The sequence below is a fragment of the Sparus aurata genome, chromosome 12, assembly GCF_900880675.1.
Source record: "Sparus aurata chromosome 12, fSpaAur1.1, whole genome shotgun sequence".
NCBI lineage: Eukaryota > Metazoa > Chordata > Actinopteri > Spariformes > Sparidae > Sparus > Sparus aurata.
In genome coordinates this window covers 28,103,447-28,235,972 of record NC_044198.1, presented here as the reverse complement: position 1 = coordinate 28,235,972, position 132,526 = coordinate 28,103,447, and the positions used below count along the sequence as shown (strand labels likewise).

The window sequence follows — 132,526 nt, the reverse complement described above, 5'->3', positions numbered from 1 at the left end:
TTTCAGCCTGCTCACAGTCCTGCGTGCTGCGTGCTCTTACTGTACGTCATCTGGTATTAATTTACAGCCGAAGTGAAACTCTGATGACATCATAGCAGCTGAAGCGTTGACATCATCTGCTAACATTAGCAGAAGACGGTGCAAAACAGCAACAGATCTGACTCGACATCAGTGACGATGGTTGGACCTGAAGAGCCCGATGTGTTCAGAGGTGATCCGTGACGTGAGAGGTCTGAGAAGTACTGACCCGGGAGTGTCTGTGGCAGCAGGATGAAGTGTGTGTGTGTGTGTGTGTGTGTGTGTGTGTGTGTGTGTGTTCATGGTGGAGAAGGAACATGTGAAATCATACTGTCTGATCCTTCAGGGACCTTCACTGTTCGTCTCTCTGGTGCTGATATAAAAACCTCCACTCATGCTTCAGGCCAAACCTCCAGATCCGGCCTGCACACGTGGAGCCTCGGCTGCGGCTGAAGTTTACATCTGTGGTTTATTTACGTACACATGCATTCAGGCCGGAGCGTAAACACAGAGACATGTAAACAGGTGGAGACTGGAAACATGGAGCTGATCTCCGGTGATGGAGCTGTTGTTCCCCTCTGCAGGAGCGTGGTGCAGTGTTTATGTGGGGAAATGAGGCTGTGGGTGGAGGGTTCTGATTGGTGGTTTGTGGCCGGCAGACAACAACTGGTCCAATCAGGGTTCAATACACATCTGTAAACCACAGCCACAGGACGGCGAGGCTCATGAACCCTCAGAGTTCAGCTCCTTACAGCTGCCAACATCGAGGAGAGGAAGAAAACCAACATTAATATTTTATCATCGTCAAACAGATGAACCATCGTGTTGCTCTGTGACTGAGTTAGCTGTCTGCTAACAGTTTGTGTACATGAAACACAGGATTGTGGGAGTTCTGGTCCTTTTCTGATGAAAATGATTTAAAGTTCTGTTCTCTGACTTCCTTCCTCTCTGTCGGACTCTCTCCTGAAGTTCTAGTGACGGGAGGACCAGCTGAAACACGACGTAACCTCGAGGACACTTTTTAATGCAGAAATCTTACACGTTAAATCTTCCAGTGCTCAAGTCTTCTGTAGAATCCATCTGAAGCGTTCACTGATGTCATATTTTGCAGCTCGGCTCCACATCATCATCTTGTGGTTTTCCATTTAACCAATATCAGCTGTGTCGCGGTCCTGGCCGGTCAGAACCGACCTGACAGCTGCCAAACACAACACTCGTCCTGGCTTCACTCGCAGTGTGTTACAGGAAACTGGTGGGTGGATTTTCTGAGGCCAACAGGAGAAAACTGTGTTGCTTCACGTCGTGTTTGGTCAGACTATACTGAGCTGGTGGCTTTAATAGAAGGAAGAAACTGCATGACTGTGGGCTGGAAGTGTTTATGTTGAAGCGGCTGCTCTCTGCACACCTTAATGTGCTGAGTGTGCTCATTACGGTTTGGTCAATAACACTCGAGTGTGCAGCCGGGATACAGCCTCCTTCTGTCCGAAGACTCAAACCAGCAAAATACACAACCGGCCAGCAAACTTTTGGCTAAAAGGACAAACGTTAGGAGCTCCAGTGTTTACTGGTGAGTGGTTCAGTGTGTTGGCTGGAGTATTTACTCAGTCGACAGGTTTATGCTCCTTCCTGACTGTCAGGAACCAAATATCTGTGTAGGAAACCATCTTTGTGTGGTTCGAATCACCTTCTGAGCTGTCCCAGGCTTAGTCACTGCAAAACTTCTTCTTTGACTCAGGGCTCTCGAGATGCCGAGAAAACAAACTCTGTGTCATTATCAGCAGATAACAAGCGTTCCTTTCCTGAGATAACGATGAAAGTTATCATGAGGAAACGACTTCAAAAGATTCATAAGAAGTAGACGGTTACACGCCCTGCTGGGAGGTTTCACAGCAAACCACATGAACTTCTAATGATGGATTCTCCTTAATCTGACTGACCGAATGAATATAAAACTGTAAGGAGTGAGAGGAAACAACATTTTGTTTTCTTGTTATGTCTGTATGGAGTTACAGAATGTGTTTTCCTGTGATTATGAAATAAACAACTCAGGATCTTGAGAAAACAATTTAATTTAACTTGTTGTCACAGGAAAACAGGAAATATGTTAAACCCACGACCGTGTAGGCGTCCATACTGTGCCTGGTGTCTTACTGTAGGGAAAAAATCCAACTGTCCACCGTCTGAATTCAAGTTTCTCTCTCTGACTGGACTAAGACGAGTTTAATCGCCTCGTTAACTCGCCGTAAAACACTCTTCATTCAAACTGGACTCAAACTGAATGAGAGTCACCAGAACAGTGTCGGTTTGTCACCTCTAGTTCGGTCCAAATCAATCCTCAGTTCACAGTAACATCGGAAAATATTGTGTCTCCACACGCTGATGATGTCAGACTCTCTCTCAGCTGTAAATCGCCTCTGTATCCACACTGAGCTGAGTTCAGTCTGTGTGGTGTACGGACGTCTTCACTGGGAGGCTGGTCTACTGGTTCCAAACCCATGAGCTAATTAGCTAAAGGTAGCTAGCTACAGCCCAGCATAGCAAGCAAAGACCATCAGTTACTTTGGTGATACGCTGCCTACTTGTGTTTTTGGAGCTTCCTTTGAATTCTGAGCATATTTTACAGATTAATCCTTTAACGTCGGTATCAAAGATATAAACGACGACAGCTTAAAACACGTCCAGGTCCTGAGCTACAGAACGAAGATCCAAGCAGACTATGAGCTCATCTTTCATCTCTCCATCTCTGTCAGCTCTAATTAACTTAAAAACCAACTGAAGTGACTGTAATTCAACATAACATCAGCTGTTCGCCCTCAGTCCGTCCACACGTCTGTCTCCGTGTTGTAATGACAGCAGCCCACTCAGATATGAGCTCATATGAGTGAACGTCTGAGTCATCGTCACGTCTGTTCCACTGACATCAGCCCAACTATCATCTCTAATACCGTCTGTTTTATTAACTCGACCACTCAATTATTTTATATAAATATCGAGCCTGACTCCTGCTAAAGGCCACAAGCAGAACGTATCTGATGGTTCAGACCAGAGTTTATCCCCTCGGGAGCATGAATGTGTTCAACTGACCTCATGATGGTCTGCAGACGATCAGCTGCAGGATCTCGTGTGCAAAGGTGACATTTTGTCCTCCAGGTGGCGCTAAAGGACGGATCGTCCAAACTGGTTCATCCTCTGGGGAGTACGACTGTGTCTAATAGGCTAATTTTTGTATTTGTTGTGGCTACTCTAATCAATGTTTCTATATCAGGAATCCAATAAATGTGAAAGATCTGCCAGACAGGAAGTCAGACAGCAGTACGGTAGATTTTCAAAATAAAACATCCTGTATCGATTCGAGCTCCTCAGCACAACAATGTCGGAAATATCAACCAAAAAAAGACTTGAAATGGACAAATATTGACGAGCTCGGTGGAATCAAGCTGTTACTCTGCGGAGCGTTTTAGTGTCTTTCAGCTCGTTGTTTTGGTTTTACACCAGGCAGCTTCTTTAACTCTGTAGTTCCATCTTGTTTATCTCATCAGATCAGCGCTGTGGGATCCATTAAGTCTGGACCTCGATCACTTTTACGACCTGCGACTCTTTGATAAGGTTGATTTTGTGTCATCACATCCGTGTGATCCGTCCAGCGCTGCGTTTAGCAGGATGAGCTCATCACAGGCTGCATATCCTGGATCATAAATCCCCGATCAGCCTGCCAGCACTTTATAGATGACCGGGTCGGTCTCTGGACTTCCTGTGAGGCGGTCTGACTGAATACCTGCAGACTCAACACGCCCAGGAAGCTCCGCTGAGTCCTGAACGACCAGCGAAGAAGTGCAAGAGAGATATTAAATGTTAATAACAGATGGAGCTTCAGTTTGGACTTTTACTTTGTGTGCGGGTGTTTTTATGGCCGCTTTTCTTCATGTGGGTGGGTGTGTATGGGCGTGTGTGTGTGTGTGTGTGTGTGTGTGTGTGGGATGTGGCTTTCTGAGCTCAATGAGGAAACATTTTCCTCAGGCCAAATAAAGCTGCCCATGTAAAGTCCACATTCCTGAGTTTGTGGTGTTTCTGTCTCAAACTCTCTCTCTCTCTTTTTCTTTTATGGAGGGAGGAGGGTGTGTGTGTGTGTGTGTGTGTGTGTGTGTGTGTGTGTTTGACTTTTAAAGCTCTGCACAAGACTCTCCTTGAATTTCACACACTTTCTTCTCCTCTATCTGCACATATTGCAGCTCTCTCCTCACAGGAGTGTAGGTGTAGCGGTTGTTTAGATTAGCAGCAGAGTTATGGATGAACATCAGTCACCGCTGGGAGAAACTCCTCCAGATAAAGTCCTCATTAGCTCGGCCAGTGTTGGCAGCAGGTTTGGAAAGTAATTAAGTGCCTGAGTATAAACGGAGCAGTCGTGGCCTCTCGTCACGTTTCAGACGTCTGTGAGTTGTTTGTTCTTCCACCAGCGAGACGTTTGAACCTCCGAACTGCTCCTATATTTTCTTTTAAATAACTGTTCGACGCCCAAACAGGTCAAATTATCCCCCAAAAAAGGTTAAAGATTAGAGGAAAAGGCGAAATCTAAAAACAGAACTTAAAGAACTTTCTTCTCTCCGCTCCCATCAATCACGTAACGACCCCTCAGAGGGATCAGGAGGGCCCGACCCAAATGTTCCGAACCTCCGGACTGAAACGTGTGACTGTTTATAAAGTAGGTCAAAGTGTTTCCACCTGGACAGAGACGACCAGGATCAGCAACCTGACACAGCTACTGCAAACATGTACTATTACTGCATGAAGCTGAAAATACGTGTTTACTTTTACTGCATGAAGCTGAAAATACGTGTGTACTTTTACTGCATGAAGCTGAAAATACGTGTTTACTTTTACTGCATGAAGCTGATATTACGTGTGTACTATTACTGCATGAAGCTGAAAATACGTGTGTACTTTTACTGCATGAAGCTGAAAATACGTGTTTACTTTTACTGCATGAAGCTGATATTACGTGTGTACTATTACTGCATGAAGCTGATAATACGTGTGTACTTTTACTGCATGAAGCTGATAATACGTGTGTACTTTTACTGCATGAAGTTGATATTACGTGTGTACTTTTACTGCATGAAGCTGATAATATGTGTTTACTTTTACTGCATGAAGCTGATATTATGTGTGTACTTTTACTGCATGAAGCTGATAATATGTGTGTACTTTTACTGCATGAAGTTGATATTACGTGTGTACTTTTACTGCATGAAGCTGATAATATGTGTTTACTTTTACTGCATGAAGCTGATATTACGTGTGTACTATTACTGCATGAAGCTGATAATATGTGTGTGCTTTTACTGCATGAAGCTGATAATATGTGTGTACTTTTACTGCATGAAGCTGATAATATGTGTGTACTTTTACTGCATGAAGCTGATATTACGTGTGTACGTTTACTGCATGAAGCTGATAATACGTGTGTACTTTTACTGCATGAAGCTGATAATACTTGTGTACTTTTACTGCATGAAGCTGATAATATGTGTTTACTTTTACTGCATGAAGCTGATATTACGTGTGTACTATTACTGCATGAAGCTGATAATATGTGTGTACTTTTACTGCATGAAGCTGATATTACGTGTGTACGTTTACTGCATGAAGCTGATAATACGTGTGTACTTTTACTGCATGAAGCTGATAATACGTGTGTACTTTTACTGCATGAAGCTGATAATACGTGTGTACTTTTACTGCATGAAGCTGATAATATGTGTGTACTTTTACTGCATGAAGCTGATAATACGTGTGTACTTTTACTGCATGAAGCTGATAATACGTGTGTACTTTTACTGCATGAAGCTGATAATACGTGTGTACTTTTACTGCATGAAGCTGATAATATGTGTGTACTTTTACTGCATGAAGCTGATAATACGTGTTTACTTTTACTGCATGAAGCTGATATTACGTGTGTACTTTTACTGCATGAAGCTGATAATACATGTTTACTTTCACTGCATGAAGCTGATATTACGTGTGTACGTTTACTGCATGAAGCTGACAATACGTGTGTACTTTTACTGCATGAAGCTGATAATACGTGTGTACTTTTACTGCATGAAGCTGATAATACGTGTGTACTTTTACTGCATGAAGCTGATAATATGTGTGTACTTTTACTGCATGAAGCTGATAATACGTGTTTACTTTTACTGCATGAAGCTGATATTACGTGTGTACTTTTACTGCATGAAGCTGATAATACATGTTTACTTTCACTGCATGAAGCTGATATTACGTGTGTACGTTTACTGCATGAAGCTGATAATACGTGTGTACTTTTACTGCATGAAGCTGATATTATGTGTGTGCTTTTACTGCATGAAGCTGAAAATACGTGTGTACTTTTACTGCATGAAGCTGATAATACGTGTGTACTTTTACTGCATGAAGCTGATAATACATGTGTACTTTTACTGCATGAAGCTGATATTACGTGTGTACTTTCACTGCATGAAGCTGATATTACGTGTGTACTTTTACTGCATGAAGCTGATAATACGTGTGTACTTTTACTGCATGAAGCTGATAATATGTGTGTACTTTTACTGCATGAAGCTGATAATATGTGTGTACTTTTACTGCATGAAGCTGATAATATGTGTGTACTTTTACTGCATGAAGCTGATAATACGTGTGTACTTTTACTGCATGAAGCTGATAATATGTGTGTACTTTTACTGCATGAAGCTGATATTACGTGTGTACTTTTACTGCATGAAGCTGATATTACGTGTGTACTTTTACTGCATGAAGCTGATAATACGTGTGTACTTTTACTGCATGAAGCTGATAATACATGTGTACTTTTACTGCATGAAGCTGATAATACATGTGTACTTTTACTGCATGAAGCTGATAATACATGTGTACTTTTACTGCATGAAGCTGATAATACGTGTGTACTTTTACTGCATGAAGCTGATAATACGTGTGTACTTTTACTGCATGAAGCTGATAATACGTGTGTACTTTTACTGCATGAAGCTGATAATACGTGTGTACTTTTACTGCATGAAGCTGATATTACATGTGTACTTTTACTGCACGAAGCTGATAATATGTGTTTACTTTTACTGCATGAAGCTGATAACACGTGTGTACTTTTACTGCATGAAGCTGATAATATGTGTGTACTTTTACTGCATGAAGCTGATAACACGTGTGTACTTTTACTGCATGAAGCTGATAACACGTGTGTACTTTTACTGCATGAAGCTGATAATATGTGTTTACTTTTACTGCATGAAGCTGATAACACGTGTGTACTTTTACTGCATGAAGCTGATAATACGTGTGTACTTTTACTACATGAAGCTGATAATACATGTATTTGTACCACATGAAGCTGATAATACGTGTGTACTTTTACTGCATGAAGCTGATATTACGTGTGTACTTTTACTGCATGAAGCTGATATCATGTGTGTATTTGTACCACATGAAGCTGATGCTACATACAGAGTGAAGTAATCTGTGTACTCTCTGTCTGTCAGCAGCGTTGATGAAGTTCTGACCCGCCCTCGAACCGCCCAAACCTCCGAGCAGCTCCACAACAGCCTGCTGCGGCCTCGATGACCTCAGGGGGACGAACCACACACACAAACATGTGTGTGTGCAGGTTTACAGCTGAATTACAGGCGTACGAGCAGCGAGAGACCTCACAGGACGTTATCAGGGTATAAAACTCTCCGCTTGATTTAAAGCAGCCCTGTAAACACTCTATCTGTCGCACACATGCAGCCTCGCAGAGCGTCGTGGCGATGGCGGCCCCGAGCGAACACTCTGTCATTAAAGAGCATCTCCACTAAATTACACACTCTCCTCAGTGAACCTCAGAAGGCCTTCAGGATGTTCCTGTTCAGAGACACTCAGAGGACGCAGCTCAGATGTGGCTCGGCCTTCGAGGTCACTTCAGCTGTGATTTGCATGAATGTGGACAAGAAAAAAAAAAAGAAATTCAAAGCTCGACAGATTCAGACAGAGACAGAGAGAACCAGGACCCGGTTCTGATCACAGCAGAGACTCGTTACATTAATGATCCTCCTACCATGAATATTAAACCCACTTCTGGTCCCAAATAGAACTTTGATCTCCAGGTAAAAATCTCTGGTTCTCCTCTTCAGTTCATCCTTAAAGGAACATTTCACCCAAAACCTCAAAACCCACTCATCCTCTCCTCCTCCTGATGATATAAAGTCCTCCTCTCCTCCTGATGATATAAAGTCCTCCTCTCTCCTCCTGATGATATAAAGTCCTCCTCTCCTCCTCCTGATGATATAAAGTCCTCCTCTCCTCCTCCTGATGATATAAAGTCCTCCTCTCCTCCTCCTGATGATATAAAGTCCTCCTCTCCTCCTCCTGATGATATAAAGTCCTCCTCTCCTCCTCCTGATGATATAAGTCCTCCTCTCCTCCTCCTGATGATATAAAGTCCTCCTCTCCTCCTCCTGATGATATAAAGTCCTCCTCTCCTCCTCCTGATGATATAAAGTCCTCCTCTCCTCCTCCTGATGATATAAAGTCCTCCTCTCCTCCTCCTGATGATATAAAGTCCTCCTCTCCTCCTCCTGATGATATAAAGTCCTCCTCTCCTCCTCCTGATGATATAAAGTCCTCCTCTCCTCCTCCTGAGGATATAAAGTCCTCCTCTCCTCCTCCTGATGATATAAAGTCCTCCTCTCCTCCTCCTGATGATATAAAGTCCTCCTCTCCTCCTCCTGATGATATAAAGTCCTCCTCTCCTCCTCCTGATGATATAAAGTCCTCCTCTCCTCCTCCTGATGATATAAAGTCCTCCTCTCCTCCTCCTGATGATATAAAGTCCTCCTCTCCTCCTGATGATATAAAGTCCTCCTCTCCTCCTCCTGATGATATAAAGTCCTCCTCTCCTCCTCCTGATGATATAAAGTCCTCCTCTCCTCCTCCTGATGATATAAAGTCCTCCTCTCCTCCTGATGATATAAAGTCCTCCTCTCCTCCTCCTGATGATATAAAGTCCTCCTCTCCTCCTCCTGATGATATAAAGTCCTCCTCTCCTCCTGATGATATAAAGTCCTCCTCTCCTCCTGATGATATAAAGTCCTCCTCTCCTCCTCCTGATGATATAAAGTCCTCCTCTCCTCCTGATGATATAAAGTCCTCCTCTCCTCCTCCTGATGATATAAAGTCCTCCTCTCCTCCTCCTGATGATATAAAGTCCTCCTCTCCTCCTGATGATATAAAGTCCTCCTCTCCTCCTCCTGATGATATAAAGTCCTCCTCTCCTCCTCCTGATGATATAAAGTCCTCCTCTCCTCCTCCTGATGATATAAAGTCCTCCTCGTCAGTCCTCCGTCTGCTGTTAAATTTGGGCTGAAGGCACAAAATGTAAATCTTCTTTTGTTCTGACAGAAAAGTGAATTTTAGGAACACATGGATTATTATTTCATGAGCGTTTAAAGCAGAGTCAATATTTTCTCTGGACTGTCACGTTAATGTTCAGAGACGTTATTAAAACTCTCTGTGGTGAAACACTGTGCTGCCGTCCTCCAGCTGGAGGATGTGGCTTTGACTCATGTTGGACTTATAAAAATATAAAGTGTGGCTGTTTTTCTTATTGTCTTTATATTCATGTGGTTACAATATTGTGTAGTTTAACTGTCGTAATGTTTCTGCACCTGGTGGAGAGGAAATATAAAGGAGAGGCCGGGACAGAACAATGTTTATTATTTACTGACTATTATTGATGCTCTGTGAGTTCTGCACCACTCGGACCGGACCGGGCTGTGATGAGATGGATGGTGCCCGAGCTGTTATTTCCTGTTTGGTTCAGTTGGGCTCTGAAGCATTTCCAGCGTCCATTATACTTCCATCCATTGTGCTGCAGGCCTTCAGACTCCTGGCTGCTTGTTTGTCTCAGTCTATATACAGTAGATATATATACATAAACACTGTATATACATTGTGTGTGACTGTTTATCTGTGAGACAGTGCTAAACTGGGTCGATCCAAAATAAACAGACAGAACGAGCAGGCAGTAAACCAGAACAATCCATCGTGTTGTTCTGTGGGCTGCTGTGAATGTACGGTGGCCCTGAGAGGTCACACCGCAACTCAAAGGAGCGCTGTGTCGTTTCTGGAGAAGAAATTCAATTATTACAAAATGAATGAGGTAATAACACAAACTCAGAAATGAATAAACAAGCTGCTGTCAGAGGAAGACGAGGTCCCAGAACACTGTTTGAAGCCATGAAGGTGGCAGGGTCCGCCACATGTAAACACAGGAACACAGTATCAATCAGTATTCAGTTCATTCAGTCATGAAAACAAAGTCTGATATCTAGTTTGTTCAGGCAGAAATAAAATCAGCCAATGACAAAATTCTCTGCTTATTAACATTTCTACATATTGCACCTTTAAACACAACACAGAGGAAACAAATAAAGACTGATCTGATGCCATGACGATGGCAGGAAGTGATTTATGAACAACAGTGATATTTAAAGTATCATGAATTATCTGGATGAACCTGGACGGATCAGAACCTTGTGTTTGACACAGAGATTATTTTCTGTAATAATACAAAATACACTTCAATAATCCCACAGAGGAACCAGGATGCTAACTTCAGTTAGCTACAAACACATGTCGTCCCTACAGCTCTTCACACCTCAGACCACCTGTGGTCCCGTTCAGACACTTTTAGGGTTCATCCACATGGAAACACTTTTGTGTGTAAACGCACATGTTGTGGATCGTTTTAGACAATCGTCCAAACGGATCCTGTAAACGCACTTTTTTGAAACCTGGGTAAAAAATGAGAAAACGCTGCCGTTGCGTTCTCGTGTGGATATTGAATCCACATACTTCCTCTCGACCTCGAGCCTTCGACCTCTGAACCCCGCGACGTCTCATAACAACAATGGCGGACTACATGCTTGTGTTCGTGCTGCAGAATATATTGAGCCTATCAGGGTTACTGGGGCAAAATATTCTGCTGCTCTGCCACGACGCTGAGCGATAAAGCCATTGAACTAACCATCTTTGCACATGCTCCGTCTCTTCTTCTCTGTTTTTGGTGAATTTGAAGCACTACCTAATCCTGGAATATGAACTAAAGTGTGTTGAGTCGTTTACACTGGATCCATTTGGAGGCAAATATTCTTGATATGATGCAGAGGAAGAAAAAAAGATTGTTTTGGTACGTGTGGCCTTCAACAACAGAAGTTTAATCTGATGCAGCGGTCCGTCCTGCAGTCTTTGTTCTGCACACCAGAGTTCTGTTCAGTCATTATTTTGGACATTCCCTCTCAGAGCGTCGAGCAGATGTGTGTTTGTGTGTGTGTGTGTGTGTGTGTGTGTGTGTGTTGGTGAGCCACAGCAGCAGCCCCAGCCCCAGCCCAGCACTAACTACTGACCCTGTTAAACCACAGTCAGACCAGTCTGGACCCACCCAAACCTGGATCCGGAGCCAAACCCCAGACTCTGGACAGAGCGGGAGTGGAGCCAGGACGAGCCGGGCCAGTAGAAAGCACATTCCTGTTCACCAAACCCGACCTCAGGACTCTCTCTGACCTCCTACTGCAGCAAACACAGGTGCTCTTCTCCTCAGAGACGCCCGAGGCAGCGTCAGGAGTCAAACACGTCGACGCAGTTTTATCTCTCTGCGTTCAGACGAGTGAAGCATCGGCGATGTAGAAATGTGTGTTTGGTGAAGAATCGCAGCAACAATCGAGTCTCTGTGTCGGCCGTCTGCTCACAACTCACCCAGAGACAAACACTCAGAGTCTTTGTTCACAGCCTGACACTCTCAAACACACATTATGCCAATCTGCCAATGAATCCACAATGGAGTCCATCTGTGTGTGTGTGTGTGTGTGTGTGTGTGTGTGTGCGTGTGTGTGTGTGTGTGCTGGGCGGTGATGTAACCAGGGTTAGTCTAAACAGCTGATTATGATCACAGGAAAAGTGATACAGAAACTTTCTCCACATGCTCGCCTGGTTTTCAGCTCACGAACAGATTTCAGTTCTGCAGTTTTAACGTCGTCGCCACATTATTTAACGAGTCGTTAACGTCTGATTGTGTTTTTTTTAATTATTACTCCCACAGGATCAGAAAACAACAGAGTACATTTACTCAACTACTGTCTTAAAGGAGCTAGTTTTATAGATATCAGTCCATGACATTTCAGAGTTCTAATTCACCACATTTATCTGTAATTTAAAGTTAATTACTGGCTAATAATTGAGGAACATTCACAGTAGTATACTGTAATCACTTTATAGTACTATAGATGAAACTCACAGTAATATCTTGTGTTTCTACAGTTTCCCAGACACAAAACCACTGTGAAAATACAGTGTGTGATGTAAAATACAGTATTTACATGTAAAATACAGTATTTACATGTAAAATACATGTTTTTATGTGAACAGCCATGCTGCTTGTTAGCATGTTGATCTGTTAGCTTCTTGCTGTTTCCCCTGATTGTCTACAGCTTGCCACGAGTACTTTTACTCAAGTAACTGTATTCCCATCACTGTAAATACCTCACAGCTGAGTTAAACATGGTGTTTTTGTCCATTGTTGTCTTTATTTTTGTAGTTTTGGAGTACTTAATTACTTCCCCCACTGGTTTTTAGTCCTAATTTTAGTAAGTAATCAGATTACTTCTTCCATTCATGTAAATACCCTTCTGTTAAGAGTCAATATAACAGATAAATCTTGAAGTTACAGAACTTTTACTCCTAACATCAGTGTGAATACTTCTTCAGGTGAGTAAAACATTGTAGTTTTGGACTCCAAAATTATTTCTGTAGTTTGGAGTACTTAGTTACTTTCCCACATTGGTTTTTAGTGTACTATTTGTATGCTTGGTAAGTAATCAGATTACCTCTTCCATTCATGTCAATACCATCTGTTATAGGTTCATGATAACACACACATCTTGATACAAAGTACACTTTTACTTTACTTCCCCTACTGGTTTTAGTGCTACTTTTAGTAAGTAATCAGATTATTTCTTCCATTCATGTCTTATAAGTCAATATAACAGATAAATCATGACGTTACAGTACTTTTACTCCTAATTTACTGCTAGTACTTAGTACTTAATACTTCAGGTGAGTAAAACATTGTATTTTCCTGTTGTTGCTACATAAAAACACTTATTTCTGTAGTTAGAGTACTTACTTAGAGTTACTTCCCCTGATGTTTTTTACTTTGTGCTATGAGTACTTGTTTTAAAGTAAATAATCAGATTACTTTTTCCATTACTGTAGCTATCCTACAGGTGAGTGAACCGTTGTATTTGTTTGTTGTTCTGACATAGAAACACTGATTTGTGCAGCTGCAGCTCTCAGTTACTTCCCCCACTGGTGCTGCTTTTACTAAGTAATCAGATTACTTCTTCCACTCATGTAAATACCCTTCTGTTATAAGTCAATATAACAGATACATCTTGAAGTTACAGTACTGTTTCGTGTCTTTCCTCCACTGGTTTGTACAGAGTGTACTTTTGCTTCTTCAGGTGAGTGAAACATTGTGTTTTCCTTCTGTTGCTCCATGAAAACACTTATTTTTGCAGTTTTGGAGTACTTAGTTACTTTTCTCCACTGCTTTTTAGTTCTGCTTTAAGTTAGTAATCATATTGCTTTTTCCATTCATGTGTTACAAGTCAATATAACAGATACATTTTAAGTTACAGTACTTTTACTCCTAACATCAGTGTGAATACTTCTTCAGGTGAGTGAAACACTGTGTTTTCTTGTTGTTGCTACACAAAAACACTTATTTTTGTAGTTTTGGAGTACTTAGTTACTTCCCCACATTGGTTTTTAGTGTACTATGAGTACATTTTCTAACTAATCAGATTACTTCTTCCATTCATGTAAATATCCCTCTGTTATAAGTTCATGATAACACACACACCTTGACACAAAGTACACTTTTACTTTACTTCCCCCAATGGTTTTAGTGCCACTTTTAGTAAGTAATCAGATTACATCTTCCGTTCATGTAAATACCCTTCTGTTATAAGTCAATGTAACAGATACATCTTGAAGTTACAGTACTGTTTAGTGTCTTTCCTCCACTGGTTTGTACAGAGTGTACTTTTGCTTCCTCAGGTGAGTGAAACATTGTGTTTTCCTTCTGTTGCTACACAAAAACACTGATTTGTGTAGTTGCAGTACTTCGTTACTTCCCCCCACTGGTTTCATTCAGCCTGCTGTGAGTACTTTTACTCAAGTACAGGACGAGATTACCTGCTGATCCCTGAACAAACCTCAGGGAGCGACTGGAGACAAATGATCCTCTGCAGGGCTGCACAGCAGGAATCTGCAGGAGAGGAAATCCTCTCCCTTCCTGCTCCCGCGAGACAAAGAGGAGGGGGAGGTGACACACACACACACACACTCTCTCTCTCTCTCTCACACACACACACACACACACACACACTCTCTCTCTCTCACACACACACACACACACACAGGCAGGATTGCGCCACTCGGACGGATAATGGAGTGAATGAATCGATGACACGGAGGTATTAATCGAGTTGCTGGTGAGCTGTTGGGCTGCGTGTCGGAGGGAACTCCCCCCTGGAGGCGGTTCTTCTCCTGCGGACTGCGGACGGAGTCAACACCGTCAATGAGATCCAGTTTTCCCACGTTTTCCTCTCCGGGAACGCAGGAGCTCGTTCGGAGTTACACCGCCGAGGTTCCGGGTCCGTTCGTAGGGATGATCGAGTCGTTTAAACACGCTGGTACCAGAGTTTAGATTCTGGAGCTGAAGAGTCCGGAGAACATTCCAAAGCTAACGTTTGATTCGACTTCACGTCCTGCGGGTCGAGCAGCTAACGGAACCAGGTGAGGCTCTTCACCTCTGAATGTACCGTCCCGACTCCGAACTGTTGTTTTACTGTTCGCTGCTTTTCTTCTCTGAAACAAAGAAGTTTATTGAAGCTGTGTGTTTGTTTGTGCGACACTAGAAGTTATTTCTGTTCTCTCCGGTGGGAAAAGTTTTCGGACTCATTAACGCTCGGCTAATTAAGTAACGTGAGCTAGCTAACGTTAAGTTAACGGTTAGCTAAAGTAAGTCATTAAAAAAAACACTTTATCACTAATAATGTTGTCTTAGCTAAATGTATTTACAAGGATATTTTTGCAACACGTCTTTCTAAATATATTTAACGTTAGCTAAGACAACGTTATTAATGATTAAGTGATTTTTAATGACTCGGCTGATTAAGTAACGTGAGCTAGCTAAGTTAACGGTTAGCTAAAGTAAAGCTACGTTAAAGTAAATCATTAAAAAAATCACTTAATCACTAATAATGTCGTGTTAGCTAAATGTATTAACAAGCACATGTTGTAAAAATGTCTCATGCGAGTTTTAACTGTGTATCTTTATATAGTATTTAACTTCTAACCGCATATTAACCTGGTTTAATCGTTTATAACACGCTACTGCTTAACAATGAAGGTATGCTAGCACAAAGCTAGCGGTGAAAGTACTCCTAAGTTACCAGTAATCCTGCACTGAAAGGGTTGTTCAGGTAAAAGTACATTAGTATCTTTAGGGAAATGTACTTTAAGTACAAAAAGTAAAGGTACACAATGCAGGAAATGTCTAATCTGAGTGTAACATCCACTATATTATTAGTTTATTATACTTTAATAACATTTCACTGTTGTTGTTAGCAGAGACTGGTCACATGGTTGGAAGAGAATAGGTAGAAGAAGTAGAAATACTACACAATGAAAATACTCCATTACAATTGAGAGTGCAGCATGGTATGAAAGTATATCAGCAGAATGTACTTAAAGTATCAGAAGTGATAGTACACAAACTGTTTCATGTGAGTTTTACCTTCATATTATTAACCTGGTTTAATCATTTATAGCATGTTGCTACTGTAGTTAGCTGGTGGTAACTGTGCAGAGAAAGACAGAAACAACCCATCCAGATCATTTACCTCTGTAAAAGTATCCTTAACACACTGAAAAAATACTCTATTACATTGATGTAAAAGTATCCCAAGCAAAATGTACTTACAGTAGCAAAAGTTAATGTACACGATGCAGAAAAAGCCTCAAGTGAGTGTTATATCGACTGTTATATGTAATATTAGTAGTTTATTACACATTAATAGCGCGCTACCTGAGTAAATAGCTATAACTACTAACCAGTGATGGAAAATGTACTGTAATAGAAGTATAAGTGCTGCATTTGAAATATTATTGATGTAAAAGTTCGTAGATATTATCAGAAAGGTATCAAAAGTACACAGATAGTGTCATTTGATTACAAGTAATAGTGAGATACACAAATACTTCATTACCAGTCGTCATGTACTGACAGTGTTGTTTAGGTAAAAGTACATAATGCAGTAAAATGTCTGTTCTGAGTGTAATAATCACAGTTATATGTGATATTAGTAGTTTATTACACATTAATAACATGTTACTGCTGTCATCGGTCAGGCTGGAGCTTATTTTGAGTAATTTAATCCCCAACAAAACATCTGTACTTTTACTTTTTGAATGCAGGAAGTTATGTTGTAATAGAGTATTTTCACAGGGAAGTGAAGCTACTTTTTCTTCAGTAACTGATCAGAATACTTACTCATTACTGTAAATACTCTTCAGGTGAGTTAAATTCTGTATTTGTCTGTTGTCAGCTCAGTTTAGTAGCTCCATTTTGTGCTGGTAGCTCCGTTTGTGCTTCATTTTGCTGCCCCGTCACTTCCCAGCAGCCTCGGAGTGGATGGGACTGTTACAGTTGATGGTTACTGTTGCAGCGATCTGACAATAATCTGCCTGTAGGCTGTTAAATCACCAGCACTCGTGGTGTCTGACGCTGGACGGATGAAATATGTGGAGTGTGTGTGAGGAGTCTGACTCACGTTTCCACTCCTGCAGTACAAACACCTCCAGACCAATCGTCTAAATATATTATTCATTTATTCTTATTCATACATCCGTCTCCTGGGCCTTCACCTCCCTTCACTTCCCCCTGACTGCTTTTTTATCCACCATGCTCCTTTAAATAAACTCTCCGTGAGGTTTACAGCCTTCTACCACCAAATCAGCAGGGTCTCTCTTCCTGTTGGGCTCGCTGGATGTTGTTTTTCAGCTCGGATGGATGGATGAATGCATGGATGCGTGGCTGGCTGGGTGGTGTTGGATCAGTAGTTGGTGTGTTAGTATGACAAGTATTCAAAGCTGCCGGCCTGCTGCAGAATCTGGTGTGTAGGTGAAGGCTTCAGCACGGGAAGTTTACCAGAGAGGGGAAAGCACAGGGAGAGAAGTTAGAGAGGAATACAGCAGAGTTAGAGAGGATTACATGTGTAACTTGTGAAGCATTTTTACTGTTTTCAGTGTGAGTCTGTGTGCAGATGGTGTCTTCATGCTCACACAAATATCTGATCACATAAAAGTTAAATGTAAATGCATCTGAGCAGAGTTTTGAGTTAGTCGTGTGACGGTTCAAACCACCTCTGGAGGAGGTTTGAGAGTCTGTATAGCCAGATGTTGAAACGGTTTAAATGCATCTGTAATCCTTCGTCTACGTCAGTGAGCAGTCTGTGGAAATATCCTCTGACTGTCTGATGTGCTTATTACGTCCATTATCTGTGTCAGAAATTCCCATTGGTCATTTATTTAATAGCTGACAACACATCGATTCCTCAATTAGTCGTTGCTGATAGTTTGTTTTGGCACTCAATGAAGCAACAAGCGCCATATTTCCATCGTATCTGCCGGCCCGGCTCTGCCCGCTTTGACTCGGTGTGGCAGGGATTTGCATTTCCACCTCGACTGGGCTGCCGGCTTCAAGGTGTGTCTTGAATCAACGCTAAGAAAGTGTCTCCGCTTATACAGTTACAGACACGTTTCATTTCCTATAACTTCATCAAAATCTCCACTACATGCTTCTGTCAGAAATGTTATAATCATATTCGAGGGATCACTGCGAGGGATCACAGTTGTTTATCGATATCAGAAGTTTTGACGCCCTGATAGCAAGTAAAACTGTCAAACATGTGCGTCTTTTTACAGATCAAACAATTAGTCATTTAGTTGAAGTAGCCGGCAGATAAACTGATGATATAAAATAATCTTTAGTTTTGGCGTGAGACAGGATGTGTGGTGAGCAGACCGCTCAAATGTTTCTCTTCTGTCCTGATATTTTCTCACTTATCGTCTGAGGTTTATACCTGTGATGAGCTGCGTCCATCCCTTCATTGTGATGCAGTGTGTTGTGTCTGAATGTGTGTTTGCTGTTTATGATTGTGTGCAGGAGGGAGAACTCTGTATCACTCTGAGTGCTTTCTGATGAGCTCTTCACATCTGAGCCAGTTTGTAAAACAAGTTGTCAACATAAAGTTTGTGTGCAGCACATAAAACTCTTTAATGCTCACAAAAAGCTTCATTAATTTAAGAGACCGCTGGCGTCCAAGCGCTTGCTCCGTGTGTGTGTGTGTGTAACATATTAATTATGTCACCGTAAAGCTGACACGCTTTTATGCTCATCATACGCAGCGCCGCCGCCCTCGACCACATGCCCTGCTCACATGTTGGTGTGCAGCGTGAAGCTGCAGGACAGACTCTGCGTCCTCTGTAACGTCGGCCAATCAGAGCTGGACAGAACAGGCTGAGGGTTCAGTGATGGCAGCCAACCAGTGTCCATCTCTTTAACGAGGCTCATTAGATGATGAGTGTCCTACTGCAGTTAATGTCCTTTATTACTCCTTCAGTGTTCATGTCGTCATCTATCAGAAGTTAACTTCTCCTCCACAGTCAGACTGTTCAGTCTGCCGCTCGTCTTCTGTCTTCTGTAGGAATGTAGACAAGGTTTGTGTAAAAACATCAGAGACGCCACAAAGTCCTGACTGTAAGTGGAAATGTTCAGGATTTAGAAATAATTATTATATAACATGACACAGTGATGATGCTAACTGAGACTAAAGGACGTGAGCTGTACAGGTAGAGCTGTAATTAACTGTGTGAAAAAGTAATGTTGGGATTTAAAAGGTCACACTAGCACGCGTGGAAAAGTAATGCTGGGAATTAAAACAGTAAAGTAAAGCGTGATGAAGAAATGATACTGGCTTTAAGAAACAAATTTAACATGAGTAAAAAGTTAGCATGTAAAAATAGGAAATGGTGCCGTTTGAAAACAAGTTAGCATCACTGAAAAAGTACTGTTAGCATTTTAAAAGTAATATTAGCATTAATACAGTGAAGTTGGGAAGTTAGACAAAGTGATTAGTGTGTTAGTTTAATAAACACACTGTTGGCATTTTGAAAAGGTCACATGAATGTTAAAGTCATGTTAGTATTGAGAAATAGAAACATCCATGTTGCCATCGATCAGGGAAATAATCAGCAGATTAACTGAAGATAATAATTATATTTAGGTCACATTAATAAAAGACAGGAGCTGATGTTCTGTTGTCTTGTTTGGGTTCTCCGTCGTTGTTTGTCTCTCAGACAGAGTTAATGTATTTACCGGAGCTGTTTCACACCTTCACGGTGACACATGCAGCAAATGGTGCTGGTGTTTGTCTTAGGCAGCATCTGTCTCTGTGTGAGTTACTGCTGCTCTGTTTTGTTTGACACTCGGCAGATATTTAGTAGTCACAGGTGAGCTGGAGGGGGAGGAGGAGGTGACTGCGGGTGTCAAAGGTTTACGAGTCCACATCATCACGTCCTCACCTGCTCTGAGAAACAGCTGCAGGAGTGTGAACAGAAACAGATCCTGCTGCTGGTTCTGTTTGTTTTAATGTCATTTTCTCAGCAGCCAGTGAGTCTCATTCAGTCCACTGCATGCAGAGAGCCAGACGTGTTCACCATTTGTTACCTTTCTTTGTTTTGTTCTCTGTTTTCGTGTGTGAAAATTGAGCAGAGACGGATGTGAAGACTGTCTCTTGGTGCGTTCAGTGACATTTAGTCTGTAAATGTCCTCACAGCAGTCAAAACTATAAAACTTACAATGATAAAAAAAACACTGAAATACAGGAAAGTCTCACCTTGGAATGCGTCAGGTGGAGGATTATTGACATGAATGATTTATAAAGATTATAAAACAGAATGACGCAGCTGGAGATGTTTTTGTAAAACCATCAACAAACAAATACCATCCTTTAATTAAAACCGCAGATTATTAAATAGTAACAGTAATCATTAGTTGCAGCTTCACTTCTGTGAGATAAATGAAACCACCGGCTGCCTTGAAGGGAGGAAATCAATGTTGACTGATGGTGTGTTTTGGAAAAATGTCTGCCAGTAACTGAAAGTAAACACAGTTTGCTGTAAATTGTTTAAACGGTGGGAAAAGCGGGAGGGATTCTGAGCGCCTCGTCTTCTTGTGAATCTCATTTCATTGTCTCTCTCCGTCTCTGCAGTGTGGACGTCTCACAGTTACGTTGATGTGTTAGGACACGATGTCTTCCCCTCGCTGCTTCCGGCTGCTGCTGTCCTGCATCCTGCTGGTTCTGCTGGTCCAGGTTCCTTGGGCTCAATCCAGACCGGCCACAGAGGACACAGACACAGGTAAGACGCTTCACAGATGTGTCAGGTCTACTCAGCAGAGCTTAACGAGGAAATATCTAGATGTGGTTTATCTGATTATCACTGCGTCTGGCCTGAATGTGTGTTCAACAATCCAAACAGATCAGATCAAATAAATCTTTATTTGTTTAATTCCTCGTGTAGAATAATCGAGGTTATGGTGCCTTTATTAGCCTGGTGTGACATCTGGACTGTATCTCAGTTAAAAGAAGACAATAGAAGAAAAAAAGGAAAAGTTATTTTTGAAGCATCAGTCACACAGAGCGGTGTTTCCTGTGTACAGTCGCCAGAGAGTGTATTATTAACCCGACAGCAGCCAAATCACTTTTTAATAGACTTTAATTTACTGCAGCTGAGTAAATGTTCTGGAGACGGTCGTCATTATTTCAGCTCAAGTAGAAAATAATACACCTACAAGTAAAAGTCCAGCATTTAACAGTTTACTGTAGTAAAGGAAATGTTATCAACAAAATGGTCTTTAACTGTGTTTTTGCTTAAAGATCTTATAGATTGATTAATGTGTTTGTAGCTGGCAGAGTTAGACGGATCATTAATCATCATCAGTCAGATGTTAGTTATTGCAGATGTCCCAGTGTTGGCCAATATATTCATATCAGTATCCGCCTCAGAAATCTAGTAGTTGTTGTGCTTTACTAAAATTACCAACCTGCTGCATCTCAACAAGACTGTTAATTAGTTAAGTTAGAATTAGAATATAAAAATGTGAATCAACAAAACATAAAAAAGTGATAATGGTTCCGTCCCTCCGCCTCAGTGCACAGATGTTAACCTCACACTGGTGCTGCTGGTGTGTTTGGCCTGGTTTTTAACTGGTGTGTGTGTGTGTGTGTGTGTGTGTGTGTGTGTGTGTGTGTGTGTGTGTTGTTTCCTCGTCTCTTTTGTCTGAGGCCTCTTTCATGTCGGCTCCCAGTCGTGGTCATCGAGCTGTTTTAGACTCTGATTTATATAAAAGCTCATAAAACTTTCCAGTGAGCAAATTTCCTTTAATGGGAAAGTGACTTTTTCAAGGTTTTGGCTGTTTTTGGCTTTGAGGCGTCTGAAACTGGTTAAAGTGAGTTTTGATGGTGTAACCGAGTCTTTGGCTCTCGGGGCGCTGGTTACGGTCTGTGCATCCTGTCCAGACGCAGTAACACAGGAACAGATGCACGCAGTCTGCAGCGTTCAGTCGAGGCAACTCACATGCAAACGTTCATTCTCCTTCCTGCCTGTATGTGTGTGCACGTGCATGTATATAAACCTATATTCTGTGTGTGTGTGTGTGTGTGTGTGTGTGTGTGTTCATGTGTGTGTGTTTTTGGTTCCAACCATCTGGACTCCAGCTGAGTGCCAGTCTATGTGATACTGTTGTTTTTGAGCCTGTAAATTCTTGTTTTTCTCTCAGTCCAGAACACATCAGATTTAGCCTCTCTGCTGCGTAAACAACGCCTGCTTTCAATTTCCCACCTCGCTCTGTTGTATTCTCTCAAACGAACCTTTAAAATCAAACCGCTCTCTGAGACGGAGGATAAAACCAGTTAAATGTTCCTGTAAGTGCCACAAACTCCACTCATTTCTTGTTAAAAAACAAAGCCTCTCTAAAACCAAACCCATCCACCCAGGCACCCTGAACTTTTTATAGACTGTTTGATGTGTTTAACAGAAGCTGCAGATTTACCATAATCCATATTTTCAGCACCACAACACTCAGTTTTTACAGGGATGCCCAGCTTCACATGATTTAAAAGGCTGCTTTGTATTGTGTCCTGTTCACCTTCACTGTGACTCCACAAACAAAGTCAACTCATCTGGGTTCTTTTTGCTTGAGAAGATGAAGGAGAAGTCGAGAAGTTTCAGTCATTTTCAAGCAAACTGTCAAACACAGTCTGCTTCTAGCTTCTTGAATTTGAGGATTTGCTGCTTTTCTTTGTCATTTCTGACAGTAACTGGAGAGTCTTTGTGTTTTGGGCTGTTGGTGTGCAGAGGTGGGAAGTAACAGAGTACAAATACTCCATTACTGTACTCTAGTACAGTATCTGTGAGTATCTGTGTGACTTCTCCTCTCTACATCTGAACTTTCTCCTCCTCACAGCTTCAGAACAGCCTCGTTACTTTAGTTTGATGCATCTGAGGTGAATTCTGGATTATTGTTATTTCCCAGCATCAGCAGACTGATGTGGACCAATCAAAGCACATCACGCACGGCAGACGCAGCGAGACGAGACAAAGACGTAAAAGATGTAAGAAGCCGTAAACAGACAGAGAGGGAGACTGGAATGTGGAGAAAAGGCGTGTTAGTGTCTCGTATCTGCAGAGAGTTTCTGATTTTCTCTCTTTGTTGCTGCTCGGGACGCTTTTTTAACTGTTTATTTTTCAGGGTTATAGTTTAACACAACAAATGATCTATTAATAGAATGATTATAAATTAGAAATGTCCCACACAGGCCATGTAATGGTCAAGACTGCAGGATCGGAGGTTTACATAAATCACCTACAAACCTGAAGTCTTGCAGGGTCGAGATCCAGTCAGACTCCTGTCAGCTAATAAGGCTACTTAGCTCCACAGCTAACTGAGCTACTTACTAACAGCAGCTAGTCACGACTATCAAAGAGTATGTTGCTGCTCAGTTCAGATTTTTTCTACAAGCTACAGCTTTAATGACGAACCCAGCTGCAGCATGTAAACACAGTTTGACTGATTTAAGATATTAAAGTTTTCTTCTCAGTCAGAGAGATTCAAAGTGACTGTAAACACTGTGGAGGAGAAAACACTCAGCGCCCTCCTCACTACTGTGTGTGTGTGTGTGTGTGTGTGTGTGTGTGTGTGTGTGTGTGTGTGTGTGTGTGCTGTTAATGGCCGGGGCAGAGAGGGAGGAGGTCTCTGAAGTTTCAGAAGTGGTTGGGTGTAGCGCTGTGGCGACGGCTCCTGTCTGCTCGGCTGCAGAGCAGGAAGACTTAAAGCCTCGTTCACGGGGGCGGGGTCAGAGGTCAAAGGTTAATCCTCTCACTGGCTTCATTGTCTGAGACTCTGGTCCTGTTAGCACACATCAGCACAGCTTTTTAAAACATCTGACTTGTGTTGCAGCCGACGCAGTTAAATCCTCTGAAGACGAAGAAGACGATGAATCATCGTCAGAGGAAAATAAACTGTCCAATGAACTGTCAACAAGCAACGAGAAACTGCAGTGTAAGCCTCAAACCTCTGCTCGCTCTCTGTTCCTTTAAACATAAATCAGTACAAACACAGACGATTGTAATCATGATGTTTACCTCGTTAGCGATGGCGCCTCAGTGGGTGATGCCAGAGAAGATGGAGAAGCAGCTCCACGCCGTTCCTGCCAGCAGGACCGTGAAGTTTCGATGTCAGGCGGTTGGAAATCCCGTTCCCTCGCTGCGCTGGTACAAGAACGGGAAAGAGTTCAGGAAGGACCAACGGATCGGAGGCTTCAAGGTTTGTTTCTGATCGTTCCTGTGAAGACAAACAACAGAAACCCAAACAGATGTTTTAATGAGATTTTTGTCCTCAATCTTTCAGATCCGAGACCACATGTGGACCCTGATCATGGAGTCAGTGGTTCCGTCGGATAAAGGGAACTACACCTGCGTGGTGGAGAACGAACACGGGAGTCTCAAACACACCTACCTGCTGGATGTCGTCGGTAAGAAATCCAACATGATTTAAACTTGTGTGTTTTTAATTAATCCGTTTGTGTTTTGTTCTCAGTAATGTTAGAAAATAATGTTGATTTTATTACTACAAACAGAAAATCGATTTTTAATGCATTTTTAAACATAAAATATCAGAATTTATAGATCTTATAGAAAATAATGCTGGTTCTCTGTTGGTCAACATGTGTGAAACTCTCTGTTCCAGAGCGTTCTCCTCACAGACCCATCCTGCAGGCCGGGCTGCCAGCTAACCAAACCGCAGTCGTCGGCAGCGACGTGGCGTTCGTGTGTCGAGTGTTCAGCGACCCGCAGCCGCACATCCAGTGGCTCAAACACATCACGGTCAACGGCAGCAGAGAGGGACCGGACGGACACCCGTACGTCCTCGTCCTCAAGGTCTGTGTGAACACGTCACTGTTTGTATGGAAACTTAACTTAGATTCACTACAAACAGCTGACAGGTGGAGCTGTAGTGGAGCTGTACCTTTCTTACATCATTAATCTGCCGATTCATTCACCCACAAACAAAAGTTCAGTCATTATCTCCTCACCTCCTGATGGAAAGTCCGGGGAAGTTCCAGAGATCTCTGATCTGAAAATAAGTTATTTTCACTAAAGTCCTCACTGAAGCTGTTATGCTGAATGTGTTAGCATGCATATATCTATATATGAATATATATAAATATACATAAATATATGGTTTAGCATCTAAAACTTCTTGATTGATTTTATGTTTGTGATGTTAGATTTTCCTCAAGATTCAGTGGTGCAATTTAAAAAAAGATATACATTCAAACTGAAAGATGGATTTAATTATAGATGCTGAAGTATTATTTTAAAATGTGGTCAAATACTCTTCTACAATATAAGATGTAACATATATACAACATGAGCCGTCCCTCAGACGTCCTCCCTCAGTCAGTAGATGACGACATGTAAGAGGTCTGCTGTGAGTCTCTGGCACTGACGTGACGTGGATGTTGCTGGCGGTGGTTGAGTCAGTCTCTGCGTGTCACGACTCTGGTCTCATTTCTCTGACAGAACGAGTTCAAACCACATCTGTGATGTTTCACTTCATCCTGATCAAAGACGCTCGGCCGTGTGGTCTGTTGTGTCTGGCGTGAGGCCAGCAGCACGTATCATTATGAAAGTCTGACGGTGGAAGAACCAGTTTAAAACTGAATCTCAGTTCAATTACTTGTTCTGAACTATAAATGTTCCCTTCAGTTATGTACAGTCGTTTGATCTGCTTATTAGTCTTGTATTAATTTGTCTTATTCTATTTGACACTTCACTGTTTTAGCGCGTGTATCTGAGGAAACGTCCTTCAGAGGAACTAATGTGGGTTTAATTCTTCACATTTCTCCTCAGACTGCAGGTTTGAACACAACAGATAAAGAAATGGAGGTTTTGACTCTGAAGAACGTCTCTCTGCACGATTCTGGCGAGTACACCTGCCTGGCAGGAAACTCTATCGGAGTGTCTCATCACTCTGCGTGGCTCACCGTGGTTGACGGTACGTCAGAGTTCAGAGTTCATTCTGCAGGAATGATCGACAGTTTCACGATGACGCTGACAGTTAGTCTGCTCTGACGTCTCTCTCCTCAGACCTGCCTCCCTCCCCGCTGCCCTCTCAGACGTACCTGGAGATCTTCATTTATTGCCTCGGGTTCTTCATCATCGTCATTCTCACAGCCACAGCCGTCATCTGCAGACTCTGCTGCGCCCCGAAGAAGAGCGACTTCAACAGCCAGTTAGCCGTCCAGAAACTGGCCAAGAGCATCCCTCTGAGGAGACAGGTGAGGTTCTGTGTTGATGTCATCTGTGATCGAGACGAGGAAAGATGTGGTTGATTTGGAGAAGAGAACTTCAGAAAGCGGTCTTGGACCGATCTGGAGTATTACAACACCTTATTCTGTTTATTCAGAGAAAACTGATTTGGGTTCGGAGGACATTTCCCCTTAAACTGAACTTATGTTAAACTCCACAACACATTCACACTAACAGGAAGATGTAAGATAGAACAGATCAGCTCTTCCTCCGCGCTCACAGCTTCTCTGTCCGCCTGCAGGTGTCAGTCGAGTCCTCGTCCTCTCTTCACTCTGGAATGTGTCTGATGCGACAGTCTCGCCTCTCCAGCGCCGCCACCACAATCCTGACCGGAGTGTCCGAGTACGAGCTCCCCTACGATCCCGCCTGGGAGCTGTCTCGGGACAGGTACGAGTCCGACGACAGCCTGTCTCACTGCTCTCTCAGTTTAAACTCACGGTTTTGTGACCACGAGTGTTTCTGATGTGTCTGTGTGTCGTCCTCAGGCTGACTCTGGGGAAGCCTCTGGGTGAAGGATGTTTCGGTCAGGTTGTTCTGGCCGAAGCTGTCGGAGTCGACAAAAACAAACCAACACGCCTCACAAAGGTAGCGGTGAAGATGCTCAAAGGTGAGGACGACTTTCTGAACTTTGTAAAATAAATCAAAACACACAAAATGTATCAAACTGATAAATCAACTTTCAGAATAGATGAATAACTTTTGATCCACCTTCAGTTCATCCAGCTTTCACCTTCAGCCTTTTCTCTTTCCTCTTCCATATAAAACAGTTAAAGAGATGTAAATATGTTGTGATAACGTGAAACTAAAGTTCTGTGGTCTTGTTGTGTTCAGCCGACGCCACAGAGAAGGATCTGTCCGACCTGATCTCTGAGATGGAGATGATGAAGATGATCGGGAAACACAAGAACATCATCAACCTGCTGGGAGCGTGCACTCAGGACGGTGAGTGTGTGCGTCATGTGTGACGTCTGTTAGCACTGCTGTGTGTCGTACGGATGTTAAAGCTGACACCTCCACCTGCTGTGTCTCCGTCAGGCCCTCTGTATGTGGTGGTGGAGTACGCCTCTCAGGGGAACCTGAGGGAGTACCTCCGGGCTCGCCGGCCCGTCGGGTTGGAGTACTGGAGCGGCTCCAGGGAGGTTTCTCTGGGCAGCGTGGAGGTGATGGAGCTGGTGTCGGCTGCCTACCAGGTGGCCCGAGGGATGGCGTACCTCGCCTCGAGGAAGGTCAGTTCACGATCTTATTGGATGATTCTGTAGGACACGGTTCATGTTCAGGTGTGGGGGATTGTATGACTCGTGTCAGAGGTGTCGACCCGAGTCACTGTTGTGATGACTTTACAGAAAATGAACTTGGCTTTAAAAAGAATGATTCATCCAAAAATTTTACATCAGTCATTCAAATCAGGTGAAGTGTCGTAACAGAACAGTTCTGGAGCTTCACAGTAAAACAGCATTAATTGCAGCGTTCTGCTAAACTGAAGCAGCTGAGACTTGATTTAAAACAGAGAAACAACCAGAGAAACATCAGATGACTCCATGCAGCTCGTCTGCTGTGATCACAGTCTGCAGGAGCCTCGAGATCGAGACGTTAATTAAACATAATGTCCAGTCGAGCTGGTGCAGCCACTTCAGACACGGTCCACGCTAACAGCTGTTGGGTTGGGTTTCGATCTCTTCTGGGTCTCAGAGACAGGCCCTGGATCTGTTCTGACTCTCCTCTCTGTCCTTCAGTGTATTCACAGAGACCTGGCAGCCAGAAACGTGCTGGTCACTGAAGACAACGTGATGAAGATCGCTGACTTCGGTCTGGCTCGAGACGTCCACCACATCGACTACTACAAGAAGACCACTAACGTAAGACACACACTTCAGTAACAGACTGAACATCAGTGTTAGTGTGATTTCATGAGGATTGTTCTGACGGGTACTTAATGTTCTGCAGGGTCGTCTGCCGGTCAAGTGGATGGCACCAGAAGCTTTGTTCGACCGCGTCTACACACACCAGAGTGATGTGTGAGTTTTAACACTTTTCTGTCAGTTATATTTTCTTTTGTGTCGTTTCTATGTAATTGCTGATAAATCAAATTAAGAAAAAGTGCAAACAATAATGTAAGTAGCTAAACTCAGTAAATGTGTTTGTGATGCTGTTTTAAACAATTATAACAAACTCCTAAGACTTTATTAACGAGTGCTTATGAACTAAACGTGTCTATTGTGCCAGGATGCTGCACATTCCTTGTGTTAAACTGTTGTGTCGTCTTTGTGCTGCTGCTGCTGCAGGTGGTCGTTTGGAGTCCTGCTGTGGGAAATCTTCACCCTCGGAGGGTCTCCGTACCCCGGAGTCCCTGTGGAGGAGCTCTTCAAGCTGCTGAAGGAGGGACATCGCATGGAGAAACCCTCTGCCTGCACGCAGGATCTGTAAGTTCTTACACAGACAGAGAAATGTAGAACATGGGCCGAATTTACAAGAAGGTCCAAATAATGAAGAACTAGTCAGAGACAAAGTTTCACAAAGGTTATGAAGTGTCTCCAACTCAGCAACTCACTGAATTGCATGTTTTGTAAAGGGAGTTTGTAAATTATTTGTAAAACACAGGTAGCGTCATTAAAATGTTGCCTTCTTTCATAAATTGTGAAATTAGTTGAAACAACGACATAAAAAAAAGATTTGATAAAAATCCTAAAATCTGAAACAGTCGTTGTTTCAGGACTTTTCTTCTGTCCTGTCCCGTTAATCGTCTGACGGCCTCTCAGATTTATCTGGTGCCCCCTCGGGGAGACGAGCGGGGAGTGTTTTGATATTACTGTGGCGTTGCTGTAACTAAGGTAAAAGATCTGAATCCCCCTCCGCCATGTTTCCTGTCTGAACACTGTTTTCTGTTCCTTCAGGTATCTGATGATGAGAGACTGCTGGCACGCCGTCCCATCTCACAGGCCCACTTTCCAACAGCTGGTAGAAGACTTAGACCGCACTCTGTCCCTCATGGCTAACCAGGTAATGTGTTGTTAATATTCACTATAAGTATCAATCAGTTAACTGCATGGATGCAGCACTCACACCTTTAAATCTTCATATTATTTAAGTTAATGATCTCGAATGTCTTGCTTTGTTCACAACCCAAAGAAATATTCAGTTACAACCCTGGAATCAGAATTTATAGATTTTTCTCTGATAATCATAATTGTTGCTGTTTGATTTCATCTTTACAGCTCTAATGTGCACGAGATCCTGGAGAAGTTCTCTGGGACGCTCTGAACTTGGAGTCGTGTTGGTCCTCTAACTGAACTCTGTGAGACTGATCCTCTCTCTCTCTGTTTGTGTCTCTGCAGGAGTACCTGGACTTGGCCGTTCCTCTGGTCCAGTATTCTCAGGTCACCTCCTCTTCCACGCCTCCTTCCTCTAACTCCACATAGGCGTCCTGGGACCAGTTCCCTTCCTGGATCACCTTCATCCCGTTTCCTGTACTGCACGGCCCGAAGGCGGCGGCGGCGGTCCCAGACGAGGCCGGGCGGGGGAGCTCAGACGAGCCGCTTCAACGTCGTCTATCAGCAGCAGCAGCCTGATGTGAAGAACAGCTGGACCGAGCTGGACTCCCCAGCAGGGCCTCAGGAAGCAGCTCTCTCACTCACACACACACACACACACACACACACACACACACACACAGATCTGATTCATTACGGGTGTAAAGACTGAGTTCACCCGCTGAGAGAAGACTGTGAGAGCTGCGTTTGGTTCCTGTTCTGCATTAGTGCTTCACTCCTGTTAATAATAATGTTCTCAGTGTGAATATTGTAAATAATAGTTTGTTATATGGAAGACCAAACTGGACTTATGAGAGAAAAACATAATGGAAAAACTGAATGAATTAAAATACTCAACAAAATGTCAAATTAATCATCGAGAGAAATGTGTAAAAAATAAAAATCACATCCACTTTAAATGTTTGTTTTGATCCATCAGCAGCATCCTCGTCTGTCTGGATGTCATTAATTACTCATTTCTTAAGTTTTTTACTCATTTATTTATTTTCCACTAATATTTATGTGTTTCTCGGTCGGGTTTGGTCCTCGCAGTAATGTCATGATGCCAAAGATGTCTGCCAGTGTTACGGTTCAACATTGCACTTATCCTCCAGCTGCCATTTACAGATAAAGCTTCTCGTTGAATGTGTAAAATAACTGATTTACAGTATTAAAATCTTTTTGACTTTTTACTCCGGGTGAATTGTTTTGATGTGATTGAAGAGACTAAAACTTTGTGTCGTCTGAGCTCTATGTTAGAGACACAGCAGCTGTTGTCTCACAATTCTGAATATTTAAATAATGATTGTCTCATGTGGTCGGGAATCAACCAGAAAAACTAGTTCCGATCGAGCGTTACCCAACCTTTACTCTGTGTGTGTGTGTGTATGAGAGTGTGTGTGTGTGTGTGTGTGTGTGTGAGTGAGAGTGTGTGTGTGTGTGTGTGTGTGTGTGAGGAGTGGCCTTGCAGATGAAGATAAAACATGAGACTCCCACAGGAAGCATCCACTTGTTGAATATGAGTGTGTGTTGTGCAAAAAGAGATGAATTGTGGGAAGAGACGTTTATTTAGGGCCTCTGCACCATCTATCACACTCACACACACACACACCGTCCTGCGACTGGTTTTCTCCTGCAGCAGCGTCTCTTTCCCTCAGAGAGGAAACAGAGAAGATGTTGTGTTTGATTCAGGAGGATCCATACATCATGTCCTTCAGTCTGTGACGTCCTCCTCCCTCTGTAGCCTCTGGCTGACTTCACAAACACACAACTAGTGTGTCTGTGTGTGTGTGTTTTGTTCCAGCATCAAACCGAACTGAATCCGCCTGAGCAGCTTTGGACTTCCCACTGACATTTCTCTGGTTTTCTTCCTGAATGAGGCTCCTGCAGTCACATCTGGAGCTCCAAGTGAATCTGGTTCAGTCGTGCTTCACTAAACTTTTACTGCAACTTTTACTGGAAGAAGTTCTGCACGCTTCTGTTCAACATTATCTATATCAAATACCTCCAACACAAACAATCACACTCTGCGTCAGTCTCAGCATACAAACAGTCTCAATTATAATATAAAAGGTCAAAATGATGAGATATAAGAGAGAAGTCGTTGTGAGAAATCGTCTAAATCAAAAACACAAACAACAAATAATCCCACTCTGTTCTTTGAACTTGTCCTCGCCCACCCCGCTGACTCCCAGCAGCCTGCAGAGACAACACTCCCTGTTCACTCCCTGTGAACACTCTGAACGGAAAAGGGTGGAGAGGAAGTGGATCACCAGCCTGCAGACAGCAGCACCAACTGGTCTGCATGAGAAGTCGTGTTAGTCTTGGTTGCACCGTGACCGGATCAGTAGAAACATCCTCAGACAGCACCGAGCTGCTGGTGGTCCTGACACAGATGTTGCTACCACCTGTTCTCACACCTGATGCTCTGATGCACTCTTTCCCCTCTAACACATTATTTATGTATTCATCTACATATATAAACATATATTTATGAGTTATGTACATTACATCTGTGTGAGTGTAGTTAGAAGTACCCAAAACTCATATTTAAGAAACTAACAGAACTTTTTGCAGTCCAGTCTTCTGTCAGGTCTGTCTGGTGTATTTGGTGTCCTTTGGCGCCAACCAGTGTCTCTGTACGACATTACAGGAGAAGATCTGTTGGACTGTTTTTGTTCTTTCACGGTCTCTTAGAACCATCTGGTGACACTTTACATGTTCCACAGGACCAGAGTTCCTCCTTTAACACTTAAACTGCAGGGAGGAAAACGGAAATACAACAATTAAAGATGGAATGTGAGGAGAACCGGATTCATTTCAGTGAATACATTATTTACATTTTAAGGCATTTATCAGACGCTATTGTGACTTCCAGTAATTCATACATACACACACTGATGATGATGGCTGCCATGCAAATTGTCTACCAGGACATCTTGCCCAAGGACACTTTGACATGCAGACCAGGGCAATCGAACCGGCAACCTTCTGATAACAAGATGTCTCTCTATCCCTTAGCCACATATTTTGACTTGTCAAAATAACTTGAACTCAGCAAAGTAATGAATGTAAAAACAGTGACCATTATCAAACAATTCTTATTTTGCATTGTTTATTTTGGCGCGCTGAAGTTTGCTTGGCTCTGGTTTCCTCTGTGGGTTTTATCAAAAATGTATTTTGGATTATGACAGAAAATAATCTGTATGTCAAACACAAGTTTATGATATTTACAGGTTCTGTTGATCCAGTTAATCTCCACAGATGAACTCCACTCTGTGATGTTTGAAGCTAAATTAACTGTGCAGCAGTAAGAAGCTAATGCTAGGCTACAAACAGACGACATCACGGTCACATGTCTGAAACGTCACCACCACTAAGAGTCTTACTGCACAATTACTATCCAGGTTTTCTATAAACTGATCAATGTACAAGTTGTAAAGTCAGAGTTAGAACAGTGTGTAACTAAAGTGGCCTGTAAAGACGGACTAGTGAGTAGATGAGTCTCCGTGTTCGCTGTAGTGCAGTTCTGGTTTTGCCTGTTTTACTTTGGTTCTGATCTGCAGTTTCTGAGCTGTAGTTTCCCAGTAAACACAGCGACCTCTTCACCTCCTTCCTGGTCTCCTGCTGCTCCTCTCCGTGTCACTCGTCCCCTGGAGCCGGTCTTCACTGTCAGAGTGTCTCTGGGCTGCAGCTGCGACTGACGAAGAGGTCGGTGTGTTTACCGGAGAAACTACAGCTCACAATCTGCTGCATCAGCTCTGTGAGAGAACCTGAAGCAGTGTGAGGACGTTTAATGTCCCCGACAACCTCTGTAGTCTCATTTAGGCCACATTTACACATAGCCGGGTATTTAGAGAAACGAATATTTCCCCCCCACCGTTTTCAATAATAACATTGTGCACACAACTACGTTTTCAAAAAAGTTGGCATTTACATCAACCCGCATAAATATGCTGTCTAGCACCATTATAACTATGCCAAACCTACGGGCGGCAGTATAGGGAGAAGGATAAAGCCACACAAGCCAGTCAGAATCCTCAGAATCGACAACAAGGAATAACATGAGTGACTTCCTGTTCCTTTCAAAACAACAAATATGGCGCGAGGTTCATTTGTGTGGACAGACAGATGGCGCATAATGTGACATTTAAGAACCTAAAACCCTGTTTCTCACAGTTGACACAGCAACACATAACCAGCATTATTAGAAATCTCCACTTTGGCTGGAGTTTTTAGAAATAATTCTGTGATAAAAACAGGGTTTCGTGTAAATGAGGGGCCTAACTGCAGGGAAATATCTGCGTCTTCCCTTGGTGTAAACAGGGCCTTAGATACTTTAGAGACACTGTTTGAACACACAAAGCAGCTTTATAATTAAACATTTCATGATGTCATAGAACAAAATATGTGAACATCTTCAGCCTGTGGTAACCACACACCTTATTTCACACATTTGACTGAAAACAAATCCAAAAATCTCATAGACTTTGAGACGAGGGAACCGGAAGTGCTAAAATGCTAACAAGGCCCCAGGAGGAGCGCCAGGCCAGTTATCCTAGTGGCCGAACTGTGTAATTACATCGCGACGTGACGCACTGTGGCCCAAAATGACTTTTTTCCCGTTAGCATACATTATGAAAGGAGCAGCTGTTAAACATGACCCGTCTCACAGTCCGAACCTGTCCTCAGGTCCAATAACATGTGGAAAGTTTAGCAGAGCCGCACGATTAAGGTTTGTTAGCCACACTCAAGTTAGCCGGGCGCTAAACCGGAAGTTAGCTTGCTCGTTCGGCGGAAGTCTCTATTGCGCACGCTCCGTGGGCCCACAACAAGAAGATCCCGGGTATTTTTTTTTTTATTATTTATTTATTTATTTTATATAATTTTTTTTTATATTTTCATACCCGCGAAGTCGAGCCATTTTGGCTTCAAAACGTCACTGAGCTGAACGAGGCCCCGCCCACATGTGTTCAGGTTAACGTCCTTGACTAAAATGTGTATTTATTGATTTATTGATTTATTTTTTGTTTACATTTATAAATACAAACGTCACCACTCTACATATTTTTTATGCAGCCAAACCGGATATTACCAATTACGTCAAATTCCAGGGGCTGCGTGATGACGTCGTGACTTTAATGCTCCCAGCGGAGCGGCGGCAGGAGGAGGATGGAGCCGAGCAGATGAATGAGCTGCGGGCTGATGAGAGGATGAACCGGCCGGCGGAGCGGCAGCGTCTCACTCTGACATCCCGGTGTGACACTTCGGATAAACTACAAGCGGAGAAGAAGAAGAAGATGAAGAAGAAGATGAAACAGCAGCAAAGTGCAAAGTTATCTTTATAAACATACAGATTTCTGGCTGACGTCTGTGGAGCTGCTGTGTTACAGGAGCACCGAGTGTTTTCTGTCTGCTGCCCAAAAACAGAGATGAAGCTCCGTCTTCAAAGAAGATGTCTACCATCATCATCATCATCACCTCCATCACCGACATACCGAGCGGTGTTGACCGGCTCACCTCAGTGAAACTGACCGTTAAAGGATTTTAATGGCGAGAAAGATCCCGCGGCTGAAAGCGGGATTAACGGTCGGACGGTTTGTTGAGATTGAGAGCTGAGAGTTTAGTTTTTTTCTCAGCTGTGGATAAGATAACTATCTGTACAGTGTGTGTGTGTCGCTGCTCATATTTCAGTGTTGTCCTCACACACACACACACACACACACACACCAGCAGCAGCAGCTAACGGAGGATTCACTTCACGTTAAGCTAGCGACGGATGTTTAAAGCTCGCTAATTTACAGACTCTGCGCTGTTTTCACCGGTTAAACATTTTTTTTTTAGTCTCTTTGGACATTTTCTGTTTGGATTTTTAAAACTTCACCAGCGTGATTTTATCAGCCTGCCTCCTGCTGTCAGTCGCCTCCAGAGTCACAGCTCGATGAAGATAATCCTCGTTTGTGCTTAAAACTGAGGAGTTTGATTTAAGCTAGCTAACGGGAGCTAGCGGCGGGCTCATCATGTATGCACCGGTCAGCTCGCTCGGATGAGACAGATCCCAAAATGAACCCCAGGACGTAACACTACCTCCTCCGCCACCAGAGAGCCATGTCGGACTGAGAGCAGCGCCGCGGTGGAGGCTCCGTGAAGTCCCGACCAGCAGAGCGGCTGTAGCCGGAGACAGAGAGGGGGGATCAGCTAGCCTCCAGCCTGCTCACACCGCCCTCCTCCAGAGACCACAGACTGAGGATCACCGTCGACTCAAGCCAGCAAATCCAGCAAAAATGGGGTATGTAGTTACCATGCTGCTCTGTTTCTCTCTGCACTGTTTATTTGTGTCATGTGGAGTCTCTGCTGGCTGCTAGCTAGCCTCCCATGGCTAACTGTGTGAAGTCCTCCTGGCTGCTCCTGACAGCCTGTCAAACAGTCCAGACACAAAGATACAAAGAGACTCAGACACAGAGATACAAAGAGACTCAGACACAGAGACACAAAGAGACACAGACACAGAGAGACAAAGACACAGACACACACTGCTGATAGACTCTGCTGTCCATCATTATGTCCTCTCACAGCCTCCAGACATCCTCCGCTCAGATGAAAACATGAGGCTGCAGTGAAGTGTGTGATTTGATATTATGTTAAAGAGGTTAAACACATGCTTTATAGTTGTCTTTATAGTTTCATGGGTAAATATAACTGTTGGAATAGAAGATGTTCAGTTTATCAGTCGATATTCTTCTGTACACTGAATATACACACATACTTTTTTCTTTCCACCTATCCCTCAAATGTGGTTCTCAAACCTCTGTCAGAAACATGCATGAATAATGAAGCAGAGTCATTCTAGTTGTTGGACTGTAAAATATCCTGAGTACTTCCTTGAGAAGTGATTATCAAAAATGTTAAAAAAAAAAAAAAAAACCTTATTTCACAATGTTAGAGAAAAAGTTCAATGAAAAAAACGGTTTACTCAAACTGATTAATCAATTTTCAAAATAGCTGGCTAATAATTTAATAGTTTACAACTAATCAATCAGTCATTGTGAGGAGGGAAAATGTCCACATTCCTGCTGTCGGCTTCTTTGGTACAAAGAGTTTCTGTCTTCTATCTTTGTTACAAAAGAGCAGGGCTGCTCTTCAAACATTTTCATTGATGATTAATCCGTTGATTCTTTCTGGATTAATTGATTAGCTGTTGATCTGTTTTCATCCTCAAATGTCTTGTTTTGTCCACAAAGACATTCAGTTGACAGAGGAGGAAAGATAACAGAACATATTCACATTTAAGAAGCAGGATTCAGATTATTTTTACTGTTTTTGACAAGAGAAAATGACCCAATCTGATGAATTGATTATTAACATAGGGTGGATTAATTTGATAGCTGCAGCTGTGGCAGAAGAAGCTTCTCTGGTGTGGCTGAACCTGCAGATGTTTGGTGATTCTCCTGATCTACAGCGACCTACTTCTTACTCCAGATGAAAGCAGATGATGTAGCATGTGATTGGTTTGTTGTCATATTGTGGTTGGAGGGGGGTGGAGGAGAGGAGGAGGAGGAGGAGGAGGAGGGGTTCTGGACCGCTTACATCCTCTGTAATTCTCAAGGCCAATGGTTATAATCCAGTCAACAATCAATTCCCCAGACGCAGAACAGACAGCGAGCCGGTCCGATCCTTAATTAGCGAGTCACACTGAGCTGTGCCGACGAGCGCTGCAGCTTCTGTTCTCGTATAATTAACAAGCTGTCCTCCTGAAGCTTGGCTGCTCTGAATAAAACAGTGTGCAGGCAACATTTTCTCCTTTGCTGCTCGGGCCAGTAGATTAATGTTTGATTTACCACCGGCACGTTTTCAGACGGTGGCAGCAGGAACGACTGCCTCACAGGAATGTAGGAGCTGTTAGTCGAGGTCGGCTGATTATCGAGGGCGACATTCAGCATTTTTCTGATTATTGGCATTGAGGTTTGTTTGTGTCTGATGGCGATAAAATAAATACATTTGAAAATGCAGCACTTTGGCTGTGATGTAGCATCCTCTCTCTGTCATCAGTTTCAATTATCGGTCTCCTGGATTATTAATAATCAGTATCAGCTCTGAAAAACCACATCTGTCGTCCGCTGGTCATTAGTGAGCACATGGATCATGTAAAGAAACAGAATATTTCTACCAGGGTTGCTACTAACGATTATTTTCATTATAGATTAACCTGTCCATCATTTACTTCTGCCCTGCTACACTTTGGATGCAAAGATTAAACTTTTTACTCGACTACATTTATTTGGTGTCTTAAGTTACTGCAGATTCAGATTGTTCAGTGTTTGACAGGCTGTTATTTGTGACGTGTGACTGATCAGATAGCGCTGCAGGTGAGACTTTGAGATTTGTGTGGTTTGTTTAGCGTGTTTCCACCTGTAAATCTAAAACCATCTCAGCAGACTGTTTATAATCATATGGAGGTTCTTGAGTGTTGTGGTTGAGATCCTGACCCTCCACAGAGAAGTCTGTTGCTTTTAGATGATGTCACATAATCACTGTCAGTAAATATGGACCCGGTCCGGCTCTCAGTCCTACAGAGGGGTTCTGTTTTCAGGGGGGAGTTCACTGAAGACTTGGTCGGTCGGGCTGACGCTCCGGTGACATTTCCTCTTTAAATTTGGTGATTTTATTTGATGTCTAAGTTGCCAGAGACAGAAACTACAACAGCACAGTCGTGGACGATGAGGTTTTTGCTCTGAATGGCGTCACGTCGTCACCAGTAACTTACAACTGAATGACCAGAACATCAGCGTCACGTTTTCTTATGCTTGTCATTTTATAACCTCTTACTGTTTCTCTTTCACTTCCGCTCTTCATCCTGTTATATATCTATGGAGGTCAAGAACAAGAGATCTGAAATGTCTCTTTATTTATATATTTATACATATTTACTCTGTAAACGACGCAGCGCTCCAGCTGTCAGTGCGTCTCTGTATCTTGAGAAATTGTGAGAAAAAAGATTGGAAGTGTCGGCTGAAATCCTCCTCACATGACCACACGCACACACACACACACACACACACACATGCACACACACGCACACACACACACACACACACACACACACGCACACGCACACGCACACACAGACACACACACACACAGATGGGTGTTTTAAACTGGAGGTTGCGGCCTGCCAAGCCCCGGCCGCCTCCCTCTGTGAGTGGGTTAACCATCAGGCACGCTGCGATCGGATTGGCCGAGGGGAGCATGTGGGAGGGACAGAGCGAGTCGGAGGATGTTCACGGCTCATGACCGGCACGTGTCACATGGCTGTTGCCATGACGACGCAGCAGCTAAGTTTGTAATGCAGAGTTAGTTATTTTTTTCTGCTCGACAGCCGTCAGAGTTTCCTCCTGTCGAGTGTTTTTCATGGACGTGTGAGTGATGAATCTTTGTAGGAGTTCCACTGAACTGAGAAAAAACTGAAATCGTCTTCAAGTCACTTTACACGTGAAAGATGCTCAAACGTTGATATTTCCTCATCGTCATTTATGAGAATTTGCTGCTTTTCTTTGTCTTATATTATAATAAATTTAGTATTTTGTGGCGTTGAACTATTTATTGAACAAAAGAAAACATCTGATAATGTTTCCCTGAGCTCTATGAAAGTGGAGTGGATCATTTTTCACTATTTTCAAAGGAAACAGACTAAAATTGACTATTTCAGCTTCTAAAGAGAAACATTTGCTCCTTTCTTTGTCTTTGTTTAGATTTTTGTCTCTCAAAACAGTCAGGATATTTTTGTGTGACTTTTTGTAGGACAGAAAATTAATCAGTCAGGAAAATAAACACATCAACTCATAATGAAAATAATTATTGGCTTATTAGGACTGAAACATCTCAAATGTGAGGATTTACTGCTGTAGTCTGTTTTTATGTCCTTATAAATGGAAGATTTGAGGGATTTGAGATGTTTTGGGACAAAATAAGACATCTGATAATGTCTCCATGAGCTCTAGGATATTGGGACGGACTTTTCTTTAAGTGTTTTCTAAGGAAACAAGATTCATGTTAAACAAATAAGATTTTAATCATTAATCCAACATGACAGTTTGTTCAGTGGCAAAAAGTGTTGCTTAAAAATCAAGAATCAGTGTGTATATATATTATAATTGATTTTAAAGTATTTTTTTATTTAAAGGAGACATATTATGCAAAACTCACTTTTTCGTTGCTTTAGTGTGTGTATTTGCATATCTGGAGTGCCTCCCCACCCCTTAAGAATGATTTTTGACCACTAAGTCAATGTTTTGTAAACGGACGCAGTCAGAAAATGTGTCTCTAAAGGAGCCAGTTGGATTTCACCCGCGCTGTTACGTAACAGAGCGGGTGATTTGAATACTCCCACCCTCGTGCTGGATATCTCCTCCCACATTACGCCGGCTACCTGAACGATGATCCGCCATTTTCTCGCCTCACTCGTACACGACAGCCTGACTACTACCATGTACAACCCGAAAGCCAAGCACTCCTGCTATGTCATGAGATGCATGGATACTCATGTTTCCCTTCATCGCTTCCCTACCAAAGAGGATATCAGAGCGAAGTGGCTAAATTTTATTTTTCAGGGAAACGTCCCAGCTTCAGTGAGCAAAAGTGTTTTTGACTGTGCCAGTCACTTCACGCCGGACTGTTTCAGCAACCAGGGTCAGTATAAGGCTGGACTGGCAACGAGATTGTTCCTAGAAGATGGATCCATACCCACTGTCCGTGTAAGTATTTAAAAAACAGTTTCGTTTGTGTTACTTTGCCGTTTAGCACATGAGCTAACGCTAACCGTCGATGTAGATATGAGGCTGAACTAACGTTAAGTTGCAACGTTGGGCTTACTGGTCATATGATTCACTGTAATGTTAATCAGCAGTCTTTTAAAACATGGCACTGAATTGAGAAAATGAATTAGGATATTCATATATGATCGCTTCTAATCGGCCGGTGAACAACTGCTCGGCCGTGAACATGCTAGCTAGCTAGCTAGCTGGCTAGCATGTTCAAGGCCGAGCAGCTAGCTAGCTAGCTCACCGTCCGCGAACAACTTCTCCGACGTGAATACGCATGGGAGACCGTCTCCTCCACATGCTCACGGCCGAGCAGACGGTATGAAATGGTCTCAGTTGTTCACGGACGGTGGGCTGCGTTAATTTATTATCATGTTGTGCTAAAGGAGGCTAAAGACTTCCTTTGTGTTAGTATTCATGTAACTACGTGTGTAGTGTTAGCTGCTTGCATGATAGACCCGATCTGAGAGTACCAAAACGTTACCTGCAGTAAAGCAATCACTACTTAGTTTTGAAGCCGGAGACAGGGGTTACCTGCCTGCTGTGCTACGATTAACGTTAGTTATATGCAGACACGGACACAGAAAAGTTGCTTCGCAAATGTGTACGTTTTTGCTCACGTACTAAAATCTAATGTGAAATGAGGGATTTGCATGGGTTTGTGATTTGCCAGATTCTTCCTCATCAAATTGATTTTTTAATCATCAGCAGAGGACATGAGTCCTGCATTTTTCTAAATACAGCTATTTATTTGAAAATAAATCACCATTTTCTGAATATTTTTTGCAATGTGTACAATGTGCTCGCATTCTTATTTAGCATTGTATTATTTTTCCTCCCAAGACTATACCTGGCAGCCCTGCACTACAATGAAAATACAGACCGTCCACAGGCAACAACCTCAGCTGGTGAGCCACTGTTCAGGCTTCATTTCCAAAGTGGAAGAAAGGAGGAGAATACACAGCAAAGCCAGTGAAGGAGCAACCAACCTTTCGTAAGTTTTAAACCTTTTTATTGAAATCACACAGAAAAATGAAACAGACATTAAAAAATACTTGTAAAATAAATAAAATATAAATTAACCAGTGTCTATGGCTTTTTCTAGTTTTGTTTTTAATAAATATACGATAAAACACGATAAAGTACGCACAATATTTCACTTTTTCTAATTGCAGATTAGGTGGATGACATCTTGGACCTGATGTTTGAGAAGGTTTTTCAGGACCCTGGTTCATACGCAGATGACGTTTTGAAGATCTCCATTCCTGAGGCACTCTCTGCGCAGTTAGAAACGCTGGACAAGAAGGAGGTGATGGACCACTATGTGACAAGGTTCAGTCAAGGGCCGGTCTGAACCCCACGTAGATGCCTCGAGTGCCGGGGAACTCCATCCGTATACGCAGCACCACACAGCTGGGCAGTGCCACACAAACTCTTCAGCCCAGAAAGCCCCAACACCAGCTCTCAAAGCTCCTATATGCCAAGTATCTGTAACGGCTGAACAGAGTGGATATATTTAGTTATACATTTATATTTAGACATAGTTTTTGATTTACCTTATATTTTTTTGTAAATATTTATATTACCTACTGTTTAACAACAGGCAATAAAAACTACTTGTACATTCAGTAACTTTTTGAATAGTTGTGTGTTGTTTGCTGTACTTGTATTTATAAAATTATATAAGCTGTTTTCTGTACTTTCAGTGTTTGACATGTAGACATAAGAATTATGATCATCAAGAGACAGGTTCGTAGGAGTGGGATGAGTATCCAAAAGCACAAAACATAAATTCCTGCACAATATCTAATTTGTATTTCCACCATTTATGAGCAGCAAGATTGTCATAGACCTAGGTGTAGATGTTGCTAATAAACTGTGTTCTTGCAAATTGATTTTTTTGCAGAAATGTATCTTTTCTAGTGTTTGATATGTAACATTTTAACAATTGTCAAACTGCCTTTCAAAAAGAAAAATAAGCAATGTAACAAAGTGGAAAATTGAATTTATTTCATTACTCATATTTTTATTACAATAACAGAATTTATACCGTATATTACCAAATAATAGCCGGGTCTCAATTAAACGCCTGTCCAAAACAAAGGCCTGGTCTGTTAAGTGGTTGGAACAAACAAATAAACGCCCGGCTATTATTTGATATTTTACGGTATGCAAAAAAAAAAACACTTACTGTTCTATTCCCCTCAGACGTAAAGGCTCTGTAGATATTTAGTGCATTCTGAAGTGAGAATGCACACTGGTACGAGGCCAGGGTGGTCTGCCATGCAGGAAGGTGAGTTTTGAAGCTGATTTAGTCTTCTTATAACCTGTAAATGTGAAAGGTTAAGTGACGTTTGATGACTGATAATATGACTGAATAGTTACATTTTCATTCAACAAGCAGACATTCTCAGGCGCTGTAGGCATTGTTATGCATCTAAACATAAGTACACACCTAAACCAGAGGGGAAAAAGGGAACATATCAGTTTAACGGTTTTTTTATTTGAATATGTTGTTAGCAATAACGACTGGTCAGCATGTGCAACGATGTAACGTTATTAATTGGAATTAGTGCATTATGTTGAAACGCAGTACAAACGGATAAACAGACATAACTATGGGGGATACGGAGCTGGCAGACAGTCGCCCCAGCCCGCACTACATCCCCCGTTTCACAACTTGGTTGAAAAATTAGCACACACGTGAAAAGTGTATGACTGTGAGTTAGATGTCGGACAAAATAATGACGTAACAGTTAACATTATTATGGCGTAGCTGAGAATAAAAGTGCTACATTCCCACTCGTAGCTGCCGAAAAAACATTGCGGACTTGTGAAATTTACTCGTGTAACGGGAATAGCATGCTACTTATGTTTACTCAACACATATCTAGATTTTTATAAGCAGTGAGTTACACATAGAGCGGTCAGCGGTCGACCGTATTTAGTCAGCGACCGTATTTACCGACGTACAAACATACACATTTTTAAGAAAAAAGTAAAATAAAGATCATAACTCACCATTCAGAAACGTCTTGTTGCAGTCTACATTGAGCAACTTATTCGCTAGCTCCTTCTTGTTCAGGGTCTGACTCTGGTTCAAACATGTAAGGTTGGACAGCAAAATTTCCTCCTGCAGCCATGTTTCTCCCAGGGTTCACGCTCAGTTGTTGTCATGGTAGCATGAGCGTGCCGGCGTCGTCACACCTCCCGGAAGAAGTGGGTGGATTACCCATAGACATATATATATAGACGCCTCATTGAGCGCTGGACCGTACGTCGACGTCGCCGCCATATTGGAGGAGGCAGATCCGCCCCGTGAACTAATACGAGTCAATGGAGTGAACTTTATAAAGCTCCTTCTACAAAGTGCTATAAGTTAATGTGTCTCATTTACACATTCACACACATACGGATATATTCAGGAAACAGAGAGGAACCAAAAACAACGTCTGTAACGTTCTCTGAGGATTATAAATGTTAGCTAATCCTCATATGTTCAGTATACAGGTCGGCACCAAACCATTTTATAATGTTTTTATGAGTGTTTACAGCTGCTAATGTATGTTACGCTGTTACTGTGATGATACATGACAGTTAAATATTCAATCTGTCCATAATAACCACATCCTGACATGCAAATGAGACATCTGTCCGCCATACTGTCAACTTGGTTAATCTAATCTAACTTTATATGGACAACTGACTGCATAATATACGAATCAGAATCAGAAATACTTTATTGATCCCCGATGGGAAATTCAAGCGTTACAGCTGCTCCCATTCAAAGTCAAGAATATGCAGAAAATACTACTACTATGATTTCACTAATAATAATGTTGAAAACTATATATGGTGCATATTTATAATAGTAGCCTGCTGATACTTCACTTTTTTTTTTTTACCATGAACCATTTGTCATGGTGTGTATCTCTTCACTGCTGTTGCAGTTTCTCATCTTGATTTGCAGACTTTATTTTTGTCGCCATGATATTATTAGTCAAAAATCACTGTATTTATAAAATGACGGTGTTTTTGATTCACACAGATGCCACATTTGCATGTCAGGATGTGGTTATTGTGGACAGATTAAATATTTAACTGTCACGTATCATCACAGTAACAGCGTAACATACATTAGCAGCTGTAAACACTCATATACACATTATAAAATGGTTTGGTGCCGACCTGTATACTGAACATATGAGGATTAGCTAACATTTATAATCCTCAGAGAACGTTACAGACGTTGTTTTTGGTTCCTCTCTGTTTCCTGAATATATCCGTATGTGTGTGAATGTGTAAATGAGACACATTAACTTATAGCACTTTGTAGAAGGAGCTTTATAAAGTTCACTCCATTGACTCGTAGTAGTTCACGGGGCGGATCTGCCTCCTCCAATATGGCGGCGACGTTGACGTATCGCAGCAGCGGGCCAACCCGCTCAATGAGGCGTCTATGTATATATGTCTATGGGATTACCTGTGTCTCATTTGCATTTAAAGAGACAGGCACTCAAAACCGACTGTTCTGAACAGGGCTGTTTTGGCAGGGTTATTGAACAGTTATGAACTGCTATTGTGCTTCATCCTTATGGTATTTTGACCAAAGCATGTCACAGACATTTCATTAGGACACCAGGGAACTAGATTAACTTGTAGAAATAGGGTATAATATGACTCCTTTAAATGTCCATATCAGCTGTTTCTTATGATATTAAATTAAATATATCTATACGTTTGCTGCAGCGAGTGATCGATCAGATGAATTGATGAGGTCTCCTGGTTACTGGGAGGTTTCCTGATGTTTAACACACAGAACAATCCATCTGTGAGAAACTGAGATAATCTACAGATGGCTGCAGGTCGTGATTTCCAGCGTTCATGTTGTTGTTCAGATGATTGTGGCGTGAATCCACTTAAAGTCCAGAGCGACTGATCTGTAACCGGAGCCGGTTCTGATAGAGAACACACTGTACGTAGTTAGAGGATAATCTGAATACATTAGCCTTTCAGTCCCCGACAATGCATGTCTTTGTTTCAACTGTGTGTGTGTGTGTGTGTGTGTGTGTGTGTGTGTGCGTGTGTGTGCGTGTGCACGTGTGTGTTGCACGTTGCTGGCTGGACGTGGAGAACTGCTGATATGATAACATCTGCGGTCAGATTCCTCTGTCGAAGCACTCGTCATTGAGACTCGAATGCCACAGTACGCTTCATTGTGAGAAGGGATTATAGGCTAACAATCAACACACACTCTCACACTCTCACACACACTCTCACACTCTCACACACACACTCTCACAGCGACACACACACACACCGGGGCAGGTTCTGATCTAGGCCACGCTGTTGGACTAATGACACCATGAAATATAAAGTGACTCAGTGAAATATTGTCGGGACATCACTTTAAAAGCGACGAGTAACTGAGACTTCAGCTGGTTTACAGCCGGCAGATTAACATATTGACTAATCATCGTTTTCTCCATATTAAATAATAATACAGCAATTAAAGCGTTCCAGATTGGATGATTACATTTCAAGTTCAGTTTCAGTTGATTAAATTCATATTTTCTCTTCTATGTTTGACCCAGTTGAAACATTATTTGTCCTTCAAATCATTTTGTTTCTGGAGGAAAGAAACGTGAAAATATTAAGATTTAAGAAGCAGTTTATTCTTTGATAGAGAAAGAAATCCTTCAGTCTGATTTATCAAGTCAGGTGCTGAATAATCAGACAGTTGACTGATGGATGAACTGTTGGAGCTCCAGCAGCAGGAACCAGGCGCACGCTGTCGTCTGCCTCTGAGGAATCAACAACACATTTTCCACAAATTCCTGAGAACTTTGGAGGTAAATCTGTGGCTGATCTCATCGTACTGCACGATGTTCAGTGTGAGAACAGGAAGGTTAGCAGACGGTCGACTTTCCAGACTCTCTGCTGGTTTTACATGAGATCTGGACCTGAACGCGTCCTGACAGGCGTCACGGAAGAGCTGCGTTAAGCAAATCATGTCAGAGGAAGTCCGATGTTGTCGTGATGATCAGCGATCAGCTCGAAGCCTCCACATCAAAGACAAACGCTGAGAACAAAGATGAGAGCAGCACATCCGGGTCATGACCCGCCCGGTACATTCAGAACACAGAACAGTGTATTCAGTATAATACAGTCCAGTATCTTGTGTTGCCTGTTCACTGCTGAGCTGCCGGCCTGTTGGCGCTGCTGTAATCCTGCGTACGCTCCCTCACATCACCACAGCGACTCTGATTAAGTGTCTGTCTTTAAATAACATCTGCAGTCTGATGACTTAATTAACACACTGAGACACGACGAGAGGTTCCCACAGAGGAGAACAATGGACGGTCCCGCCGGAGACACTCGGCTCACAGCCCAGCAATTAAATCTAGTTTCCCTGAAGACGAGCAGCTCGACGGCTCGGATCAGACGGATACAGACGGTTATTGTTGGGCTGTTGTCACTGATGTTGCAGAGAAACATTCAGACGAGAGCCTTTTTGTTCAGTCCGAACCAAACACAATGAGGAGATTATACAGCTCCCTGTACGCAGATTAAAGAGCTGAATTATCATCTAACTTCAGCAGTTTATCGACTGAATAAATGCAGCCGGACTCGAGCTGCCGGGTCGTCTTGTTTGTCTTCATCCCGTGTGAACGAGGATCCTAATTATCATGGAGTCAATGAAGCAGAAATGGGAGGTAGCGACGTTTTTGCATTTTGGATACCCAGTTTGCATTTTGACACCAGTTTCAGATAATGTATCAGAACGATAACCAAAGCAGACGTTCCTATCTGCAGGACATGGTGTCAGACAGAGCCAGAATAAAACTGTAGAGGATAAAGAAAGTAAAAAAACAGTTTGATTTTGGTGTGAAAAGTTAATTAATATTAGGGCCAGGACTCTGTGAGTCACTATAAATCTGTCACTCAGGACTTTAAAGTACTTTTACTTCTGAACTATACGTAGATAAGTACTTCATACATGTATTTACTGTAAACTTGTTCAGTCAAACAGACGAGCGTCCTACTGCGTACTACAGGCAGTTAAAACACACTTGGAAAGACATCATGGATATATATCATAAATATTGTTTGATTTTAAGATGTTCACATCAGCAGCTGTCCAGACTGTAGTTAATCTGGCACGTAGCAAAGACGTTGATGGAATTTAATAAAAGGTGTTCGATGTAGTTCCTGGTGAAAAAGAAGTTTTCTTGTGTTTAATTGAACGTCTATTCATTGTAAAGCTCTACATTTATTCCATAATAAAGACTAGGGGTGGTTAATCGGTCCAATTTCCCGATTCGATTTGATTCCGATTATTGAAGTCTCGATTCGATTACAAAACGATTTTCAATTATTAACGATTATTGATCTTCCATTTAACATCAGTCAGCTGCTGAATTATTTCACTTCTCTTTTGAGTAACACCTCACAGCACCTTCAATATTGTATAGTGTAACTGTAATATCAAAATTATTATTTTTCACTTTGTTTTAAATGTAGTGTTTCACTGTTAAAAGAAAGCTGCCAAGCTCAGCAGCCGGACTCATGTTAGAAGCATTGTTGGTGACGAGAACCAGGGCGTGTTTCTCTGTTCCCCACTCGTCTGCCATTGCTTTGAGAAACTCACACATATTTGCGCTTGTGTGGTTATCATCCATAGCTCTCGTCTGAAGTACGTAGGACATTAGCTTCCATTAACTGCTGACATAATGAGCTGTAACGGTCACATATGAGACTGTAGCTCTGGATGTCCAGGCATCGCACGTTATTGCTACCCTGTGAGCAGAGTTGAGGGACTCTTGCACGGAAAGGTTTGTCTCCTTGTAAAGATTTGGAATTGTGAAAAAGCTCCGGGATGGAATAACATATCTTGGCTCCAGACTGTGGACCATGTAGCGGAAGCCAGTAAGAGGAGGACTCCAGTTTCTATTACTATTTCAAAAAAAAATATATTATTATTTTTTTTTTTAATCGATTTTTGGAAATTTAATAATCGAATCATAATCGTCAATATTATAATCGCGATTAATCAATAATCGATTTTTTGCACCACCCCTAATAAAGACATGTGAGAAGTTGTCTTGTTCTGATAAATCTGCTCTCAGTCTCATTGTGGATTTCAGAGCGGTCAGAACCAGACAGCTGTAGCTTGTTTTACTTTTTATCAAAGACTCTGAGACTTTTCCGTCCAGATCCTGCTGATCTCTGCACGTTGGCTCAGGTGCTTTCAGTTCACCTTCAGCATCTTCGCCTCACTTCACACTCACACATACGAAGCATCAGAGATTCTGCTGCTTTGTTCCAGCCGAGCAGCTCCAGTGTCGCTCTGAGCCTCTCGGATCTCTGAAGGTGTTCACAATAAACAATCGACAATCAAACTCCAGCAGCGTCTCCACAGCTGCCAGACAAATATGGAAGCAGGCCAGCTCGCTCCACATGACCTCGTCAAACCCATCGACCCGTTCTTCTTTAATGAGTCTAATCTCCGGAGCGGCACCGGCGCTGACGAGAGGCATGTCGAGGCTTCACGTCAACACGTCTGCTGCCAGCGTTCAGAGTCCTGCTGACGGCTGCACACATGATGATGTCATCGACTGTGTGCTGCATCCTTCAGCTCGAGTATTTAAAAGTAGAAACAAATAAACACATCTGCTTTTAAAAAATGTGTAACTCCTGTTCGATGTGCATCTTAACCACCAACACACGAGGCGGTCGGTTTGAAGAAGACGTTCAGTCCGTCTGATTCTCCAGAATACAGCTCATCAGCTTCACTGTTCGAATGAGATCCAACAGTTTTTCTTTCTTAAACTTCTATTTTACTGTGTTTCATTGTGTTGTGAGTGTTTAAGAACATCCCGCATAGCAACATGAACAAGTCTTTGTGTCACAGATCTCCTCAGTAACATCGGACCGCTGCCTTCCTGGTTTCCACTAACAGAACTTGCATTATGACCCAGTTCTTTTTTCCGACCCTGCTGCAGAGCTGTTGTTGTTGTTGTTGTTGTTGTTGGAGAGTAAATATTATTATATATCGCAGCATTATGAATGTTTGTATGACGTTATTTTGTCGAGGCTTTATTTTGAACATAAATCATTTTTAATGACTTCATCGCACGCCGACTTCAAAGTTCATTAACTCTGATTAATGAAGTGATCAGAACATTATCGGTTTGTTTATATGCTGTAGAAAATCTACATTATGAGGCAAATTTTCGTATTTGCAGAATAAATTGATTATATTTGTTGTACTAAGTCATTAGTTGTGCAGATACAGAGTGTGTTTACGCTCTCAGTGTGACGGGTTTGTTGGGTCACTGGGCAGCAGGCCCGGTTCTGGATGTGCTGAGATCTTTCCTGGGCTGGACAGTTTTGGATCTTTGATGTGGAGCTTTAAGCTCGTCTGTTGGTTGGACAGGAAGACACTTTGGTCCCAACAACTGTCTGATGGATAACCACAACATGTTCTGGAGGATTCATGGTCCCCTCCGGATGAACACCTGCAGAACTAATGAAATTCTGCAGCTCAGCTTTGCTTTGTGTTCAGCAGCTAACCTGCTAAACTAGATGAAGAACACTGACGTTAGCATTTAGCTAAAAGCCCGATCACAGCCTCACAGTCGTTAGCTTGATTGATTCCAGACTCTGTGTTTTTGTCTTCTGGCGTCAACTTGAACACAGTAACTTTCTGAGTCGTTGATGTGGCTGCAGTGGCGACCGGAGCTAAAGTGTTTTGTTGCACACAAACTGTACTCGTTTTATGTTTTTATCTATTTCGGTGCGACCAGATCCTGTTTTCCTCCTCTCGCTCCGGTGCTCAGTTACACTCCACATACTTCAGTGGCCTCAGAGTTTGACCAGACACTGATTGCTTCATGTCTCCTGTTTCTGTCTTCCTCCTCACAGAGAGCAGCCCATCTTCAGCACGCGGGCCCACGTCTTCCAGATCGACCCGTCTACCAAGAAGAACTGGGTCCCCACCAGTAAACATGCTGTCACCGTGTCCTACTTCTATGACAGTACCAGGAATGTATATCGAATCATCAGCCTGGACGGATCCAAGGTGTGTGTACTTATATAAACCGTTCATTCAGTCTCAGTCAAGGAATTCAAGATTGTGAATTCTATTAGCAAAGAAACTAGAATTAGGAGTCATAAAGGACGATATAAAATATTAAGAATTGTAAAAACATGGATGATATCTTCCACGTCTCAGCGTGCCCGGCCCGTTTGCCTCAGCCGGGCCTCTCTGAGCTGAGGCAGTGAAGGGGCGTTGGTGCTGTCATATCTATGTGGCAGTGATTATTTTAGTCTGGAGGTGCAGGGGTGGAGTTAGCAGAGTTATGTAAGCGCCTCTCCGGGTGACTGCTGCTGTTGTTGAACCAGCAAGTTCTGCTGGAAATAGCAGAGACTGGTGGGCTGCTGCTGGAGGACGCGCTGATCCAGACAACAACAAGTTCTGTCAGCGCAGGAGAGGAAAACAGACGGAGGCCAAACAAAATCAACAAGCGAGGAAACTTTTGTGAAAAACTTGAGCTGCGTTGTTGTCCTGGTTTGATCAGAATGGTTCTGAAAATCTGAGTAATAGTAAAATAAATAGATAGATGATAATAAAGTTGTTGTCAAAGTAGATTCTCATATTTCCAAAAAGTTTTCCTGTCCTGTTGACCGACAGTCTCACCTGGTAGCAGAGATGATGCTAACTGACTCAACACAGTTAGCTCAACAAGCAACGTTAGCATAAAGACATAACGATTTGCTAATACACGAGTTAAAGACACTGAAGCCGCTTTCATACAAGAAACATTCATACATTAAAAAGTAATGTTAGCGTTAAGAAAAGTTACGTTACTATAAATTCCTGCTGTTTTTCTACAGGTTAGCTTCTGTTTGTTGGTGAAATCACTGCAGGTCAATAAAGATATCTGCGATGAAACCGTCTCAACTTCCTCTTGTGTTCTGAAGCTTTTCGGGCTCAGAATCGTTGAAAGCTCGATCGTCTGCAGTTTCAAGTGAATCTGCTGATGAGAGCTGTGTGATTTAGTTTGACCCGGATGTGAAATCTTTTCAGTCGAAAGTCCCCAAACGGGAAGAACAGAATATTAAAGGAGTCTGAACAGTAAATTTGAACATTTTCTCAGAACCATCTGTGCTCGCCTCTCTCCCAGAACCCTCCCACACTGATCAATAACACTACAGGCAGTTGGACTCAACTTCAGAACTCCTCATTGACTGCTGCCCGTTTATCAAACAGTGCGAATCCAAACCCACGATTATACAACACACACACACACACACTCTTTCCCCTGAAACAACGAGACTCCAACAGACGATTTATTTATTTGACGTGTTGTCCTGTAACCGGTCTCATGTGGTTCCTCCTCCACAGGCCATCATCAACAGCACCATCACCCCCAACATGACCTTCACCAAGACATCGCAGAAGTTTGGCCAGTGGGCCGACAGCCGGGCCAACACCGTCTACGGCCTCGGCTTCTCGTCTGAGGGCCACCTGGCGAAGGTGAGCGGCGGAGTTCTGACTCGCAGGAGACTGACTTTGATAAAAGTGCCAGAGCTCTCTCAGAAACATGAAGCTGTTGCTGAGTTGTTTCACTCGCTTCTGTTATTTTAGTTCGCAGAGAAGTTTGCTGAGTTCAAGGAGGCGGCGCGGTTAGCCAAGGAGAAGTCTCAGGAGAAGATGGAGCTCACCAGCACTCCCTCTCAGGTACCGACCACCATCTCCTGGATCTCTCTGTGAAGCAGTGAGCTCCTTCAGACGAGCCTCTGGAGGATGAGACTAATAGATAAACTCATATATATGTGATAAGACACACATGAAAGCAACAGCCCACGAGATGCTAACAGCTAATCATTCAGTATCAGGAGTGTTTTCTTCTTGAGATTTCTGTTTCACACAGTTTAAAGTGCAACAACTCTTCATCTTGATCTCCTCATGAGCTCTCAGTCGATCTGCTTTCATGTGGTCTACAGCTGACTGGGTTCTGATCCAGTGTTGATTCAGTGTTAATGAAGTTTGCTCCACGTTGTGCTAACGTTTAGCCACTAAGCTAACACCATGTGGCTTGTTTTACCTCCTCTGCTCTCCTCCATGATGCTCCTCAGGGTGGCGCTGTAAAGAGGAATGTGTTGTCAATCAGCAAACCTGTTAAAAAGAAGGTAAAAAGAAATGATAGAAGCATTTTCATGACCCGATGGCCCTTTTTCCTCGTTTTATCCCCAATCAATGATACAAACCCCCCTCAGCCCCCCAATTCACAGACTTATAATTAATAACGATCCGCCGTTTGTTCTTCTCCTGAAAACTCCGTCATCAGTCTTGTCGATCATCCTAACAACCGCAGGAAGTCCTCCACAGACGACCCTCCATAATGACACTGATGTCACTCTCATATAAGTTTGTTAAATGTGAAGTTACAGCCAGCAGATGCTAGCTTAGCTTAGCTTAGCTTAGCTTAGCACAAAGACAGGAAACAGGAGTAACAAAGATAACTGCCACCACTTTAAAAGCTCAGTAATTAACATTTTTTAGTTAATGAGCTTGTTAAAGTACCAGGCTAGCTGTTTCCCACTGTTTCTAGTCTTTATGCTAAGCTAAGCTAACTCCCTCATGGCTCTAGCTTTGTTTTTAGCGAACATACTTCAGAGTGGTGTTGGTCTTCCTTCTTAAATGTTGAAATTTTGTGTTAATAGTTTTGTTTTTTTTCTAATTATGTATTTTCTGTTTCATTGACGTGTCCAATCAGGAGTCAGCACCAGGTGACCTGCTGTCACCTTTGACCTCAGAGAGCATCAACGGTACAGACGATGAGAGAGTCACACCGGACACACCTCAGCACATGGAAGCCAGAGCAGAGTCTTCCCAGAATGCACTGCCCTTCTCACACAGGTAAGGTAGAGCCCAGTCCAGAGAGATCGAGCGCAGAGTCCAGAGAGAGATCGAGCGCAGAGTCCAGAGAGATCGAGTGCAGAGTCCAGAGAGATCGAGTGCAGAGTCCAGAGAGATCGAGTGCAGAGTCCAGAGAGATCGAGTGCAGAGTCCAGAGAGATCGAGTGCAGAGTCCAGAGAGATCGAGTGCAGAGTCCAGAGAGATCGAGTGCAGAGTCCAGAGAGATCGAGTGCAGAGTCCAGAGAGATCGAGTGCAGAGTCCAGAGAGATCGAGTGCAGAGTCCAGAGAGATCGAGTGCAGAGTCCAGAGAGCGAGCGAGCGCAGAGTCCAGAGAGCGAGCGAGCGCAGAGTCCAGAGAGCGAGCGAGCGCAGAGTCCAGAGAGATCGAGATCACAGAGTCCAGAGAGAGAGCGAGCGCAGAGTCCAGAGAGAGCGAGCGCAGAGTCCAGAGAGAGCGAGCGCAGAGTCCAGAGAGAGCGAGAGCGAGCGCAGAGTCCAGAGCGAGATCGAGCGCAGAGTCCAGAGCGAGATCGAGCGCAGAGTCCAGAGCGAGATCGAGCGCAGAGTCCAGAGAGAGCGAGCGCAGAGTCCAGAGAGATCGAGCGCAGAGTCCAGAGCGAGATCGAGCGCAGAGTCCAGAGAGAGCGAGCGCAGAGTCCAGAGAGAGAGCGAGCGCAGAGTCCAGAGAGAGCGAGCGAGCGCAGAGTCCAGAGAGCGAGAGCGAGCGCAGAGTCCAGAGCGAGATCGAGCGCAGAGTCCAGAGCGAGATCGAGCGCAGAGTCCAGAGCGAGATCGAGCGCAGAGTCCAGAGCGAGATCGAGCGCAGAGTCCAGAGCGAGATCGAGCGCAGAGTCCAGAGAGAGAGCGAGCGCAGAGTCCAGAGAGAGAGCGAGCGCAGAGTCCAGAGAGAGAGCGAGCGCAGAGTCCAGAGAGAGAGCGAGCGCAGAGTCCAGAGAGAGCGAGCGCAGAGTCCAGAGCGAGATCGAGCGCAGAGTCCAGAGCGAGATCGAGCGCAGAGTCCAGAGCGAGATCGAGCGCAGAGTCCAGAGAGCGAGAGCGAGCGCAGAGTCCAGAGAGCGAGCTATCGCAGAGTCCAGAGATCGAGCGCAGAGTCCAGAGAGAGATCGAGCGCAGAGTCCAGAGAGAGATCGAGCGCAGAGTCCAGAGAGAGATCGAGCGCAGAGTCCAGAGAGAGATCGAGCGCAGAGTCCAGAGAGAGATCGAGCGCAGAGTCCAGAGCGAGATCGAGCGCAGAGTCCAGAGCGAGATCGAGCGCAGAGTCCAGAGAGAGCGATCGAGCGCAGAGTCCAGAGAGAGCGATCGAGCGCAGAGTCCAGAGAGATCGATCGAGCGCAGAGTCCAGAGAGATCGATCGAGCGCAGAGTCCAGAGAGATTCGATCGAGCGCAGAGTCCAGAGAGATCGATCGAGCGCAGAGTCCAGAGAGAGCGATCGAGCGCAGAGTCCAGAGAGATCGATCGAGCGCAGAGTCCAGAGAGATCGATCGAGCGCAGAGTCCAGAGTGATCGATCGAGCGCAGAGTCCAGAGAGATCGATCGAGCGCAGAGTCCAGAGTGATCGATCGAGCGCAGAGTCCAGAGAGATCGATCGAGCGCAGAGTCCAGAGAGATCGATCGAGCGCAGAGTCCAGAGTGATCGATCGAGCGCAGAGTCCAGAGAGCGAGATCGAGCGCAGAGGCCAGAGCGAGATCGAGCGCAGAGGCCAGAGCGAGATCGAGCGCAGAGTCCAGAGCGAGATCGAGCGAGCGCAGAGTCCAGAGCGAGATCGAGCGCAGAGTCCAGAGAGAGATCGAGCGCAGAGTCCAGAGAGAGAGCGAGCGCAGAGTCCAGAGAGAGATCGAGCGCAGAGTCCAGAGAGAGAGCGAGCGCAGAGTCCAGAGAGAGAGCGAGCGCAGAGTCCAGAGAGAGCGAGCGCAGAGTCCAGAGAGAGAGCGAGCGCAGAGTCCAGAGAGAGCGAGCGCAGAGTCCAGAGCGAGATCGAGCGCAGAGTCCAGAGCGAGATCGAGCGCAGAGTCCAGAGCGAGATCGAGCGCAGAGTCCAGAGAGCGAGAGCGAGCGCAGAGTCCAGAGAGCGAGCTATCGCAGAGTCCAGAGATCAAGCGCAGAGTCCAGAGAGAGATCGAGCGCAGAGTCCAGAGAGAGATCGAGCGCAGAGTCCAGAGAGAGATCGAGCGCAGAGTCCAGAGAGAGATCGAGCGCAGAGTCCAGAGAGAGATCGAGCGCAGAGTCAAGAGCGAGATCGAGCGCAGAGTCCAGAGCGAGATCGAGCGCAGAGTCCAGAGAGAGCGATCGAGCGCAGAGTCCAGAGAGAGCGATCGAGCGCAGAGTCCAGAGAGATCGATCGAGCGCAGAGTCCAGAGAGATCGATCGAGCGCAGAGTCCAGAGAGATCGATCGAGCGCAGAGTCCAGAGAGATCGATCGAGCGCAGAGTCCAGAGAGATCGATCGAGCGCAGAGTCCAGAGAGATCGATCGAGCGCAGAGTCCAGAGAGATCGATCGAGCGCAGAGTCCAGAGTGATCGATCGAGCGCAGAGTCCAGAGAGATCGATCGAGCGCAGAGTCCAGAGTGATCGATCGAGCGCAGAGTCCAGAGAGATCGATCGAGCGCAGAGTCCAGAGAGATCGATCGAGCGCAGAGTCCAGAGTGATCGATCGAGCGCAGAGTCCAGAGAGCGAGATCGAGCGCAGAGGCCAGAGCGAGATCGAGCGCAGAGGCCAGAGCGAGATCGAGCGCAGAGTCCAGAGCGAGATCGAGCGAGCGCAGAGTCCAGAGCGAGATCGAGCGAGCGCAGAGTCCAGAGAGAGATCGAGCGCAGAGTCCAGAGAGAGATCGAGCGCAGAGTCCAGAGAGAGATCGAGCGCAGAGTCCAGAGAGAGATCGAGCGCAGAGTCCAGAGAGAGATCGAGCGCAGAGTCCAGAGAGAGATCGAGCGCAGAGTCCAGAGAGAGATCGAGCGCAGAGTCCAGAGAGAGATCGAGCGCAGAGTCAAGAGCGAGATCGAGCGCAGAGTCCAGAGCGAGATCGAGCGCAGAGTCCAGAGCGAGATCGAGCGCAGAGTCCAGAGCGAGATCGAGCGAGCGCAGAGTCCAGAGCGAGATCGAGCGAGCGCAGAGTCCAGAGCGCGATCGAGCGCAGAGTCCAGAGCGAGATCGAGCGCAGAGTCCAGAGCGAGATCGAGCGCAGAGTCCAGAGAGAGCGATCGAGCGCAGAGTCCAGAGAGAGCGATCGAGCGCAGAGTCCAGAGAGATCGATCGAGCGCAGAGTCCAGAGAGATCGATCGAGCGCAGAGTCCAGAGAGATCGATCGAGCGCAGAGTCCAGAGAGATCGATCGAGCGCAGAGTCCAGAGAGATCGATCGAGCGCAGAGTCCAGAGAGATCGATCGAGCGCAGAGTCCAGAGAGATCGATCGAGCGCAGAGTCCAGAGAGATCGATCGAGCGCAGAGTCCAGAGAGAGAGCGAGCGCAGAGTCCAGAGAGCGAGATCGAGCGCAGAGGCCAGAGCGAGATCGAGCGCAGAGTCCAGAGCGAGATCGAGCGAGCGCAGAGTCCAGAGCGAGATCGAGCGAGCGCAGAGTCCAGAGCGAGATCGAGCGAGCGCAGAGTCCAGAGCGAGATCGAGCGAGCGCAGAGTCCAGAGCGAGATCGAGCGCAGAGTCCGGAGCGAGATCGAGCGCAGAGTCCGGAGCGAGATCGAGCGCAGAGTCCGGAGCGAGATCGAGCGCAGAGTCCGGAGCGAGCGAGCGCAGAGTCCGGAGCGAGATCGAGCGCAGAGTCCGGAGAGCGATCGAGCGCAGAGTCCGGAGAGCGAGCGAGCGCAGAGTCCGGAGAGCGATCGAGCGCAGAGTCCGGAGCGAGATCGAGCGCAGAGTCCGGAGCGAGATCGAGCGCAGAGTCCGGAGAGAGAGCGAGCGCAGAGTCCGGAGAGAGAGCGAGCGCAGAGTCCGGAGAGCGATCGAGCGCAGAGTCCGGAGAGCGATCGAGCGCAGAGTCCGGAGAGCGATCGAGCGCAGAGTCGCTCAGATATGTTTCAACTTCACACTCAGCTTTGTGAAGTCATGACCTCTCTGGAGAACTGATTTAAAATGAAATTGGCAGAGTGCAGCTCAGAACACTGCAGCTCGACTCATTCTGTCGATTCGTTGGTTCATTATTAATCCGGGCCTCTGGACAGCGTTAATGCATTACAGTAAAACATGCTTCCTATTAATTATAAACCACTCGATGAGCGGGGGCGGATCTGTCAGCTGAGCTTCAGGGGATGTTGATGCAGCAGAAAGACTTCTTCAGTTTAAAACAGTTAAAACCAAAACCAGAACAGTTTTATTAACGATGAATTAAAAGCACGATCAGGAAAAGAATAAGAAGAATAACATCTCATGTCCTCTCGTCCCAGTTCATCCAGCATCAATAAGCACTGGGAGGCGGAGCTTGCGGCGCTGAAGGGGAACAACGCCAAGCTGACGGCGGCGCTGCTCGAGTCCACGGCCAACGTCAAACAGTGGAAGCAGCAGCTGGCGGCCTATCAGGACGAGGCTGAGAGGCTGCACAAACGGGTATCAGACACAGTGATTGGCTGAACGTTGTGATGACACTGACTGTCGGACACCGTGATTGGTTGATTGACGTTTGTGTTTCCAGGTGACGGAGCTCGAGTGTGTCAGCGGTCAAACGACGGTCATCAAATCCCAGAAGACGGAGTTGAACCGGACGATAGAAGATCTGGAGGTGGCTCTGAAGGCCAAGGAGGAGGTACGAGGAGTGTCCGAGTACTGACGAGTATCTTTACATGTAATCTGATTACATCTAAACGCTTCCTGTTTCTGTCACGACTGCAGGAGCTAGAGAGACTGAAAGCGGAGGTGGAGAGTGCCAACGAGTTCCAGTCTCAACGAGACTCGCTCTCTCTGAAACTGCAGGTGAGTGCAGCACACTGAGGGAAAGTAACTGAGTACTTTTAAGGTATTTGTACTTATGATGCTTTATAGATTTGCTGCAGTATTTTTCACTCCACTACATTACTTTGATGACTTTAGTTACCTGTTACTTTACAGATTACATGCTGCACCAGAGCTGAATGTGTTTTACTGGCGTCCTGCTGCGTGCGATGTTTGACGCTGCAGATTCTGACGCTCGTGTTTCTCTCGGTTGGTTTCAGAACTCGGAGTCGAGGAATCGGACGCTGGAGGCTCATCTGGGCGAGCTGGAGCAGCGTCTGGAGAGCAGCCAGCAGGAGAGGGAAGCCTTCCGCAAGAGCCTCCGCTCGCTGCTGGAGCTGCTGGACGGCAAGATCTTCGAGCTGACGGAGCTGCGAGACACGCTGGCCAAACTGCTGGAGGGCAGCTAGAGAGGCCGACAGCTCCTCCTCCTCCTCCTCCTCCTCCGTCACCTCAGCCAGCACTCAGAGAAGAATCACCTGCATGTCGGTACATCGCCACAGACACCAAACTTGAATGTCTGTTTGTTTCTTTTCTTTTCCACTCGTGTCCGATGAGACAGTTTGTTTACACTCGACTCGATGCGTTCACGGTTCTCATTCTGCTTGGTACTCGTTTACACACCAGCCAGGTGAAGCGTGCCTGGCTCATGCCTTCCCTCCGCTCTGATCGACACGTTCACACTCTGAACCAATCGCTTTGATTTCTCTCTGAATGTCGTTCCGTCTGACGGGATGTTGACTTTTTGATTTATTTTGCTCCTACAATCATAAAGACTGCGCTTTGTTTTTTTGAGCTTCGGTGCACCGAGATCGTCTTTCTCTTCCTCACGTCATCATCAGCCAGACGATCACTCGGTTGGACTTTTTCTAAACTCTGAGTTTATTGATTTTTACATATTTGAAGTTTCCGAAGGGGTCGAATGTCACGAAGAGAAACGTGTTCCTCCTGCGAGCGACGACGAGGACGAAGTCTTCTATTCTTCTACAATCTATGAGCAATATAAAAAGGAGCGTCGGAGGGTAAACGAACACTTTCACTCTCACTTTCAGGTAATTTTACTCTCCGATCGGTGCGAGGCGCGACTTTACTCAACAGTCTTTCTTTCTATACACTTTTTTTAACGAGTACTTCTCTGACGACTTCATAGTGCACTTGTAAAAATGGAGTTTGTGTGTGAGTGAATCTTTTCCTTCTTTGTTTCTGTTGCAACTTGAAGTGCAATGATTGAATCCTCGTTCTGTTAATTTATTACTAAACTGTTACTGAAGCTGATGGAAGTTGTACAAAAAGCAAAGATCTTTATTTACATCCTCTTTTCACTTAATCTTTTTTATTGTCTGGTACGTGAGTGTCGAGGTGGTTTTTGTTTCTAGGAGAAGAAAAAAAAAGGCAATATTTTTGGAGTATTTATCGGCGGAGGCGACGCAGCAGGCGATCGGTCGCAGGTTGGATTTGCAGAGAATCTTTTTTCTTTTGCCAAATAACGTTTTCCTGTACAGATCTGAATCTTTGCTGACGTTGCCTTTGGTACAGAGATGCATCACTGGTAGCCGACTTAGCGGTTCTTTTATGTTGTGGGATTTTACTATTGCCAAAAATTCAGCGACGTTACGAAGAATCCAGCATCTCCACCTGAAGAACACTATTTAAGGGCTTGTTGTTGGTACGTTTGGGAGACTTGAACGACTTTATCGCAATGAAAATGATGAATATTGCAGCTTGAAAGGGAAAAAAATCAAAAAAGACTTTTAAATGTTGATTATAACACATGCTTCAAAACACAAATTGTAATTTTGAGTTTATAGTAAAACAAAACCAAATGAAATATTCACGCAGTCGTGTCGTTCTTTTGTTCTACAGCTTATTCACATTAAAGGCTCATTTGTGAGACATGAGATGTATTAAAACATTCAAAGTGAATTAACCATGTGTACTGAAGTTAGCATGCTAACCAGCTAGCCTCCAGTCTGACAGACTGCAGCTTCAGTTCACTACTGAGTCTAATAATCAACAACATAAACTCATAAATATGAAGAAAGGAAATATGTTGACTCCAACCGTCCACCGTCTGAACTCAGACCAGTTTAATCTGCTCGTTAACTCGTCAGACTCACTTTATTCAGACTAACGACAAAATGTAGTGGGGCCGAAGTTTAAAGTGGATAAAGGAGAAGCAAAAAAGGAATATTCTCCTCTGAAGTGGAGTACACGTGCAAAGTAGCATCAAGTAAGTAATTAAGTACAACGACCATAAATTTGGATGAAAGATTTTGAGTAAATACACTCAAGTTTTCTCCATTACTGATTGAAAAGAAGAGATTCCTGGAGTAAAAAGTACAAAACCTGCCTGCAGAATGTGGAGTGGACGTACAAGTTACAGAAAATACAAGTAAAGTACTTAAAAATGCTTTTTAGAGAAGTTAAAGTCACGTGTGTCACCAATAAATCCTTCCCTCTGAAACACGTTTAGGTACATCTGTTGCTGTGTCTCAGTTCAGGTCTGCATCCTTCAGAGGAGCATCTGAAGGCTGTCCCAGTCTGAAGTCTGTCCCAGTCTGAAGGCTCCTCCAGATGCTCCTTCTGCTCCCTGTTTCTGGAGGATGCACCGCTACGATCCTTCGTGGCCTCACATATCCCAAGATGCTTTGCACACCCGAAAAAAGAAGAAAGAAAGAGAGAAAATGGCGACATCGCGTGACGTAGATCGCCACTTTGGCGGGCCTGGGCGGCAGAAATTGTGACGTAAGGGTAAAACATCTGGTGACGCAACCAGGAAATGCTCCAAAGTCTAGACCGTCACATTTAACAACGGCTGACGAGGTTAACAAGGTCTCTCTGAAGGACTCGCCTTCAAAGACCACAAAGGCCGAGTCCTTCAGAGGACGCAGACCCTGAACTGACACACAGCAACAGAGAGTCAGTCGCAGAAAATGGACGACGTCGAGTAAAGAACCTCAAGATTCTACTTCAAAACAATACTCGAGTAAATGTACTCAGTTACATTCTGTCACTGGGGAATCAGTCGCTCTGAGGAAGAGGATGAGCGTCCCGTCACCGTGGAAACTGTGAGTGCAAGCGAGCAGCAGTTAGCGGTGATGCGACCTTTCAAATTCTGACCATTTCTTACGTAATGCACCTTTAAAAAGAAAAACAGTGTCAGGCAGTTCTGAGCAGATTTAAGGACATTTTTAAGTATTAATGTTTAAATATATGTTCAGCTTCTCCACAATACATTAATACACATTTAAAATGTCCTTAAATCTGCTTCTAACTACGTGAATGTGTTTTTATTATATTCTTTACATCACATATTAAACAGCGACAGTCTGATTGGACGACGGACACGAAGAAGCGCTCAGAGACGACAGGTTGGTGCTCCATTTTATTTTGAAAGGAAAGGAAATATATAACTGGGATATAAAGAGGAAAGAAAACAACAACGAAAAATGAAAAACATTATAAAGTCGATTTACATTTGTATGCTTTAAAAATCATTTCAAATATGAAGTCTTAAATAAATACTTCAATACATTTAGGCATGCGGATATATTTTTCATGATTTACATTTCATTACAGTATAATTCATAAAATGACTTTTCGTCTTCGTTTTTATTGCACTTACGTTGTGATGGGTTCGTCCTCAAACCACTCACATGCATAAGGTCGTAAAGGTCAAAGGTCAAACTTCAGGCCGGGAGAAGAACGGTGACGACACGCTGAACGGAAACGTAGAAAATAATAACAAAGTGACGTAAAGAGATCGACGTTCAGACCGAGTAACGTGACGTTCAGTGAGATCGTGACGGAGTTCTGTGACACCGGCGTCACGTTCGGGCCTGATCGGACCTGTTGCACATTATTTCCTCTGATTTTCTGCGATAAGTTATATTTTGTTTTCTTTAGATTGTGTTTATGTCTTTATCACAAGATAACAAATGTTAACTGAGAAAACAGGATCATTTTCCTCCAGATCTCCAGACAGTCAACTTTCATGTTTTTCAGAGATAACAAGATGATTATTAAGATCTCCAGACAACAAACTTCATCATATTTTACCAAGAAAATCAGACGATATTTTCAATTCTCAAGTCATTATCGTGAAATGACGAATGTTTTCCAGAGTTAATGAGTTAATTTTTATCTGATGTTGCTTCTCAAACTGCACTGAACTGCTGCTGCGTCTCATCACCTCAGGAAGACATTTGTTATTTTGTGGCAGCGACATCAATAATGTGTGAAAACTTAACGTGTTGTCAAGTGAAAACAGAGGAAATGATGTGTGAAACGTGTCCGTTCAGGGCTTCCGTAGCCGTGACGTCGCTCAGTGATTTGAACTTTCAGTAACTGTTTGAACTCTTCGTCGATCTCATTAAACCAGAAGGAAAAAAAAAACATGTGGAATTAAAACTCCTTTAAATTCAGCCATCAGTGCACGACTTGACTTCAGCTTTTCAGTTTAAGGTTTTGACAGTTAACACACAATAAAAAATAAATTCACACACACTCACAACAAACAACAACAGCAAATAAAGTTGAAACTAATCTGAAAACAATGAAGGCAGTGAAGAAGAGCCGGTCAGCGACCAGCAGAGGGCGCCGACGCCTCAGACGCCGACCTGCTTCTGCGTCACACGTCTGATGGTTTTATGTTCGAGATCATCTCGAATGTTTCCTCGTTCTGTCTTTGGAATGTAACAAGTTAATAACTGACGATGATTATTATCGATTCATCTGCAGATTAATTGATTAATCCTTCAGTGAAAATCAGTTTCTGAACTAAAAGATATTCAGTTTACAGAGAGAAGCAGAAACTTTTCTAACAACCAGAGAATAATTCAACTTTTTGCTTTAAGAGAAAGTAATTAAATTAATAATTGATTACTGAAATAGTTGCTGGTTTATATTTAGCTAAATTGTTTCAGCTTTAATAATATTTTATCCGTCTGAAACACTTTTTATTTAGTTTGTCGAGTTTCAGTGAAGTGTTTGTCGATGATGAACAGATCGTTTCCTTGAGATCTTCAGATGTTTGTCATAACGTGATGATGTTTTCTGGTAATAAGATAATTACCTCGAGATCATTTTATGTTGTTATGAGAAATGTTTCCAGAGACAACAAGATAATTATCTTTGAGATCTTCATATAAGTGAGTTTGACGAGCAGATAAAACAGACAGAAACTTGAGCTCAGTTGTATTTTTCTGTATATCATAAAAATATGTGACATATTTCCTTTGTTGACATTTAGTGAGTTTATCTTGTTGACTTGTCAGGAGGCTAGCTGTTAGCATGCTAACTTCAGTAGCCGTCTTGTTGTTTCTTCACTCTGTATTGAATGAATTTCTCCTTTAAGGATCTGATCCTGTGAACGTGTTTATGCGTCTTTAAGCACTAAAGTTTTCTCGTCACAGGTGAATGTAAAAAGCGTGCAGCAGCCGCGTTCAGTGACGAGAGTCTGAACGCTTCCTGTGTCGTCAGCTGAAAGGAAAAAGTGAAAAGTCAACACTCACGCCCTGAAACAAACCCATCACAGCGAGCTACAGTACGACTCTGACGTAACGAGAGGTTAGAGGTTGTATCCTCGTCAGCAACACCAACATACAAAAGATTAGTGGTCCATCTTTACAAACGACACACAGAAGTAAAAAAAAAAAAGAAAAAAAAAGAAAACGCACTTCTGAGCAGTTTTCTGATGGTAAAAAAGAAATCAAGGGTTTTTGTTCAGATTGCACCGAGGTATCTCCAGGTGATTCAACCCCGCTTTGTCCTCCGGAGCCGCTTCGGCTCCACGAACCTTTAAAAAAACATTCCTCCTCGGAGCCGGACTAGTTCTCCCAGTCAGTGCAGGGGAGGCCCTCGTCCTCCGACTCGGACTCGGGCGAGGCCTCTTTGATCCTCCTCAGGGCCTCGTGGATGCTGCGGGTCAGGGCGTCGGCGGAGTGGATGAAGCTCTTGGCGTGACGCGGCTGCTCGGGCCGGGTCCGGACCTTCTTCAGCCTGACGCCCTGCCGGATCTGAGCCAGGATGTTGTTGCTGTCGTCGTCCGGGTCGGGCGCCAGGACTCGCAGCTCGGCCTTCCTCAGGTGGAAACTGCCCCGCTTGAGGGAGGCCAGGACCTCGTCCATCGGGGAGCTCGCTGCAGACACAACCACACACACACGCTTCATTTAATACTTCTGTCATCCTGTAGAATTCAGTTTACAGGAGCAGCCTGTAGTTTTACTGACTAATAATCAAACTCTCTTTGTTTCCATGACTGAATAAACAAACTGACCTTAGAGGACAAAAACACACTTTATACTGTTTTACTTTGTTTACATGTGGCGGACCCTGCCACCTTTCTATCTTCACACAGTGTTCTGGGACCTGATGTTCCTCTGAGAGCAGCTTGTTTATTCACTGATGGAACACAGTTTGTGTTATTACCTCATTAATATTGTAAATATTATAAGTCTGACTTTGTGAAACATTAAAGGGGCACTACGCCAGAGTTTGAAACTACAACAGCAGACATGTTGTGGAGACGGAGAAGAAGAGAGGCGAAGGAGAGTTTGGAGTTGGACTGAAGTTAAAGACACGCTGTCACAGGCGTCAGGAGGGGCAGAGAATTCTGGGAGATCTGAGCTGCTCGGTGGCGCCTGACAGCCCGGTGATGAAGACACCCGGGTCCTCTGCCCACACAGCAGGAACACCAGAGGCCGAGCCGCTAACTTCCAGTTCAGCACCTGGCTAACTTGAATGGACATGAAATAATATGACTGTGTGGTTCTTCCAAATTATTTAAGACTGAATGACTCAAATTCTTAAAGTCAAACGAGACATTTCTCGGTTTATTTCACAACGTTGGCTCATGAGAAAATGTGAGAGCCTGAAGCCCCGTCAGGATTACGACTTTGAGCAGAGACGTTTCATTTGTCATGATGTAGAGACGTTTGTTCCTCACCTCTCCTCCACTGCGACGAGTCCAGCGAGGACGTCTTCCTCAGCTTCTTCCTCGCCGTCAGCAGCTGGCTGCTGTCGAAGAATCGAGGAGAAAATGGAGCCAGAGGCAGAGAAGAAGATTCAGACTCGCAGGAGAGATGTCGCAGCGGGCTGCCCGTCTCCTGGCCCTCATCCTGCTGCTCCTCTGAGGGGGGGAGGAGGTGGTGGAGGAGGAGGTGGGGGAGGAGGAGGAGGAGGCGGAGGGGGAGGAGGAGCGAGTGAAAGGATAGCCGGGGAGGCTGAGAGGGGAGGCAGGGAGAGGAAGGGAGACGAAGCGTCCAGAGTTTGGAGCTGGACTGAAGGTAAAGACACGCTGTCGCAGGCGCAGGCGTCGGCCGGAGGCGGAGCAGAGAGTTCTGGGAGATCTGAGATGCAGTCGGTCTGGACGCCGGCCGCCTGCGTGCTGGGCTGCTGGACGCCTCGCCGCCGGCTGTGAGGCTGAGACAGACGCAGCCGGCTGGACTTCAGCGTCACCTGACCTGGATAACGCTGCGAGGAGAGAGAGACACAACCGTCAGTCAGAGGCAACGACATCAACACCTGCTGGGCTTTACGGCCGTCGCCATCTTGGTTTTCTGGAGCCAGAAGTGACCATATTAGGATGAGAGGGAGGAGCCAGGATGTTTACAGCTACCTGACACTTATAAGATGCTTTTTAACCAAATGTAATACTGACTTTTCTTTTCTTTCTACATTTTACACACAGACACAGTACAAGAGTAAAGAGTAACGATCAGGTTCAGGAGAAAGTGATGCAGAACAGCTCAACACACAATAAAAAGAGACAGAAATTAAATAAAATGTGGTAACTAAGACCTCACAAATGTTATTTTAAGACCATTTAATGACTGGGTGGAGCTTGGGTGGAGTTAAGGAGGTGTTCCCTGCTTTATCATCTATTTTACTCCAAACAGAAGAAAATGAACATCATGTTGTGCTGAAGAAGTCATGAAACTATTCACTGAGACCAGAAACCCATCAGGAAACTGTTCACTGAGGTAATGAATCAGGAGAGAAGGACTGCAGGTTTGAGTGACGTCTGCATCAGCTTCACTTCTCCACAGTCGGAGGTCAGAGGTGGAACCTGAGGTCACAGTTGGTGTCTCACCTGTTTGAGGCTGCGGAGTCGGTCCAGAGTCCTCGTCCTCTCCTGACTCATGCTGGAAATTCTCTTGGCTTCGTCCTCGTCGGCTTCTCCTCCCTGAAGGAGACAACAAAGATCTGATGAGGTGACGAGCAGAGACGACGACCTGAGACTGTCACATGTGGATGAGTGAAGATCGACAGACTGTTGGTTTCAGGTCATTTACATTCTCCAACTCTTCTTTAAAAAGATAAACATGAGCAGCTTGACTCGATCCTGGTTTCTTTTTGCTGTTTCAAGGTCAAATATCAAATATAATCAATAATAAAACCAGCCTTCAGAGTGAGCCCTCTTCACAAACAAATCAATACATCAAACATCCGTGTCTGAAGTGCAGCTGCAGGCTAATGCTAAGCTAGCTGTGTGTTGTTGCTGCAGACGAACAAACCAGGAGACTCGCTGATCGTGTTTTTGATCGAGATGATCAGAAATTACATTTTGACAGATTTTGGATTCAGAATTAAAATCTTAGCCGCCACAGATGAAATCAGATGTTTGGATCAAAGCGTGTCCCCGAGCTTAAACTGTGATAATCAAGTTTTTGTTTGGACCTCAGAACTTTTCTGTGGTGAACGAGTCTCACCTGTAGCAGCGTCTGCAGGCAGCTGCTGTCACCGTGGTTACCGTGTTGCTGTTGTGTCTTCTGGTTATGATTGACGATACAGATTTCCTGTTGAAGACAGAGAGCACGTTAATGAAGCGCCGACCCGACCCGACCCGACCCGACCCGACCCGACCGGCTCTGATAAAACCCTCTCCAGCCTCGTCCAATCGCTGCTCACCTTCTTGTTTTTGAGGTAGACTTTCTTGGCGGTGATGCGGCCGCGGCGAGCCTCCAGCTGCCGCGTCCTCTGCTGCAGGACGCACAGTTCTTCATCTCTGAGCGGGGACGGCGGCGTCGCGGGGTCTTCTTCACCCTTCATGGCGTCGGGGCTCTCGAAGGCGTCGTAGTACACCACCTCGTCCTGACGCTCTGAGACGACATCACGGACGTAAAGTTTAGACTCAGAAAGCTTCATTCAATAGTTCAATCAGGACACAAGCACACGGCGAGAGGACGGAGATCTCAATGTGTGAGAAGTTTTAAACATGTGTATGATGTTACTACGACAGAACATCTGGGAGGAGACCAGATGTTGACCAAGGAAAAGTGGAGGTGGAGCTGGTTCGGCTTCAAAACGCCACCGCGCCTTTATAGTAACACCCAGGGCTCCGCCTCCAACACTTTTCTCTCCGATCTGACTGAGCGGCGCCCTCTAGTGGTTGTATTGTTTAAAGCCTTCAGTCCGTCACATTAAGCTACAAACAGACGCAGCTCACCCGTCATCTGCCTCCGCAGACTCTGCAGCTGAGCGGTGAGCAGCAGCTCTTCACAGCGCAGCACCTCCGCCTTGATATCGTACAGCTGCAGCTGGAGCTCGTAGTACAGCGCCTCCAGCTGGTCCAGGCGCAGCATGGCGTCCTCGCCACCTCTCAGACTCTGCATCTGCAGGCACAGAAACACGACATCACTCTTCAGCCCTCACACAGTCGAACCCAGTGGAAATATTGACACATGTAGAAGCAGCGTTTGACCCCGGCAGTCGCTCCCAGTGACTCATTTCCACTGTCGCTCACCAGGATGTTATTCAGTCGGCCACAGGATGCCGGAGCCATGAGGTCACAGCTCGACCACGAACGTTATCTGTCTGCTTTCTCTTGTTTGTGTGAAACTCACTGAGGGCCCTCTGTGAGAGCACAGACCTCAGATCAGTGTGTGCTGCAGTTTACCTCCTCCTTCAGGCCGTGCTTCTTCTGTTCCAGGCAGATTTCTTTGGCCCTCATCAGCTGCAGCGTTTCTTTGGACACGGCGTACTGCAGCCGCTCCATTCGCTCCACGGCCGCCGTCCACGCCGACTTTCCAAACTTCTTCTGGTCGGCGCGCATCCGCTCGTACAAAGCTGCAACACAGATCAACGTCAGAGACGGAACGATTAGTAGGTTAATGATACGTTGATGGACAGAAATTAAAAGGCAACCCAGTGATTGATGATCGATCGATCTGTTACTTATTTGAAATCACTTCACATTTCACAGATTTATGTGAAGTTGTCTCTGTTTGATTCTTCTTATTGTTTCTATGACATTTATTTATATTCATTCGTACTGTTGTTTGAACTTCTGATTCTGGACTTCTTCCTGTTTGGCTTTTATTTTGAAATATGGTCTTCCTGCTTTTGCTTCGTCTGTTAAAGAACTTTTAGAGATGTAGTTATTGTAATTATTATTTTTAGGAATAACTTTAACTGAATATCAGGGCTGCAACTAATAATAATTCTCATGTTTTCTTATCAATCGATCAGTGTTGACTCTCTAACTGGAGTAAACTTCAGTTTACTGTCACAGAGGAGGAAAGAAACCACAAAATATTCACATCTAAGAAGCTGACATCAGAATATTCACTGTTTTCTTTCAAAGATTACTCAAATTGATCAGCTGATTATCAAAATAGTTGCCAATTAATGTAATAAATTGTAAAAAAAAATTGACTAATTGTCGCAGCTCAACTGAACATCATCAGGTTTTGGACAGTAAATCTGAGAAAAAACAAAACATTTAAGAGATCTTTAAAGGAAACTCTGCACCAGAGAACGCCCAAAATTATAGTAACATAAGAATAAAATACAAAAACACACTATTATTAAAAATAGAATGAACAGAGCAACAACTGAAATGAAATGTGTGAACTACAGCCTGAACATAAATCTGTTGACATGTTTCATGGCAGTTCAGAGATATTTTCAGGATTAAAATACTATAAAAGTTAAAGGGACCCTGGTGTGTGAGCGGCTGAGACGGAGTCTGTTGGAGTGTTAAGTGCACTTTGTTATGGAGTAAACATGCAACACAAAGGTTCAAAGGTCAGAGACAAAGCTGCTGCAGAGCAGAGAGGAAGTGACTGGTGTGTTTACCTTTCTGTGCTCGAGTCGTGGTTTCAAAGAACTTGACGGTCAGGTCCTGGATGGAGAGGACGGCGGCGTGAGCCTTCCTCTGCCACTCCTCATCCTCCTTCCTCAGGCCGTCGACGCGACGAGGACCCAGACGCTCCGTCTCCAAGGAGATCTGACGGGGGGCAAACATACAGTGTTCACATCCTTCAGAGGTGGTGAGGAGAAAAGTTTACATTAACACCTTCAGTCGTTACTGTTCTTACTCTATTATTTGTTTTATTTGTGTGTATAATGTCCAATTTCACCTCCGAGCTGTTTTCTACTCTATATTTGTTTACAGTTTAGCTAAATATATGCCTAATTGGTTATTAGCAGTTCCTGTTTGCAGTGTTGCGTGGATGTACAGACACGTAACGCTGGATTACTTTGATGCTGAAAAACATGTAAAAACACCAGGATTCCAAACCAAGTTCTGCATTGAAAAGAAGCATCTTTTTGCTACGGCTGAGCAGATTAATAGATGTTTATTCATGACATCAAAATTAATTCCGTGGAAAGTCACACTAGAGCTAAAAATACGTGTATCACGTCTGACTGAGTTATGACTCGGCGGTCATGACGCAGCACTCTGGGGGCGGTGAGGGTTTTAAAGTGATCGCCTGCAGGAGCTGCGAGCAGGTCGCACTGCAATAACTGACTTCCTGTTGTTTTGTAGAGCATCGGCATCCACCTGTCGCTGTCACCTCTGTTCAGACCTCCTGCTAACATCCGACACGTCTGAGATCAGAGGAGGAGGCTGTCAACTGCTAACATCAACATCACCAGGCTCCCTTAACAAATCACCTTAATTTAAGAGTTGTTGTGGGCGGAGGAGAAACTTAACAAACTTTGTGGAATGTAAGTAGAACATTTGCTGAATTAACAAGAAGGCACCAATAAATAATGAATGTGTTGTACACAGTGTTTTGTAAAGTTCCTCTTCACTCAGTAACTCACTAAATTGGGCAGATGTCAGAGTCTGGGGATGTTTCCCACACCATCGACGAAGATGCCTGTGGAGTAAGTCCCCAGACTTCCTTTAAAAATTGCTCAATTTTGTGAGTTGTTGACTTTGGAGGAACTTTATAAACGTTGTAAAACATTCAACTGACAAATTCTAACTCATTGTTTCCTTCTTGTAAATTCAGCATTAAATGTAATACATGAAGCCGACTATTAACCACAACAGCACCAGACTCCCTTAACAAATCAGCTAATTTAAGGAGTTTTTGAGTAGCATAAAACTTTATAACGTTGTAAAAACCTGACTGACAGATTCCAACTCATTGTCTCTTTCTTGTAAATTCAGCATTAAATCAGAAGCTGAAGTTGTTTGTCTCCTTGTAAAAAGTGTCAGTTTGTGGCAGCATGAAGAAGAAGGAGAAACCACCATCACCAGACTCCCTTAACAAACAGTGTGATTTTAAGAGCTGTTGAATGAGGAGAATCTGTAAACACTTTGTTAAACTTTCTTATGACAAATTCTAAGTCATTGTGTCCTTCTTGTAAATTCAGCCCACAGCCAACTATTAGCCACACATTCACCAGACTCCCTTCACAGCTTTTTTATGGAGTTGTTGAGCAGCGTAAAGCTTTATAAACATTATGAAACTGCTGTGCTGTGACAGATTGTAAGTCATTGTGTCCTTGTTGTAAATTCAGCATTAAATCTTTCAGATGAAGTTGTTTGTCTCCTTGTAAAAAGTGTCAGTTTGTGGCAGCATGAAGAAGAAGGAGAAACCACCATCACCAGACTCCCTTAACAAATCGTGTGATTTTAAGAGTTGTTGAATGAGGAGAATCTGTAAACACTTCGTTAAACTTTCTTATGACAAATTCTAAGTCATTGTATCCTTCTTGTAAATTCAGCATTCAATGTAATAAATAAAGCCAACTATTAGCCACAAATTCACCAGACTCCCTTCACAAATCAGCTTTTTTATGGAGTTGTTGAGCAGCGTAAATCTTTATAACCATTATGAAACTGTGTGTGTGACAGATTGTAAGTCATTGTGTCCTTGTTGTAAATTCAGCATTAAATCTTTGAGCTGAAGTTGTTTGTCTCCTTGTAAAAAGTGTCAGTTTGTGGCAGCATGTCTGTACCAGCCTGTCTGCTTCTGTGTCTAAAGTGCTAAAGTCTTACCTGCCAACATTGATCAGCTGTTTGAACACACTGTTTACACTGATTTCACCATTTACACTCCATTTATGAAAGAAGAAACATGTTATTGATCTAAACATGTCACATGTTACAAAGACACTAAACAGTAACAATATAGGCTACTTCTTTGTCCCCGTGGAGAAAGTCCCCAGACTCCCTTAACAAATGTGTCAGTTTAGTGAGTTGTTGAGTTGGAGACACTTTATAAACTCTGTGAAACTCTGTCTCTGACTTATTCAGCATTATTTGGACCTTCTTGTTCATTCGGCCAATGTCCTACATTAATATTTCTTTCTTGGTGTAATAAACATGGTTTGTTCTGGTGATGTCTGTGCTCATAGAGATCTGATCAGAGGTGCCTCGTCGTCTGAAAAGGCCTGTTATAAAGCGTTCACTGCAGCACAGTGTAATACCACAGAGTCACAGCAGGTGGTGGTAACAGTGAGCAGGCATGTCTGTGCATGTTTGTGTTTAGAGTGACACTAACCCAGTGTCCTACTGAGCCGCTGGAGCCAAACATAAAACAACGCTCTGATAACAGAACAGGACGAATCAGACTGTACGTTCGGGGGGGAGCTTATGTTCTGTGGCACATCATCACATGTGGACCTGAGTGGAGCAGCCGAGCCGCTCGTGTCGGGCCATGTGAAAAAGAGTGAGAAACGGGGAAAAAGGCAGTGCCACGTGGAGTCCTGTCCCCCCCCCCACCCACCACCACCACCACCCTCCAAGTAAAGACCACATGGAACAGAATGTACACAGACAGACAGAGTAGCTCCCTGTGAGCCTCCTGCACGTTCACTATTAATATCTCAATGTAAAACAGATGTGTGGAGGTGCTCAAAATAAACAAGAGCACAGTTATCACCAACAAACCTCAGAAGGCCTGGATTTATGTGTGTGTGTGTGTGTGTGTGTGTGTGTGTGTGCGTCTGCACGTGAGGCACGAGAACAGGGAGTGGTTTTGGGGTGAAGCCGGGAGCGAGTGGGGGAGGAGAGATTGCGTCAGAGACCAGAGAGGAAAAAGTCCGACAGAAAAGAAAATAAAGTCACTTCAGGAACGAGAGAGAAAATATGAACTCGTCACTTTCGGCTCTGAAACTGTTGAACCTGATTCGTCTGCAGAGTCCAAACTTTGACTCCAGCAGAACCACAAGCGGCATCAGTCGGACCTGCTGACGCGTCACACCGTCTGTCTCCTGGTGTTTCACCTCTTTGTGTTGTTGTCTCTTAAATCTGCTCGACTGCTTTTATGCAAAAAAACTGTAGAAGTTTTAATGAAGGCCAGATTTTACTCCGTGCAGCAAAAGTAACGTGATGGATCTGTCAGCAGCCTGCACGAGGCGTGACTTTACTTTTATCAGATTAATCAAATACCACGTTCTGGTCTTCTGATCATGAGACCTACTTCATGAAGCCTGGGTGACCACAACATGGTGTTTTATTAAGCTGACATCACTGGTACATGTTGAAAAGACGTCTTAAAATCGTTCATGTGTGTCATTGAGCTGTAGCTCATCGCAGCCCACTGCTTCCTTTGGTTTCTTCCAGCAGATCAACACAAACTAACACCTGGCTGTTGTCTTCAGTGTGAATGTGAACACTCTGGATTCCCTCTCGCGTCAAACTGCAGGAGGAAGTCACGGGTATTTAATCGTCTCCACCTCGGATCAGCTTTAATGTGAACACATCGCCCGGGTGAACACGCTAACATAACCTTCAGCTTCTTAATATCTTTCTGTCCGTTCAGTCGGCACAGAGTTTGAGAGACACTGAAGTTAAAGATATTTTAAAAAAGCAAGATGTCTCACTCTTTAGGAACTTCTGTTATCAGCTCTGGATAAAAGATGATGCATCTAATTCAGAATATTATTAATTTGGACCTTTTTTAAAAACAAGTTTAAAGTCTTCTGGATGTTTTCTGATGATGTTTATGATCTGCTGCTTTCTGTTTTTGTGGCACATTCGCTGATGATGAAGGTGATCATGTGAAAGGACTTAATCACCTATTTTTAGCCGGTTTACCAACATTCACCTGCACAAACACACTGATTTCGTTGTGGTTTTATTTGACGGGAAGAAGGCGTCTATCAGTTGGGAGTTGTGGATCAATTTCATGAATGGATGTAGCGCCACAAAGCTGAGACGGAGCAGGACGAGTGCTGGAAGAAAACCAGCGGGATCCATAATAATGAGCCGGTCTGCACAGATAATAGAGGAGCGGTACAGAGCGAGGACACTGTGCTGCTGGACTTTAGATACATCTGAGGCGAGAGGAAATACGTCAACATTCAGAACTGACACTGTAATTATCTTGTGGGATTATTTACAAACCAAAATAAACAACAGTAGACGAAACAAATCACAGAAAAACGAAGAATCCAACGTCTGCTGTTCAACTGTGACGCTGAATCTCTATTCTCTATTCTCAGAGTGTGACTGAGGACAGGTGAGGTCACTGAGGACAGGTGAGGTCACCGAGGACAGGTGAGGTCACCGAGGACAGGTGAGGTCACCGAGGACAGGTGAGGTCACCGAGGACAGGTGAGGTCACTGAGGACAGGTGAGGTCACTGAGGACAGGTGAGGTCACCGAGGACAGGTGAGGTCACTGAGGACAGGTCTACACACCTTTCATATTAAAGGTAACCTGAGAGGTGTGGAGGTCTGTCACGCCGGTGTAGTTTCAGCTCCTCACTTGTTGTTTCTACTCTCCTGCTTGTGTTCGACTAACAGCCGGCAGGAAGCGGCGGGGGAGCGATGTGGCTGTTCACACCTCGACTCAACAGCTGCCGGTGACACAACACAGATGTGTCAGACCCGCTGGAAATAGAAGTGACGCCAGTTTCTCTGGTAAAGTGCTGCGATTACAGCGAGGATAGAGTCACTGTGGTTCTTATCTCATTTGGTTAAAATAGCACATCTTTACCAGGATGGATAGAAAACGCCAGAGATTCTCACTGAAAGCTTCGTTTTTACTTTTGCTGTGAATAAATACAACAGTGCCCTTTAATTCAGTCAAGATAATCACATATCTGACTCTTCAGTCCTGCGTCTCTCTAAATGTAAACCACCGCTGAGCTCACCAGATCTTTGATACTCGCTAACAGACTCCAGCTTCGTTAAGACGTCTGATTCTCTTCATCAAGATCCACAAATTACTCCCTGAGCAACGAACATAACTGTCAATAAACACGGGCTGTGATCCATCCCTTTATCTGGATCTGCATCACAGGCTGATGGGTTCTATTCTGGTCCGAGACCCACCGTCCATACAAGTCTGGAGGGAATCTGTTCACTAGTTTCTGTGTAATCCTGCTGACAAACAAACAAACAGGACGACACAGTGACATCCTGTTATTTGTTATTTATATGTGGCGGACCCTGCCACCATTTCAAGCTTCAAACAGAGCTCTGGGAGCTCTTCACACCTACTGACAATGTAGAGTTACAGGTTTCTGCATGTCTTTGGTTCTGGGGAGAACATACAAACTGCTGCTGCAGCCAGGACTCAAACCCTGTGGGGCAACATGGCCGACCAACCTGTGGTGAATCCTCAGCTGAAGCTTCCTGTGATCTGTAAACTCTTTCTGCTCGACACATTCAACTGTAGTCGTCTGAGCTTCACTGAATGACAGAGCAGATGGAGCAGCGAGTGAATGGATGAATGAATTAATGAATGAACAACGAAGGGTGTCGGGTATTTTGGTGAATGGTGCGGCGTCGGTGTCCTGTTGCCTGGGAGGTCAGAGGGCAGCCATGAATTAAAAATGAGGTTTCTGAGCTCCAGTGACGGTTTCACATCGACTGCTTTATCACACGACAACCTAAAGATCAGGTTGAAGAGTCAGGAAGCAGCACAGCTTTGACTGAAACGATGAGCTGATTGTTGCGACTGATCGTCTTTTGATCGACTAATCGATTGACGGACGTGTCACTGCCCTGTTAGCGACAGCAAAAAGGGATTTAGTGACGTGACGATGAAAGATTCTGTAGCAGATCACAATTCATGTTATGAGGCGTTCACATCGCTCCATGCCTCGACGGAAAATCCTGATGTCACCTTGTTTTAGAGATTCTGAAGGACGTTTTATAAATTAAAACTAATCATTAGTCAAAGCTCTAACTCGCTGTGCAGCTTCTGAACAGAACCACCTTAAATATCCCAGCTGAGAACACCATTAGATGCATCATCACCTGCATGTTCTCTACTCTCAACACTCCTTCACCTTGAAACAGTGCGATGCTTCACAACAGCCTCACGTGTCGCCTGTTCACACTCACAGACGAGCTCAGAGTCGTCTGTGATTGTCGCAGGCAGCTGATACTCGGCTGCTCCGGTCGTTTCCAGTTCACCTCCGCAACATTAAAGTGGGATGCAAACTGTATGTAAATGAGCGTCCTGCGCTCTGATTCCCGACTCGCTCTCCCGGCCTTTTCTTCTTCTCCACGATACCCTGACTCATCAGTTTGGGAGAAACCAACCGCCTCTGCCAGCATCAAGAATTCATTTGCATGCAGGTTTGTTTTCAGCCGTTGGATCGCCCTGAGGGCGGCAGGTGGTGGAGCTACAAACTGGGAACAGAGTTCAGCTTCTCAGGAAAGAAGCAGAGCGGGTCAGAGGTTACACGCCTGAAGGTGAACGTGACGCCAACCATTCAAACATCTACAGAACGTCAGAGGGACATCTTCACATTAAAGACATGTTTAAAGATTGAACAAGCTGTTTGCAGCTATTTACTGATGTAATTCCTCAGAGTTTGACTCATAATATTTACAGATATGAGCAGAAGCAGCAGGACGAGCTCCAAACACGCAGCTCCAGCAGAGTATCTGTAACGAGACTTTCTGCTCAAAGTCTCAAACCTGAGCTGATAAAACACTTTCAGATTTACTCTTCTAATATACACGATCAGAATGTCAGTCTGATTATGTTTTCGTCTAATCAGAGTCAACTGATTCTGCTATTATTTAGATATTCTATTAAAACTAATTTCAATCATAAATTCAATATTTTTGGCTAAAGAACATAAGATGATTTATTTACTGATACAATAATGCATGAAATGTATTTCTACAGTAACACTTCACCCTAAAATGAAAACTTCTAAAATATCGTTTTATTCTTGGAAAAGACTGAATCATTTCCTGAAACACCTTTCCTGTCAGGAGGAGGAGAGCAGACATCTTTAATGAGACGTCGAGACATTTTCCAGCTGTGTTTGTGCCAAAAGAACCGTGTTTATTGTGACTAAACCTCACCAGAGACGAGAGCAGCAAGATGCAGCTGTTTGAGTCGGCGTCTCAGCATCTGTAAGCAAGGTTGTGTTTTTTTACAAATGTCAGTGAAACAGGAGGAAGCAGGACAGCTGCTGTGGACTACTTTCAGCAGTGGATTAATCCACATTTGGTGCTCTGGTGAGTATTTGTGGCAGCAGGACGGAGTGTGTGTGAGATTAAGTCAAATTAAACTACAGTGTGTGTTTGTGGGGATGACAGTGTGATCGTCCACCTGCTCACTGATGGTTTCTGATGACATAAGTTCACAATAACAAAAAAACAATCAAACGGATCCTTTAAGACAAAAAAAAGTGCTGCTGTGAAGTTTCTTAATTTAGATCAGCGGCCGCCCTGTAACCAGAATACCATCATAATGAACGCTCATGAACACACCCACACAGTCACAGTGTTGGCTGGTGGCACGATGCTGGATGAGCATGCTGTGAGAGGAATGTAGTTCAGACGAGGGAAAAGTACTCACAACAACACTGAGAACGAGTGAGAGTCTGAGCGAGAAGCAAAGACGGCGATACAGAGACGTCACGTGTCCGGATCATCAGCCTCAGAGTGATTCACAGCTCGACAGTCCAGATACGCTGCAGTCAAACACACCGACGCCGCTCACGTCACTCTTTTATTGTCGCTAGCTGCCATTAGCTAATAAGCTCATTTAGCCATGAAGCTAGGTGGCCCTGTAGGTCAGCAGCCTCCCAGTGAAGACGACTGCTCTTAGTTCTGTTTACAAGGAAAATAGGTGTCGAAAATATTTCCTTTCTGCACATTTAGTGAGTTTATTTTGTTGACTTATTAGAGTCAGTAGTGAACTGGCTGCTTTTACAACTCCTGACTGAAACTACAGGAGTTAACAGACTAGCTGGTTAGCATGCTAACTTCAGTAGCAACACTACACAGACGTCTTGGACTTATTTTCTTTCTTTTTTTCACATTTTGTCGATAATCTTAATGACTTTTTCTCACGTTTTTACATATTGTACCTTTGATGTTTAACACGAAGCTTACATTACCTCATAATAATAAAAAAGATACACAATAGCCATAAAATAGATACATTACCTCATCGTATCTATTTTATGGCTATTGGTTATCTTTTGTGTAGGATAAATAACTGTAATTTGACGATGGTGAGACAAAGTAAACATTGACAACAACCATCTTTGCTTGTGTAGGTCCTGAGGAGGCATCCGTATGAAACTGAGACTGTCTGAACAGTTTAAAAGTATGTAAGCTCGCCCCGCTGAACAAGTGCAGCAGTGGTGTGAAGCGCTGTGACCTGTTGGCCTCTCCAGGCATGTGTTAAGACTGAACGCAGTTCCACGAAGACAGTCGGGATAAGTCTGCGGATTTACGTCCCTTTTCAAGCCTCTAATGAAGAAAAACAACAAAGCGGGAGTGGAGAGCGAGTGTGGAAACAGAGGAGTGTGCTGAAGCTGCAGAATTACTGAGTGGTTTAGTGGCTGCTGTAATAATACTTATGCTGGTTGTTAAGCCGCTCTGGGCCGAGAGAAAAAAAGCCTCTCTGGCTGATCCTCTGCCCTCCACAGACCCCGGCTGCAGAGCTGCAGGGCAGCACCGGGCGACTACTACACCATCAGCATCATCATCACATGTAGCCTCAGCAGCTAATGCTAATGTCATTACAGTGGGCTTAGGAGCTCAGTCGAGGACATTAACGTGCAGCGGTTCAGGGCTCGTTTCCTCAACACCGACCTCGGCTTTTAACACAGCCAGAACACAAAAATAGCACTTTAACTGGTGGAGGAGACGCGAACAGAGAGGCGGTCCAACACTAAAGTCAGAGTGTGCTCCAGGACACAACACAGTCAGCTCTAAACCTACTTAAATCAAGCCCTAAAACAGATGGTATTTGGATGTGTGTGTGTGTGTCAGTGTGTATTACCTTAATCTGCTGTCTGCGCAGCATCGCCAGCTCCCTCATGTCCCTGAAAGGCTGAAGCAGGTAGTGGTAGAGCTGAGTCGTCGCCTCCAGCAGCCCTCCGTACGCCTCGTCCTCCTCGGGGTACACCTGCAGCAGCTCCACCATGCTGTCCATGGCTCTGTGCCGGTCCAACACCTGGGACGCAAAAGCAGAGAGAAAACATGAAGCTGGGACACTTGTGGAGCGACAAGACCTGCAGGGTTTAGAGTCGAGGCTGATGATGTTTTCATGCAGAAAATCATGTAAAAAGACTAAAACCAGGGTTTTCTTTCAACCTCTCAAGGTACAAATATGTAAGACTTCTGCAAACATTCTTTTAAAACGACTCGACCTTTGTTCTTTATCTTGTTGACTTGTGTACTGACATCATCCCAAATGTTTCCCAACAATGCTCAAAACCAAAGACATCCACAAGTTAGGCTCAGGCGACATGAAATTCTTATTCTCTTATTTTGAAATCTCCTCAAAAGCACATCATGAATGTTGAATGACATAACTACTACAGTGTCACATCATGATAACGATGTGTGATCAATATATCGCCCCAGCTGTAACTCATCCGTTTGTTTGTTGTCGTTTGGTGTTTTTAGCGGAGCAGCTGGAGAGATTCGCTGTTTTTCTTCATCACATCTGAATTTGAGCCTGTTTGTGAAAACTGGGCCAAAGATCCAAAAAAAGACTTGCTGGTTGAAAACACTCCACAGATGTAGGCCACAGATCCGTCAATCATTGACCAGAGACTTGCAGTTTTTCCCTCGTCTGCGTCCCGGAGGTCAGCAGAGCTACACAGACGGCTCACCTGCAGTCGACCTGACACGTAGTCGGCTGATCGCTCAGATTTTAATGGCTCGCTGGGCTCGTTGTGGTTGTTAATGTAGAGTGTGAACAGTGATGAAACATTAACTAGAGCTCTGACGTTGAGGGATGAAGTCAAACATCCTGTACTGTCAGTCATGTAATACTAGAGAGGCACTCAGTCGAGCGCATACCTCCGCCAAGCCCAACAGTCTGCTTAATTCAATCAAGACTAATCCGATAGCAAATGAGATATATTTAGATCATACAAACAAACAAACCAACCAAAGAAACCTGCCGACAAACAGACAGGCGAGGTGAAAACACACCCTCCCTGTCAGAGGTGATACATGTTGGTGGTATTTGTCTGATCCTGATTCAGCAGTAAACTCAGTTTTAATGAGAGTTTCTGCAGACTGAGTCACAGATGAGAGAGATTAACGAACTTCTCACGCTTCCTGCTTTGAGATGTTTTCACTTCAGCGTGCAAACTTTACACTTTGTTTGTGTTTGTTACGGTGAGCGTGCACGTTAGCCGCCGACCGCACCGCGTTACTTCAGCTGTTTACTAACACAGTTCACGTTGGCGTGTACGGGTAGTTTTTATGATCTGGTTTTACCACCTGACACACATTTATATGCACCATCAACACTGAGTATGGAACACATCTGACTGGTCGTCTCTCTTCTTTGAGCTGACGGCCGTTTTATTTACAGAACAACAACAAATCACTTCATGGAGGAAATAATCACAGAACAGAGCTATATGTGGTTTTACCCAAATATCCCTCCTTTCATTCAGAGAGCTGTTCAACAGAGCGTCTGCTCAGATCAGTCCAGGCGACTTCCTCCTGCTCGATTAAAAGGCAAAAAGTCCTCCAGCAAGACGGAGCGCCGACAAACTGGAAGAGTCAGTGGTGATGACAGGACATGTCACTCTGAACATCCTGTAATTATGTACTCATGGCACATCGGAGCGCTCTCTGCAGACTGACGGCTAAATATAGCATAGGAACATTTTTTTAGATGACATCTCTTAACAAAGATGGAAAACTCATGATTTTTCTTTTGTTCAGTCAGTGCTCATGTTTGGAAACACAACAAAATACGTAAAAATGTTAAATACTTCAGTTTAAGATCAGCTGTCAGACACATCCGCTGCTTTTAACTGAACGACACCCTGATAAAGATTTACGTTAACAACACAAGACACATTCAGGGTTTAAACAAACAGTACGTACTGTACGACTCCAGCAGAAACTGCAGATTAATCAACAAAGCAATTAGTCAGCTAACGACTTGGGATCTTATTAGAGCTGCAACTATTAATTGATTTGTTGTCAACCATTAAATGAATTGCCTGATTATCTATTCAGTGACTTGAGTCAACGTCGTTTTTCGGGCATTTTCTGACCAGACAATCAATAAAGAAAATGATTGACAGATGAAGTGTTTGATCTTCAGGTAATCCTGCTGTTGGAGGTTCAGACTCGTCCATCACAGGCGCTCTGACTTCTTGTATGTCAGCACCAGCAGACGGATTTGAATATGTAAATACAGCTGCAGCAGGAAACGAGGCTGCTGCGTTATAAACAGCTGTGGTAGTAAACGTCTAATTACTGAGTGAACGCAGCACCTGAACTCTGCTGCTGAGCGTCTCCCGGCTCGCTCGGCGGCCCGGGGGTTTCCTGGCGAGCGGCGGCGGCCGCAGGGGGGCAGGGAGCCGCTGTTACCACGGAGACACAGACCCAAGGTAAACAGTGGGCACAGTGTTCGAGCTGAATCGCTCAGTGTCTGCCCGAGTCACCAACGTGGAGGAGCAGCCTGCACTTCATATAAGAGTCTCCATTCATATCTATAGCTGCTCGCAGAGAGAGGAGCACTTCATCCAGCGCTCTGCACGGAGGCCGGGCGGTGGTACGCTTCAAAACCCTCTGAGGCCGGAGTGACGCTGACGTGTCGTACAGTATGAATTGTATTTGTGTGTACAATAGCTGTTCTGATGGTGTTCGTGTCAGGAAACAATGAGCGGCCTGTGGAGGGCAGGACATACGGTACGAATCAGCAACAGTCGGGGCCAATTTATTCCCATTGTTCTGAACTCAAACAATTATATTTTACAGCATCGTTCCCGACCACACACTCCGCCGGCTGGACGCGCTCACACTCTTTACTCTGTTTTATAGATTTACACTTGGATTTATTTCCCCTCCAGCTTTGAAAGAGCTTTTTGTTTTAAGACTCATTATAATTATGAATTAAGACTCTCCACACAATAAAGTCCAGTTGTCGTTATTTGAATTTAGCAAAGCGAGCGCGACGTCTTCTGTCTGTTAGAATACGCTGTTGTCTTGTTACAATATTTTCTGATATGTGTCTAATATGTTATAAAAACAATCATGGTGACATTATTATTATTATTATTATTATTATTATTTTCATCATCCATACAATATTTGTATTTCCTCTGAAAAAAATACGAGTGACAGACCGATTATCAGCCTGGAGGATTATTGGGCCAAAATTGATTTAGAAGCTGCAAAATCTAAGAACTGTGTTTGCGTTTTTTTTCCGGAGGTCCCTGAAGTCACCACCACCAAAGCAGCCAAAACAGACTTCCCTCATTAAAACCAATGAGAAGATTTAAGGCTCTAAAAAGGATCTCTGGGCTTCTGGAGACTTGGATTATGTGGGACGAGCTGTATGGAGACATTTGATGTTTTGATTACGAATCTTCACTTGATTTATTTTCAACCATGAGATGTGTTATTGAGTCAGCTGTGATGCTCTGCAGCGTCTGAGCTGTAGATGTCTCAGATGTTTTTCTTTGTCTGACATGAGAGTGAACTTTGGACTGCAGGTCAAGACGTGTAAAGGATTTCACCCTCAGCTGTGGGGAGTTCTCATGTAAATGAAGTGACGTTCTGTGTCGTCCTTATAAAACCAGCTGGTGAGCATCTCCCTCAGAGGAAGAACTGAGACATTATATTAAATGATTTCTCCCCGGTTGGGCAGAGCGCTCACCAGCTGTTTGTGCTTCACGTGTCAATCAGTGAAACAAAAACAAAGAGGCGGACTCCGCCTCAGGCTGCGTCTCCTCTCAACCATCGACACCACGGTTTCATTCAGACTCCACCGCTCGGCTCTCCTGTCTGCGCTCTGGAGTATCTGACACATTTCTTACTGACATGAATTAAAATACAGTGTAGCTTGTGGAGCTAAATGCTAAATGTCTTCACTGTCTGGAGAGATATTTAAAGAACATAGTCTAAATTGTCTGATGTCATCTTGTTGAATGAGACAGTTAACTGAATATCTATCTAAAACAAGATATACGTTATTTTAGACTTTGGGGAAATATTTAACAGCATTTTTACCATTTTCTGACATTTTATAGACCAAACAACTAATGGATTAATCAGGACAACAATCAACTATGAGAATAATTGTTAGTCGCAGCCTTAATATTATATTAATGAGTTTTAAATTACATGAATGTCTGTCTTACTCCGCGTCTAGCTACAGTTCTCACATGCAGTTAGCTTTAGGCCACAATTTAAGCAGCAATTTAGCCTGTATTTGTTTACATTCTGGTGACTCAGCTCCACCAAAAGTATGCCGAAATAGCCGTTAGCACTTCCTGTTTGCAGTGAATTCAAGAACAGACAGACATCTGTCACCCGATTACTTTGAGCCTGGAGAAAACTTAAAAACATGATTATTCTCAAGCGAGTTCTGCAGCTCTGCTTTCTATGACTTATAGTTTGTCTGGATTTAAGTAAAGTTAAAATGTGAATGTTTTCTATGACAGTAAACTGAAAATCATTGAAGGACGTCATCTTGAGCTTCGGGGAAACGTTTATCTGCATGTTTTGAAACATTCTTTAGACCAAACTCATCGGGGAAAACTTAAAACATGCAGATTCTAAAGCAGGTTCTGCAGTAATAACCAGCGTCTGTTTTCTATGATTTTAATTCTCTATGACGTCAAACTGAAAACATTTGATGATGTCATCTTGATCCATCAATTCTCACCATTTTCTGACATGTTAAAGACCAAACAACCGATAAATCCAGAGTGAAATAATCGTCGCTGGCAGCCCCACGAGTCTGTCAGCTGTCTGGACTGAAACACTGAAACCATCTCAACAGCTGTGATGACACACCATTTTTTTTTCTTTTTTTTGTTGTAACTCCACCTCTGATTGTTCTGCTATGTTTTCTCTGTGTAACTCCCTCCAGCCGCCCCTCAGTGTGATGTCTGGCCAGGCCGGATCATATTACAGGCCTGAGAACGTGCAGCAACAGATGGTGGATCACAGGGGGGGACAAAGGAAGAGGAGGAGGAGAGAGAGCAGCAGACCATGAGGCACAATTATGCTCTGAAAGCTTCAGGAGTCTGAGCGGGTCGACCCGGAAAACCTTTTCCTGTAATAAACCTTTATAAACACACAGAACACTCACAGGGCTAAGTTAAAGGAGCAGGAAGTAGTTTCTATTTTATATATATAAATGCCTAAACAAACTGATTTTAAAAGGACAACACAACCTCATACTGTTTTGTTTACATGTGGCGGACCCTGCCACCTGTCCAGCTTCAAATACTGGGACCTTCTTGTTTATTCATTTATATTTCTGAGTTATTTTTGTTCCCTCACTGATATTCTACCGTTTTAATTTCTCCTCCTAAACTACACAGTGACACTTAAAAAAAAAAAAAAACATCCCTCAGACTTGAAGAAAAGGTAAATCACCTCCGTCATGCGCCTCTTGGCCCGCTCCACCGCGTCCTCGTGGCCCTTCTGTCGCAGCTCGCTCAGGCTCTCGTAGTACTCCTCCTCCGTGTCGTCCTCCTCGGAGAACAGCACCTGTGACAGGATCTTCCAGCCGCAGGTGTCCAGGGCATGACCCAGGTACACCTGCAGCTGGTAGCACAGGGCGTCCGTCTCGCGCTGAGACACCCCCGAGGCGCCGAACAGCACCGTCCACACGCCGGACTGCTCCTCGGGGAACGGCGGTAAACACGGCTCCAGGTCCGAGTTGACGGCGCACAGCTGGTAGTGGGCCGCCCGCAGGTCCTGGAAGGAGAACAGCCCGGCCCAGCTGAAGTCCTCACGGCCGTTCCCCTCACTGTCCCCTGGGTCCGGATCATCCGGAGACAGCGGGACATCCACCGGGTCCAGGATCTCGATGTCCAACACCTTCGGCGGCGTCACAACATCCCACGAGCCCAAACACTCGGCTGTCTTTGAGACTTTTAAAGCCTTCGTGGAGCCTTTAGGGACCGAGTGCGGTCTGACTTTACCCGCTGACACCGGACTTCTGGTGTGTTTTTCGGGGACAGGAAGCGCAGCGGCGTCCAGGTCCAGATCCAGGTCCAGGACCGTGGACCGCCTCTGTACGGTTCTGTTGTGGCAGGTTATGGCGAACTTTCCCTCGATGTCGTTCCAGGCCACGATAAAGACGAATTTATGCTTCTCTTTCTCGTCAAAGACTTTGGGTCGGACGGACACCCACCCGGACTCCAAGTTCTCCTCCATCGTGAATGACATCTCATCCAGCCAGTGAAAACACGACGAGCGGATCCGCGGTTAACAACAAAACAGTGGGTTCTGGTTCGGAGGCTAAAGGCTGCCGCTAGCTGAGGGCAGCTAACGTCGGATGAAAGCTAGAATCTCGTGTGTTCGGAGGAGCCGCGGACACGACCGAGACCGAGACAAAGACCGTCCAGCGCCGCTCGTGCGCAGCTGCTGAGATCGCAGCTGACGTCGTTTTCCGTCCACACGGTCCGGTTCGACGTCCGGACATGAAGAAGTTCAGGCGGTCAGAAGAGGCTGAGAGGTCGGCTTCCCTCTCGGGGTTTCGGTTGTCATGACACCTGTCCGTTTACCTGGCTCGCGCTCCCTGCCGCTCACCGTGACGCTCTTTGTCCGTTGGAGACAATGCGGACGGTCGCGCGGCTCCGCTCGGCTCGCGGTGTCACGTGTGAGCTTCTGTTTACAAGCAGTGAAGGTGCGTGTTGTCAAATCCGGGGAGGGATTTAACTGCTGCACCACCCCCTCCACGGCGCCGCGTTCATGGTCCGCGGAGAGAGTGGGAACAACGAGCGCTCTGCGATTCAATGCAGAGCTAAAATCATGTTAAGTTATTTATTAAAGGTAAACATACAAATCTTGTTCTCCAGATGTAAGAACACATGTTCATTTGGTACAAACGAACAAAGTGTCACTTCATTTACTCAACATTTTATTTTATTTTATTTACCTCAGTATTTTATCTTAAATCGTGCTACTAAAGCATAGTTCTCACCACTTAATTTGTCAAAGGGGCTATGTGCTATTTTTGAATGTGGACGTATGTATGGGTGTGTCTCCTATGTGTTTTTAGCATTAATAGTCTACAAATTTCTCTGTCTGCGGGACATGAAAGAATTTCTGATTCTGAATTTTATTTTTGTATTTATTTATTTATTTATGCATCTACTACCTCAATAGATGTGTTTGCACTGAATAAGGATTGCACTTAATTTTGTTGGAATCTGTTACAATGACAAGATATTCTTCTTCTTCTATTCCTCTTATTTTTGTAACTGCTAAGCATTTTATTGTATATAGAACTCTGTTTTGTTTGCATATTGTGTAGTTTTTTATATACATATTTGCCCTTACATTTTGATTGTATCTGTACTGTACTGCTGCTATGATGACCTAATTTCCCCTCGGGGATAATTAAAGCTATCTATCTATCTATTAGGATTTTAATAATGTTTTTAGAGAACATAAAACCTATGTAGAAATTACCATTCAAGTTAAATTTGTAGTGTTGTATCATAGTCAACTGGACGTGTTTCAGTTTCTTGAGGACGTTTCACATCTATTCCAAGAGGCTTCTTCAGTTTCTAACTAATTGTAATGTTGTTGCCGGGTTTTAAACTCTGTGTGGAAGTGTCCTTACAGAGTTGTTGGACTCTTTTATTGTCATTGGAATTTCACTTTACAGTGCAGTGGGAACAACATTTCGTTTCAAATTCAAAGACTACAAGCAGTATGTATTTACATGAAAAATAACTAATAAAGTGTAGACATAAATGCTGTATCAAAATATACAATATATTGCAGTGTATTTTTTCTTTTTATTAAACAGCCAAGTGTGCAGTCCTGAGTGGGTGTGTAAATGATGATGGAGGGAATTGTTTATTTTCTGACGGCAAGAGAAAAGAAGCCGTTTGTGAACTTGGTTGTTCGGCTGCGGAGCATCTTTCCTGCCGTCCAGCAGCAAGAACAGTCCATGGAGGGGGTGAGAGGTGTCACTGCTGGCTCCTGGTCAGGCTGCGTTTTTTAGCAATGTTAGGGCCTTCTTGTGGGTTGCTCAGGCTACCTGAGCTCAGGTGAGAATGGTTGTTAAACTGTCTGGGGAGACGGCTCAGTACTGCATTGTAGGTGGCTGATAAGTAGCATCGTCATACACCCCCAAAAGACCTCGCAGACTTTGAGACGAGGGAACCAGATTATCAAAAATGCTCACTGGTTTCTGGGTTTCAGGACTCATTACTTCAGCACTCTATTCATATCAGTTGAAACGTTATCACTGACTCAGGCAAAACTCCAGACAAAAGACACATCAGAGAACAAATCACAGACAAAATTAATCGTTTGATGTATTTTGTTCATTTATGTATTGTCTTTTGTCGATTCCCTGTTGTAATAAGTACCTCAAAGTCAAACTTGAGTAAAAAATGTTGTGTTAATTACTCCTGTAAATGTAAGAGTCTCCCGTGAAAATAGAACTCAAGTGAGGTCTTAAAGATTCTGATATTAAATGTTAAAAAATATATAAGTAAAATAATTTATACATCCATTTACAGGAGTGTAAATAATGTCAACTCAGTCAACATTTTTCTGATAATCACCATCAAATACATTTAAAAATGCACGATTTTGGTTGAGCATGTAATCTGCAAAGAAACTAGAGTTGGTGAAAGTTCCATATTTGACTGCAGAATGTAGTGAAGTGGGAATTATAACAAAGCAGAAATTGGAAATACTCGAGTGAAGTAAAAGCTCTGCGCCCAAACTTCACCAAATTAACTCTCATATTAGTTGGACTTGTTCTCCGTCAGCTCTGTATGAAACCCAGAATGAAGACGAGGAGAAAAGACTTTGTTTACGTTTATTCATGATTTAAAAGCTCCAGTTTGTTCACACGTCCCGTCAGTAAAGTCTGTTAAACGGCAGATTCACTTCATCCACACAATCAGCTGGTTGGAGCAGAATCTCAACTACGTACAAGCAAATAATGAGCGCCGCCTGAAGAAAGTCCAACAGTTACAGAACAAGAAGAAGACGTCAAAGTACCGCCCACAATATTTGACAGGTGATCTGTGTGCAGTGAAGAAATGCCACAACAATCAGCTCTCAGCAACAATGATGGAAACACAACAAGTCTGAAGAAATCAAACACAGAATTTAACCCACTGACCCTGAAATGACTTCAGTCTATTTGAGTTTACAAATCACAACAGACTCTCTAAACCTTTTTAACTGAAGTCCAGCATAGAGAGGTTCAGTGAATGTGGTCTGGACTCTGTGGAGGAGAGTCATGGTGTCAGAGACGCTGTAGAAGGACAGAATACCTGCACTGTGATCCAGGTACACTCCAACTCTGGAGGACTCAGGACCTGAGACGGGAGTTTTGACTTGTTTATACCAAAACTCATAATTATCGGGGTTACGATACAACATCCAGGACTTTTCACTGTATCCAAATCCACATTCATCGGAGTTCCCTACTCTGCTGATATTCTTGTATGCGACTGCTACACCAACTCCTCCTCTCCACTCCACCTCCCAGTAACAACGTCCAGTCAGACTCTCTCTACTCAGGACCTGAGGCCACCAACTGAATTTGTCTGGGTGTCTAGAATAAGACTGATGTTGACTCACTAATGTTGCTATTCTGTTCCCCTCAGATAATAACAGGCGGTTGTGTGCTGTGTTTGGATCCAGTGTGATTTCACATGAATATCTTAAGAAGTCAGCTCTGGTCTTGAGCTCTGGTTGTGACGGTAAAACATCCACTTTAGTCTCTTTCAGTGAGATGTTTGTCCCCGTCTCTCTCAGGATGTCCTGTAGTTTGTCTCTGAGCTTTGACACAGCTGCTGTCACATCCTCAAAGTACTTGAGAGGACGGATCTTGATGCTGGATGAGTGTGTAGACTCACTGAGTGCTGACAGTGAGGGGTAGTTGTGTAGAAACTGGTTGTGATCCTCTGTGTGTGAGAGCTTCTTCAGCTCAGCGTCTTTCCTCTTCAGCTCAGTGATCTCCTGCTCCAGCTTCTCCTGAAGCTCTTTGACTCGACTCACTTCAGTTTCCTGCTGGGATCTGACCTGCTGCTTCACATCAGAGCGTCTTTTCTCCATGAGACGGATCAGCTGGGTGAAGATCTTCTCACTGTGCCCCACTGCTTTATCAGCAGAGCCATTGATGGCCTTCACCTCCCGTTGAAGCACCTTCACATCTTTCTCTCTGTCCTGGATTCTCTGCTGGATCTCGTGTTGACTCCCCTGCAGCTTTCTCTGCCTCTCCTCCAGCTCTCTCTGCCTCTCTGTTGCAGCTGACACTGTGTCGTGGCCTTTATGTTCCTCCACAGAGCAGAGATAACAGATACACTGCTGATCAGTACGACAGAACATCTTCATCAACTCATCATGACGAGAGCAGATGTTCTCCTGGAGATTCTTGGACGGCTCCACCAGCTTGTGTTTTTTGAATGTAGCTGATTGATAATGAGGCTGGAGGTGTTTCTCACAGTAAGAGGCCATACACTGCAGACAGAACTTAACTGCTCTCAGTTTCCTCCCAGTGCAGACATCACAGGCCACATCTTCAGGTCCAGCATAGCAGAGATCAGCAGGAGCAGCTTGGAGTCCAGTCTTCTTCAACTGCTCCACTAAAGCTGCCAACATGGTGTTTTTCAGCAGCTCAGGCCTCTGTATGAAGCTCTTCCTGCACTGAGGGCAGCTGTAGATCCTCTTCTCATCCTCTGTGTCCCAGTGGTCTTTAATACAGTTCTTGCAGTAGCTGTGTCCACAGGGAATAGTCACCGGATCCTTCAGTAGATCCAAACAGATCGGACAAGAGAAAGTCTCTTTGTCCAGCTGAACTGCTTTCTGCGCCATTTCTCCGTTCAGTCCAACGACTGTCTGAGCTTCACTTCCTGGTAACTGAAACCAGTCTGAGCTCTGATCTGAACAGGGTGTAAAGAGTACAACTCTTTATTGAAGCTCCATCTTCTGTCTCCCCGAAGAGTCCTGAGGAAAACCTCCAGGTGTGGCTGTTTCAGCCCCTCTGCTCTTGACTGAGATAGATCTAGGATACAAGAGAAAAAACCAATTAATCTCAGATTTTATGACTGGCCTACAAACTGTTCTATTCAGACTATTCTTAGCACAAACTACTGATATAGGTTAATCATAAAGGTGTTATCTAATTACAATGACATTTTCTCACTCACTCTAAACATACTATAACTATAGATTTATTAACATGATTTTTCCCTGTAGCCATCCACTTCATCATCATGGACACACACAGCTTGAGTGGCTGAAACTTCACTGCTCTCTGTGGCTGAACTTTCTCTCTGTTCCACACTTTCAGGTAACTGATCTGTCTGAGTCTCCTTCATGCTGCCTTGCTGCCCCTGCCTCGCTACATGCTCCTGCACCTCCTCACTGCTGTTAGGAAACTGTCCACTGAGTCCTTTCTGTGCCTACTTTCTGTACACAGTTGTGTTGTTATACTGTTTGACCGCACTGTGTTACCGTACCAGACGACAGTCTCGCGAGAGTTTACAACGGGACTTGCTATATAAATTGTTCAACAGCAGGTTGCTGTAATAATACATAACAACACAGCTTATGTCTCATAAATAAACACCGTTCAACAGTTAATATATCTCCCAGTCGTTAAACATCACTTTCTCCTTCGAAAAACAACAGGAAGTTGTTGGTGCGGCGGACTTTCTCTCCATTGTCTGCAGATCAACATGGCGGCCACGCACATCCCGGTCAGCAGCACACACTGACTAACGTTGATCATAAACTTGACCAACGTCCGCTAACGTAACTCTCTGTCAGCTGTATGAAAACCGTCATAGAAAGCCACGATAACACAAAGGCTCAGGCTGAAACTGATAAACACGAAGCTAACAGCATTCACGTACTTACCGGTTACTGCCGCCGTTAGCTCGCCGCCGGCCGTGTCCGTGTCCGTGGACCGCGGCAGACACAAGATTCTTCCAACGGAGAAGCCGGAGAGGAAACTAGAGTCACACCGTGAGAGGCGACTGAGTTGTTGTGATCAAAGTTTACAAGATGAGGCTTCTTTTAAATCTGCTTTGGCGCCTAAACTGCAGTTTCTTCTTCTGCGTCTCGCGCTGATTTTCCGGCAGACTGCACGGCTTGTAACTCATCATCGCCCCCAGTGGTGGAGACTGAAACTGCAGCTCCTCGTTGAGCAGCGCCTCAGTCAGTCAGTGGGCAAAACAAGAACCCATTATAGTTCTTTATTTTCTTATTCCCACTAACTTTGTGCATATTAAATTGTTAAATTTGCTATGTACGTTATCTTACTGAATGAAAGATGTAATATTTATCATATGTGTCCTTGACAAGAATCAGGGCTTTCACTTTGAATCTGGTCAGATTTGACTAATTTCCTAAATGTGCTCTCTACTCTGATTCTTTGCACACACTAGTATTTTTATAAATCATTATTCCTTCACAGATTAACGTTGAGGCAGAGTCAGCTGTTTGTCCGTTACTTCTGGATAGTACCTGAATGCAGCATCACGGTGGCTTTGTTCCACACTTTATTGAACCAAACGTCATAAAATGAATCCACCATGTTTGTTTCTCTCTGTGTGGAGTTCAACGTCTTTAAGCTAAAAGTTTCTGTCTTTGTTTTCCGCTCCTCGATCCTTCAGCCTCTCATAGGCGTGCACGAGGAGCATAAACATCTGCACGTGGGAAAATACATGACGCAAGCACGCAGAGAACGTGGCTACTGCAGGATGCAATACGACAAGCCAGCTGGGACAAAAAGGCAATTCAGTACAAACATGTAGAAGCGTCTGTCTCTGATGATGCTGTCAGAAAGAAGGTTACTTTAAGTGAGAAACAGATTTATATTAATGTATCTTTTGTTATTATTATATAACTATGTCTTTTATTTGTTTATTTTTTGAAACTATTCTTTTTGTTTTCACTACAGATTGTAAATATGTTCAGTTTATTTACTATGATATCTGCACTACCTACAGTGTGGCATTAGCACCTAAGTAAAGTATCCGAATACTTTCTCCAGCACTGATAATGCTTCAGTCATGGAATGTAACTAAGTACATTTACTCAGGTCACGGACTTAAGTACATTTTGGAGGAAAATATGTACTTTTTACTCCATTACATTTATTTGTTAAGTGTTACTGTAGAACATTTTTAAATTAATCTGTTTTATTGTAAATCAAATAAAAATAACAGTCTGATAATCAGTCTGCACATAGTTTACAGTAAATACTTACATGTATATATTACTTTTACTTATACTTTTGATATTTCAGTACATTTGTGTGATTTGGAGCCTCCTGCTGTTTGAGTGAAAACCACTGTGAGAAATACAAATCCCAAGTCTGGATCAGTTTGTCAGACCAGCTACGTCACTGAGTCCTTTGTGATAATGTTACTTGAAATAATGATTAAATACGATTGTTTTTGTCTATACCAATATTGTTTATCTAAGTTTACAACGAACACTTGGAAGGACAACCAACAACAAAAATACTTCCCACATTCCAGTTTAACAGTTTGTTTTGTGACGGATTGGGACATGTACAGAGCTCCTTCATGGAATTGAAGCCAAAGAAACAAAATCAGCCTTCTTACAGGCCCAGGGTTCGGCCCGGTTGGAGAACATCTCTATACATACAAGAATATTGGCATATCCATTACATTTTCAAGGTGTAATAAGAAGAACCATCAGTGGAGAAAACTCAGAGTTAGAAAGAAGAGTTTCTGAAAGGTCAAGATGAGGTTTAGGAGAACATAGGATGACAATCGTGCAGTTATGGGGATCACCACCATCTTCTGATACAACAGTGCAGCAGGATTAAGAATAGAACATGTTTCTAACGTGATGTTTGGGGCACAAAAGACACTCCGCCATCATGGACTTTGTTTTTCTTTTCACCTTTGGGTTGATTGTGATCTATCAGAGCAGCTAACGAGGTTGTGTTTGTTATGTTGATTAATCTCTAAAAGGATGCTGTCTGGTGTGCAATAGATAGTGCAATTTAGTTTGCATCACAAATCTCATGCTAACAGATTCACAGGTGTGGTATCTGACAACAGAAAGGAGTGGGAAGTAGTGACACATTCTTTCAGTGAAAGGACCTATAGACACTGTATTAGGCTTAGATACAGGTAGACAAATGGGGATACCTCCAACCCCCATAGATTACATAATGTGTATTTTCTCCCTCAGAGGCGATCAACACACAGCTGGTGGGTCGTGATGAACCAGAGAACAATGTCAGGGTTCTGTTATATGTGACAAAACCTTTACATGTGAGTCAGTATGATACATGAACGCAGAGCCGGCCTGAGGCATAAGCGTAATAAGTGGCTGCTTGGGGCCCCAAGGAAAAAAATAAAAAAATATATATATATATATATATATATATATATATATATATATATATATATATCTTAAAGACATTAAACAAGTAACATGAATGAATGAATATCATTATAATTATTATAATTAACCTGAATGACCCAAGAGGTGAAGGGGCCCTGAAGTCCCTATGCATCTGTGCCCAGGGGGACAGTAGTTCATAATCTGTCACTGTATTATTACAATTTATAATGTAACATTATAGTGTGACATTTGTGTCAATGAATGTCAAGCACAGGTGACTCCGCGGAGGTGGGAGGGGGGCCCCAAATCAAATTCTGCTTAGGGCCCCCAAAGGGCTTGGACCGGCACTGCATGGATGAGAGGGCTCAGCTGAAGAAACACTTTTAAACCGTGAACATTTTACAACTAACAACTTTGATGTTTTCAAATGTGGAGCAGGTTTTAACTGAGGCTTTGATGTAAAAGAGGAAACAAAGTTCAGATTCACAGAGCTGCTGCTCGTCCTGGACTGGGTCACAGCTGGATCAGTGGTGGAGACTGAACTGCAGTTTCAGTCTCCACCACTGGGGGCGATGATGTGCCGAAAGCCGCGAAGTCTGCCGGAAAATCATCGCGAGACGCAGAAGAAGAAACTGCAGTTTGGGCGCCAAAGCAGATTTAAAAGAATCCTCATCTTGTAAACTTTAATCAGAACAACTCAGTCGCCTCTCACGGTGTGACTCTAGTTTCCTCTCCAGCTTCCCCGTTGGAAGAATCTTGTGTCTGCCGCGGTCCACGGACACGGACACGGCCGGCGGCGAGCTAACGGCGGCAGTAACCGGTAAGTACGTGAATGCCGTTAGCTTCGTGTTTATCAGTTTCAGCCTGAGCCTTTGTGTTATCGTGGCTTTCTATGACGGTTTTCATACAGCTGACAGAGAGTTACGTTAGCGGACGTTGGTCAAGTTTATGAGCAACGTTAGTCAGTGTGTGCTGCTGACCGGGATGTGCGTGGCCGCCATGTTGACCTGCAGACAATGGAGAGAAAGACAGCCGCACCAACAACTTCCTGTTGTTTTTCGAAGGAGAAAGTGATGTTTAATGACTGGGAGATATATGAACTGTTGAACGGTGTTTATTCACAGGAACGTTATGAGACATAAGCTGTGTTGTTATGTATAGTTACAGCGACCTGGTGTTCAACAATTTATATATCAAGTCCCGTTGTTAACTCTCGCGAGACTCTCGTCAGGTACGACAACACAGTGCGGTCAAACAGTATAACAACACAACTGTGTACAGAAAGTAGGCACAGAAAGGACTCAGTCGACAGTTTCCTAACAGCAGTGAGGAGGTGGAGGAGCATGTAGCGAGGCAGGGGCAGCAAGGCAGCATGAAGGAGACTCAGACAGATCAGTTACCTGAAAGTGTGGAACAGAGAGAAAGTTCAGCCACAGAGAGCAGTGAAGTTTCAGCCACTCAAGCTGTGTGTGTCCATGATAATGAAGTGGATGGCTACAGGGTAAAATCATGTTAATAAATCTATAGTTATAGTATGTTTAGAGTGAGTGAGAAAATGTCGTGGTAATTAGCTAACACCTTTATGATTCACCTCTATCAGTAGTTGAGGCTAAGAATAGTCTGAATAGAAAAGTTTATAGGTCAGTATTTCAAAATCTGATCTAATGGTTTTTTTCCTCTTGTATCCTAGATCTATCTCAGTCAAGAGCAGAGGGGCTGAAACAGCCACACCTGGAGGTTTTCCTCAGGACTCTTCAAGGAGACTGAAGATGGATCTTTAATAAAGAGTTGTACTCTTTACACCCTGTTCAGATCAGAGCTCAGACTAGTTTCAGTTACCAGGAAGTGAAGCTCAGACAGTCGTTATCACTGGGCGGTGAAATGGAGCAGAAAGCAGTTCACCTGGACCGAGAGACTTTCTCTTGTCCGATCTGTTTGGATCTACTGAAGGATCCGGTGACTATTCCCTGTGGACACAGCTACTGCAAGAACTGTATTAAAGACCACTGGGACACAGAGGATGAGAAGAGGATCTACAGCTGCCCTCAGTGCAGGAAGAGCTTCATACAGAGGCCTGAGCTGCTGAAAAACACCATGTTAGCAGCTTTAGTGGAGGAGCTGAAGAAGACTGGACTCCAAGCTGCTCCTGCTGATCTCTGCTATGCTGGACCTGAAGATGTGGCCTGTGATGTCTGCACTGGGAGGAAACTGAGAGCAGTTAAGTCCTGTCTGCAGTGTGTGGCCTCTTACTGTGAGAAACACCTGCAGCCTCATTATCAATCAGCTACATTCAAAAAACACAAGCTGGTGGAGCCGTCAGAGAAGCTCCAGGAGAACATCTGCTCTCGTCATGATGAGGTGATGAATCTGTTCTGTCGTACTGATCAGCAGTGTATCTGTTATCTCTGCTCTGTGGACGAACATAAAGGCCACGACACAGTTTCAGCTGCAGCAGAGAGGACTGAGAGGCAGAGAGAGCTGGAGGGGAGTCGACACAACATCCAGCAGAGAATCCAGGACAGAGAGAAAGATTTGAAGGTGCTTCAACAGGAGGTGGAGGCCATCAACGGCTCTGCTGATAAAGCAGTGGAGCACAGTAAGAAGATCACCACCGAGATGATCCGTCTCATAAAGAAAAGAGACTCTGATGTGAAGCAGAACGTCAGATCCCAGCAGGAAATTGAAGTGAGTCGAGTCAAAGAGCTTCAGGAGATCACTGAGCTGAAGAGGAAAGACGCTGAGCTGAAGAAGCTCTTGCACACAGAGGATCACAACCAGTTTCTACACAACTACCCCTCACTGTCAGCACTCAGTGAGTCTACACACTCATCCAGCATCAAGATCCGTCCTCTCAAGTACTTTGAGGATGTGACAGCAGCTGTGATAGAGGTCAGAGATGTACTACAGGACATTCTGAGAGACACATGGACAGACATCTCACTGACAGTGACTCAAGTGGATGTTTTACCATCACAACCAGAGACCAAGACCAGAGCTGACTTCTTAAAATATTCATGTAAAATCACACTGGATCTAGACACAGCATACACACAGCTGTTCTTATCTGAGGGGAACAGAAAAGCAACATTCAATCAACCAAAGTCTTATTCTGATCACCCAGACAGATTTAATGGGTGGCGGCAGGTCCTGAGCAGAGAGAGTCTGACTGGACGTTGTTACTGGGAGGTTGAGTTGAGAGGAGGAGTTGGTGTAGCAGTCGCATACAAGAATATCAGAAGAAGAGGGTTCTCGAATGAATGTGGATTTGGATACAATGAAAAATCCTGGATGTTATTTCGTAGTACTGATCATTCTGAGTTTTGGCATGAAAACGTCCAAACTCTCGTCTCAGGTCTTCAGTTCTGCAGACTTGGAGTGTACCTGGATCACAGTGCAGGTATTCTGTCCTTCTACAGAGTCTCTGACACCATGACTCTCCTCCACAGAGTCCAGACCACATTCACTCAGCCTCTCTATGCTGGACTTAATTTAAAATGGTTTGGAGACTCTGCTGAGTTTTGTAAACTCAAATAGACTGAAGTCATTTCAGGGTCGGTGTGTTAAATGGTGTGTTTCCTTTCTTCAGACTTGTTGTGTTTCCATCATTGTTGCTGAGAGCTGATTGTTGTGGCATTTCTTCACTGCACACAGATCACCTGTCAGTCAAACATTGTGGGCGGTACTTTGACATCTTGTTGTTGTTCTGTAAATGTTGGACTTTCTTCAGGCAGCGCTCATTATTTGCTTGTACATAGTTGAGATGCTGCTCCAACAAACTGATTGTGTGGATGAAGTGAATCTGCCGTTTAACAGACTTTACTGACGGGACGTGTGAACAAACTGCAGCTTTAAATCATGAATAAACGTGAACAAAGTCTTTTCTCCTCGTCTTCATTCTGGGTTTCATACAGAGCTGACGGAGAACATGTCAAACTCATATGAGAGTGAGGCGTCAAATATGGAACCTTCACCAACTCTAGTTACTTTGCAGATCACATGCTCAACCAAAATCGTGCATTTTTAAATGTATTTGATGGTGATTATCAGAAATTTTTTAAACTCTTTTTACTTTACTCAAGTTTGACTTTCATGTACTTGTTACAACAGGGGATCAACAAAAGACAATACAAAAATCAAGACAATACATTAAACTAATGTGTGTGTGTGTGTGTGTGTGTGTATATATATATTATATATATTATATCTCTCTCATAAGGATAATCATAAACTTAGCTCTTTATTCAAGCGTTTAACGAGACTTTACTGTGTTACAGTCGGGAAATAAAGCAGGGATCACAGCCTGATCGAAATTATATATAAGTCAGCCTCTGGACGTCTAACGTTTGAAAGTTAAGCTTTTAAGGCTTTACTTCCAAAGGCATCAAGCTGAGCATTACCAACGTATTTTACCTTGAAGTTTAACATATCTGGCGTTGGATGTTCAAAGGAGTAAAAACCGAGTATAGACCCAATACTTACATTTAAATACGAGATCTGCCCCACTTGAGGTTATTTATTTATTTCTTCTCTTCGGCGCGCAATGAATCTTGGGATGTGTGAGACCACGAAGGGTAGTAGCGGTGCACACTCCAAAAACAGGTAAAAAGACTGCACATTTGTGGGGTCCATTATGAGAACACTTTGAATTGAGACACACTTCACCGCGGCATAGTGACATAATCGCACTTAAAATGCGCACTCGAAGTGTGCAGACCCTGAATTGGGACACAGCCAGTTTGTTGTTGCTGGTGATGTAAAGAGGTCAGCCGGAGGTGGCTCTCTTACCACTAGATGAAATGGGTACAGCGCCACCTATCATACCGGGGTATGAAATGCTTCGGCCAATAATTAGATTTTCTCACCGGCATGTATACTCGGACAATTGCAGTTGTCCAATTGGGTAGCATAGTCGACTATGGCTGTAATCGACTAAACTTTGAAACCGCTGGTGTGGCGCAGCTTTAACGCAGCGCCAAGAGCCATTGTTCTCCTCCTGCGGTTGGAGCAACTTTAGGACCCTCCCCCTCCACACATGAGCATGCCACCTGTGATTCCAGATCCTTTGATTCGCCCCTTCCACATACCAGTGTAAAAAAAAGAAAAAAACACTGCAGTTAATTTTACATTTAGTCTCAAATTTTGGTCGCAAAATGCAAAATCTGGAGAGAAATGTTGTCCTGGAGGCACATTTCCTTTGGACTTATCAATTGCTTGTTGTGGTGAAGCATATATAGAGTCACATTTAATTGTCCCTATTACAACGTTATACCATTCCAAGGTCTCTGGAACTGGTGTGAGGGTGAGAGGGTTGGGGGTGTCACAGGAATAACAGTTTGTATAAAGTTCATTGCGGTTGTAGTTTCTGGGCTCCCTTCTTTAAAAGGTGCCGGTGTGCAGTTTGATGATAAAAGAATTCTGCGGAGGCAAGGCTGGGTGGAATGATAGAGCAATCTTTATTGAAACAGATCTCCAGCTAGTGTCCGAATCAGAATCGGCCACATTTTGATGTTCTCAAATCTATGGCAAAAGTAATGTAAAGTAGTAAGTACTACCTGTCCTTCTTTCTCTCCGGCAAGCCTTTTAAAGTCCCTTAGGTTGTACCTGCCTACTTCTAATTGGTCACTGTGGTGGGTTGAGGGTCCATCTGTCCAATCGACTCGAAAAGAAGTTGGTCTCATCTCTCTGCTCATCTCCCATAAATGACTAAATCTGTTACTGTCACTCCTAGGCCTTGTATTCCAAAATTACGTAAAGGATCCCTCTATCCTTTTCTGGGGATGCACATGTTTAGACATCTCCCTCCATCTGACATAGGGTCAGACTCCGTTTTCGTCCTCTATAGTGGCTTGTCCTTGGCTAACCTTTGACACACACACAGCTGAATACTGACTCCAAGATCCCTTGGAGCTGTGAGCCGCACCGGATACATGCCTTAAGTCGCACAATGAGGAGGAACAGGTTAAATCTAAACCAAGTTGAATTAAGGAACCAAATAAGTTGCAGTTCAGATACCTCAAAGTATAATGGTCTGTTTTGTGACGGATTGAGACATGTACAGTGCTCCTTGGTGAAGTTGAAGTGAAGTATGTGACAAGTGTCACAGGATGTAGCGGCCAGAGCCATCAGTTAGAGTCTTTCTCTTGTGCTGTGGAGTATGAAGCCACACACAGAACAGTTCTTCGGGTTTGGACTATTATCAGCAACCATTTTTGCCAATTGGAGAATTGTGTTTGATGACTGTGGTTCATATTCATTTAGAGTCTTTTCTTTTTGATACATGGAAAGGTCCTGTTTGCGGTGTCTGTAGTTCTCTGTGCTCTGTGGATGTGCTGGTGGGTGTTCTACAACTTCTTCTAGTCCTCCCGTGCCTGTGTTGCTCCTCTGCTCCTCTGGAAGCTGGCATACAGCTTCTTCTGGGCCTCCAGTGCCAGCGTTGTCCTTCAGGGGGGAAGGTCCTTCTCAGGGATGCAGCCAACACTTTATGGCTCCGTAGGCGATGAGACAGATTGCCCCCTGGATGTAAAGGGACCCTGCTGATGTCTTCCTCTTGGCGGAGGTGTCTTCTTACAGTTGGATGCATGGATCCATGCAAGTGGAATGACCCTCACACTTGACTACTGCATTGTTTCTGGGCATTGTTCCTCTGGAACTATCTGATTCAGACCCAGTCTCCTGGTTGAAGGTCCTGGCACTACTGGCTGATAGGAGGAGACTGGACAGTTTTTACTTGTCTGTGGATTAGTTGAACAGCAGAGGTTAAGGCCGAGCACAATGTTCGCATAGACTCATCCATGGCTGTAACATACCCCCACACACACACACACACCTGAATGGGATATGTATAACCTGAGATTCTATTGACTTTTTGTTTGTGCTTTCTCCCAGGTGGCCCTAATTTCATGATTGAGGGGAGGACCTATAAAGAGGAAGGAATGTGGCTTGTACCTCTCTCGCTTGTCCTTTGTCCAGCCTGAGCAGCAGCAGTTTAGTTCTTGTGTTTGTTCTGTTATGTTTCCGCTTTGCCTTTGTTATTTCTTGGTTTGGTTGGGGAGTCTGGTAGTCCTCTTTTCCTGGCTTTATTTCTAAGGTTTAGTCTTATGTAGATTTAAGTTAGAGGGGAGAGCCCAGATCCTACAGCCCATTGTCGGTTGGTCTGGGTGTCTCCTCTTATTTTTTGTTTCTCTTGGCTGGCTCACCACTTATTGTGAGTAAGTATTGTTGTTTGTGTTAATAAATTGATTAAATATTGTGATATCCTGACTGATTAATTATTTTGGGCCTTCTGTGGACAAGCTGCTTTTAGAGGGCCATAACAATGGCATGGAGGTTCATCTTCTTGATCCTGAGTTGCTTGGCAAGCATTTTGCTAAAGAAACGAAATCTGCCTTCTAACAGGCCCAGGGTTCAGCCCAGTTGGAGAACATCTCTATACATACAAGAATATTGTCATATCCATTCCATTTTGAAGGAACAAAGGAGTTGGTGCCACAACGCGGCTGTTGTTGTGGAGCCACGCATTATTTCCATTTTATTTCTGTTGTGGTACCAGCTTCCTTATACCTTGAAAATGTAATGGATATGTCAATATTCTTGTATGTATAGAGATGTTCTCCAACCGGGCCGAACCCTGGGCCTGTAAGAAGGCAGATTTTGTTTCTTTAGCGAAATGCTTACCTCACTTCAGGTCCATGAAGGAGCACTGTACATGTCCCAATCCGTCACAAAACAAACTGTTAAACTGTAATGTGGGAAGTATTTTTGTTGTTGGTTGTACTTCCAAGTGTTTGTCGTAAACCTAGATAAACAATATTAACATGACCGAAAGAATCATATTTAATCATTATTTTAAGTAATATTATCACAAAGGACTCAGTGATGTAGCTGGTCTGACAAACTGATCCAGACTTGGGATTTGTATTTCTCACAGTGGTGTTTCACTCAAACAGCAGGAGGCGCCAAATCACACAAATGTACTGAAATATCAAAAGTATAGGTCAAAGTAAAATATACATGTAAGTATTTACTGTAAACTGTGCAGACTGATCATCAGACTGTTATTTTTATCTGATTTACAATAAACAGATTAATTTAAAAATGTTCTACAGTAACACTTAACAAATAAATGTAATGGAGTAAAAAGTACGATATTTTCCTCCAAAATGTACTTAAGTCCGTGACCTGAGTAAATGCACTTAGTTACATTCCATGACTGAAGCATTATCAGTGCTGGAGAAAGTATTCGGATACTTTACTTAGGTGCTAATGCCACACTGTAGGTAGTGCAGATATCATAGTAAATACACTGAACATCTTTACAATCTGTAGTGAAAACAAAAAGAATAGTTTCAAAAAATATATCTAAAAAATTAAAAGACATATTTATATAATAATAACAAAAGATACATTAATATAAATCTATTTCTCACTTAAAGTAACCTTCTTTCTGACAGCATCATCAGAGACAGACGCTTCTACATGTTTGTACTGAATTGCCTTTTTGTCCCAGCTGGCTTGTCGTATTGCATCCTGCAGTAGCCACGTTCTCTGCGTGCTTGCGTCATGTATTTTCCCACGTGCAGATGTTTATGCTCCTCGTGCACGCCTATGAGAGGCTGAAGGATCGAGGAGCAGAAAACAAAGACAGAAACTTTTAGCTTAAAGACGTTGAACTCCACACAGAGAGAAACAAACATGGTGGATTCATTTTATGACGTTTGGTTCAATAAAGTGTGGAACAAAGCCACCGTGATGCTGCATTCAAGTACTATCCAGAATTAACGGACAAACAGCTGACCTGCCTGAAACACTCTGCCTCAACGTTAATCTGTGAAGGAATAATAATTTATAAAAATACTAGTGTGTGCAAAGAATCAGAGTAGAGAGCACATTTAGGAAATTAGTCAAATCTGACCAGATTCAAAGTGAAAGCCCTGATTTTTGTCAAGAACACATACGATAAATATTAATCTTTTATTCAGTAAGTTAACTTAATAGCAAATTTAACAATTTATATGCACACAGTTAGTGGGAATAAGAAAATAAAGAAATATAATGGGTTCTTGTTTTGCCCACTGACTGACTGTAGCGCTGCTCAACGAGGAGCTGCAGTTTCAGTCTCCACCACTGGGGGCGATGATGAGCTGAAAGCCGTGCAGTCTGCCGGAAAATCAGCGCGAGACGCAGAAGAAGAAACTGCAATTTGGGCGCCAAAGCAGATTTAAAAGAAGCCTCATCTTGTAAACTTTGATCACAACAACTCAGTCGCCTCTCACGGTGTGACTCTAGTTTCCTCTCCGGCTCCTCCGTTGGAAGAATCTTGTGTCTGCCGCGGTCCACGGACACGGACACGGCCGGCGGCGAGCTAACGGCGGCAGTAACCGGTAAGTACGTGAATGCTGTTAGCTTCGTGTTTATCAGTTTCAGCCTGAGCCTTTGTGTTATCGTGGCTTTCTATGACGGTTTTCATACAGCTGACAGAGAGTTACGTTAGCGGACGTTGGTCAAGTTTATGAGCAACGTTAGTCAGTGTGTGCTGCTGACCGGGATGTGCGTGGCCGCCATGTTGATCTGCAGACAATGGAGAGAAAGTCCGCCGCACCAACAACTTCCTGTTGTTTTTCGAAGGAGAAAGTGATGTTTAACGACTGGGAGATATATGAACTGCTGAACGGTGTTTATTCACAGGAACGTTATGAGACATAAGCTGTGTTGTTATGTATTATTACAGCAACCTGCTGTTGAACAATTTATATATCAAGTCCCGTTGTTAACTCTCACGAGGCTCTCGTCAGGTACGGCAACACAGTGCGGTCAAACAGTATAACATCACAACTGTGAACAGAAAGTAGGCACAGAAAGGACTCAGTGGACAGTTTCCTAACAGCAGTGAGGAGGTGGAGGAGCATGTAGCGAGGCAGGGGCAGCAAGGCAGCATGAAGGAGACTCAGACAGATCAGTTACCTGAAAGTGTGGAACAGAGAGAAAGTTCAGCCACAGAGAGCAGTGAAGTTTCAGCCACTCAAGCTGTGTGTGCCCATGATAATGAAGTGGATGGCTACAGGAAAAATCATGTTAATAAATCTATGGTTATAGTATGTTTAGAGTGAGTGAGAAAATGTCATATGTCAAAAAAAACACAAGCTGGTGGAGCCGTCAGAGAAGCTCCAGGAGAACATCTGCTCTCGTCATGATGAGGTGATGAATCTGTTCTGCCGTACTGATCAGCAGTGTATCTGTTTTCTCTGCTCTATGGAGAAAAATAAGGGCATGGTAATTGAATAACACCTTTATGATTCACCTCTATCAGTAGTTGAGTCTAAGAATAGTCAGTATTTCAAAATCTGATCTAACTGTTTTTTCCTCTTGTATCCTAGATCTATCTCAGTCAAGAGCAGAGGGGCTGAAACAGCCACACCTGGAGGTTTTCCTCAGGACTCTTCAAGGAGACAGAAGATGGATCTTCAATAAAGAGTTGTACTCTTTACACCCTGTTCAGCTCAGAGCTCAGACTAGTTTCAGTTACCAGGAAGTGAAGCTCAGACAGTCGTTATCACTGAGCGGTGAAATGGAGCAGAAAGCAGTTCATCTGGACCGAGAGACTTTCTCTTGTCCGATCTGTTTGGATCTACTGAAGGATCCAGTGACTATTCCCTGTGGACACAGCTACTGCAAGAACTGTATTAAAGACCACTGGGACACAGAGGTTAAGAGGGGGATCCACAGCTGCCCTCAGTGCAGGAAGAGCATCCCACAGAGGCCTGAGCTGCTGAAAAACACCATGTTAGCAGCTTTAGTGGAGCAGTTGAAGAAGACTGGACTCCAAGCTGCTCCTGCTGATCTCTGCTATGCTGGACCTGAAGATGTGGCCTGTGATGTCTGCACTGAGAGGAAACTGAGAGCAGTTAAGTCCTGTCTGCAGTGTGTGGCCTCTTACTGTGAGAAACACCTCCACCCTCATTATCAATCAGCTGCATTTAAAAAACACAAGCTGGTGGAGCCGTCAGAGAAGCTCCAGGAGAACATCTGCTCTCGTCACGATGAGGTGATGAAGATGTTCTGCCGTACTGATCAGCAGTGTATCTGTTATCTCTGCTCCTTGAAGGAACATAAAGGCCACGACACAGTGTCAGCTGCAGCAGAGAGGACTGAGAGGCAGAGAGAGCTGGAGGGGAGTCGACACAACATCCAGCAGAGAATCCAGGACAGAGAGAAAGATGTGGAGGCCATCAATGTCTCTGCTGATGAAGCAGTGGAGCACAGTGAGAAGATCACCACCGAGGTGGTCCGTCTCATAAAGAAAAGAGACTCTGATGTGAAGCAGCAGGTCAGATCCCATCAGGAAACTGAAGTGAGTCGAATCAAAGAGCTTCAGGAGAAGCTGGAGCAGGAGATCACTGAGCTGAAGAGGAAAGACGCTGAGCTGAAGAAGCTCTCACACACAGAGGATCACAACCAGTTTCTACACAACTACCCCTCACTGTCATCACTCAGTGAGTCTACACACTCATCCAGCATCGATATCCGTCCTCTCAAGTACTTTGAGGATGTGACAGACGTTGTGTCAGAGGTCAGAGATGTTCTACAGAGCATTCTGAGAGACACATGGACAGACATCTCACTGACAGAGACTGAAGTGGATGTTTTACCGTCACAACGAGAGCCCAAGACCAGAGCTGACTTCTTAAAATATTCATGTGAACTCACACTGGATCCAAACACGGTAAACGCACAGCTGTTTTTATCTGAGGGGAACAGAAAAGCGACATTCAGTCAACATCAGTTTTATCCTGATCACCCAGACAGATTCAATGGGTGGCGGCAGGTCCTGAGTAGAGAGAGTCTGACTGGACGTTGTTACTGGGAGGTGGAGTGGACAGGAGGAGTTGGTGTAGCAGTCGCATACAAGAATATCAGCAGAGGAGGCTTCTCGAATGAATGTGGATTTGGATACAATGATAAATCCTGGTTGTTATATCGTAACACTGATGATTATCAGTTTTGGTCAAGTTATGTCAGAACTTCTGTCTCAGGTCCTCAGTCCTCCAGAATTGGAGTGTACCTGGATCACAGTGCAGGTATTCTGTCCTTCTACTGCGTCTCTGACATCATGACTCTCCTCCACAGAGTCCAGACCACATTCACTCAGCCTCTCTATGCTGGACTTAAGTTAAAATGGTTAAAAGAATCCGCTGAGTTTTGTAAACTCAAATAGACAGAAGTCATTTCAGGGTCAGTGGGTTAAATTCTGTGTTTAATTTCTTCAGACTTGTTGTGTTTCCATCATTGTTGCTGAGAGCTGATTGTTGTGGCATTTCTGCACTGCACACGGATCACCTGTCAATCAAACATTGTGGGCGGTACTTTGACGTCTTGTTCTGTAAATGTTGGACTTTCTTCAGGCGGCGCTCCTTCCTGTGTCTGTTCAGCCACGGAGGCTCTCGCTGTTCATGATGATTTCAGCTCACATCATCATAATCAATAAGGAGATGCTTCATTATTTGCTTGTACATAGTTGAGATTCTGCTCCAACCAGCTGATTGTGTGGATGAAGTGAATCTGCTGTTTAACAGACTTTACTGACGTGTGAACAAACTGGAGCTTTTAAATCATTAATAAACAAACGTGAACAAAGTCTTTTCTCCTCGTCTTCATTCTCGCTTTCATACAAAGCTGACGGAGAACAAGTCCAACTAATATAAGAGTTAACTTGGTGAAGTTTGGTTGCAGAGCTTTTATTTCACTCGAGTATTTCCATTTCCTGCTTTGTTATACTTCCACTCCACTACATTCTGGTGTCAAACATGGAACCTTCACCAACTCTGGCTGAGCATGTAATCTGCAAAGTAACTAAAGTCGTGCATTTTTAAATATTTGATGGTGATTATCAGAAAAAAGTTGACTGAGTTGACATTATTTATATTCCTGTCAATAGATGTATCATTTATTTTACTTATTTTTGATTCTTAATTACATTTAATATGGGATATTTTAAGACTTCACTAAAGTTCTATTTTTACAGGAGACTCTTGCATTTACTGAAGTAATCAACACAATATATTTAACTTTAGTTTGATTTTTAAGGAACTTGTTACAACAGGTAATGAACATAAGACAATACAAAAATGAACAAAATGATTCGTTAATTTTGTCTGTGATTTGTTCTCTGATGTGTCTTTTGTCTGGACCCTCAGTCAGTACCCCCATTCACAATGCCGTTTGCATGCAGGGATCCTGCGCCAATTCTCCGCACCCTCCTCTGTGTGAAAGTTTCAGATACGGAGAGGGGTTAAATTTCACTAAAAACAGAGAAATGCCCCACAAAGCAACGTTACAGGACCAAACAAAAGTAACGTAGTAACTGTAACTGTTTTTGGCAACTTATGAGGAAAACAAATCACACAGCTGTACGTGGAGAAGCGGCTGTCCTCCTGTCCATCCTCCGACTCTTCCTCACGTTTCTGCCAGACAAACAGCATCTGTCACCAGCAAACAACTTCAACTCACCTAGTGTTTGTGATGAAAATAAATCACTGCAACTGTCAGCCCTCCTGACCGAGACTTCAGGAACTTTCCTCCAGATAACAGCCTCCTCGTGAGGAAGGGAGTCAGACAGCGTCCTGTTTACTGATGGTGATTATGTAATTATGTAATTTAGCACGAAAAACCTAACTTCATCACTTTCCAGGATGTTTGGTGGGTCAGGATCTCAATCACTAAACATAACAGCATCCATATATTTATAAACTGTCCGCGGGTTTAGATTGACATGAGAACACCTGGGAAACCCCCACCCTAATCAGCATGACGTGTACCGCCACGCCCAATTCGGATTTTTTTTGTTGGCAAATGAGACTAATTTGCAGGCTTCATCATGGCTTCATCGTGGGGTTTGCAGCTTTTTGATGATGTTCACGTCGCGTCATTACGTCACTTCATTACGTTACCATGGCAACAGGGGACAATGGCTGCTCTTGTGTAAAGCAAACGCAACATTTTTCAACTTTCTGCTTAGATATATGTGACTTTTTTGCAACTAACATGCAGGGATTATGAAATCATGCAAGCCCCGCATATTTTAGCCCAGAAATCGTCAATTTATGTGGAGAAAGTGCGGCGTATCTGAAAAAATGCGGACTTCGGGTGGTTATGCATTGAATTATGCGACCGCATAATCACGTTTTTCTGGAGGGACTGTATTACAGTACTAATGTACTACATATGGTGCCCCGTGTGAGGCAGCGTAAAACATTTTATTTCTGAGTTTGTATTATTACCACATTAAATTCTAAGTATTACAATTATGACATCTCCAAAACAACATAGTGCTCTTTTCAAAATGGGGACTCTCTCTGAAAACGCAAATGTGTGGTCACATTATGTAACACTAAACAACAAAGAACACATGAACATTTAAACATGTTAGAGAGCGATCCCAAACCTGAGTGAGAATTTATTTCTGAAAAGCTTCACCACCTGGTTCCACTTCAACACATTCAATGAACCAAACAGGAGCAGTAAGAAGAAAAACCTGTATAAGATGCTCCTTTTTTAATAATAACACCAGATACTGTAGATACTGATGGACATCACTTTATTGTTCACTTCTATTTTCACAAATCAACTCAGATACAATCAATAACAGTCATCTTAACATAAATGATACTCAATAAGCTCATGACTTCTAATGTTTTCCTTTTAAATTCTCTTGAATTGAGTACTTAAGCAGCATGTTACACCACAGTTTCTCTGCTTTAAATTACTACATTATACAGACTTTTGAAATATAATTTGATCTTAATATGAACATCCTCTGTAGATTTTCAGCTGATTTCTGTATTTACACACGACTGATAATGTTTTCAAATCAACTAAATCTTTAAATTTTATCATGTGTGACCTGATAAACACTCTGTTGCTGTGTTTTCATTCATCCACCTTGTTAATAAGTCTTATTGCTCTTTTCTCTGACACATACAAAGGTTTAGTACGAGTCACAGACGACTTGCCCTGCACCTCAAAACATGGAAGAATAAGTGAACAGAACAAAATATGAAGAGAATCAAATTCTGAACCGTCCTTTGTTCAAAACAGCAAAACAAAGACACACTTTCCAGTTTGTTCACACGTCCCGTCAGTAATGTCTGTTAAACGACTCTTGTTCAATGATTTCATGAACAGATTCACTTCATCCACACAATCAGTTTGTTGGAGCAGAATCTCAGCTATGTACAAGCAAATAATGAAGCATCTCCTTATTGATTATGATCATGTGAACTGAAGTCATCATGAGCAGCGAGAGCCTCCGTGGCTGAACAGACACAGGAAGGAGCGCCGCCTGAAGAAAGTCCAACATTTACAGAACAACAAGACGTGAAAGTATCGCCAACACCAACAATGATGGAAACACAACAAGTCTGAAGGAATGAAACACACAATTTATCCCACTGACCCTGAAATGATTACTGTCTATTTGAGTTTACAAAACTCAGCAGAGTCTCCATAAGACCAGTTAATCTGAAGTCCAGCATAGAGAGGCTGAGTGAATGTGGTCTGGACGCTGTGGAGGAGAGTCATGGTGTCAGAGACGCTGTAGAAGGACAGAATACCTGCTCTTTGATCCAGGTACACTCCAACTCTGGAGGACTCAGGACCTGAGACGGGAATTTGGACTTTGTTGTAATAAAACTCATAACTGTCTGTGGAACAATTTAACATGCAAGAGTTGTCATTTAATCCAAATGAGCTTTCATCGGAGTACCCTGCTCTGCTGATATTCTTGTATGCGAGTGCTACACCAACTCCTCTCCCTCCCTCTCCCCACTCCACCTCCCAGTAACAACGTCCAGTCAGACTCTCTCTACTCAGGACCTGAACCCACCCAGTGAATCTGTCTGGGTGTCTAGAATAAGACAGTGGTTTCTTCACTGTTGCCTTTCTGTTGCCCTTAGACAATAACAGACGTCTGTTTGCTGTGTTTGGATCCAGTGTGATTTCACATGAATATCTTAAGAAGTCAGCTCTGGTCTCGGGCTCTGGTAGTGACAGTAAAACATCCACTTCAGTCACTGACAGTGAGATGTTTGTCCATGTCTCTCTCAGGACGTCCTGTAGTTCGTCTCTTACCTCTGACACAGCTGCTATCACATCCTCAAAGTACTTGAGAGGACGGATATCGATGCTGGATGAGTGTGTAGACTCACTGAGTGCTGACAGTGAGGGGTAGTTGTGTAGAAACTGGTTGTGATCCTCTGTGTGCGAGAGCTTCTTCAGCTCAGCGTCTTTCCTCTTCAGCTCAGTGATCTCCTGCTCCAGCTTCTCCTGAAGCTCTTTGACTCGACTCACTTCAGTTTCCTGCTGGGATCTGACCTGCTGCTTCACATCAGAGCGTCTTTTCTCCATGAGACGGATCAGCTGGGTGAAGATCTTCTCACTGTGCTCCACTGCTTTATCAGCAGAGCCATTGATGGCCTCCACCTCCTGTTGAAGCACCTTCACATCTTCCTCTCTGTCCTGGATTCTCTGCTGGATGTTGTGTCGACTCCCCTCCAGCTCTCTCTGCCTCTCAGTCCTCTCTGCTGCAGCTGACACTGTGTCGTGGCCTTTATGTTCGTCCACAGAGCAGAGATAACAGATACACTGCTGATCAGTACGGCAGAACATCTTCATCACCTCATCGTGACGAGAGCAGATGTTCTCCTGGAGCTTCTCTGACGGCTCCACCAGCTTGTGTTTCTTCAAAGCAGCCGATTGATAATGAGGCTGGAGGTGTTTCTCACAGTAAGAGGCCACACACTGCAGACAGGACTTAACTGCTCTCAGTTTCCTCCCAGTGCAGACATCACAGGCCACATCTTCAGGTCCAGCATAGCAGAGATCAGCAGGAGCAGCTTGGAGTCCAGTCTTCTTCAGCTCCTCCACTAAAACTGCTAACATGGTGTTTTTCAGCAGCTCAGGCCTCGGTATGAAGCTCTTCTTGCACTGAGGGCAGCTGTAGATCCCCTTCTCATCCTCTGTGTCCCAGTGGTCTTTAACACAGTTCTTGCAGTAGCTGTGTCCACAGGGAATAGCCACTGGATCCTTCAGTAGATCAAAACAGATCGGACAAGAGAAAGTCTCTCGGTCCAGCTGAACTGCTTTCTGCTCCATTTCACCGCTCAGTAACGACTGTCTGAGTTTCACTTTCTGATAACTGAAACTAGTCTGAGCTCTGATCAGAACAGGATGTGTTTGTGCAGTGCGGCCTGTCAGCTCAGTTACACCAAACCACAAACTGTAGGTATGAAGGGGAGGGAAATATACTGACGGAGTGCAGCTGCCTTGTGAGAGGAGGAAGAAGAGGGAGGGCTAATCGACCCAGTCCAGGACGAGGAGCAGCTCTGTGAATCTAAACTTTGTTTCCTCTTTAACAACGAAGCCTGTTATAACCTGCTCCATATTTGAAAACATCAAAGTTTTTAGTTGTAAAATGTTTCTTGGCTCCTCAGGCTTTGCTGATGTTTCTTCAACTCTTCCTCTGATTCTATTCACTTTTCATTTTCTGGTTAAAAGCAGGTGACTGACTGTCTGGAGTTATCAAACTAAACTCTCATCAAGATTCAAACTGCTGTACAAAAGTTGTTTCACTCAGTTAATGATCTACTTTGGACTTCAGCTTACGTCATTAAAGCTGTGTGTGATACAAAAACGTACTTACCCATCTACTACACTTGTTACAGGAGACATTTACAGCCATGTTCATGATCACAGGACTGGACATTTGTTAATAAGGTTTGGCAGTAAAACAGAATGTCTCTAACAAGACGCTGGGTCGTATCTAGACATGTTTGAGGTGACAGAAGTTAATATTTTAGCTATTAATATATTTGCAGCCTTATTTGTGGCAAATAATGTATTATATGAGATGAGATATCTGGACATTTCTAGCTGCGTTTGTGGCAACAAAAGCCTAAAACCTGATCTTTACCTAACCCTGACCAAGTCATCTTTATGCCTGAACCTAAACACACCATAAACACAGCAGTGTCACATCACTGAATCAAAATCTGAAGCTAAAGAAATGTAAAGTGTCAACTTATCCTCGGTCCAGCGAACAAGTTGAGCCTTGTTATTAAATGAGAAAAGCAAACAAAGTCTACAAGATCGATTTTTAACAAAGTCACATCCAGTTTGCATTTCATCTGGTGTGAAATCATCAAACACAGTGAATCACTACTAAACTCAAAGTTTAAACAGACATTAGCTTCTCAGTAGCTTCTTTGGCCAAAATCATCTTTGGCCAAAATCAGTTAGTAGGTGAACAAACTTTTGAACCAGTTTTTCAACATCAACGTTCAACACTCTAAGACGATGTTTTTAACCAGCTGTTTAAAGACATCCTGAAGGGGCGGACGCTTATTAGCTCTCATGGTCGATGTGGACGCAAAGGAAAGATCAGCAGACTAACTGGCTGCACTGTGTCTTATAATACTCACTGAAATTCAGTGATAAAGTAGGTCAGTTGATCAGAGCTGTGAAGAGCCCAGCAGGTGTCATGGAAGAAATAACTAATACCAAAACAGATGAGAGCACTCACACTCTGCATCCAAAGTAGTAATTTCTGCTCTCAAATGAATCAGTACACACAAAGTGCTGCCACATTACCCTGAAATGGCAGCAAGAATTGGAGGTACAGATCATCACATTTCCAAATACAAGTTGGTGAAGAACAGCGAACCAGGATGAGGGAGGTGTTGAAGAAATCATTCACGTCCTTTTGAGTAGGTTGCTGTGGTGATGTGTTCATTCAAAGAATACCAGTAAATTGGTGAACCAACAGGCACAGAGCGGATCTGAGCCAGTGAGTGAACCCAGAGCAAATGAAACTACAGCATTTTATACAGTGAGAACAAAGAACAAGGAATGGCATGTTCAAACAATAGGTAAACAAAAGACGGGGGGCACTTTGGAGAATGTGAATCAATTCATCACATCAGTTTGATAATTTTTTATATCATAGTGATCAAATCGGATCGTCCTTTGATTAACTAGTTGGTGTTACGCAGATGTGGAACCTCTGCTGTTCAACTAATCCACAGACAAGTAAAAACTTAACGGCAGAACACAATGTTCGCATAGACTCATCCATGGCTGTTACATACCCCCCCTCCCCCCCAACAACGCGGCTGTTTTTGTGGAGCTACACGTTATTTCCATTTTTACATCCATGGGAAAGCCTCACTTCATGCTTCTTCAAATCAGCAGACTCTTGTGACAAGAGAACATCATTAGGAGACGCAAGATCGCGGGTTTTTGTCTGTCAGGTGTCCCTCTATTTTCCTCTTGTGGACTCCTACAAGAGGAAAATAGAGGGACACCTGACAGACAACAACCCGTGTCAGATGTGGAGGAGCATCCAGGCCCTAACCAACTGCAAGAGCCACCCCCCTCCTACATCCTCCAGCAGCAGCAGCACCCTGGCAGAGGAGCTGAACAGCTTCTTTGTCCGGTTCGAGTCCACCACCACACACCTGCAGTCACTGCCTCCCCCTAGTTCCAGCACCCCACCTCTCTCTCTCCAGGAGCACGAGGTGAGGAAGAACCTAAGAGCAGTGAACCCAAGGAAAGCTTGTTGGAGGTGCTGGTCCTGACCGCATCCCGGGAGCGGTGATTAAAGCATGTGCAGAGCAGCTGACAGGGATCCTCACCAGGCTTTTCAACCTCTCCCTGAAACATGCCACCGTCCCCACATGTCTGGAGGCCTCATCCCCATCCCCAAAAAACCTGCCATAAACAACCTGAATGATTACAGACTCATTGCCCTGACGTCTGTTATCATGAAGTGCTTGGAGCGATCAGTCTCCCAGCACATCAGAGACTGCCTCCCTCCCTCCTTCGACCCCCACCAGTTTGCCTACAGGGCAAACCGGTCCACAGAGGATGCCATCACCCTCTGCTCTTCGTGGACTACAGCTCAGCGTTCAATCCAATCATGCCGGACATTCTTCTCAGCAAACTGATACAGCTGCAGATCCCCCTCCCCACCTGCATCTGGATTAAAAACGTTCTGTCGAGCCACCCACAATCCGTGAGACTCGGCTCCCACCACTCCTCCACACTCACACTCAGCACTGGTTCCCCCCCAAGGCTGCTTTCTGAGCCCCCTAATGTACGCCCTCCTGTACACCTATGACTGCCCTCCAACCCAACGAACCAACTGCATGATAAAATATGCAGATGACACCACTGTGGCTGGACGCATCTGTGACGGGGACGAGACAGCGTACAGGGCCGAGGTGGAGGAACTGTCGCGCTGGTGCTCAGAAAACAACTTGACCCTGAATATCCTTAAAACAAAAGAACTCATCATGGACTTCAGGAAACACAGACAGGACTACACCCCCCTCCTCATAAATGGAGAGCAGGTGGAAACTGTTACAACCTTCAAGTTTCTAGGCACCCACATCTCCACTGACCACTCCTGGACTGTTAACATCAGGGCCCTGGTTAAGTCGGCTCAGCAGCGGCTACACTTTCTGCGTGTCCTCAGAAAAAAACAATCTAGACACAAAGCTGCTGCTGGCCTTCTACCACTCGTCTGTGGTGTGCGTTCTGACGCACTGCCTGAATGTGTGGTACGCAGGCTCCACAGCCGAGGACAGGAAGGCAGTGCAGGGGGTCATTACCACTGCCCAAAAGATCATCGGCTCCCCTCTGCCCAGCCTGGAAAACATCTCCACATCCTGCTTGGACTTGGACTCTTCTTGGACTTCTCCAGTGCCTTTAATACCATCCAGCCCCCTATACTTCAGGACAAACTGTACAGGATGGGAGTGCACCCCCATCTGGTGGACTGGATCAAAGACTACCTCACTGACAGGCCACCGTACGTCAGGCTGAAGGACACCACGTCTGACACTGTGGTCAGCAGCACTGGAGCCCCCAAGGGCACAATGCTGGCCCCTCTTCTCTTCACCCTGTTCACCTCTGACTTTTGCTACAACTCGGAGCTCTGTCACATACAGAAGTACGCCGATGGCACAGCCATCGTTGGATGTATCAGGGGTGACAGAGAGGAGGAGTATCGGAGTCTGGTGGGGGACTTTGCTCTCTGGTGTCACACTAACTGCCTACAGCTCAACATCTCTAAGACGAAGGAGCTGGTCATTGACTTTGGGAGGTCCAGACCAAGACCGCGACCAGTCCTGCTAGAGGGAGCTGAGGTGGAGGCTGTGCAGTCATACAAATACCTCGGACTGTGGCTGGATAATAAACTGGACTGGACAACACACACCAGCCACCTGTACAGGAAGACACAAAGCAGGCTGTACTTCCTGAGGAGATTGTGGTCTTTCAACATCTGCAGCAAACTAACTGCAGCAGACTGGTAATGTTTTACCAGACTGTGGTGACCAGCGTCCTCTTCTACACTGTGGTGTGCTGGGGGGGCAGCATATCCAAGAAGGACACCTCCAGACTGGATAAACAGATCAAGCGGGCCGGCTCTGTGGTCGGCATGAAGCTGGACTCACTGGTGACGGTGGCAGAGAGGAGGACACTGGACAAACTGCTGGACATTATTGACAATGCCAGCCAGCCCCTGCACACCGTCATCAGCAACCAGAGGAGCCTGTTCAGTGGAAGGCTGCTCCTTCCCAAGTGTAGGACCAACAGACTCAAGAACTCCTTTGTCCCTCATGCCATCATACTTTACAACTCCTCACTCGGGGGGAGGAGGAAATAAGGCAACAAGGACAGACGGGATGGACTGTTAGCACTGGGCAATTAATTAATACATCTACTCATACATACCTGGACACTCTTCTTTGTGCAATAACTTGATATTTCCACCACTTAAGTGCAATAATTTAATTTACTACAGTTCTCTACAGTAGTAGAGTATGCGGTATGCTGTTTTTGCACTTTATTTTTGTCCTCTTTTTGTGATGCATGGTGGCTCTGTGAGAGCACCCCAAATTTTGTTGTACCCCCACAGTACAATGACAATAAAGGCTATTCTATTCTATTCTTCTCTCTAGCGGGTACAGAAGGACAGAGCTTTACAAGGACAGGAATGCGAATTTGGCTGCATGGTCAGCCAGAGCATTTCCTCTTGAACCAGGGTCCTTGGATTTGGTGTGAGCTTCACAATTAACAACAGCAATAGATGAAGGAAATCATGAGTTTGTAGATGACAGGCTCTCATCAGTGGAACAACCCAGCTACTTGGGCGGAACTTGAGGGTGGCGGGGCGGCGCTGTCATTTATTGAAAAATGATCACAAATAGCATACCCTGCGCACGACACTCCATATTCTCAATAAGCAGAACCATCAGTGTAGAAAACTCGGAGTTGGAAAGGGAAGTGTCTGTAAGGTCAAGATGAGGTTTAGGAGAACATATGATGACAATCATGCAGTTATGGGGATCGCCATCATCTTCTGTAACAACAGTGCAGCAGGATTAAGAATAGAACATCTTTCTAACATGATGTTTGGAGCAGTTAGTGTCAATACATCCCGTACTGATGGGGGCACAAAAGACACTCCACCATCATGGACTTTGTTTTTCTCTTCACCTTTGGGTTGATTGTGATCTATCAGAGCAGCTAATGAGGTTGTGTTTGTTATGTTGATTAATCCCTAAAAGGATGCCGTCTGGTGTGCAAAAGATGGTGCAATTTAGTTTGCATCTCAAATCTCATGCTAACAGATTCACAGGTGTGGTATCTGACAACAGAAAGGAGTGGGAAGTAGTGACACATTCTTTCAGTGAAAGGACCTATAGACACTGTAGTAGGCTTAGATACAGGTAGACAAATGGGGATACCTCCAAAAAACCTGTGAGTCAGTATGATACATGTTTAAGCTGTTGTGCTTTAAGATAATTATCAGTTAATCAAAGCTCTCAGAATTGACTTTCTTTTAATGGGCTTGGTTAGATACAATTAGACAATTAGTGCCCTTTAACAGATTTCCTCTACTGCTCCTGTTTGACCCTGAAGACTGAGAGACGAGTCGCTTACTAAATATTAAGAGATTATAAAGCAGCGCAAGAGTAACAAAGGTTAATAACATGTGGAGACGCTGAAGGAGGAATCTATTCACCTGATTATTGTCAGCCGACAGCACCTGTTTTCGTTGAAAAGTGTTGTGGACGAGAAGCTCAGCTGAAGAAACACTTTGAAACATGATGTTTCCTGAAGCCTGGTTTTTGTGTCAGAACCTCACCGGAGTATAAACAGAGTTGAGACACGAAATAGAAGAAACAAACGTAAAGCTGCCACATAAAGAAATGTCCAGTTTGAACTGATCTGTGCTTTTGCAGAAACAAACATAGCTCACACTTAATCTGGAGCACAGTGCTCTGATTATATCTGACTCACACCAGCTGTTTTTTTGGTTTTGATTTTCAGTTTTCCTTTTTAATGTTAATCACTTTTAAAGCTTTAAATAGCCTCGACACGTTTACATCAGAGGTCCACTGACCCGCTTTGTGCCTGGATGACCTCTGAGATCAGTGGATGCAGTTTTGCTGGTTGAAATCCGGCCGGCCTCATCATGAACATCTTTTGAAGCTCCTCTCCAAACTGTCTTTTACAGGAGAGCATTTAAAGTTCCTCAGTTATCATTTATTTTATCTCATGATGTGCTTTTTCTTTCTTTTTGTTGTATATTCTTAATCTGCTGCTCTTCATGTGTGTTGGTTTTCTTTCTCTTTTTCTGTGCAGCACTTTGTAACATTGTTCAGAAAACATATATAGAAATAAACATTACTTATATTATTATTCAATCCTAGAAAAGAAATTGGTTAAACGTTTTTTTTTAAAGTGCAGCTGTTGAATTTACAGCAAAGCAAACTGCACAATGACATTATGAACTAGGTTGTCCAGCAGCACTGTCCTGTAAGTCACCATCTTATATAAACCCTGAATGAAAACGAGCAGAAAAGACTTTGTTCTCTTTTGTCTGTTTGTTTATTAATGATTTAAAGCTCCAGTTTGTTCACACGTCCCGTCCGTAAAGTCTGTTAAACAGCAGATTCATTTCAACCACACAATCAGTTTGTTGGAGCAGAATCTCAACTGTGTACAAGCAAATAATGAAACATCTCCTTATTGATTATGAGAACTGAAGTCATCATGAGCAGCGAGAGCCTCCGTGGCTGAACAGACAGAGGAAGGAGGACACTGAAGAAAGTCCAGACATTTACAGAACAACAAGAAGACGTCAAAGTACCGCCCACAATGTTTGATTGACAGGTGATCTGTGTGCAGTGAAGAAATGCCACAACAATCAGCTCTCAGCAACAATGATGGAAACACAACAAGTCTGAAGGAATGAAACACACAATTTAACCCACTGACCCTGAAATGACTTCTGTCTATTTGAGCTTACAAAACTCAGCAGACTCTCCAACATATGAGCCAAACCGAAGTCCAGCATAGAGAGGCTGAGTGAATGTGGTCTGGACTCTGTGGAGGAGAGTCATGGTGCCGGAGACGCTGTAGAAGGACAGAATACCTGCTCTGTGATCCAGGTATACTCCGACTCTGGGGGACCGACGCCCTGAGACGAGAGTTGTGACATTGTTGTGATAAAAGTCATAATTACGGGCGTTACGAAATAAGATCCAGGATTTTTCATTGATTCCAAAACCACATTCCGGCGAGCTCCCTGCTCTGCGGACATTCTTGTATGCGACTGCTATACCACCTTCTTTCCATCTCCCTCGGCACTCCACCTCCCAGTAACAACGTCCAGTCAGACTCTCTCTACTCAGGACCTGATACCACATAGTGAATCTGTCTGGGTGATCAGGAGGAGGCCGTAGATGAAGCTCTAATTTTGCCCTTCTGTTCCCCTCAGATAATAACAACTCTGGGTTTGCTGTGTTTGGATCCAGTGTGAGTTCACATGAATATCTTAAGAAGTCAGCTCTGGTCTTGGGTTCTGGTTCTGACAGTAAAACAGCCACTTTAGTCTCTGTCAGTGAGATGTTTGTCCATGTCTCTCTCAGGACGTCCTGTAGTTTGTCTCTGACCTCTGACACAGCTGCTGTCACATCCTCAAAGTACTTCCAAGGACGGATATTGATGCTGGATGAGTGTGTAGACTCACTGAGTGCTGACAGTGAGGGGTAGTTGTGTAGAAACTGGTTGTGATCCTCTGTGTGTGAGAGCTTCTTCAGCTCAGCGTCTTTCCTCTTCAGCTCAGTGATCTCCTGCTCCAGCTTCTCCTGAAGCTCTTTGACTCGACTCACTTCAGTCTCCTGCTGGGATCTGACCTGCTGCTTCACATCAAAGCGTCTTTCCTCTATGAGACGGATCAGCTGGGTGAAGATCTTCTCACTGTGCCCCACTGCTTTATCAGCAGAGCCATTGATGGCCTCCACCTCCTGTTGAAGCAGCTTCACATCTTCCTCTCTGTCCTGGATTCTCTGCTGGATGTTGTGTCGACTCCCCTCCAGCTCTCTCTGCCTCTCAGTCCTCTCTGCTGCAGCTGACACTGTGTCGTGGCCTTTATGTTCCTCCACAGAGCAGAGATAACAGATACACTGCTGATCAGTACGGCAGAACATCTTCATCAACTCATCATGACGAGAGCAGATGTTCTCCTGGAGCTTCTCTGACGGCTCCACCAGCTTGTGTTTTTTGAATGTAGCTGATTGATAATGAGGCTGGAGGTGTTTCTCACAGTAAGAGGCCACACACTGCAGACAGAACTTAACTGCTCTCAGTTTCCTCCCAGTGCAGACATCACAGGCCACATCTTCAGGTCCAGCATAGCAGAGATCAGCAGGAGCAGCTTGGAGTCCAGTCTTCTTCAGCTCCTCCACTAAAGCTGCCAACATGGTGTTTTTCAGCAGCTCAGGCCTCGGTGTGAAGCTCTTCCTGCACTGAGGGCAGCTGTAGATCCTCTTCTCATCCTCTGTGTCCCAGTGGTCTTTAATACAGTTCTTGCAGTAGCTGTGCCCACAGGGAATAGTCACCGGATCCTTCAGTAGATCCAAACAGATCGGACAAGAGAAAGTCTCTTTGTCCAGCTGAACTGATTTCTGCTCCATTTCACCGCTCAGTGACAAGGACTGTCTGAGCTTTACTTCCTTTTTAACTGAAACTAGTCTGAGCTCTGATCTGAACAGGGTGTAAAGAGTACAACTCTTTATTGAAGCTCCATCTTCTGTCACCCTGAAGAGTCCTGAGGAAAACCTCCAGGTGTGGCTGTTTCAGCCCCTCTGCTCTTGACTGAGATAGATCTAGGATACAAGAGGAAAAAACAGTTAGATCAGATTTTGAAATACTGACTATTCTTAGACTCAACTACTACTATAGTTGACTATACTATAACCATAGATTTATTAACATGATTTTTCCCTGTAGCCATCCACTTCATTATCATGGGCACACACAGCTTGAGTGGCTGAAACTTCACTGCTCTCTGTGGCTGAACTTTCTCTCTGTTCCACACTTTCAGGTAACTGATCTGTCTGAGTCCCCTTCATGCTGCCTTGCTGCCCCTGCCTCGCTACATGCTCCTCCACCTCCTCTTAGGAAACTGTCCACTGAGTCCTTTCTGTGCCTACTTTCTGTACACAGTTGTGTTGTTATACTGTTTGACCGCACCGTGTTGCCGTACCTGACGACAGTCTCGAGAGATTTAACAACGGGACTTGATATATGACTTGTTGAACATCAGGTTGCTGTAATAATACATAACAACACAGCTTATGTCTCATAACGTTCCTGTGAATAAACACCGTTCAGCAGTTCATATATCCCCCAGTCATTAAACATCACTTTCTCCGTCGAAAAACAACAGGAAGTTGTTGGTGCGGCGGACTTTCTCTCCATTGTCTGCAGATCAACATGGCGGCCACGCACATCCCGGTCAGCAGCACACACTGACTAACGTTGCTCATAAACTTGACCAACGTCCGCTAACGTAACTCTCTGTCAGCTTTATGAAAACCGTCATAGAAAGCCACGATAACACAAAGGCTCAGGCTGAAACTGATAAACACGAAGCTAACAGCATTCACGTACTTACCGGTTACTGCCGCCGTTAGCTCGCCGCCGGCCGTGTCCGTGTCCGTGGACCGCGGCAGACACAAGATTCTTCCAACGGAGAAGCCGGAGAGGAAACTAGAGTCACACCGTGAGAGGCGACTGAGTTGTTGTGATCAAAGTTTACAAGATGAAGCTTCTTTTAAATCTGCTTTGGCGCCTAAACTGCAGTTTCTTCTTCTGCGTCTCGCGCTGATTTTCCGGCAGACTGCGCGGCTTTCAGCTCATCATCGCCCCCAGTGGTGGAGACTGAAACTGCAGCTCCTCGTTGAGCAGCGCCTCAGTCAGTCAGTGGGCAAAACAAGAACCCATTATAGTTCTTTATTTTCTTATTCCCACTAACTTTGTGCCTATAAAGTTGTTTAATTTTCCATTAAAGTTAACTCACTGGATAAAAGATGTAATATGAATCATTTGGGTCGTTCTAGAATTGGAGATACATTTGCCGTCTCCCCAATAAACCTTTTGTTATTTAAAAACAAAAATGACTTTTTTGAATCAGATTTGAATAATTATAACAATTATCTTAAGCTCTTACTAAAAATAATGCTAAATGTGTATTTTGAGCACTATTTATACGTAAAATATTAAGTAAATGCATATGAACCCACCCGTGATTGCCTGTCTACGGCTCCTGATTCATACTTTCAGCTTGAATTAACATGAAATAATTAAGTGTAATTTTTAAAAAGAATTCTGCGTAATCTATTCACAGTTATAAATTGAATTACATAAAATATCTATTTTTTGTATTATAGTTCATTTCAGTAATAGAAAAACACATTTTGTGTTTGTCTCTATGTTCTGGTCAACTCTGTTACCTCTGTTATAAAACTACAAAAAAACTCTCCAAAGCCTTCAAATAAAAAGCATGTGACCTGCTACCAGTGATGTCACTTCCTCTTGCTGGAAACATGCTAAAGCAGTGAGGTCTATCGTGCTTCTTCTCTCATTATTTTGTATAAAATGTTAATGATACACTAACAGTAGATTAATTATTTGTCAAATCTGTTGCTGTGATATTGCAGTGAATCTGTCATTCAATTTTTTAAAAACAAAGATATGATGAAAATCCATAAAATTCTGTTTTTAGACATGATATATGATAGCTGGTTTGAGATTAGCACATGGAGTTAAGGCACAAAAGGATGGAAAACATCAACTCTGTTACAGTCAACTCTGTTAATGGTTTTAAAGAATTAACGATAACAGAGTTGACGATGAGTAACAGAGCTAAATGTTCTCAATCACATTTGAGTATTTTGCATTATTTTACATTTATTATAGATTTTGGGTCATTTTACAGTAAAGGGAACATTTATGGTGAACATTACAGGTTAAGGAAATTGGATAATTTCTGTTACAGATGAAGTTTTCAACAGCAGAAAGGCAACGACAATACAGGTTACAGCAAGATGCCGACCCTGTAAGGAAGACAGAAAATGTCCAAAAAACAGAAATAGATGCAACAGTGGCTGATCAGGATGAAAGTGCAGGTATTGGAGAGAGAGGCCCAGTGAGGTGCAGAGCAAGAGGGAAAAGACTAGTAGAGATAGAGAATGTGCATTTACAAAAATGTGCATAGTTCACCTTTAATTATAAATACCAATTTCTTGAAGAAATCTAACTTACTGAGGAGTGTACCTTTTAGAATATAGATAGAAGATATGTTGTTGTATCTCTTTGATGATGTCCTCAGAGTTATCACACAACCAACCTCAGTGATGGCACGTCATGTAAGAATAGACAAAGAAATATGGGCAGAATTTGCTAATGACTGAGTAGACATACCCAGGGCGTGAGGGAGTTAGTGTGGTGAGGTTGTCATTGGCTGTTTGACTGGTTAGTGTGCTTGCCTATGGTCTGGACAAGTTGGGTTTTATTCCTAACTATCAGTCAGAAACATTTTCATCAGCTGTTTTACTTTCCAGATCAGTGATACATGAGACCTATGCAGTTATTATTCATGTTCGGGAAATTCTGTAATCATTGTATCTTTACATGTAATTAAATAGTTGTTTTTCCATTTAGAAATGGTTTTAATTGTTTTAGTCAGGCAGAAAATGTTGTTGATGTTGGTCTTTTAACTGAGGCTAGTCAACTCTGTTATTCATATCAACTCTGTTACCGTCTATGTCAACTCTGTTTGTTTAGGGTTTTTGCTTTTAAAATGACCATTAGATAAGTTTTTATTGTTAAAATATTAATCAGAAGCTGTGTCATAACTAACATTCCTACCACATGAAATTTCAAAGCATTTAATACATTTTTAATGCTGTGTTGAGTTAAAATGCCTACTGTCTTGGCAACTTTTCTGTTGAATGTGTAGATATTTGTACTCCAAAAGAAAAAGTCTCAGTCTTATTAGACTAAAAGCTGAATTAATAGATGTAGAGACAAAAGTTATCTTAGGAGAGACAGGATTTTGAATTGTAGCACATTTGTTTATTACATATATTTCACCCAATTTGTCTCTAACAGAGTTGACATATTTTTCAGTTTCTACATCGTTTTTCAGATTAAATATTTAAAATCTTACATGTTTAAGATCAGCAAATACTGAACATGTTAACTTTAAAGTGTATTCTATAAGATTACAAAAAGTTGAATGAAAAAAATCAATCCTATTTTTAGTTTTCTTCCACACTTGAAATGTATCCGCAATTCTGGAATGGCCCATTTACAATGTGTTCTTGCCAAGAATCAGGGCTTTCATTTGGAGTCTGGTCACATTTGACTAATTTACTAAATGTCCTCTCTTTGTGTTTGTTATGTTGATTAATCTCTAAAAGGATGCCGTCTGGTGTGCAATAGATGGTGCAATTTAGTTTGCATCACAAATCTCATGCTAACAGATTCACAGGTGTGGTATCTGACAACAGAAAGGAGTGGGAAGTAGTGACACATTCTTTCAGTGAAAGGACCTATAGACACTGTAGTAGGCTTAGATACAGGTAGACAAATGGGGATACCTCCAAAAAACCTTTACATGTGAGTCATGTTTAAGCTGTTGTGTTTTAAGATAATTATCCTTTAATCAAAGCTCTCAGAACTGACTTGAGCAGAATCTCAACTACAAGCAAATAATGAAGCATCTACTTATTGATTATGATGATGTGAACTGAAGTCATCATGAGCAGCGAGAGCCTCCGTGGCTGAACAGACACAGGAAGGAGCGCCGCCTGAAGAAAGTCCAACATTTACAGAACAACAAGACGTCAAAGTACCGCCCACAATGTTTGATTGACAGGTGATCTGTGTGCAGTGCAGAAATGCCACAACAATCAGCTCTCAGCAACAACGATGGAAACACAACAAGTCTGAAGAAATGAAACACACAATTTAACACACTGACCCTGAAATGACTTCAGTCTATTTGAGTTTACAAAACTCAGCAGAGTTTCTAAGCCAGTTAATCTGAAGTCCAGCATAGAGAGGCTGAGTGAATGTGGTCTGGACTCTGTGGAGGAGAGTCATGGTGTCAGAGACGCTGTAGAAGGACAGAATACCTGCACTGTGATCCAGGTACACTCCAACTCTGGAGGACTCATGACCTGAGACGAGAGTTCTGACTTGTTTATACCAAAACTCATGAATATCGGTGTTACGATACAACATCCAGGACTTTTCATTGAATCCAAATCCACTTTCATCTGAGTCCTCTGCTCTGCCGATATCCTTGTATGCGACTGCTACACCGACTGCTACACCAAACTGTCCTCCTCCTCTCCACTCCACCTCCCAGTAACAACGTCCAGTCAGACTCTCTCTACTCAGGACCTGCCGCCACACAGTGAATCTGTCTGGGTGATCAGGATAAGGCTGTTCGTCTTCCATGAAATTTGCTTTTCTGTTCCCCTCAGATAATAACAGGCGGTTGCTTGCTGTGTTTGGATCCAGTGTGAGTTCACATGAATATCTTAAGAAGTCAGCTCTGGTCTTGAGCTCTGGTAGTGACAGTAAAACATCCACATCAGTCACTGTCAGTGAGATGTTGGTCCATGTCTCTCTCAGGACGTCCTGTAGTTTGTCTCTGACCTCTGACACAGCTGCTGTCACATCCTCAAAGTACTTGAGAGGACGGATCTTGATGCTGGATGAGTGTGTAGACTCACTGAGTGCTGACAGTGAGGGGTAGTTGTGTAGAAACTGGTTGTGATCCTCTGTGTGTGAGAGCTTCTTCAGCTCAGCGTCTTTCCTCTTCAGCTCAGTGATCTCCTGCTCCAGCTTCTCCTGAAGCTCTTTGACTCGACTCACTTCAGTTTCCTGCTGGGATCTGACCTGCTGCTTCACATCAGAGCGTCTTTCCTCCATGAGACGGATCAGCTGGGTGAAGATCTTCTCACTGTGCTCCACTGCTTTATCAGCAGAGCCATTGATGGCCTCCACCTCCTGTTGAAGCAGCTTCACATCTTTCTCTCTGTCCTGGATTCTCTGCTGGATGTTGTGTCGACTCCCCTCCAGCTCTCTCTGCCTCTCAGTCCTCTCTGCTGCAGCTGACACTGTGTCGTGGCCTTTATGTTCCTCCACAGAGCAGAGATAACAGATCCTCTTCTCATCCTCTGTGTCCCAGTGGTCTTTAATACAGTTCTTGCAGTAGCTGTGTCCACAGGGAGTAGTCACCGGATCCTTCAGTAGATCCAAACAGATCGGACAAGAGAAAGTCTCTCGGTCCAGCTGAACTGCTTTCTGCTCCATTTCACCTCTCAGTGATAACGACTGTCTGAGCTTCACTTCCTGGTAACTGAAACTAGTCTGAGCCCTGATCTGAACATGGTGCGTCTTTGCAGTGAATGAAGCCGGTCAGCTCGGTGACACCCATCCACAAACTGCAGATCTGAAGGGGAGGGAACCAGGAAATATACTGACAGAGTGGAGCTGCAGTGTGAGAGGAGGAAGAAGAGGAAGAAGAGGGAGGAAGAAGAGGAGGAAGAAGAGGAGGAAGAAGAGGGAGGGCTGATGGAGCTGTGACTCAGTCCAGGACGAGGAGCAGCTCTGTGAAAAGAGAGAAAGTGATCCTGCAGATGAGCTGTCAGCGCCCCAATGTGTCCATATCATATAGTTTAACATGTTTAAATTTGATCATATTATCACTGAAAATAAAACTTAACACGTGAGGAAATATTCAGGCACCTGGTAAAAACAAAAAACTGCCATATTGTGACCTCTAAATACCCCCAGGAGCAAAAACTCATTATAGTTCTTTATTTTCTTATTCCTCTATTAACTTACTGAATAAAAGATGTAATATTTATCGTATGTGTTCTTGACGAGAATCAGGGCTTTCATTTGGAGTCTGGTCACATTTTACTCATTTCCTAAATGTGCTCTCTACTCTGATTCTTTGCACACACTAGTATTTTTATAAATCATTATTCCTTCACAGATTAACGTTGAGGCAGAGTGTTTCAGGCAGGGCAGAAGACAACATAAGCTGTTTGTCCATTACTTCCGGGTGGTCCCTGAATACAGCATCACAGTCTCTTTGTTCCAGACTTTATTGAACCAAACGGCAGAAAATAAATCCACCATGTTTGTTTCTCTCTGTGTGGAGTTCAATGTCGTTAAAGTGAAACTCTCACCAAAATGCAACCAAGACTTTTTTTGTGAATGTATACGAGTCAAACCTTCATGTAAAAGCATAATTACGATGAAAGCGCCATTTTTAAGATTTATCTTTTTCGGGTCAAACTCATTTTCAATGAGAGTGCTACGGGCACTTTTACGATAGCATCAAAATCTCTATTTTTAAAACAGTAAGAAGTCTCGACACAACATGAAACTTTGCTGGTAGTATCACCAGGGTCTCTACACATGAACACGAGCATTGAGAACATTGTTTGTGTACACAGAGTTTACTAAAAAGAAGGTTTTTGAACAACTCACGTTAGAGTGAAACACCACTGTGATGATACAAATCTTGTCTGTATCAGTTTGTCAGACCAGCTACGTCACTCAGTCCTTTATGAAAATGTTCCTAATTAATTAAAATTTAATGATGTTCATGTTTGTTTATATTAAAATTGTTTATCCAAGTTTAAAAGAACCATTTGGGAGTACGACCAACAAAAATCTCCCCACGTTACGTTTACATTTAATGTCTTAAATCTAATGTACTTTTGTCGATGTATAATTCAGCTACAATAATTAAATATATACTTGTTAAGCTTTTGCATAATCTGCACAGGAAGTCATCCCCTTTTTCCATTTTGAAGTGAACACACAATAGGTCCAAAGTTCAGAAAAAAAAACGACGCTCACACACAGATTTCATTCAATTAGAAGAAGTTTATTGATACACATCTTTATTTTGTTCTTTTTGCAAGACAACATCAGGCACTTCTGGAGTGTTTACAGACATCTGTGTGCATTGAAAGCTGCTCTTTATTGTCGTCACAGTTGAAAATGTTACTTCAAACAGGCACCCGTTGATGGTAAATGCTAGAAAGCTAGTTTGAAGCGATACCGTCTTCCACAGAGTAAAAATGGTCCTAAAAAGACAGACTTCAGCATTTTGATCTTCTTGGTGTGTAACCTTCAGTGTAACGTGGTCAGGAGGCGCTCAGTGGCTGTGGGCGGCCTTGTCAAACAGAGCCTTCAGCTGCTCCTGGGAGGTCGCCTCCTTCTGCTGCATCAGGTCGGCGTGGCCTTTGGTGACGCCCCAGCTGTCGGGCGTCGACATCGAGGGGCACATGGGACGTCCGGACGCCGGCTTCAGCGTCTCCCAGTAGTCACGACGGGCCCTACGCAGAGGAAGACGACAGGTTATTGGACGGACTTTGTGTTAAAGATACCTGGAAAGGAAAGGAGTCTCACCTGGCTCTGACCCAGGGCTTGGTGTGCAGGGCCAGGCTGCTGCCCCAGTTGCCGTGCTTCTCGGAGCCGGCGGGCAGGAAACCCCTCTCGGGCGCCAGCTCCTCAGCCAGCGCCCGGGTGTGATAGGGCTCAAACCCACAGCAGCCTCCGATGTAACGGATGCCGGCGTTGTACGCTTCCCGGGCGTATTTCTGCATGTCCCATCTGGTCAGGATCCTCGGCTCCAGACCTGTCGGACATCACATGAGGGGATTAATGTGCTGCACAGAAGGAACTAAAGGATAAGTTCCTCCAAAAATAAGAATTCAGTCATCATCTCCTCCTCACCTCCGGTTGACATTTCATAGCCCACAAAACATTTCTGGTGGCTAACAACTAAAAACTGGACTACGACACTTCACCTGATATACATCATCAGGAGGGAGGAGATGAGTGGACTGTTCCTTTAAGCGTTGAGGTGTGTGTCTACATACTGAAGGGGAACTCGGGCAGGTCGATGAAGCCCTGGCAGCCGCAGTCAGGAGTGTGGTACGCCAGCGGCTGGATCATGAAGTGAGCCTTCAGCCCGGCCTTCTTCACGCCCTCCATCATCAGCTTCACCGTCTTCAGACACGTCTCCGGGTCGAAGTGGCAGTTGATGCCCACGATGTGAGCTCCTGAGCGGGGAGACATGTGGACTTCCATCAGCAATCAAATGATCAAGTAGAGTTCTGGAGAATTTTTGTTTGGCAGTTTGTTTTTAGGTGCATTTTAAACTTGCAACCACGAGCGCTCTGAGCATCTGTTGTTTTACGCTGCTTTGAATCAACGCCATTTTTTCCCCCATTAGACTTTTTATTCAGGACTGTCCCAGAGTCTCCTGTTGGTCACTACGGTTTATATTTAAGACTTTTCCCGCTCCTCGTCTTTAATCATCACGCTGACCTCCAGCTCACATTTATTTTTCACATCGAGTTCATCGTCTGTTGAATCAACGCGACTCCTTCTGTAAAAACATTATTGTCCCTGCAGTGTAAAGACGTGTTTCTTGTCGTGTTTCCACTGAGTGGCGCCAAAGTCACGTGTTTGACTCGGATGCGTTCAAACCTCCACAGCAGCTTCTCACCCCTCAGGTGTTTGTCATGGTTCAGATTCTGTTCTGGATGTTTGTGCTGATTAGAAAACATTTAACTAGTTAGCCTGAGGGAATATCAGGAAACTTGTTATAGAAGACAATAATTGTGTTACGGTCAGTCATCAGCGGGGATGTTTCAGGATATGTTTGTTAGTCAACATTTTCTTTCCTTTATCTTTATAAATTCCTCATACTACGAACACTTCAGCAGCTCTTACAGACACAAACTCCAGTTTTATTCCTCATTCATCATTTGCAGCCTGATTCATAGAAGATTTTATTACCAGTTTTCTGTTTGATGAAGATAATCATTGACTCTTAATATGTCATCAATGCGAAACAAGAAGTCTGAACCCGTCTTTATCCAACGTTCACATTTCTGTGTCATTTTTGTAGCAAACTAGCTGCTAATTCCACTTTGTGCCTTCAGCAGACATCTTTAACATAATGTTAGTTTGTTTTTGATAGTTTTAAACCAAATGTCTGGTCATATCTTACAGACTGCTCCTTTAACGTCTCAGTCAGACGTGTCCCCCCTCAGGCTGGGAGCTCTGAACCATGTTTGAATTGGTGTCATGAGATAAAGAGAAACCCTGAGGAGGTTGTTGTGTGGATGTTTAACAAGACAGTGAAGTGAGACGTTGTCGTACCAGCGTTGACGAGTCTGACGGCACAGTCTCCGGGGCTGACTCTGTTCAGATCTCCATCAGGTCCGATACACAGAGACGCAGCCACTGGCTTCCCGGTGGTCTTCAGGACTTGGACCGCCCACTCGGCCTCTTCCACGTGCTCAAAGTACTGCAACACAACACAACACACACATCGAGTCAACTGAAATATCCTGAAAAGATGGAGTGGACTTTATAAAGAACAAAGCAAGATATCCATAATCCTGATGTGATTGTTTTTAAAGCTGCTGTTGTCATTTAAATCAAAAACTGACCACAGCTCGTTTCTGTCGCCCCAAGTGGCCAAAACAGGAAGCTGCATCAGATTTAAAGTGTCACTGCAGCCACAGAGAGCTGCAGGGATTTAAGCAGTGAGGTCAGAGGTCACTACGTACCTCTGCGATCAGGAAGTCCACGTTTTTCTTCACGAAGACCTCGATCTGTTTCATGAAGATGGCTTTGACCTCATCCTCGCTCTTGCAGCTCAGGTAGGAGGGCGTCTGAGAGACTCCGCCCGCCACCAGAGCATCTCCCTCATTGGCCACCTCCCGGGCCAGATCACAAGCTGCCTCATTGATCTGCTGCCCCTGTAGGTCAAAGAGGTGGAGGAGACTCAGAGGAGCTGATCACAGGTGTGATCACAGGTGTGAGAAACAACCCAATCAGGACACATGTCAGAGGAGGAGATCCAACCACTGAACTGGTCCCAACATCACCAGACTCCCTGAACAAATCGCTTGATTTAGAGTTGTGTCATGAGGACAAAACTTAAACTTTGTGAAACGGCTCCAACAGATTTTAAGTCATCGTTTCCTTCTTGTAAATTCAGCTTTAAATCAAACATGAAGTTGTTTCATATAAAAAGTGTTTCAGAGCTTCACCAGCCGTCTGCTTCTGATCCAGCAACTGATTTCACAAAAGATCACTCAATGTATGAAAAAAAAAACATTTTGTCAAAAGATAAAGTTTACACGTGCAGTAAAAAACAATCGGCTACTTCTTTGCCACTCTGAGAAACTCACCAGACTCCCTTTAAAATCACGTCATTTAGTGTGTTGTTGAGTTAGGAGACACTTTACAAACTTTATGACACGCTGTCAGACTAATTCTTCATTATTCGGGTCTTCTTGTACATTCGGCGTGTGTCACACATTCAGTTCTCGCTTGTTTCGTGTTTTATGAGTGCACTTAAGTTCACGCCGCTGCTGCTGCAGGTTGGGTTGATGCCAGCGCTGTGCCATCCTCTCCATGACTCAGGATGAAGCTCGGCAGCAGCTGCAGTCACACACACACACACACACTCAGAAACACACACACACACACACTCAGAAACACACTGCTGTACTCACAGTGAAGCGCTGTTTGTTGCCCCTGTTCTCCAGTTTGTCGTCGCTGGCATAGAAAGTGAAGGTCTGCATGACGTTGGCGCCCGCACGCAGGAACTCGCGGTGCAGCTGGCGCACTGAAAGCACAGGAGCGCACGTCAAACCCGCAGCCAGGCGGACACACACACACACACACTCACTACACACACACACAGACAGTGAATAAAGACGGGCAGGCAGCAGCAGCAGTACCCGCTTCAGGGTGCTCGGCTGCGGCCTCAGGTGTCCACGGTCCTGCTTGGACGTAGCCTCTCTTCTCCAGGGCGAAGACAAAGCCTCCGTCCCCGATGACGACCTCTCCCGCATCCAGACGCTCCAGGATACCCTGCGGGAGAGCACACGTTGCATAAAAGTTTGTAACATTTGTGTTGAAAAGAATGAAAAAAGAACTTAGTTTTGCATGAGAAGGTGTGCAGACAGACAGCTGAACGTGGATCCTGCTCACCTTCTTCTGTCCAGCTGGTGCCATGACTCCTGCAGCAGTGATCCCGCTCGGCGCTCTGAGGGCGGAAAGGATCTGCGCTCCGCATCAGGCCGCATTTATAATGTGCGGCTCCTGATGTCACCGCAGCACCGCCTGCTCCCGCACGGCTCGTCTTTCCCTCTGTTCCTCAGGCACGAGACAATACGGAAGCTCCTCGGGTCCAGAACAAACGCCAAGAAGTCAAAATGTATCTCATATAATCTCGTAGTTTATTTATTTTCTCTAATTTACTAATGATTTCAACAATTGTACTTACCGTAATTGATCTTATAAAACAACTTTTATCTGGTAACTTTGACTTTTTGTCAGTCAGAATTTACAATGATGACTTTTAAAGTTTTAACTGATGATTTTTAATCTGTTTAACTCATGATTTTAGTTTTTATGTCATAATTTTGACGATCTTTTACTTCATTTATCAATAAAAATGACATTTATCTCATGATTTTGACTTAATTTATCCCATATGATACATTTTATCTTATATTTTTAATTGATGGTGTTGCCGTCAGTGTGATGACTCTCTCTGATACATTTGACTTTCATCTTATAGTTATGACTCTTCTTACTTAATCTATATGTCGATTTTGTCGATTTTTTTTTACTCTTTTTATGTTTTTATTTTTTACCTTTAACCTCATAATTTTAAATCATGACTTTCCATCTAATAATTTGAATCAATAACATTTATATCATGAGATAATTACTTTTTATTAATAATTTTTCCTTCTTTCAGTTTATTTATCTCATAACTGAGACTTATCATGGGACTATTTTCCAGCGAGCTTAGTTTTCATCTCATTTTGTTTCCTTTAATTGTTGGAAATGTGTTGGAACTTGTTTCGGAATGTATTTTTTTAAAACTGATGAATCAATAAAAAACAAAACAGCTGACCAAACTGAAGAGGGATGAGGATGTCTGCTGTTATTCAGAGACACTCCTCGTATTATCGTGTTTAAAAGAGGCGAGACGTCTTTGAACATGTGAGAAAAATTGTAAGAAGATCTGGAGCCGAGATTATTAAGAACACAACACAAAGTTCATGTTTGTGTGAGCTGCAAAATGAGGACGGATCCTGTTTTGTAATCTTCTCTTCAGTCACTCCAGAGCAGAACTACAGCCTCAGGGAAAAGGTAAAACCAGTTATACAACATCAGATACTAATTACAGGTGATGCGTCTCACGTTGAGCTGTTTGTCAGCAGGTGAGTAGCAGGACAGTGTAACCAGGTCGCAGTCTGAATGCAGAACATATCAACATGTGGGCAATATGAATGTTTCCTGGTGATACTGGATGTGAACGACTGAACATGTTGAAGCTGATCTGACAGCCATCTTCTGTGTTTGTTGGAGGTTGTTGGGTTTGTGTGCCAAGAGATCGAAAAACTGGTTTCACCAGATGCTTTCACAGGCGGGATTATAAAGACTTTGTGTTCACTCAGGGAATCATGTCGAAACAAGACAGTCAGCTTAAAGCACTGAAGAGAAAGTGTGATGGACAACCTGGCAAGAAATTACTGGAAAATGAGCTGTTGTGTATTATAGTGTGTAACTGAAGGGAGTGATGGGAAAGAAGTGTATGCAGGGCGGGACGGAGAGGCAGGACCTGAAATTAGATTTACTGCTGCTAGAGCACAATGAAACCTCCACTTAGCTCTTTTAGATTTGTCTGCGGCTTTTGACACAGTTGATTGAACTGTTTGATTAATGATGGAGACGGGTCTGTGTAAAGACCTGATGGAGACGGGTCTGTGTAAAGAGGTGATGGAGACGGGTCTGTGTAAAGAGGTGATGGAGACGGGTCTGTGTAAAGACCTGATGGAGACGGGTCTGTGTAAAGACGTGATGGAGACGGGTCTGCGTAAAGACGTGATGGAGACGGGTCTGCGTAAAGACGTGATGGAGACGGGTCTGCGTAAAGACGTGACGGAGACGGGTCTGTGTAAAGACGTGACGGAGACGGGTCTGCGTAAAGACGTGACGGAGACGGGTCTGCGTAAAGACGTGACGGAGACGGGTCTGCGTAAAGACGTGACGGAGACGGGTCTGCGTAAAGACGTGACGGAGACGGGTCTGCGTAAAGACGTGATGGAGACAGACGGGTCCGTGTAAAGACCTGATGGAGACGGGTCTGCGTAAAGACGTGATGGAGACGGGTCTGTGTAAAGACGTGATGGAGACGGGTCTGTGTA

The 132,526-nt window shown here is 43.9% G+C and overlaps 9 protein-coding genes and 2 long non-coding RNA genes across 13 annotated transcripts; 5 read left to right on the top strand and 6 right to left on the bottom strand.

The window, feature by feature from the left end:
* The first annotated feature begins 14,499 nt into the window (after nt 1-14,499).
* On the top strand, nt 14,500-29,769 carry LOC115592290 (fibroblast growth factor receptor 1-A-like). The gene is made up of 17 exons (XM_030434892.1): nt 14,500-14,913; nt 20,454-20,601; nt 23,702-23,803; nt 23,895-24,067; nt 24,152-24,275; nt 24,491-24,681; nt 25,657-25,801; nt 25,894-26,084; nt 26,357-26,502; nt 26,601-26,722; nt 26,947-27,057; nt 27,151-27,341; nt 27,849-27,971; nt 28,060-28,130; nt 28,398-28,535; nt 29,007-29,112; nt 29,448-29,769. The coding sequence occupies exons 2-17, from the start codon at nt 20,493-20,495 to the stop codon at nt 29,529-29,531; spliced, it is 2,127 nt and encodes a 708-aa protein (XP_030290752.1). The 5' UTR covers nt 14,500-14,913; nt 20,454-20,492; the 3' UTR covers nt 29,532-29,769.
* A 4,507-nt stretch (nt 29,770-34,276) lies between these two features.
* homer1 (homer scaffold protein 1) lies at nt 34,277-59,675 on the top strand. Of its 3 annotated transcripts, XM_030434900.1 has the most exons (10): nt 34,277-35,430; nt 49,886-50,042; nt 51,369-51,500; nt 51,612-51,704; nt 52,103-52,156; nt 52,744-52,886; nt 57,305-57,464; nt 57,550-57,660; nt 57,747-57,827; nt 58,067-59,675. In XM_030434900.1, the coding sequence occupies exons 1-10, from the start codon at nt 35,426-35,428 to the stop codon at nt 58,253-58,255; spliced, it is 1,125 nt and encodes a 374-aa protein (XP_030290760.1). In that variant the 5' UTR covers nt 34,277-35,425; the 3' UTR covers nt 58,256-59,675. The 3 variants fall into 3 exon arrangements, with proteins under 3 accessions (XP_030290760.1, XP_030290761.1, XP_030290763.1); XM_030434901.1 differs by lacking the exon at nt 52,103-52,156; XM_030434903.1 differs by lacking the exons at nt 52,103-52,156; nt 57,305-57,464; nt 57,550-57,660; nt 57,747-57,827; nt 58,067-59,675 and having other exon boundaries at nt 52,744-52,890.
* Nucleotides 39,320-41,853, top strand: LOC115592298 (uncharacterized). Its single transcript, XR_003986107.1, has 3 exons — nt 39,320-39,892; nt 40,802-40,952; nt 41,134-41,853. It is a non-coding gene; the product is annotated as an uncharacterized LOC115592298 (long non-coding RNA).
* Nucleotides 41,316-43,177, bottom strand: LOC115592299 (uncharacterized). Its single transcript, XR_003986108.1, has 3 exons — nt 42,980-43,177; nt 42,150-42,285; nt 41,316-41,455 (listed from the first exon to the last, which is right to left on the bottom strand). It is a non-coding gene; the product is annotated as an uncharacterized LOC115592299 (long non-coding RNA).
* Nucleotides 59,676-61,211: 1,536 nt separating the features above from the next.
* jmy (junction mediating and regulatory protein, p53 cofactor) lies at nt 61,212-85,197 on the bottom strand. Its single transcript, XM_030434891.1, is given in 11 exon segments — nt 61,212-63,984; nt 64,792-64,975; nt 64,977-65,318; nt 65,938-66,030; nt 66,557-66,643; nt 66,756-66,946; nt 67,294-67,459; nt 67,744-67,913; nt 68,925-69,075; nt 78,301-78,474; nt 83,889-85,197. Coding segments are annotated over 11 exon segments (2,667 nt in total). The 5' UTR covers nt 84,687-85,197; the 3' UTR covers nt 61,212-63,673.
* A 2,090-nt stretch (nt 85,198-87,287) lies between these two features.
* On the bottom strand, nt 87,288-90,643 carry LOC115592291 (tripartite motif-containing protein 16-like). Its single transcript, XM_030434893.1, has 2 exons — nt 90,360-90,643; nt 87,288-89,502 (listed from the first exon to the last, which is right to left on the bottom strand). The coding sequence occupies exon 2, from the start codon at nt 89,310-89,312 to the stop codon at nt 87,630-87,632; it is 1,683 nt and encodes a 560-aa protein (XP_030290753.1). The 5' UTR covers nt 89,313-89,502; nt 90,360-90,643; the 3' UTR covers nt 87,288-87,629.
* Nucleotides 90,644-93,435: 2,792 nt separating this feature from the next.
* On the top strand, nt 93,436-96,707 carry LOC115592292 (tripartite motif-containing protein 16-like). The gene is made up of 2 exons (XM_030434895.1): nt 93,436-93,648; nt 94,519-96,707. Exon 2 carries the CDS (start codon nt 94,710-94,712, stop codon nt 96,360-96,362), a length of 1,653 nt encoding a protein of 550 aa, XP_030290755.1. The 5' UTR covers nt 93,436-93,648; nt 94,519-94,709; the 3' UTR covers nt 96,363-96,707.
* Nucleotides 96,708-103,605: 6,898 nt separating this feature from the next.
* On the top strand, nt 103,606-105,442 carry LOC115593004 (tripartite motif-containing protein 16-like). The gene is made up of 2 exons (XM_030436320.1): nt 103,606-103,628; nt 103,971-105,442. Exons 1-2 carry the CDS (start codon nt 103,606-103,608, stop codon nt 105,037-105,039), a joined length of 1,092 nt encoding a protein of 363 aa, XP_030292180.1. The 3' UTR covers nt 105,040-105,442.
* A 1,959-nt stretch (nt 105,443-107,401) lies between these two features.
* Nucleotides 107,402-120,063, bottom strand: LOC115593003 (uncharacterized). The gene is made up of 3 exons (XM_030436319.1): nt 119,851-120,063; nt 117,187-119,059; nt 107,402-110,143 (listed from the first exon to the last, which is right to left on the bottom strand). Exons 2-3 carry the CDS (start codon nt 118,865-118,867, stop codon nt 108,294-108,296), a joined length of 3,531 nt encoding a protein of 1,176 aa, XP_030292179.1. The 5' UTR covers nt 118,868-119,059; nt 119,851-120,063; the 3' UTR covers nt 107,402-108,293.
* A 3,093-nt stretch (nt 120,064-123,156) lies between these two features.
* Nucleotides 123,157-124,746, bottom strand: LOC115593191 (tripartite motif-containing protein 16-like). Its single transcript, XM_030436624.1, has one exon. The coding sequence runs from the start codon at nt 124,563-124,565 to the stop codon at nt 123,240-123,242; it is 1,326 nt and encodes a 441-aa protein (XP_030292484.1). The 5' UTR covers nt 124,566-124,746; the 3' UTR covers nt 123,157-123,239.
* Nucleotides 124,747-126,135: 1,389 nt separating this feature from the next.
* bhmt (betaine-homocysteine methyltransferase) lies at nt 126,136-130,456 on the bottom strand. The gene is made up of 8 exons (XM_030435678.1): nt 130,296-130,456; nt 130,043-130,175; nt 129,815-129,927; nt 128,861-129,052; nt 128,448-128,595; nt 127,157-127,339; nt 126,684-126,912; nt 126,136-126,610 (listed from the first exon to the last, which is right to left on the bottom strand). The coding sequence occupies exons 1-8, from the start codon at nt 130,317-130,319 to the stop codon at nt 126,430-126,432; spliced, it is 1,203 nt and encodes a 400-aa protein (XP_030291538.1). The 5' UTR covers nt 130,320-130,456; the 3' UTR covers nt 126,136-126,429.
* Between the last annotated feature and the right edge of the window lie 2,070 nt (nt 130,457-132,526).

Bases quoted from the DNA above. Each gene is read 5' to 3' on its own strand.
- LOC115592290 (XM_030434892.1), top strand. From the start codon at position 20,493: ATGTCTTCCCCTCGCTGCTTCCGGCTGCTGCTGTCCTGCATCCTGCTG. The intron at 23,804-23,894 runs GTAAGCCTCAAA...TTACCTCGTTAG, and splicing joins AAGCAACGAGAAACTGCAGT to CGATGGCGCCTCAGTGGGTG. The intron at 24,276-24,490 runs GTAAGAAATCCA...TCTCTGTTCCAG, and splicing joins CTACCTGCTGGATGTCGTCG to AGCGTTCTCCTCACAGACCC.
- homer1 (XM_030434900.1), top strand. The intron at 57,465-57,549 runs GTATCAGACACA...TTGTGTTTCCAG, and splicing joins CTGAGAGGCTGCACAAACGG to GTGACGGAGCTCGAGTGTGT. The intron at 57,661-57,746 runs GTACGAGGAGTG...TCACGACTGCAG, and splicing joins CTCTGAAGGCCAAGGAGGAG to GAGCTAGAGAGACTGAAAGC.
- LOC115592291 (XM_030434893.1), bottom strand. From the start codon at position 89,312: ATGGCGCAGAAAGCAGTTCAGCTGGACAAAGAGACTTTCTCTTGTCCG.
- LOC115592292 (XM_030434895.1), top strand. From the start codon at position 94,710: ATGGAGCAGAAAGCAGTTCACCTGGACCGAGAGACTTTCTCTTGTCCG.
- LOC115593004 (XM_030436320.1), top strand. From the start codon at position 103,606: ATGTTAGCAGCTTTAGTGGAGCA. The intron at 103,629-103,970 runs GTTGAAGAAGAC...TGCAGCAGAGAG, and splicing joins TTAGCAGCTTTAGTGGAGCA to GACTGAGAGGCAGAGAGAGC.
- LOC115593003 (XM_030436319.1), bottom strand. From the start codon at position 118,867: ATGGAGCAGAAATCAGTTCAGCTGGACAAAGAGACTTTCTCTTGTCCG. The intron at 110,144-117,186 runs AGACAGAAGTCA...TCCTCTCACAAG, and splicing joins TGAGTTTTGTAAGCTCAAAT to GCAGCTGCACTCCGTCAGTA.
- LOC115593191 (XM_030436624.1), bottom strand. From the start codon at position 124,565: ATGGAGCAGAAAGCAGTTCAGCTGGACCGAGAGACTTTCTCTTGTCCG.
- bhmt (XM_030435678.1), bottom strand. From the start codon at position 130,319: ATGGCACCAGCTGGACAGAAGAAG. The intron at 129,928-130,042 runs GTACTGCTGCTG...CTGTGCTTTCAG, and splicing joins AGCCGAGCACCCTGAAGCGG to TGCGCCAGCTGCACCGCGAG. The intron at 127,340-128,447 runs GTACGACAACGT...CTCCCCGCTCAG, and splicing joins CGTCAGACTCGTCAACGCTG to GAGCTCACATCGTGGGCATC.